Genomic DNA, 142,914 nt, shown 5'->3' with positions numbered 1-142,914 from the left:
TTGTATGAGAAAAAAAATTGTATGTGACTCATGGTAGATTCAATAACTTGTTAGTTCCCGCTTCCATTTATCTATTCATTCATTTATTTTAAAAGATTTTAATTTATTTATTTGACAGAGAGAGAGAGAGAACGAACAAGCAGGGAAGCAGCAGGCTGAGGGAGAAGCAGGATCCCAGCTGAGCAAGGAGCCCAAGAGGGACCCCATCCCACTGAATGGATCCCTTCCTATCAAGTCTCCTTAAACACCACAATATTAATAATCAGAAACAACTCAAACACTCTTGAGGTGTTGTTTTGTGTATTACATTATAATAAGCCTTGCAGTTTATTACATATATGACTAAGATGTGCCTTCAGGTAGGTTTTCAACCCATTTGGAGACAGCACATTTGCAGAATATGATAAACAAATACTTCCACAAAGACACAACATAATGCGGGGGGAAGATCCAAGAACAATGAATTTTAAGCAGTGGAATCAAGAATCAGAGTGCCAACCTCACGGAACATCAGCATTTTCCTGCAGCCATGGTACTCGGAGTTCTATTCAAATAGAGATTTGTCAAAGGTGAAGAAAAAGAAAGGGAGGAAGATGAGGTAGAGTGGGAGCAGTATAGACATCATAATCATTTGAGTAAAGCATTCTGTTAGTATCTATTGCCAACACCTTTGATTTGGTATAAGATGGTTTGTCTTAGAATAAAGGAGGGCTAAGCTGTGTATACCTAAAAACAAATTCTGTCGTGAGACTGGGATCTGGAGAATCTGGTGTGTCTACCTCTGACAGGATGTGGAACTCCTGGCAAGGCAGGTCAAGATAATAGTCGTATGCTTATCTAACCACTTATTTATTCTCTCTTCTTTCCACAATGGGTACAGTGTGACAGAGTAAAGGGAAAGAGGATAAGGGGGAACAGATAGGTCAGAAAACAGCGAAGGTGGTTAAGTAGAGACACTGACACGTACAAACCATTGGAAAACATGAGCCAACTATTTGGCTCTTCTAGAAGAAGCCATAATCACTAGCCTTACACACCCTCAAGACACAAATATAACAGATTTTTAGGAGAAGTCCAATTTTCTGATTATTGAGTCCCAAGAGAAATTCCTCCTGTGGCTGCTAGTAAAGAAAATTGAAATGTAGTCAACAACATCAGCTCTGCTCCGCTTCCTCATCCCACATCAGGAATCTTTCTGCAAGTCCAAGCTCTTCAGACTTCTAAGTCCTTGATGTCCCTCAAAGGGACTGAAAACTGCTACCAAGTGCATGTTACATACCAAAAAATTCGTTATTGAGGTAGGTATAAGTCTGTTGGGAAATAACTACAGGATATATTTTTCTTCACTTATAAACTGTTGTCAATCTAAATTAACTTACATTATAAATTTACTATATTCTATTCTATATATTATATATTTACTATATTCTATGCTATTCCTTCATAATAACAGACATAAAATGTCATACGAGGAAGCATACAAGGAGATAATGTATTTTTTTAAAGTGTATCTGTGTGCTAGGGCTGCTGTAACAAGCACCACAGACTGGGTGACTTCCCCAACAGAAATTTCATTGCCTCAGAGTTCTGGAAGATGGAAATCCAAGATCATACTCTATGATTCTACTTATATAAAATTATGAAAATTGTGAAGTGATCCAAAGCAACAGAAAGCAAATCAACAGTTGACTGGGGGCACAGGAAACAAGTTCATTAACTTGATTGTGGTGATGATTTCACAGGTGTATGCATATGTCAAACTTACCAGATTATAGGCTGTTAAATATGTGCTAGTTATTGCATTTCAATTATCTCTCAATGGATTTATTTTCAAAATGTTTGGAGAGTATATGGGAGAAGGTAGACAAACTGAACCAGATTGACAAGGATATCCCTTCTGTAGAGAGTTAAGAAGACACTGCATGGCTAACTCACATAACAGAAGGTGGCTTTGAAAAAAATCACAATGTATGTTTATTTTGCATTAGTTTCATGCATATCTTCACCACCCATATCTCTTCTTCACACCTCCTACTCTCAACCCTCTGAATGATTAAAGTGTTATTATTCAACTAAGAAAAACTAACTAAATAAAGTCTAACCAAAGCCCCAGACAATGGTAAGTGTTCAATAAATATTAGATCTTATTATTTACTGGGCATCCACTAAATACCAAACACTGTGCTTGAACCTGGTTTTACATAAAGGAATCAGCCTTGGCACGAGATCTTACAGTCTGGCAGAAGTAGAAACTCATGGAAATAAATGCAAGAAGTTTTACAGAATTTTATTGGAAACCTGCTAAGAATGCAGTGCAAAGACCAAGCAAAAGAGCTCAATTCTGCAAGAAGAAAGAAAAACATAGCGGAGAAGGTTAACTCAAGTTCAGCTTCTGAGCACAGGAACAGCTGAAGTCCCTGAAATGGGCTTTTATTCAGTCTGCACACTGCAAATAGTTCCTTTTTACCAAAGCACTTGGGTCAAAGGGATGAAATAATAGGGGCTTACCAGGGGAAGTCAAGGTTGAACTAGCTAAGGGACCAGACCACAAGGGCCTTATACACCAAGCCAAACAGTTCAAACTTTAACTTGAGCAACGGCGAGAAGCCTGGGTGGTTTGAAACAAGGGAATGATAAGTGAATCAGAAGAGTGTTTCTCAACGTGTGGCCCTGGGAGAGCACCTGTTAGAAATGCAAGATCTCTACCGCAGCCTAGACTTACTGAATCAGAACTCTGCAGCAGTCTGTTTTAACACACTCTCCAGGGGACTCTGATTGATGCTTAAGTTTTCAAGCCACTGGATTTAAGTTTGAAAGAGCACTCAGGCAATCTGGGGCAGGATGTCTGGATCAGAGGCTGCCACAATACTCCAAAAAATGTGATGGTGTGGATTCACTTATTCACTCAACAAATCATCCCTGACCATCTATTCTGTGCCACACATTATTCTAGACATTGAAGATACAGCATCAAGCAAAGAAGAGTAAACCACTTGTGACAATGAAGTGTACATTCTAGTGGAAATCAGGTCTATCATTTATATAGTTCTAGGTGCTCTCCTAAATGGTTTACATTTGTTAATTCATCCTCACAACTGCCCCATCAGATAGGTACACTTTTTGTCTTTACAGTTAAGGAAAGCAGCGTTCAGTAACTTGCACAAAGTCATATGATAACTAAGTAGTAGAAACCAGATCCAAATCCAAGGTCATGCCTTAGACGTGATGCTATACCGCTTCCAGAGCATCCGAGTGGCCATGGTGGTGAAAGATATTCATTCGAAATATATTGCTTTGGCACCTCTTGTGCACTAGGTACTATTCTACAAATTTGGTCAACAAGACCTCGGTCTTTATGGAAATGTGGAAATTATGTTCTTGCAGAAGATAATAAAATTAAGAAAGAAGCAATTTAAATAGTATAATAAGTGGTGATAAGTTCTGTGGATGGAAGAAACACTAGAACGTAGTAAGGGGTAAGATAGAGAGCCTGATGCAGAAGCCACAGCTAAGGCCTCAAGCTGGAAGCTTGGCCAGGAACAACCAGCCGATCAGTGTGGCTGGAATGGAGTGACCCAGGGCTCCAGAGCAAGGGAAGGGGAATTGTATGCAACCCTTGTAGGGTTTTGTTGGTTTTACTCTGTAAGATGAGAAGCCATTGCAAGACTGTGAGCAGAGAAATGACACAATCTGAGTTATGTTTTAAACGGATTGCACAGACTGTTGTGTTGAGAATAGACGAGGGGGTATCAAGAGACACCTGTTGCAGATTATTGCAATAACCAGCGTGGGTGGGGGAGGGGTGATAGTGGCTTGGACTCGGTGGGAACAGAAAAGCCAACAGTGATGGATAAATAGGGCAAGACAGAGTGGACTCTAGGAGCCATTTAGTTAAGGCTGGGGAGGGGACTTTGGAGAGGGCTGTTTGGGACAACTAGGTGGATGTTGAATATAGGCCGGATATACAGGTCTGGAATTCAGAGAGAGATTTGAGTTGAGGAAATAAATTTGAAAGTTATTAAGTAAATCGATAGTATTTTAAATATACAGATAAAGGTAATGATAGAGAAAAGTCATCTAAATTATGGATGTTGTTGATTGTGGGTTTACTAATTGCCAGTCACTAAACTCTAATCTGTGAATTGACCGGTTCATTTAGTTTCAACAAAATGAGAAATAGGGTGGGACAGACATGAGGGATCTACTCGCAGAAACCAAAATCTCCAACGGAATTCTGTCTGGTCCTGTAGAAGCAAATAACACATTCTGCTCGATTCCTCTGCCTAGGGGTCAGCCCCTGCAGGATGCCCATCCTGGCGTCAGCTTTCACTCTCCAAACCGCCCGTCTCCGCCCTCGCACCTGCGCGTTAGGGCCCTCTCGCAGGAGGTGGGGCGGGAGCTAGGGGCGCCACGCGTTGCTAGGGGACGCGACGGTCGCCGAGGCACAACAGTTGGCCTCTCGCTGCCCAGCCCACGGATTCCTGAGTGGAGAACACGAGCACCGCCGCGCTCTCCTGCGAGCTCCCGGGCGGGGTGCCTCGGCCTCTCCAGGTCGGCCAGCGAGGGTAACCAAGGAGAGCGGGACCCAGGGGGTGGGTGGACACGTCCCGAGGGGCCCGAACGGCCTGCCCCCTACCCTGTGCCCGCCCGGGCCCCGCCCCGGAACCCTCAGCTCCACCCCTTCTGCCCCAACCCGCCTTTGTGATTTCTGAGATTTGTCCGGCGTGCTTCTCTATTTTCTGGGTTAGCAGGGGTCTTTACCTGCTACCCCTTGACTTTCAAAATCTGATTTCCCCGTAGCTTCCAAGCCGAGGCGCACCCTTTGCGGCTTGAGGTATTCTGGGGTCTCTTCTCAAGAGTTCTGCGGACCAGTCATCTGACCCCCAGTTTTCAAAATGCTTTCTCCATCTCAGCCTTTTACCTCGATTACAGAATTGGTGATTTCTGGCAGAAGAAAGGTTTGAGGGACTGGAGAAGGCATGGATTGACTTTACGCAGCACAGATGCAGATTAGCACACCTAGACCATGGACTACAAAGGCATATTTGAGAAACCAGTTGGGTTTTTCAACTGACCCCCCCCCCCCACCACCAAGAACTTTGGGAAGGGAAGTGTGCGGACCTAAGACCTTCTAAATGAGACCTTTTCACTGTTCGGAAAACAAGCCCAGGGATGTTAACTGATCAGATCCTTTGCCATATCCTGATACATCTAGGAACAGAATAAAATAGGTAAAGAAATGGAGGGTTAGCAATACTAATTAATGCTCTTGAGGTTTTAATACAACTAAAGGCAAAAAGCACTTTTCAGAGCAAACAAGGAAATGAAAAGGACTTTTGCATAGAAAGGAGTTTGAGATAACTGGTACATCAAAGACTTTGATCTCAGATTAAAACTTTAGATTGTCAAGGGTTTGATATTGCTGAGTTTTTAAAATACCTATATAAACTTAATACTGTTTAATAAAATTAGAATTTTGCAAAACTAGAAAGTCAACCATTGCCATTTCCTGTTTCTGTAGCTACAACATAGTGTTATAGTTTTGCCACAACTCTTGGCAAAGTAAATCCACTAAATTTCAAAGTGCTGAAAGTTACTAGCGGGATTAATATTGTCACTGAATTTCCCAGAATTACTTAAATGTTTAATTGAAAAACTGTAAGTTGATATTTCCCAATTTTAGTTTCATTCTGTTTTTAATAAGTAGAAAGTAAGTAATAAGGGAGACAAAAATTTAGGGGGGGATTTGCACCACCACTATATAGTATAGTTACAGTAACCAGTAGTTAAAGTATTATGGTGAAAATGCATTTATGTTCCCTTTAGCTATTGTGGGAAAACAAAGTTTTGAAATGGCTAATATGTGTAGAGGATACATATTTCCACTGAGGAAAAAAAATGTTTTTTTTCCCCTGCAGTAGTTCAACTCTTCTGTTAGACAGCTCTTCTGTTAAAAGCAATATTTTTACTTTTTAAAAGATTTTATTTATTTGAAAGAGAGCGAGCGCATGCACGCATGTACAAGAGTGGGAGGAGCAGAGAGAAAGAGAGAGAAGCAGACACCCCCTCCCCCCAGCAGGAAGCTGGAAGCAGGACTCAATCCCAAGACCCATGAGATCATAACCTGACCCAAAGGCAGATGCTTAACCAACTGAGCCACCCAGGAACCCTTGTTGAAAGCATTTTTATATTTATAGTTTACATAAATGTTTTGCTGGAAAGTGGCAAAATGTTATCTAGATGACATTCAAGAAAATAGTTTTTGAATGAATACGAGTATATAAAAGTATTTTGTTATGTATGAAAAAGCCAAGCCTAAAGCAAAAATGGCTTGGGTAAAACAAAAAGTATGATTGTGCCACTACTTTTAGAAAGTGTGCTTTATCTATAGAAGCAATATAATACAGACACTAAATTCATATAACAAACATGACTAATTCTGAAAGTATTTTTATACAGCGAATTTGCACTTTTCCTTTCATGTTTCATAGTGTCATTTTTCTATGAAAAAAATAGGTTATATATGGTTGTATATGTTAATGGATTGTCAGGCTGTACCACACATGTCGAACTCACTGTTGGTCATACCTAGTGTTCAGCAACAAAGCAGTGAGCCTCGCATTGAAATGATTGGAAATGAAATAGAAACCAAAAGAACAGTAGAACCAACAAAACTGCTGGTTCTTTGAAACAATTAATAAGACCAATAAATCCCTGGCCAGACTTACCAAAAAGAAAAGAGAAAGGACCCAAATTAATAAAATCATAAATGAAAGAGTAGAGACCACCAACACCAAAGAAATACAAATAGTCATAAGAATATATTATGAGCAACTATACGCCAACAAATTAGGTAATCTGGAAGAAATGGGTGCATTCCTAGAGATGTATAAACTGCCAAAACTGAAACAGGAGGAAATAGAAAACCTGAAGAGACCCATAACCAACAAGGAAATTGAAGCGGTAATCAAAAATCTCCCAACAAACAAGAGTCCAGGGCTAGATGGCTTCCCAGGGGAATTGTACCAAACATTTAAAGAAGTATTAATGCCAGTTCTTCTGAAGCTGTTTCAAAAAATAGAAATATAAGGAAAATTTGCAAACTCTTTCTATAAGGCCAGCATTACCTTGATCCCAAAACCAGACAAAGGCCTCATCAAAAAGACTGATATCCCTAATGAACATGGATGCAAAAATTCTCATCAAGATACTAGCCAGTAGGGGGGCGCCTGGGTGGCTCAGTGGGTTGAGCCGCTGCCTTCGGCTCAGGTCATGATCCCAGGTCCTGGGTTCGAGCCCCACATTGGGCTTTCTGCTCAGCAGGGAGCCTGCTTCCTCCTCTCTCTCTGCCTGCCTCTCTGCCTACTTGTGATTTCTCTCTGTCAAATAAATAAATAAAAATCTTTTAAAAAAAATGAAAAACATTTAAAAAAAAAAGATACTAGCCAGTAGGATCCAACAATACATGAAAAGGATTATTCACCACAACAAAGCGGAATTTATTCCTGGGCTGCAAGGGTGGTTCAACATTTACAAACCAATGTGATACACTACATTAATAAAAGGAAAGACAAGAACCATATGATACTCTCAATAGATGCGGAAAAGGCATTTGACAAAGTACAGCATCCTTTCTTGACTAAAATTCTTCACAATATAGTGATGAATGGTATATATCCTCAATATCTTAAAAGTCATATTCGAAGACCCCACAGCAAATATCATTCTCAATGGGGAAAAACTGAGAACTTTACCCCTAAGGTCAGGAACATGACAGGGATGTCCACTCTCACCACTGTTGTTCAACATAGTACTAGAAGTCCTAGCCTCAGCAATCAGACAACAAAAAATAATAAAAAGCATCTGAATCAGCAAAGAAGAAGTCAAACTCTCACTCTTCTCAGAAGACATGATATTCTATGTGGAAAACCCGAAAGACTCCACCCCAAAATTGCTAGAACCCATACAGGAATTCAAAGTGGCAGGATATAAAATCAATGCACAGAAATCAGTTGCATTTTTATACACTAACAATGAGAGAGAAGAAAGAGAAATTTAGGTGATCCCATTTATAATTACACCAAAAACCATAAGATACCTAGGAATAAAACTAGCCAAAGAGGCAAAGGATCTGTACTCAAAAAACTATAGAATACTCATGAAAGAAATTGAGGAAGACACACAAAAATGGAAAAATATTCCATGCTCATGGATTGGAAGAACAAATATCGTTAAAATATCTATGCCACCTAGAGCAATCTGTACATTCTGCAATCCCTATCAAAATACCATCAATTTTTTTCACAGAGCTGGAACAAATAATCCAAAAAATTTTATGGAACCAGAAAAGACCCCAAATAGCAAAAGTAATGTTGAAAAGGAAACCCAAAGTTGGTGACATCACAATTCTGAATTTCAAGCTCTAGTACAAAGTTATAATAGTCAAGACAGTATGGTACTGTCACAACAACAGACACAAAGATCAATGGAACAGACTAGAGACTCCAGAAATGGACCCTCAACTCTACGGTAAACTAATCTTCGATCAAGCAGGAAAGACTATCCAATGGAAAAAAAAGACAACACTCTTCAACAAATGGTGTTGGGAAAATTGGACAGCCACATGCAGGAGAATGAAACTAGACCATTTTCTTATACCACACACAAAAATATACTCAAAGTGGATGAAAGACCTAAATGTAAGACAGGAATCCATCAAAATCCTAGAGAACACAGGTAGCAATCTCTGTAACCTTGGCCACAGCAACTTCTTGCTAGACATGTCTCCAAAGGCAAGAGAAACAAAGGCAAAAAGGAGCTATTGAGACTTAAAAGATAAAAAGCTCTTGCACAGCAAAGGACAGTCAACAAAACCAAAAGACAACTGACAGAATAGGAAAAGATATTTGCAAACATCTTTTTTAAATTAAATTTTTATTTTTTTTATTAACATATAATGTATTATTAGCCCCAGGGGTACAGGTCTGTGAATCGCCAGGTTTACACTCTTCACAGCACTTACCATAGCACACACCCTTCCCAATGTCCATAACCCCACCAACCTCTCCCTACCCCTCTCCCCCTGACCCCCTCAGTTTGTTTTGTGACATTAAGAGTGTCTTATGGTTTGTCTCCCTCCCGACCCCAACTTGTTTTATTTATTCTTTTCCTACCCCCCAAATCCCCCACGTTGCATCTCCACGTCCTCATATCAGGGAGATCATATGATCTTGACTTATTTCGCTAAGCATGATACCCTCTAGTTCCATCCACATTGTCACAAATGGCAAGATTTCATTTCTTTTGATGGCTGCATAGTATTCCATTGTGTATATATACCACAGCTTCTTTATCCATTCATCTGTTGATGGACATCTAGGTTCTTTCCATAGTTTGGCTATTGTGGACATTGCTGCTATAAACATTCGGGTGCATGTGCCCCTTCGGGTCACTATGTTTGTATCTTTAGGGTAAATACCCAGTAGTGCAATTGCTGGGTCATAAGGTAGTTCCATTTTCAACTTTTTGAGGAACCTCCATGCTGTTTTCCAGAGTGGTTGCACCAGCTTGCATTCCCACCAACAGTGTAGGAGGGTTCCCCTTTCTCCACATCCTTGCCAGCATTGTCATTTCCTGACTTGTTAATTTTAGCCATTCTGACTGGTGTGAGGTGGTATCTCATTGTGGTTTAGATCTGTATTTCCCCGAGATATTTGCAAACATCTTAACAGATAAAGGGTTAGTATCCAAAATCTATAAAGAACTTATCAAACTCAACACCCCAAAACCAAAAAATCTAGTCAAGAAATGGACAGAAAACATGAACAGACATTTGTTCAAAGGAGACATCCAAATGGCCGAAAGAACATGAAAAAATGCTCCATATCACTTGGCATCACAAATGTAGTGGTCTGAAAGGGTACCTGCACCCCAATGTTTATAGCAGCAATGTCCACAATAGCCAAACTATGGAAAGAGCCCAGATGTCCAATGATAGGTGAATGGATAAAGAAGATGTGGTATATATATAGACAATGGTATATTACTCAACCATCAAAAAATGATATCTTCCTATTTGCAATGATGTGGATGGAACTAGAGAGTAGGATGCTAAGCGAAATAAGTCAATCAGAGAAAGACAATTATATGATCTCATCATATGTGGAATTTAAGAAATAAAACAGGATCTTAGGGGAAGGGAGGGAAAAAATAAAGACAAAAACACAGAGGGAGAAAAACCATAGAGACTCTAAATCATAGGAAACAAACTGAAGGTTGCTGGAGGGGAGGGGGTTGGGGGTGATGGGGGAATTGGGTGATGGACATTAAGGAGGCCATGTAATGTAAGGAGGCCAATAATGAGCCCTGGGTGTTACATAAGACTGATGAATCACTGAACTCTACCTCTGAAACTAATAATACATTATATGTTAATTAATTGAATTTGAATTTTTTAAAAAAGAAACCAATAAATAAATAAAAATAAGAAAAAATAAAAATTTGAAAATTTGAAAAAAATGAATGGAAATGAAAGGCAAGGATTTCACTGGAATATGGCTTGCTTATTGTTTTGTCAGGTAGTCTATATTTTACATAAATTCATACAATAACAATATATTGCCTTAAAATACAACATGAGCCTAAGTCGAAATTAATAAACAAGGGTCAAAAGCTTTTAAAATGTCAAATATTAACAATACCTTAATTTTCTTTTGTCTAGTCTATATATCGATACCGATATAGATATAATTAGTATGCATGATGAAAAAATGCAAACAATATTAATGATATAACCATTTGGGTAGTTGCTACTTTCATCAGAGTGAATTGTGTAATTCAAATGACTTCATTTTAATTCATTTAAATCTGGAGCTAAGCCCAAACAACTGTGAGAATTTTGGTTTCAGGATGAGTGTGAATACCACAACCTTTAGAATGTTAAGTAAGAATGTGACGAAAGTCTACAGAAGTTAGGGGAAAGCATAGGACCAATTCCCTTATTTTTCATGGAAGAGCCGATTGGTACTTGCACATGATTGATACGTAAAATTCAAACAAATGACTCTTAGCCTCCTAACAGTCTCCACTAATCTATTTTTATTAAAATAACAGTCTCCATTAGTCTCTCTTTTTTAACTATGAGAGAAATTCTAGGTCACGTCCTTCACATTGAAGAAATATTTATCTGAAATTCAAAAATTCCATCAATTTTATGTCCATTTCCTACTTCCCCCTCATTGAATCCAGGCTGAGCTAAATTTGTTACACTTCTGAAAGCATTTATTCTAAGACTCATGTTTATAAAACTTTTAAAGTCTGCCCTAACTCATCTTATGTTTAAGATGATGATGGATACTTCTAATTGATGTGATGATTATTTTGACTTTTTTTATACTTTAATATATTTCCTGACCTTTTCAACACATACTAGCCCCCACTTATCTATGGGGGTTACAGTCCAAAACCCCCCACTGGATGCTTCAAACCACAGATAGTACCTAACTCTATATATTCTATGTTTTTTTCCTGTACATACCTGTCTATGATAAAGTTTAAATCAACAATAATAAAATAGAACAATTATGACAATATATTTTGAAGTTATGTGAATGTAGCCTGTCCAAATGTATTTTCCTATACTCACTATTTTTGTGATAATGTAAGATAAAATGCCTGTACGATGAGATCAAGTGAGGGGAATGACATAGGCATTGGGATGTAGCCTTATGCTACCACTGACCTTCTGACAATAGGTCAGAATGAGGATCACCTGCTTCCAGACTGCGGTCAAGGTAGAGAGTGTAGAGGTACTACTGTAATGAGTATTTGCATTGTAATTGAAAAAATTTTGAAAATAAGGATCCATTTAGAGGACCTACTCATGAGGTCTATATTTAATGTATTTCAGCCAATAGAAACATATTTTAATAGAAGAATGGATTGAAGGAATCATGGTGAAAATTCTGGGCACTTTATTTCAGTTAACTGATATATATTTTGGTAATAAAATGACTCTGAGAAAACAACTGCAAGACATGTCTTTGAAAAACTGACTCTAGAAGTTTGGTGAATAGATAATCATGCGTACTCCAGTGGACTATTTGAACTTCAAAAGCTATTGGTGCCTGCTTACATTGTTTTAAAATCAGTGATCTTGGGATGCCTGGGTGGCTCAGTTGGTTAAGCAGCTGCCTTCGGCTCAGGTCATGATCCCAGCGTCCTGGGATCGAGTCCCACATCGGGCTCCTTGCTCATCAGGGAGCCTGCTTCTCCCTCTGCCTCTGCCTGCCATTCTGTCTGCCTGTGCTTGCTCTCTCTCCCTCTCTCTGACAAATAAATAAATAAAATCTTTAAAAAATAAAAAATAAAAATAAAATCAGTGATCTCAGTATCATACAGTCGTACAGCTTTCATGGACTTTGTGTGCGTCCGTCTTTTCACATCGGGCTGTCACAGGAGCAGGGTCACAGTGACCTCCTGAGTAAATGGATTGCAGTGATTGGACTACCTCCAAGTAGTTAAGATATGGAACAAGGGGAAATCATTGCTTCTCAGCAAGAAGAATAAGAAGACAGTGAGAAGACTGATCTTACATTCCATTTTTAGGGAAAAAAAAAGTGGGGGATGCAGTTTTGAATATAGTCAAATGGAATGGTGGTGAGATGTTTTGATAATCTACTGAGTAGTTAAAAATAAGAATGTGACTTCAGAAATGTGTTTACTATTGCCTAGGACACCAGAAGTAGGACATTATGCTCCAAATGCAATTTTATTTGATGAAGAAATAAACAGTTCCCTATGTATCTTTCAGGGTTTATTTTGTTTCCAAAGTAGAGCATGAATCCTTCTCAATCTTGAAATTGAATGTTTACAATTTAATATACTTAATGGGATTCTCAACATTCTAGGTTTTTTTTTAAATTCCACTTGTGTTCATTTTTAAAGAGACTTTCAAAGTTGTCACTGTTATGCTATTAATTTTGTTTTAACATCTTTCAGAAATAATTGGCAATAAGATCCCTGTAGCCATGGCTAGCTCTGACGTGAAACCAAAATCAATAAGTCGTGCCAAAAAATGGTCAGAAGAGATAGAAAATCTGTACAGATTTCAGCAAGCAGGATATCGGGATGAAATTGAATATAAACAAGTGAAACAAGTTTCTATGGTAAGATGTGTCTACAAACCTGAACTCAAAATATTCAGTGAAAAGTATCAAAATCAAACAAAGAACCAGAGAATAACTAAAAGGAAGCTCTACTCCAATTCTCTCATTTTATTGATGAGGAGACTGAGGCCCAGAGGAGTGGCTTTCAGGTAAACTGGAGAGAGGTGGTCCCTCAGCATGGAAACGTTAAGAACTTTCTAACTTTTATTTAACAACCATGCTCTACCAGATAAAAGGTTGATGATCACCACAAAAGCAGAGTCTTTTTCCCTTACTCATGTAATTCTATTGCCAGATACTCAGTTTGTTGTGTACCTATTAACTTTTTCCAGTTTCTTTTTTATCCTGAATTATAAAGGGGTTAGATTTTGCTTATTATGGAGATTATAAGTGACAGAAAACTATTAAAGAGCCCCTGACTTTGGTTGTGCATTACACTCTCATGCCCAATAATGTGACTGACGTAAAATCAGATTTAAGACAACACAAAGAACCTCCTTGAAGGGGAGAGGAGTGTGTGTGTGTGTGTGTGTGTGTGTGATATAGGGAAGAACAAGCTTATTCACTGTATGACTTGGTGATTTTGAAGAGGTCTTTGCATTTCACTTCAGTATATACTAATTGGGTATAAACTGTAAGGAAGGAGAAAATTCTCCCTTGTTCTTTTGGCTGGTCTATCAATCAAATTGACCCATGACAGATTAATAGGAGAAAAAACAAATTTAATCCACTTTCATACATATGGGAGCCCCAAATATATTAGACCCAAGAAGTGACCAAAGCAGGCCATTTATATACCTTTTAGACAAAGAAATAAGAAATGTGTGAAGAGCTGACAAGACAAAGTGACTTGGGCTTGAGGACTAATTAGTGGGGAAATGAAGCAGAGTTTATTTACACAGCCCTCTTGGCTCTGAATTCTCTGTCTCTGGTGAAGGATGTCTGTCTACCTCCAGGTGCAGGGAGGGTGCCTTTCACAGCGGGGGGCGGGATTTCTTTCCTGCTTTCAGGGGTACAGAGAGGAGGGTCAGAGTCTTTATGCTCTAGTTTCTCAAGTAACTTTAACTAGAAATCATCAGTATGCGAAAGTGCCATGTTCTGGGGCAGCGTGCCCTCAGCCCTGTCACTACCATGTGCAAATTTCCATGCCAAGTGTTTAGGAGATAAAAATATGAGTACCTGACCTCAAGAAACTGACTGGGCCAGTAGGAAGAGAACCAGATTTGGAATCTCTCCAGGGTCTGAATCCTGGTTCCTCTCCCTCATTAGTCAAGCAATCCTGAACAAGGTTCTTAACTTGGCTGAGCTCAACGGTTGAATTTTAATGGCAGTGCCTGCTTTAGAAAATAGTTACAGGAATTAAATGAAATCATGTGCTTGAAGTGTCCCAACACTGTAGTGCTTAATGATTTGTTGAGTGAATGAAGGATAAGTGTTTAATGATTGATAGCTTTTATTATCTTGGAATAGAAGATTAATAATGACATGAACAGTAAAAATTTATGCAAGTCAAAATACGTGTGCCTTTTTAAATGATGCAGGAATTTAGGGAAAGACAAAATCACTTCCTCTGGGGGACAATCCTCCAAAAGGGCTTCATGCCCCCCAGAGACATTTGCAGAGGGCCTTGAAGGTAGCTGAGGATGGTAACTAAACACTTGCCTTGATTGGTATATCTTAGAGGTGGGAAGGGTTTGATTAATTTTTCCTCACGTGAAGCGTATGTCCATTTGGAACATAGGAGCTATTGAAGCTTACTGACCTCTGTGGCTGGTCTTGAGGACCAAACCACTCCACTCTGTTCTACTGAAAGGAGTGAAGCTTTCCTCCATTGAATGGGAGTCCTCAAGTGAAAAGCTAAGAAGAAAAAGTTGTAAAATACAAAGGCTATTATATAAAATGACTAAGGGTTGATGAGCATAGGAACCAATATAGCTCCTTGGAGGGTACTTCTTCACTGCATGAGATGCTTTTTAGGACCCTAGTAAATGAAAGAGAGCTTGCTCCTGGCCCCAAGAAGAAGAGAGCTATAATGGTGTCTTGAGAACATCCTCCTTTCTCTGCTGGGGGCAATGGAAGCTATGAAAGAAAAACTTGACCTAAGTGACAGGAACCATTGATTTTTTTTTTTCTTATACTGTATATATCAGAGAGCCTGCCAAGGTTTATCCAATAAGTTTCTACCTATTTTCATCAATTCTTAAATAAATGAGACAACATAAAAAATGATAATGTGCTGTTAGAAAACAAAGGCCACATATTCCTTTGTATTCATGATCTATTCCTATCCCAGTGGAAAGTTGTGATTTATGGATGGGGCATATGAGAAGTGACAAGCTGCCTGTAGAGGTGGTGGTGAAGATTTGATTATCTAGACCTTGATACCTGAGTGATCATGTTTTGACAATGATAGAGTAGATCTTACAGAATCCAGAAGAAATATACCAAACAACAAGAGAAGTGCATTGACTTGATCAAGAAAGTAGAACATGAATTTGGAGAGGAAAGGGAGAAAAATGTCTAAACTAGGTCAAGCCAAATGATAAAGTAAACAAACCAATATGACGTATGAGAAAGAATAGTGGGGAAAAGGTAAGAAAAGATAGTGATTTAGATTTATGACCTCAAATTTCTGTTAAAAATTGGATTTCAAGGGACACCTGACTGGCTCAGTTGGTGGATCATGAGACTCTTGATCTTGGGGTTGTAAGTTCCAACCCCATGGTGTGTGTAGAGATTGCTTAAAAAGTAAAATCTTTTTTTAAAAATTGGTTTTCAAGCTGAACTTGTGATATGGACTTGAGGACTGCATATGCACCTTTAGGTATCTCAAGTCTAGCTGGTTCCATTTGTCACTGCTGTGACATCAATTCTCAGCACCCAAGTGCTTTCAGAGTGGGGTCTGAGTCTAATTCCTCCTAGGACATTACTTTTAGATATTAGGAAGTAATAATGTTTGAAATAATTTGTAAATATAGGAAAATGCTTAGAGTGTTTTGAATGTTTCCTCTATCTTGGCCACTGAGTAGAAATTTAAATCTAGAAATTGGGATCTAGAAAGAAGAACCAACTTAGCTGTTTTACAGTATAAGGGTACAACTTAGGGTGTGTTTGAGGTGTGTATAACACTCTCTTGAGAGCTCAAGTATTTTTAGATTTAATTTTATGCTTTAATTTTTGGATGTGAGATATACTGTTAACTATTTGATAATAAATTATTATATAAAAATAAAACCAGCATCATAGTATTTGTATTCTGGTTTCTGATGTGCAGGTAGATCGTTGGCCAGAGACGGGATACGTGAAGAAACTCCAGAGAAGGGACAATACTTTCTATTACTACAACAAACAGAGGGAGTGTGATGACAAGGAAGTCCACAAAGTCAAAATTTATGCTTACTAGCTTTCGTTCTTCGTGTTGTCATCATCTAAGAGTTCATTGCTTCATTCTACATCATGTAAATGTCATTTTACAAAATAATTCAAAATGCAGACTTCAGTTGAATGTTTTGAAACACAAAAGCTATGAAACCTGGTATCAATCAACCTGTTCTATTCTAAAATATAATTACAGAAGCATTAAAGTTGTACCCGTCTTGGTCCTGTTCTTCTGATTATTTTAACCAAGGTAGAGTAACCATGATGCACAGTAAGAGACAACCCAATTTGAAACCATCCCAGTGGTTAGGCTAGTTGTTTACAGGTTAGTGCTCCGTACCCCTGCCCCTGCCCCCAGACTTTACAACTTTCCAAGACCACCATTTTGAACTGTTAGATCTGCCTCTTGTAGCCCTAGGGCTTTCTCTTGCCTCTTTTTCTAGAGGCTTTGCCTTTGCCTCTTGCTGAGTAGACTGGAAATGCCAAGGGCTGCCAGCCCCTAGGAGCTGTCCTCAACCAACGACTGCTGGGGAGGGGTGTTCAAAAGCCCCAGCCGCCTGGTGCCTCCGAGGATTCCATCAGAGGTGTGTGGCGCCCAGTTTCCCAGCAGGATGAAGCTTCAGTCGCCTGCAGCGGTGTCTGGCTGCATCACATAGACTACTGGCTGTCTCCCTCCCTCGCCACTCCCCCACTCCAGGCCAGGGGTTCCCTTCCTCCTGCATCAGCTCCTTGTACGTGGAGCCTTGTCCCAGGGTTGTCTTCTGGGTTTCCAATCTAGACAGTTCCTATTCCAGTGCTGCCTGGAAGCACTGCAGAAAGGGTCTGAGTGCTAATGAGCAAGGCAATAATTAACCTGTAAAACACACGACGTCCCCAAAATTCATGAGTCTTGAGTATAAATAGATGAAAAACACCCTTTCTGGCAGCATCTCTTTCTGCCCACGGGTCCTGTCCCCGTGTTTTAATAAAATCACCTTTTTGCATCAGGAAAAAAGAAAGAAAGAAAGAAAGAAAGAAAGAAAGAAAGAAAGAAAGAAAGAAAGAAAGAAAGAAAGAAAGAAAGATACCCTTTCTCCTTTAACTATGTTTTCACTAGATTTTTTTGCTCACCATTCATAAGCCTTGATCTTTAAATAGATTTTTGGATACGGGGATCACACCCATCAATTCATCTAACTTTAGCTCCCATTTTCCAGAACTGTCTGCACCGTGAAGCTACATGAGTTTTCACAAATCAATGTTGTGCTTCTTCATCATTTGTCTTTTTGAGCAAAAACATCACAGGAAGGATAAACTTCTTTTATGCCTTCTTTTATGTCTTTCCCAGCGTTGCTTGGGATCGTCTCATGGCTTTGAAACCATTCATCTGTACCTCTCTGTTCAGGCTTTTTATCATCTTTTTCCAGATTTGGCCAATCCCATAGCACTGAGCATAAGGGATCTTGTGAATCTGACAATGCTTTTTTTTTTTTTTCTTAACCTACTGTGATAGAAGACATCCCCTGACATCTGCATTGCCTCCAAATACACCCTTATCCCTGAAACCTGAGCATATGGTACCTTATACAGCAAAAGGCTGATTAAGTTAAAGATCTTGAGATGGGAAATTATCCTAGAATATCTGGGTGGGCCCAATGCAATCACTCCGGTCCTTAGAGAAGGCAACAGGCTGGTCAGAGTTAGAGAAAGAGGTGTGGCAAGGAGCAGAGGTCTGAGGGATGTAAGGAAGGAACCAAAATCCAATGAATGCAGAAAGCCTCTAGAAGCTAGAAAAAGCCAGCAAATGGCTAGAGTCTCCAGAAGAAACGCAATCTTGCCAGCACCTTGGTTTTACCAAATAAGACTTATTTCAGACTTCTGGCCTCTAAAACTATAAGAAAATAAACTGGTGTCGTTTCATACTGCTCCATTTGGGGTAATTTTTACAGCAGCCAGAGGAAACATATCCCTACACAGAATGGATGAAGGAAATACCCCCATCCACAGCTGTGGAGCCTACATGAGCTTCAATCATGATCTGCCATTTTTGACCAGGGAGCACAGAGAATGTTATGAATAATATCCAGTCCAAGGAAGTTGGCCAGGTCCTTTTTGCCTGGGACCTTCTCACAAATTAGCTCAAATGGTCTACATGCCCCTTTATCCTCCTGCAGCAAGATTCTCTTCAGATATATGGCCCTTGGGACCATCAGATGAGATTTTGGTTCCTTGAATCCATGTGACTAGTGTTTTCCCAGTTGGTCTTACAGGGAGTATAGCTAGTGCTTTCCTATTGTGCTAATCTTTCTTAGAAAATGGAAAGCCACTTTCTTGATTGCTCCCTTTATGCCAATTTTGTAAGGTACTTGTGTCTGCTTGACCACTGCAGTGCTTCTGAGTGGGGTCTCCAACCATTGCCACCTGCTTTTTCTAGACTGCCTCTTCTTCCGTGAGACTTGGCCAACAGGTCCATGATGGCAACAGCTTCCCTTTCAAGAGAACTGCCCTTCCTCTTCCTCTGTGTCATGGTCTCCTGGTTTGAGTGGACACTGCAGGACCCCTGTTGCCATGGTATCGGACACCCATAAGATTGCTCCCATGGAACTGCATATGGTGACATTTGGTCCAGAAGCTGGCAAATGTTCATGAACTATGTATTTTTTCCAGACAGTGGTTCTCTAACCTGGCTGCATTTTATAATATCACAAGATGCTTTTTAAATAATTTAAATAATTTTAAATAATACTGACGCCTGAGCCCCACCCTGTTCCAGTTAAACCATATCTCTGGGAATAGGACACAGGCATTGGTTTTTAATTTTAAAAGAGCAAAACCACAACCCCCCCCCCCCCAATGATTTTAATGTGCAAGCAAGGTCAAAAGCCATTGCCCTCAGCTCTTGCTTACTATATAATTCAGACCCCAAATCCAATCATCTCCTGACTGCCACCTTAGGGCCTGGATCCCAGACAAATATTTGTCATTGTATGCAGAGATTTTTCAGGCTTGGCTATGGAGGAACTACCCTCGCATGCGTTGCTGTGCAATGCATTTTGAGCAACATCACATCGCCCCAGTTGTGTGCCTCTAGAGCTTGTGGCTAAGGCCCTTGGAGCAGGACGCATCAGACTCTCTGGCCAATCTCTGCAAACCAAAGTGGCAAGTTCTTCTTTTAGGCAGATGACCAAAGTATGAACACATTTATTATTGGAAACCTCTACTGCTTCCAGCAATGCCTGAACTCTACCAGGGGGCGGGGTTCAAGGCTTTAAGGAACGAGTCCCCCTACCAACTTGTCTGGGAAGTTTCCTCAGGAAGCCTGTCCTGGGACAGCTTGAATGTATTATGATGTCATATGGCTCCAAGTTGTGTTTCTCCCTAGGCGGCAAAAGCAGATGTAAGTGGTCAAAAGGGATAGGACAAGGATAAGGAAGAGTGTGCAGAGAAGACCTAGCATCATGGGGCTGGGATTGAAATCCTTAGAAAGGCCTGCTTGCAAGACTGGCCCTTCTCTGGCCCCTGGGCACTTGGAGTTCCCACCACTCCTGATGAGAGGGGTTCACCGCGCCAAAACCGCTCTACAAACTAGGACAGCGCTTCTCTGTCCAGTGACCCCAGTGGATGCAGGGGCAAGAGCCTGATTTTTCTTCCCATCCCATGTCTTGCACACCAGGTAGGATGATGGACCAGAGAATGGGAAAACCTCCCCACCTCATGGTTGCCGATTAGCTCGACCCATCACGCGGTGGTTTTCACAACATGGGTCACTACCCAACAGCACCAATGGATCACAACCCTGCACATTAGAATCACCTGGAAGGTTTTAAAAATGTGGCTGCTAGGCCTTGCTCCAGACTTTCCAGCTGAGAACCCCCACAGGTGTGGTGTCAGCATCTACATTCTGCAGGGCCCGGCAGGGGCGTCGAACCAGCAGCCGTGACGTAGGATCCATTGGCCAGTGGCTCATAGGCTCAAGGTGCTGAGTCATAACCGTCATTTTTTCAAAAATTAGGTAGAAAAGAATGCACGGACTGACCGCGTTTTGATGTGAAACGTTTTTCCTGAGCTACATGTCAAATAAAAAATGTCGAAAAACCACTGCCTGAGGGCATCCAGCTGTACTCTGCTTTCATCCGGGGCCTGGAAGGAGGGTGTTGCCACCTTTTTTTTGGCCCAGATTCTCATAATCCCACCCAGGCCAATCGGAGGGAATGGTGGGGCCTCTCACCACCACCATCTCCAGAACTTTCCTTTCTTGCCCCCCTGCACCTCTCACTCTCCCTCCTTCTCACTCTGTCACCCTATTTATTTTTTGTTTACCATCTGATTTTACCCCCTGCTGGAATGCAAGTTCTACAAGAGTAAGTTTCTGTTGTGTACACTGTAGCGATCCTCGGAATGTAGAACAGGGGGGTCGGTAGGCTCCCGACAGACTTCTCTCCAGGGAGAGGGCTGACTGCTCACCCATCCTCCTCATGGCTTCACACCACACACTTCCTGTCTGGCACCCCCTGACTGCCCCATCCTCTGGTGCTGGAGGACCTGACTACGAAGCAGAAAGGGGGCTGTGACCTCTTCATGACTTGGTCCCCCCAAAACGCTCTCAGCAAGAAGAGTAGTTATGAAAAGCTTCCTGAAGTGTGTCAGACACCTTTGGTACCTCCTTCCCACAGGCCGTGGAGATCCTCCAACCCCTTTGTCACAGGGAGGAGTTTAGAGCTGAGGGAGGAAGACACTGGGTTCAGGCTGGTCATTCTCGGACCCCCCGTCCAACTAACACCAGGAAGAGAAACGTCTCCTGCACTCCCCAGATCAGGGAGTTTCTCCTGACTCCAGCTGGCATTTTTTGCTTTGAATTGTCTCCCTCTTGTCTGGGATTTGTTCTACTGGTTTGAACCCAGAATCTTCCTCTCTGCACTGATGACTTTTTTGGATTGTGTGTCTGGTTCTTTAATTCAGAGCCTCTCCGCCCACGCCTCCACCCCCGCAAAATAATGCTTCTCTAATTGTCCCAGGGCTCCATGCATTGCAGTCTGAGGCCTGAGGTTGCCCCAACCCCCAAACATTATCAGCTGCTTACATGCCTTTGGTGTGTAAGGGCTGGTGCTACTAAGAGATGGGAAATATGGGTAGACCCTTCTGGTAGCTAATTTTATGTGTCAAGTTGTCTGGCCCATGAGATGCCCAGATATTTGGTCAAACATTATTTTGAGTGTGTCCATGAGGATGGTTCAAGATATAACATTTGAAATGCTATGGTGACTGGATGTCTCAGTCAGTAGAACATGCAACTCTTTATCTTGGGGTCATGAGTTCAAGCCCCATGTTGGGCAGAGAGCTTACTTAAAATAAAAATAAATTAATAATTTTTTTTAAGTTAAAAAAAAGACCAACCCAAACATCTGAAATGGTAGATTGAGTAAAGCAGATTGCTTTCCTTAACATGGGTGGTCCTCATCCAGTCAGTTGAAGGTCTGAAAAGAACAAAGAGACACTGCCTGCCTTCTCTCTGTGAGTGAGGAGAAGTTCCTCCTGCTCAAAGGCTCAATCAGGCACATGGGGCTTTTCTTGTCTTTGAATTGGAACTACACCCCCGGCTGTCTTAGCTGTGCAGCCTACCTACTGCAGATCCTGGGACCTGTCAGCCTCTGTAAACACCTGAGCCAATTCCTTCTAGGAAATTCCTTATACCTCCTGTTGATTCTCTGCAGAATGCTGTCTAACACAGCCTTCCCACCCAGAACCCACAAGGCAGTTAAGAAGGTAACAAACTCTCAACAAAGTGAGTAACAGCCCAGCGGCCCATTATTTGATGCCAGAACATGATAGATAAAAGATGACTTCTATAGACCGGAGAAATAAGGGGAAGTAATGGGCTGAATCTTGAAAGATGCATCTGCTGAGCAGAACAGAACCTAGTCACAGGTATTGAATGGCCTGGGTCTCACTGAGTAAATCTCAAATTGGGTTGGGTGGCCCCTTGCAGGGCAGCAATGATGGCTCACTCATGTTTGTGTCCAGAGCTCAGCACAGTAAACACTCTCGTAAATGTCTGTTGAATGAATCAAGGAAAGAAGACAGTGGCAAAGCCCCCATATTGAGAAATGCCACAGATACATTTAGACTGACAAAGGACTGTGTAGGTAAGTCAAAGAGGGTACTTAGCTACAGGAAAACCTGCAGTCAGGTGGTCCAGCAGTGAGATCAGAGAAATCTCACTGACAGAGAGACAGCTTCTGGGTCACAGGCTGCTCCAGCAGGCTCTCAGCTGGGGATGGTAACAGTTGAGTAGCAGTGGATCACCACTGATTTGTACAAGAATTATTGCCTCCTTCTGTCTCCAGCCTGATTCTTCTGGAACATTTCCGCACATAGCTTTTAGATAGTGCTGGCAAGCATCTCACCCGAGCCATATGTCCATCTCCCATCCCAGAGTCTTGCACACCCACGCAGCCTCAACCCTGCCCAATGTCATTGCCGAACTCAGTGCAGAGACCATGCTCCCTTCCTTCTACGGCATCTTTCCGTGTCATGCTCGTGAGCCCTCAGGGGTACCGGCCATTGTCTGCAGTATGAAATCACCTCATCGCTTTATCAAGGGCCCCTGAACAGTCTCACAGACAAACAGAAAGGATCTTTGAACAGTCCAGAGAATCTTCTTGTAGTTTAGTCACAGAAAAGCCTCCTCATGATGACCTTATTTGCAAAGAAATAAAAAAAACAAACCTTATTTGCAAAGAAATAAAAAAAAAACAAGGCTTTTGCTTTGGGAGGAGTGGCTCCTCAGAGACTTGTTAATACATCATTTGAATGTTGCCTCAGTGTGTTTCCTCTTTCCTGTGGGGAACCTTCAGTTGAGGGTCTGAGGGTCCATTTGGATTCTACTGTCTTCCTTGTTCCCCAAGGGGTATTTCCCCAAGCCTTCCACAGTATCCATCCCTGCGGCTGCCACCCTAGGCCAGGCTGCTTCTCCTCCCTTCCAGAAGACTACAGGAATGTTCACCTTTTCCTGCCTCCCCTCCACAGCAGCCCAAGTGAGCCTTCTAAAGTGCCAAACTTGACTGACTCGCTTACAAAACTCTTCAGATGTTCCCTGTCATTCTAAAGATGACGTTTCAATGCCACCCGATGTCCTGCATGGCCCTTCATGACCTTGTCACTGTTTATTCCTTCGCCCTCTTCTCTGAGAAGCTCCAGCCTCCACACCCGACTAAGCTTTTTTCAGATTTAGCTTTTTCTCACCAACCAAGCTTTCTCCTTGGCTGCCTGCCACTTCCCCACAAACCACCCCAAAGCGTGTCCCGGCTAGCTCCCTCTCTCTCCTTGCTCTGCTCACCGTGGCCTCACTTCAGAGGAAGACTTTCCTCACTTCCTTTACTCCCTCGAATCCGGGTTAGTCGCCCTTCCCTGGCATGATCTCACAGCACTTTTATTTAGGTGCTTAGCATGTTCTGCTATAAAATCTGTTTTGCTATCATACTTGCCCACCCTCTTCCTGGGTAAGACCATGAACTCACAGAGACAAACGCCTACAGTGTCTCTCAGCATCTCTTAGCACTGTAGTTCTAGAAAGGTTGGGAGAAGAGAAGAATGAATGAATATACCATTCTACTAATGACTAACAAAATAGAAGTCTACCATTAAAACTTCCATAGAGCCCTAGGATAAAGGTAGGAATCATTTGTTATCAGAATGAACTGGGAAATACTGGATACATTTGATTTTCTTTTTCCTTTTTTCTTTTTTTTTTTCCATATGGAAATAATGCATGTTCATTAAAGAACATTTAGGAATTTACCTTGAGTAGGAAAATCAAAAGTCACCTATGGATCCAGGCTCACACACAAAATATAATTTTGCTGTATTTCTTTCTGTTGAAAGAACTATAGCTAGTACTTCAGACTCTCAAATTCTCACAGTAACCCAGTATGGTGGAGAGCTTCAGTAACTGGTTCCAGGTCACAGAGCTGGTTAAATATTAGAGCCAGGATATGGACCTAGACATCTTGACTCAAAGCCCTATCTATCCTAAACTATGGCTGCCTAAAGTCCCTGCTTTGAAAGAAAAAGCACTTTAATTATGCTCAATTTTGCTATTTTATGTCTTTCACAGAATGACTTTTAGTGGTTTACCTAAATGCCACTCACTTTAGCACATAATCTATAAAACAATGATGAAAACCGTTTACACTAATGAAAACCACGAGGGAGGCCATCTGGATACCCATTTCTGGCTACTGCGCAGTGTGCTTGAGCTACAGCCTTACTGACCTGAAGGAAGCAGGCAGTTTGCAAATGTCTCCACATGAAACTTCTTGACCAGAATACAGTAATCCATGCAAAATGAAAACCGCCCCACAGAGAATTTTGTAACTTGTTCCATGCATTAGATGTCTCACTATTGTCATTTCTGGCACAGGAAGTGATTTCTGAAGTGGTTTTCAGAAGATATGAAAGTCAACATGTTCTTAAATTCAGAGAAATGGGACCTACACTCCTCTCTCTCATGAGAAGCAGCTACCCTCCTTCGGTTACTTATCAAGCCAGGAATATACTGAGCTCATTTAGCAATTTCTCGGACTGTGGGTTTGTTTTTATTTGTCTTTTTTTCAACCAAGGAAAATACCTTTATTTTTAATAACTTCCTATTACTTTAAGATTTTTCAGAGGATCACTAAAGTAATCTAAGTAAACCACAGAAAGAAATGGGTGGCAAATGACAGTGATAGGTTTACTGGATTTTATATTCAGCAGGAACAATGGCTAGAAATCACTGGTTCTCCAATTTTGTGGTTTAGGAATTAGGATTTCTGAACATATACCATCAAGATAATGGGTGACAGAAAAGATCAAATCCTTCTATGATTTAAAATCTAGGCATCAAAGCATGACTGACCCCTTGCTTTACCATTATTAGTGTGCATATAGTAAGTAAGAGTGTCCCTCCCCCCCTGCGCACACAGTCTCTCTAAAATAAATAAATAAATCTTAAAATTAAAAAAAGAAAGAAGGAGGAAGAGGAAGAAGAGAAGCAGGGGAGGAGGAGGAAAAAGGGAGGGGGTAGACAGGAAAGGAGACAGACAGAGACACGGGTATAATGGGACTCTAGGAAAAGCTGCTGGGGACAGGAGTCTGCTCGCTGTTGAGGAAGCCCATATGGCCTCTTCCTCTTAGGTAAGCCCATCAGAGGCAGATAGACACCCTTGGTCATAAGAAGAGTATAGAACTTGTATAACCCAAGGAAGGCTGCCTCTCCCAATAATCTTTAACATGTAAATCTACCAGTAGAGAAAGAGGCAGAGACATTTCAATAGAATTCAAGGAACCTAGGAGGAAAGAGAAGGCTCCATCCTTTTTAAAGTTTAACATTATTAGACCTTCTCTGATGGGCAAGAAAGGACACCAAAAAACCTCAAAAGGAGGCCATACTGAAGTCTAATGGTAGCCAAGCAAGATGAGCCATGGCAGAGTGTGCAGGGGCAGGAAGGAGCCTGTGGCCCTGCTATCTTGGTCCTGCAGGTGTGCTCCATGAGGGAGTAATGAGTTAGCATCTTGGGATGCTATTTAGATGGTGGGCAGGGGATGCCTGGGTGGCTCAGTCAGTTAAGCGTCTGCCTTTGGCTTAAGTCATGATCTTAGGGTCCTGGGATCGAGCCTTGCACCGGGCTCCCTGCTCAGCAGTCTGTTTCTCCTTCTCCCTCTGCCCCTCCCCTGACTTGTGTCTTCACACACTCGCTCTTTCGCTCTATGACAAATAAATAAATGCTGGGCACCACTGAGGTCTTTGCTGAAATCATAGGGTGTCTTGGATTGTAGGGTCAGTTTTTTCCCAAAGTATAGCACCCAGAGTTGAAAAGCTGGGGTCATTTATTGAACTTCTAGAAGTAGGAGTCGAGTGGGAGCTAGGAAAGAATGCAGTGGGGGAGGGCCCTTCCAGGAACATGGAAAAGCAAAACAAGAAAAGGAAGCCACAGACCAGGGAGGGGATGGCCTGTTGGAGTAGTGATGGTCTAAATCCGGGGAATGGTGTGAACACCACCACCTTCTGTGTCCCAGTTCTTCTTCCTAGTCAAAAGCATCTCGTATTTTCTTTTTGCCATACTCCATGGGGACCCTAGGACAGAGTACAGAGTAGAACTGACCCCATGGTGGGGAAAGGGGAGAAAGGCACAGAGCATACCATTTTCCAACTTAGAAAGTCACAGAATCAAAGGGTATTAGAACTGAAACAGGCCTCAGAGGACCTGTGGCCCAGGAGCTCAGGAAATCCAGGCCCACAGAGGGGCGAGGTGTGCCCGAGGTTCCACTGTGGCTGAGATCCTAGACTCAGCCCAGACCACTCTTTCACACCACCACCTGCTGCAGCAAGTCCGCTGAGGAACAAGAGCAGAAGAACCTCTCAAGAGGCCTTGGGCCAGAGGCCGATAACTGTTCATTCAAGTCATGTTTCTGTCTTTATGTTTAATTATGGCTATAACTACTTCCTGTCAAATCCTCTAGAATAAGTGGCAATGGGAGCTAAGCATTAGTAGCTGTCAATGTAGCAGTTGGCGCAGGGCTGATACCTGGCCCCAACCGATACCAGATGACCTTTGAGACAAGAGCCAACCAATCTCCTCTGAGCCCCCCACAGGTCAGGGTGCGTCAGAGCAGGGCAAAGGGCAGTATGGGAAACCCTACATCCTCTCCTCCTGGACCCGGATTCTCTACATTCAGGGTGCATTCCACTTGGGTGGCCTCGTCATCATAAGCACCGTTCTCTGCTCTGTGTGTTTGGCAGCAACTTTGCCCAAGAGCAAGGCCAAGAGAAGAGCGCCGTCTTCTGCACCAGCCAGGCAATGAGCCAAGGGCCAGGAGCACGGCCAGGACAGACCAGGAGAGGCTACATCCCAGCTCTCAGGCCAGCTGCAGGCCTGTGGGGGTCATGGGTACCCTGAGTGGTGTTAGGGACATGTCAGGAGAAGGGGTATGATGGGAGGGAAGTCTCTGGGAAGATGGGAAGAGGGAGTGATGGGGTGCAGGTTCCTGGGAGCATCTGCCAGTCATCCCAGGCATCTGTAGCATGACTGCTCAACTCTCCTAAAAATTGTCAGCATCTTGATTGAGGAATAGCAGCTCTCAGAAAAGCTGTTTACAAAACCTCCTTCGAAAGGTGTGTTTGGAGATGACTTTTGAGACACCCATTCAACACCCTCCTACCACACTTACGTTTGCACCTGGTATCCAGTGAAAGGGCTTGGGGTAGCCCCCCCAGAATGTGCCACTCGGGCATGTGGCTTATTTTGAGCCAAAGGCTCTTTTGCCCTTCCCTTAACCACACAGAAAAGTCTAGACTGGGGATCTCTCCCAGAATAAGGGTGAGTATCCAAGGGAGCATTCTGTAGGGTAGAGCAGACATCTGTTCCTCTTATGGCCCTGGAAAGGGCATCCTCTTGGCTGAAGTCCAGACCCTGCCCCCTTCTCTCTCGTTCACAATGACACACACGCCTCATGTTGCCTGACTGTCTTTGGAATTCCCACGTCTGTGTGGATTCCCCATACACACACCTATTAAATTCCATTCTCTCCTGTTACTCTGTCTCATGTCAACCAGATTCTTCGCCCAGCTGGAAGGATCTTTGAGGGGACGGGAATTCGTGCTCCTGACACCAGGATGTGGGTGATTGCTGCCGCCAGGAACCCCTTCCTGTGGGCCCACATGCCTGCCGGCCGACTTTCATGGCTCCACATCCAAGTGCCCTCTGCAGCTTCTCTTTTTCTGCCTACTGTTTAATTTTTTTTTTTAAGATTTTATTTATTTATTTGTCAGAGAGCGAAAGAGCAAGCGTGCAAAGACACAAGTCAGGGGAGGGGCAGAGGGAGAGGGAGAAACAGACTGCTGAGCAGGGAGCCCGATGCAAGGCTTGATCCCAGGACCCTAAGATCATGACCTAAGCCAAAGGCAGACGCTTAACCGCCTGAGCCACCCAGGCGTCCCCTGCCCGCCATCTAAATACGAGTGATCTCGGAACTCTGTCCTATTCCACTTTCTTCTCCTCCTGAACCTGAAATCCACTGGCTCTCAGTGAGTCCATTGATAGACTTGGGGGAGGAGGTCCACGACCCCCATTAAAAGAGCATTGGGTGCCAACATGACAAACATAACAAACAGGCACGAGCATGGTTTCTGGAAAGAAGGTCCACAGTACACATCCGATTCTGGTGGAGGCTCTGGGCCCCTGCTCTGCCTCCAGCCCAGGGAAGAACACTGCTTTCTGCAAGGCCTTCTCACTCCATCCCTTGGCTTCAACCACCCAGCAACGCAGACAGCCCCCAACTTCTCCTAGACACTTTCCTGAAAGCCAGATCCCGATGGCCAAAGACCTGCTAGAAATCTCCCCTGGGAGGCCTCTCGGGTACCCCAAATGTAACGATCCAAAACTCAGCACATCACTGTTCCCCCCGACCCACTCCCCTTCTTGGGTTCTCTATTTAAGTAAAGGACACCATGGCGCACCCCACTGCCCAGACAGAAAGCTGGGAGTCCTCCTGATTCCTGCCCCCCTCCACACTCCTCAGACCCAGTATGTGGGCAGCCCGAGCCCCTTCTCTTCAGCCCCTCCTGGAATGGGGGCCTGAGAGCTCGGCTTCTAGAACTACACTGTGCCCATTGGCTCCACAACCATACGTGTCTTTCTGCCAGACATATTTAACTTCTCTGGGCCTGATTTTCTCATCTTCAAAATGCAGATAATAGCAATATTTTCCTCATTTTTGTGAATAGTGCCCACATCACGGAGAATTTGAAGCCCTGATGCATCTTAAAAGCCAGGAGCAACTCGGGGCCCTCCATCGGGGCTCTGGCTTTGCTCACGCTGTGGTGAAGCCTGCTCTCCGTGCTCCCCAAGCTCAGCCTCCTCGCTTTCTCTGCCCCGACCCCACCGCCTGGGCCTTCATTCCGGAAGGCGGTTCTGGTCAGCATCCCTCTCCACAGATTCTCGTCATTCTGAAGCTCAAGTCCCACACGCTTCCCGGGACTGACAAGTTCACTCACCTTCTGTCTCCTACTTACATCCTTGCTTTTTCCCTTGGCACCTGCTGGCCACGCTCGCCCTCCAGCCACAGGCATCCTTTTCTCTTGCTCTTTGACCTCATGCATGGCCTCTCCATGGGGTGTGGCACAGGCTGTTCTCTCTGCCTGTCCTCGGGCCACCATGGGCTCCATGACCCTCTTTGCTGTGGCCTACCTCAGCTGAGACGGGGAAGCTGAAGCAACCCTGTGCAGAAACAAAATGGTTTCTTTCTTTCTTTCTTTCTTTCTTTCTTTCTTTTCTTTTCTTTTCTTTTCTTTTCTTTTCTTTTCTTTTCTTTTCTTTCTTTCCTGCTTCTATTCTTGCTAGGACCTGTGCTCCCATCTTACTCCTGCCAGGTATATCCTCCTTGTAAGGGACAAAGAGTTAATGATCTCTGTGGAGACTTCCAGCACAACAGATAACAGTTAAAGGATGACAAGTGAGGCCATCATGGGAGAATTCCAGACCACCAGATTCCAGATGTCTTAACGACAAGACCCCTAGCTCCAGGGAGTAAGTGACTTATGAAGGACACCTGGCCCCCGTCCTTGCTCTGACCAGTTGCTGGAAGCCTGAGAGGACACGTGCACCACACCACCATGGTCAGTAAAAGCCCCAGACCAGGAGCAAAGACGAGACTCTCTCTCCTTTCCTTTCTGAGTCTCCCAGATACCCCATCTGTGTCTGCTCTCTCTGTATCTTCAGTAACCTCTGCTCTCACTTTCTCTCTGCTCATGTTTGAGCAGAAGCCAAGGACCCTCTTGGCTGTTCCTGCGGGACCCCCTCTGGGTCCTGGGACCCTGCCTGCCTGCATCAGAGCTAGTCATCTTATTTTGATGTTTCCTCCATGCCAGCCCCGGAGCCTGGCAAGTGAGTATTGTACCTGTAAAATTATTCTAAAATCACAAGAACGGAATCTTCTTAGGTGCATCTTATATACACAGCACATAGCTGGATTGTTTTTATTTTTTTGATGCAATCTATTTTTTTAACTAGAGAATTAAGTCTATTATCATATAAAATACAATCACTGATATTTGGGGTTTACACTTGCCATCTTGTGTTGTCTTTTTCAATTATTTCCCCCGTTCCATGTTTCTTTGTGAGACAGGGAAACTTGAAGGACTTCATAAAGAGCTGCTTTTGCTCCTTTTCCTGCTGCTTTCCTGTTCTTGGTAGGACCTGCATCCCCACTTCATGCACACCTGAGTACAAATAGCACCTGTGCTCCTTCGAAGGAGGAATGAATGATTCCTCTAGAATAGAGCATCTACAGAAGGACCAGGTGAGAATGACCGGACAAAGCCGTCATATGTGTATTCCACACGCTGGCGCTGGACATCTCAACCCCAAGACCCCTGACTCTAATGAGTAACACCTGGGCCCTCGTCTTTGTTCTAGCCAGTTCCTGGATGCCTGAGAGGACCCAGACACCAGACTACAACCCTCAAGAAAGACCCCAGACCCAGAACCACGACGAGACTCCCTCCTTTCCTGAGTCTCCCAGACGCTCGTCTGTACCTTCACTCTCTCTATACCTTCGGTAAATCGCTGCCTCCTGCTTGATTTCCACCCTACTCTCCTAGCAGGTCCTGCAAGACCCCTCTGGGTCCTTGGACCCCGCCTTTGTCTTTACTTTTTGCTTTGGGATTAACCAAGCATTCTTCTCTTCCAATGTGTTTGACTTAGGGTGTGCTTCTATTCTTTTAAGGACTTGCCTTACAAATTAAGCATAATTATTCAAGTCTAAATTTAATCAAACCTCTAAGATAATATAAGGACCTTCCTTTACTTGCTCCTGACGTACACGTTATTTTTCTCTGATATTTTACTTCTATACTTCAAGGCCCACCAGATAGTACAACTCCTATGCCGGGCAGGCACTGTCTGTTTACATCTGTCGACATATTTTTCATCCTTTCTTGCATCCCAAGTCTTCCATCTGGGATCACTGACTTTCTGCCCGAAGGATCTCCTTGAAGATTTCATCTAATGCATGTCTTCCTGGTGACAAACTTAGTTTTGACTTATCTGACAATATCTTCATTTTGACTTGTTTCTTAGAACCTGCCTTGAGGGGCGCCTGGCTGGCTCGGTCGGTAGAGCATGCGACTCTTGATCTTGGGGTTGTGGGTTCAAGCCCCACGCTGGACCTAGAGCTTAATTAAAAAATAAAAAATGAAAACAAACAAAAAAAATACACAAAAAGATCTGTCTTAAGATTTCTAATCTGGCTGTTTTTCTTTTGGCACTTGAAGAGATCCTTATACCTCCTAGAGCTTTCTGCAGTCTGACTGCTGTTCCCTGCAGGACGATAGTCCACCCCCACTTTCTCACCTTCCTGGCTGCTCTTAATATTAGTCCTTTGTCTTTACTGCCTTGCAATTTCATTATAATGCATCCATATGTGGATTTTTCTTTCATTTATTCTGCTTGGAATTTCCACCAGCATCATACATCAGTTCTAGAAAACTCCAACCTGTTACCTCTTGAATACTGCCTCTACCAGACTCTCTCTTTTCTCCTCTGGGACTCCAACTGGATGCTTCTAGTGGTTTTCTCTTGAGGGCAGAGTCACTGCCGTTCCAACCTGAGGATAATATTGAGAAGTGACCCAGGACCTGGATTACGGGCCCTCAGCAAATGTCTGTTGAATAAATCTGAGCATTGGATAAATGTTTAATCCTCCCACATGTCATGAGGTGTGCCAAGCCAAAGAAATGACATCAAGGAAGGGTTTTACCTACTTTCACAAGAAAGAGCCGGAGGAATTTAGCCTAATTTTATTGAAGTTTTGTAGGTTTACCCCTGACAGCAGCTTTCCCTTGCTGATTCCCATTCTTGCCTGCATTTTATATCATTGTCTCCCACACACAGTCAGTGAAATCCCAGTGAGTCGTCAGGCGGTTTCTCTGAGGGTGCTTGATGGCTCTGGACCCTTATTAGTGAGACTCAGAGACACGAATGGTGTCCCCGACCTGGGTGAACTTTCTTCCTCTGTTTAAGCAAGTCGCTCTGTCCCTCCAGCAGCAATACACTCCTGACCAGAAACAGGGTCCAGGGGGCAGGCTCAGGGCGCAGCCTACGCTCCCAGGGACGGTTCTGAGAATAACAGCCGAGTATACTTGGACCTTGACATGATTTGGGATTCAAGCTGCTCCTAGAAAACAAGGGGATAAAATCCTTTACTCTTGGGGAGTTTGAGGGAGTATTTTTTCTCTCTTTTCCGAATATTTGCAACATACTGAATTGGAATGTTGGCACCATACTGAGTCTTTCTTAGATTTCCAAACTCTTCAAGTTTTTTTTTAAGATTTTATTTATTTATTTGACAGACAGAGATCACAAGTAGGCAGAGAGGCAGGCAGAGAGAAAGGGGAAAGCAGGCTCCCTGCTGAGCAGAGAGCCCGATGCAGGGCTTGATCCCAGGACCCTGGTATCATGATCTGAGCAGAAGGCAGAGGCTTTAACCCACTGAGCCACCCAGGCACCCCTTCTTCAAGTTTTAAGAGAGCACTTTATAAATATTTAGGAAACCAAGATGTTTCTATTTTGAAAACAAATATCCGTTCTTACCCCAGTTTTCTAGTGGATAGTGAGTGTTCTCTTCTTGATTTGCCAGCAGGGTTGTTTAGGTGGTGAAGTTTAGGTATGTTGCATCTTTGTCTTTCTGGAAATTAGCTGGAGGTTTGGTTAACAGAAGGACTTAGTGGTAATCAGAGAGGAACTGAAGCAGGAACTCTTCGCTCCTGTTTTGCATCAGTTAAATTGCTTCTAATCATTTTCTTCTTCTTCTTCTTCTTCTTCTTCTTCTTCTTCTTCTTTTAAATAGGGCTTGGTGGAGTAAATATAGTTAAGAGATTTAAAAAGAAATCTGGGGGGGGCCTGGGTGGCTCAGTCGGTTGAGTGTCAGACTCTTGATTTCAGCTCAGGTCATGATCTCAGTGTTGTGAGATGGAATCCCATGACAAGCTTTGTGCTCAGCAGGGAGTCTCCTTGAGATTCTCTCTCTCTCTGCCCCCCATAAATAAATACATAAGTACATAAATAAATAAATTTATTTTAACAAGAAAAGCAGAAGTCTGGTCTCTCTTTTTGCACAAGGTTGATTGGAGGTCTTACCTACAAAGAGGTACTGAATTTGGTATTGGCCAACAGGTTGCTAGCCCAGCAATTCTGTAGCATCTCATCATAGCACAGAGAGGATAGATAAGACTGGGACGGCCAGGACCACTCCGTGTGCAACCTGGTTCTTCCTCCACCCCAGGTGCTCTAACACTCTGCCTTTGTAAAGTCACCTTGTTAGACTGAAAGGGACTTGTCATGGAAGCCCTATTTGGTAGCCATTGTCCCTAGTGCAAGGTTTTACACATGGCACTGACTTCTCACTACGTAAAAAGGTATTGACTTGGTGGTGATTTTAAAATAAAATTGTAGGGGCGCCTGGGTGGCTCAGTGGGTTAAGCCGCTGCCTTCGGCTCAGGTCATGATCTCAGGGTCCTGGGATCGAGCCCCGCGTCGGGCTCTCTGCTCAGCAGGGAGCCTGCTTCCTCCTCTCTCTCTGCCTGCCTCTCTGCCTGCTTATGATCTCTGTCTGTCAAATAAATAAATAAATAAAAATCTTTAAAAAAAATAAAAAAAATAAAAAAAATAAAATAAAATTGTAAATCCATGACTTGGCTCAAGTACTCTTGTGGATTAGGAGAGGTGAAAGTAAGGTTCAAGTTACCCACCCAAGTGGAGAAGAGGTTCTGTCCCCAGGTCTCTGACCCAAAGCTTCCCAGATGTGTTTTCCCCTTCTTGCCAATTCATGGTCTATGGTTGTTGATGCTGAGAATATGGGCAAAGGAATAAATGGAGAAGTAGATTTTAGCATTAATAGAATTTGTGTTTTAATTCCTGATTTGTCACTAACTGCTGGGTGGCCTTGGGCAAGTGACAATGTCTGTGAGTCTTAATTTTTTCAGTGGTCAAATAAAAGTAACATTCATTTTATTTAGTGTGTGCCTAAAACCATCTTCAACATGTTTGATACATTTCATCCAAATATAAGGAAGACATTTTTATTATCCCCATTTTACAGATGAAGACATGGAGACTTTAAGCATTCATTTGTGTGATGTCACATCGACAGGGTTGTAGCCAGAAGTTGAACCCCGGTCTCTTTGTTACCTCAGCCTTAGTCACTAAGTTGTTAGAGTGGATTTAATGATTTCCCCGATCAATCTCAACTCTAAAGATTTAGAATTCTATTATTTAAACCAAAAATGAGGAGGGAGGACCTAAGCAGAAGAAAAGTTCAGGTAGAAATGTTCTACCTGGAGGATTCATTGCCCTAGGCAAGGTCAGTTTTTACTGGTCTTTGATTCTGTCTCTAGTTGGAGAGAAGAGGTTGGATGGATGAGTAGGCAGTCAAGAATCCATGAGTGAGAGCAGTTCTACTAACCACCCAGACTCAGCGGCAGTGGGCATCACCTTCCCAGTTTCAACCTTTTATCAGATCTTGGTCATGAGTTTGCTGTGCGTTGTAGGTATCCCATCAGCATGCGTTCTGAGGACCCACTAAGACTGACATCACTCTATATACATGCAAGGCATCTTCCATCCCCATCCCCAGCTCAAGGGAAGATGGTTTTTACCTTGAAACTAATTATCAAAAGTTCTGCACCTAATTCTATACTCATGAATTTGTTTTCTTTTTCTTAAAGAACTCCCCAACACCAGCAAATTACATAGGTTTTAGGCACTGCAAAGCCTATACCCACTCTTGTCCTAACACATTACTGTTAGTTAGAATGTAGATAATTTAAATGGACTGAAGTAGGGCTTCTTGACTTTAAAAATATGGAATTGCCTTAAAGAAATGTTGAATTCAAGTAATTTTTCTAACTCTTCAAAGGCCAAAAAATGTTCAGAAAAGTCACTCATTTGCTGTGTAGTTTATACCAAACTGGGGTTTACTCTACTAATTTTCCTGCTCACCTTAAAAGATGACAGTAGTATTTTTCTACCAAGAAAATGGTAGATCCTCATGAAACTCTCATGTAAGGCTGATACACTGTCAATGAATGGGGGTCCTTAGTGGGAACCTTCCTTCAGTACAAATATTTTTCAAAAGACAAATTAACAGTGGTCCTTTTGTCTTTAATTTTTAAATGAGCAATTATTAACATAATTTCCCAAATATAAGGCAAGGAGCTTTTCTTCAAAAATGTTCTTTCCCCAAAAAAGATTTTAACTTGGGCTTACATCTGTATGAAGTCTCACATATTATGAGTGTCCTCTCAATAATGTATATGAAAAATAAAGTCCTCTTTAGAGAATAATGTTACCTTAAAAGGCTCTCAATCAGTTATAGTTTGGTTGTTTATAGAGATCTGTTGACAAAACTAATACTGAAAAAAAAGCATCAAATAATCATTACTCTAGGGGTGATGACCTCACATTGACAAAGACTATATATTTTTGTAAACAACTTCATGGTCAATTTGAAAACCTCATAGGAAGGGTTTAGATTGTGGAGAATATGAATCCAAACATATAGGTTGAATTTTTTAAAAAGAAATGATCCTCAGACTCAGTGGATGGATATTTAAAGTAGAGAAGGGACCAGAAAATAAGTTCCAAACTGAGACGGCACTTTGAGACCAAAAACCAAAAGAGCCCCCATCATACAGTTTATACAGAACTGTATTCAGGGCATCGGGTGGGCAACAATCCATGGCAGTCACACAAGTATTCTTTGCAAAACCTAGACCTTAGTCCAGAGATTTTTATAGAATGAGGAGACGTGCAGATCATGAGATCAAAGTGTTCACATGCACCTCCAAGGGCTTGCATGCCCCTAATTGACAGCTAACCTTTAATTAGATCTTGGTCATCACCTGTGCATCAAGGAGGAGATGAGACTATGTTACCTCTAACAAATTCATGGCCAAAAGAAGCCTCCCCTAATCCTAGCCTTAGTGGGCATTTCTAAGGTCTGTAACAATCTCCAAGGGGCCTGGAAGACAGTCCTAAGAGCAAACATGAACATGTTGGAGGGCCAAAGATGGAGTCAGGTTTGTCTGCAATTGTACAACAGATGCTTGGATGTTGGGGGAACTTTTCAAGGACAACATTATATGCAAATTAAAAGCTGTATTTAACACTCAGAAGGAGTGGAAACAGTGTGCTCTAAAAAACTTGCAGATGACGTGAATACTGGCTCTAGTAATCATGAAGACTCTGAGATAGAAGCTGCCCATAAATGATTTTTTCAAGATTTTATTTATTTGAGAGAGAGAGAGATAATGATGCATGAGTTGGGGGGAGGAGCAGGAAGGGACGGATAAGCAGACTCTGCACTGAGCACAGAGTGCAACATAGGGCTCAATCCCAGGACCCTGAGGTCAAGACCCGAAATGAAATCAAGAGTTGGGCACTCAACTAACGGAGCCACCTGTTAACTGTTAAGATAAAAATATTCCCTGAATTGTGAAAAAGGGGATTTCTAAATCAACACCGATATCACTTTACATGTGCCTATGAACTATACTTACTAAATGTTACAGATTATTTCATCTACATCCCTAAGATTTTTTTATATTCAAATTGTCAAAATCAAGCCCATGAAAACATTATTTGGCCTTTCTTTTTGGAAAAATTGCCATTCACTTTATGCTTTAACATTGTAAAAGGCAGAGAATGCTCCAACACAGGGATAAATGGAGACCTTTAAGTAAGCTAAACACTCAAAAAGAACTACTTGAAATTATTATCTATGCAAATTTCACTGAAATGAAATATGAAACTATCAAAAGAACCTATGATATCACCCATACTATCAGAATAAAGGCCTGGGTTTTTGGGTGTCAGCCTTCTTCTCAGGTCATGATCCCAGAGTTCAGGGATCCAGCCCCGCGTCTGGCTTCCTGCTCACGAGGAATCCGCTTCTCCCTCTGCCCCCCACTCCACCCTCATTCTCTCTCTCAAGTAAATAAATAAAATCTTAAAAAAAATAAAGGTCATACATGACAAGCCCAGACCCAACATTGTATATAACAGTGAAAAGTTGAAAGCTTTTACTCTAAGGTCAGGAACAAGACAAGAATGCCCACTCTTGCTACTCCATTCAGCGTAGTTCTAGAGTCTAGCCAGAGCTGCTAGGTAGAGAAGAGATAAAAAAGACATGGAAATTGGAGAGGGGGAAGTGAAAGTGTCTGTGTTTTCAGGTGATGTGGTCTTATATACTTTCTTTGGGGATCCTTTCCTTCTTTCTTTGTTTTCCTTTTCTTAGGTCTTGTGCAAATTTCTGTCCTTTCTCTCCATCTAAATACTTTGTATTTATTATCTCAGAGACAACTTTCTTTTAGTTGTTTTTGAAATAACTTTTGCCTTTTGATTCCATTTCTTTCCAGTATTCTGCCAGCTCTTTTTGCAACTGTCCATTCCTATCCAGAATTTTACATTTGTGAGGTAAGGTGTTCTTACTTTTCCGTAACTTGTTGGATTAAATTTAACTCACGTTGGACTGTTATATTAAGTCATTTTCTGCTTTGTGAGTTTAAATACCATTTTAATTAGCTGAAAAGTTTGATTTATACTTTCTGGATTCTGTTTGTTAGGATTATTCCTGTTGGCTTCTTGCTGACCAGCAGTAACAGATTGTCCTATTGGGTCCAACTTGCTTACTCTGTTTCTTGGTTCAAGAGTGCCCTCTTCTGGGCAGTTAAATGGCAGCTTGTTTGAAGAGTGAAGGATTCTGTATTCTGCTGCTTTGCTGTTACCATGTTGTGTATCTTCAGGCCCTTCCTTCTTTATTTTTGCCAACAGACTTCCAAGAGATAAATTCCCCTTTCCAAGATGCCTTTCCCTCCCCGGGAAATGCGGACTTCCCAACGCTACACCTCTCTGTTCCCTCACATGTTCCAACACCATTTCTTTCTACTCACCAGCCATGAGTCTGATACCAAAACAGCAAAGTCCATTTATTGGAAGAAAGCCCTCTTATTAATGTATATTTTTTAATTATTGAAAGTTCTTTCAACAGCTGATGGTTCAGTATAGACAATTAAAAGCTGCTCCTTTAAACACATTTTAAATAGGTAATATATACAAATGAATAAAGAATAATACCACAAACTTAACCATGCCCACTGCTCCCCTCAAAGAGTAAGACACTCTAAGTGCGGTCTCCAGGTCCTCCCCCTCCAATTGCATCTACTCTCTCCCTGCTTTTGGCCTCCTCTAATACTGACCTAAACACGATGCAGTATCGTTTCCCATATTTCTAACTTTATATATGTGTATCATACTGTAAACATTTCTCTAAAACTGGTTTTTCTCAATTTACTTTCTTGAGATTCATCATGTAGATATCTTTATATCTACCGCATTGATTTTTTTAAAGATTTTACTTATTTATTTGACAGACAGGGATCGCAAGTAGGCAGAGAGGCAGGCAGAGAGAGGGGAAGCAGGTCCCCTGCTGAGCAGAGAGCCTGATGTGGGACTCGATCCCAGGACACTGGGATCATGACCTGAGCAGAAGGCAGAGGCTTTAACCCACTGAGCCACCCAGGCACCCCTACTTCATTGATTTTTAACTACTATATAGTATTCCATTGTGTGACTGTAATACAATTTATATGTCCATTCTTTTTATAGGCATTAAGGCCATTTTCATTGTTTTGCTTTTATTAATAATGCTTCTATGAGCAGTCTTATATATGTCTTCTTACACAGGTATGTAAGAAAGTCTACATCTAGGAGTGGAATTTCTGGATGGTAGGGTATGCATGTGTTCAACAATATAAAATATTGCCAAATTGTTCTCCAAAGGAATTGTAGGGATTTATACTGCCAAGCAGTATATGAAAATTCTTAGTGGTCTATATCCTTGACAATATTATCAAATTTTTATGGTTTTTTTTTTGCCAATCTGTGTATTAAATTATTCTGATTTTATTTTTTTCTAGTTTTACTGAGATGTAATTGACATGTAACATTGTGTGAGTTTAAGGTGAACAAAATAATGGTTAATGTATGTGTGCAAAATGATTACACATTTAGTCAACATCCATCACTATATTGGCTATAATTTTTTCTGCGACAATTTTTATTATCTACTCTCTTAGCAACTGTCAAATATACATAAAATATTCTTACCTATAGTCACCGTGCTTTACCTTACATCCCTAGAAATTATTTATAGTAATCAAAACAGTATGGTATTGACATAAAAACAGATACATAGGGACACCTGGGTGACTCGGTCAGTTGTTAAGCATCTGCCTTCAGCTTAGGTCACGATCCCAGGACCCTGAGATCGAGCCCCATGTCGGGCTCCCTGCTCAGTGGGAAAGCCTGATTCTTCCTCTCCCTCTGCCTGCTGCTCCCCCTGCTTATGCTCTCTGTCTGTCAAGTAAATAAATAAAATCTTAAAAAAATAAAAACAAACAAATATAAAACCAGATGGGTCATTTCCTTGTGGATTTTGGAGCCTCTCCCAAGGATTTTGCCAACAACAACTTTTGTAAAAATATATTCCCAAACTGATGGCAGATATACCCACTGTTAGTAATTACATGTGAGACAGTGGGTTTCTTTAATATATAATTATCTATAGAAAACTGTGGATTGGCAGTTCCCAAGGCTGTTGATCCAGGAAGATGACATTCTAAGAGTTCAATCTCATCTCCTTTGAGGCCACCTGCGATATTTTCATTGGTTTGCAATGGAGCCTGAGCACAGATATTTATATCTATAAAATATTTTTTTAAATAAAAATATTTTCTATTCAAGCTTTTACAGGTACAATTTCTGTGCCCAGGAGTCATTGGAAGCCAGTGAAATATACAAATGGTTCAACATACATGTTTCCGCACTTAACAAACATTTGTTGAATAAATTAATGCTGGAGCATTCTCATGTCCCTTAGAGGGGTCAGCAGGACCAGGTCCCTACTCATGAAGCGTGGGGGTGAACCAGGGGACAGAAGTGGTTTGCCTTCTGGTGAATTTTGTTCCAGAGCTCATTTAGTTCCAATGCCCGTGTTCAGGCCTTTGTCTCGGAAGATGTGTATACTACGGACGCCTGATCCTTCGAAAAGGACAGAGTCCAAACATCCTGCAAAGCCTTCCCCAATAATCCAAACCTATAAATGGCTCCCCTGTCCTAACTTCCCCCCGGGGCAGTGACTGAGGGGTGAGCATATGGCCCATTGTCACCATTGTATACTGCCATGATTTTCTCCTCTCTTGCCTGGCTTTCGTTCTTTCCGTGAAGTTTCTAGAAGGCAGATGCTTGACAGAAGTTCCGTGAAGTTTCTAGAAGGCAGATGATTGACATTTTCTCTACAAAGCTTGGAACTGGGTGTAGGGTCACCATGACCAGTGCTGGGGACTAGAAATTTAAGCAAGTAGCTACGAGAAGTGGCCCAGACTTGCTGCATCTTGAGAATAGAGACAAACCCACCCATCCTCACATCCATCCATTCACTGCCCACCTCCCATGGGCCAAAAAGACCACTACCCGCCTCTGGGGGCTCCCTGGGTGGACCCATCTCTCTGCATTCCTGCCCACTGCCTCCTCCCAAGTGTGATCCCCATGGGGACAAGGGGTATGTGTGGGGGTCACCTAGCACAGAGTCAGAATCAAAGAAACCCCAGTCTGAAACCATCCCCTAAAAATGGAAAAATAATCCAAATCGCTGTGCACATTCAAAGCAATATTGGGCTTTGATACTTAAGCCTTGCCCAAATATTGATCCTCCACTCAGCAGGATGGAAACCCTCTGCCTAGGGCCTTCGGAGCTGTGAGACTCAGAGCTCGGTCTAACCTGTCAAGGAAGGTTGCTGAGGAACCCCAAGTGTTGTGGGGAGGATTAAAATAGGCCACGTTTAGTTGACAGTTTGGCACAAAACCACAAGCAAGTTTTTAAAACCAAACACAGGGGCGCCTGGGTGGCTCAGTGGGTTAAGCCTCTTCCTTTGGCTCAGGTCATGATCTCAGGGTCCTGGGATCCAACACCGCATCGGGCTCTCTGCTCTGCAGGGAGCCCGCTTCCCTCTCTCTCTCTGCCTGCCTCTCTGCCTACTTGTGATCTCGCTGTGCCAAATAAATAAAATCTGTAAAACACACACACACACTTCACTACCAAAGGCTCTTGGGAGTTTTGTTAAATTAACATTTTTCAAGTAGAGTCCCTGCTGGTGAGACAGGGTTCAACAACAGACCACCAGAGAAACTGAAGCAGAGTTTACTGCTTGAGGGTCCTGGAGGAGGTCCACAGCACGCCTGGGGGTGCCACGCAGGGGGTCAAGGCCAGGTGCAGGCCCAGGGGCAGGACCTACAGCACAGGCCTCTGTTAGAGCGAGTGGGGGCGGGTACACGTTGGCAGTCCCAGGCTAAGGCATGACTGCTCCATTCAAACAGCGAAAAAGTGGGTTTGGGTAAGGTTCACGGGGGTCTCTTCTAAGGGGACACAAAGGGAAGCCTCTATCTGGGAGGCAGGAGAGACACGAGGATGGTGGCGGAGTGGTACGGAACTTACCTCACCTGTGACGTTCAGGGCACGCGCTCACGCTTGCGCTTGCGGGGAGGCCTGTTCAAGGGTCGCAGGCTGCTGACCCCACAGTGTGGGCGCCGAGGCACTATTACAGAGGGGCTTACTCACTTCTCCACAGCTCGCAAAAAGAAACCTCCCCAAAGCCAAAAACAGAAGATAACTCACTCTCTGGGATATTTTACCCCCAGAGTACAAACAACCTTCCTAAGCATTCTCACCCTCCAGTGACTCAAATCACAATAGCTGTGCGCACTGTCCGCTCCCTCTCCGCAAATCACTAACACCCTCCAGACCCCGCTCCGGGACTCCGCTCCTCCCTCACTCCCTCTCCAAGTGCATACAATGGGGCTGATAAAGCCCCTCCTCACCACCGACCAGCAAGGCCTGAGCCTGGTGGCCAAGTGGAAATCCGTCACAGCTGGAAAGACCATGGATCATCCGCCCCTACCCCTCACTCAAGCTGCCCTGGCGCTGTTCCCACCTCTTCTGGGGCCCTCATTACATACATCAGGCCACGTGACAGTGTCCCCTGGCTCTTGGGTGTTCTGTCCTTTTTTTTTTTTTTTTTAATTCCTTTTTTTTCCTTTGTGTTTCAGTTTGGTTCATTTCTATTGAGCACCTCCAGGTTCGAGGAACATGCCCACAGCTGTTTCCCCTGATGTTAAGGGGTTTCCTCATTGTTAGTGCTGCTTAGGTCTAGAAGTTCCATCTGACCCTTTGGCTCTCATCGGAGTCTGATGCTGTTTATTGCTTTGCTCTCAACCATGGAGTTATTTCCTGCTTTCCTGTGGGTTTGATAATTTTTTCATTTGAAAGCTGGGTATCGTGCATAAAACAGAGATGGAAATAAATAGTTTTATGCCTGGGTTTGTGCTCATCCCTTCTGCTGGGCCCTATGGGGAGCTGAGCCCATCTAGAGTGGACAGGCCGGTCACCCAGGGCACTGCAGGGCAACACAGCCAACAGGTCCTGGTGTTACTGTGCGCCCAGCATGGAGTCCAGGCTGCTAAAGTGTTTTCTCAATTTTCTGGTCTTTCTAGTGCTTCATGGAACAACCCCACTGGCAGGCAGCTGTTGCTTGTCACTGATGGCCCTGTTAGCCCCCCGGGTAATGTGCGGAGTTCTTGGATGTCCCGGAGGGATGTGAGCTTTGATCTTAAGCAGGCCCTTTGTGTGTGTGGGGGTGCCTTTCTCAGCATACCTGCCCCTTCTCGTATCTGTGGTTGGTCTTGGAGGGAAGTTCGCTGTGCCTTCCCAGAGGTAGTTGTGGTATCCAAGTGGATCCAAGCCCTCTCTCTGCTCCTTCCTCAAGGGCAGAAGTTTAATGCTTCAACCCTCTGCAGCCGTGTGTCTCTGCCTGTGATCAGGGAGAAAGGGTTGGGTGTCTTTCCTCCAGTAAGTTGAGGCTTTTGCCTGTGGGAGGGAAGGGCCTGGGCAGTGGGGTCAGCACCCATCTCAAGGTCACAGCCAATTTCCCGCTACCAGCCTGCTCCACAGACCAGACGGGGCTGCTTCTGGCCCCCTAGCTTGCTCCCAGTCTTTCTTGTGAACTACTGGAGGTTGCAAGTTGATGTGCACCCCACCTGACACACTGGCCCTCACTGGATCTCCAGCATTTTGTTAACATTTTAGCTGATTTCTTCTGGAATGTACAGTACATACCCCTGCTTCCTTTCCTCTGCCTACATGAGCCGGGGTACATGTCCCACCTCTCCCTTTAGGGGCCTGCCCCTCCTGAGTATTTGGTTTCTAGTTTGCCTCGCAAAGTCAGCTAAGTTCAAGGAAAGTTAGGATTTTGAAGTTTGTCGGGCTTTTTTTCCCCCTCATTGGTGGGGATGGAGCAGAGTTCCTCCTTCCCAGGCAGAAGCAGCAACTCCCTCTTGGACACTCTGTCCTCCTCCAATCCATTCCCTACACTACCCAGAGGAATAAGTCGAGTCTGGTAATACACATCTCACCTTCAATCCTTTTGGTGGCTTCCTGCCCCTCTTAGGATGGCCAAAATCCCTTAGGAGGCCTAGATGTGGCCCCTGCCTATCTCCTCCACTTGAATTTGTCCCAATTCCTTCTTTGCTCTCAGAACGGCAGCCGTGCCTGTGTTCATTCTATCCCCTCTTCCCGTTGCCTCTCTCCCTTTGCCAACCTTGTCCCTATTCATTTGGATCTCAGAGCCCACTCCATTTCCCCAGGGAGACCTTGTTTGGTGTTCCTCCCCTTGTCATGCTCCCGGATCACCCTGACTCTGGCCACACTTGGTGCCTCTCTCTAGTCGCATCCCAGCCAGTGCCTAAGCTGCAGAAAAGACTGTTTATCTGCATGTCCCCAGTGGTGAACCCAACAGCCAGCACCCAGCTCGGGACATGCGAACTGCTGTTGTTGTGACCACTAGGAACAGGTGGAACCAACTCAGGGCCCTGCTTTCGTGAGCCTGCTTTTGTTCTGCACCTGACAACCGTCTGCTAACCATGGAGAGTTGGGAAATAGATCGACATTTCTGGGGAACAACAGCTCAAGGTACTGGCTGATACTGGCCTCACCCTGAGTGGAACTGGGTGCCCAGGCACCATTGTGCTGCCTCCCTGCATTGTTCTAGAAGTCAGATGACATTGGTACTGACAGGTGCAGGTATCACTGGTAAAAAAAAAAAAAAAAAAGAAAGAAAGGAAGGAAGGAAGGAAGGAAAAGAAAAAGAAGTAGAAGTCTGTATTGCTGGAAATAGCAAAAGGGGAGGACGCACCACATTTCATTTCAGTGAACGTATCCTGGAGAGGCTCCAAGGTGCTGCATATGGAAAGTTATTCACCGGCTCTATTCGATTTACTGTTTTGATACCCCATGTGAGGCTGTTCCTTCTTGCTATTCAACATGTTTTGTTGGATCTAAACATGTAGCAGAGGTGAAATTGTTTTGATGGTTTGGGGTATTTTGAGAAATTTGTTTGATGATTTCCAGCTAATATCGACTAGGCATTACTGCAACAAGTAGAAATTTGGCCCAGGTTTTACTTAGCCTAAGCGCAGAGAGGTCAGTCATGTGGGAAGTGAGAGACTGCAGCTAATATCACTGTGTCCTGATGGGTCTTAGAGAAATGAAAAATACAGAACACACGGAACATGAGACCTCTGCAGTAACTCTACCCCTGGGTGTCAGCTTTAGAGAAACAGTATCTGGAAATATATCTCTTGGTGGTGGTGGTAAGCATCATTTGTTGTTAAATGTAATTTCATTTTTAGCCTGGAAAGAGGTAACTTGTGGAAGTTTTGATGTTCACACACTCCCAGGAAATCACTTTTATCTTATGGAAACTTCTGATGAGATATTCATCAAGACCTACGTAACCAAGGGTCTAGAACTACTGACCCTTGTCTATTTTTAGAGATTTTTTTCCTTTTAGTTTGAAGAGAGTCCAAAGTGTTTATATGATACTCTTCTTAATTTTTCAGTAGTTCACTGGTTTTTTTCAGAGGTTGGGAAATTACACATTCTCTACTACCAGGCTGATGGGTGACACATAAATGTATTTCTTCACAGAGAGCTTATGGATCCGGAGACAGTAGACAAAGGGGTAAAGAATACTTCTGGCAGGGTCCTTTATTTTCCTATCAGAATCTCATTTGAGTCTTATCTGTAGGAGGTAAATTATCCACTTTCCCCCTTCAATTATTTCAACAGTGAAATGAGAGGGAAAATGCTAGAAAACAAATTGTTCCATCAGCACACGATGGTAAAATCTTGGTCCAATCTTGTGAAATGTAGGGATATCCATTTTGGTGGGGGACACATCCCATTTAATGAGAAAATGTAACCTACTGCTTTATTAAAATAAGATAGTCCTGAGTAATCACTGATGCCTGAGTAGGCAAGTCCTCAGAATGCTCGTAAACCTGGGCCCCCTCCTTAAGGGCTCCTCCTGCTCTGAGTGCCTGCTAGCTCTGTGGACGCAGCTGCTGCCCCAGCAGTGACTGACTAGGGCCACTGGGAGTCCTGCCGAGGACAACCAGTCTGGTGTCTGGTCCCTGGCATAAGGAAGGCCAAGCACAAAGGCCATGCCCGACAGGATGTCTCAGTCTTGCTCTGTGACAGTTTGGGGCTGACATAAGGAGAAAGCAGAACAGCTGGGAAAAACAGGAGCTCAAAGGGAAAAAAGCAGAAATTGGGAAAATTCGCTGAGTCCATATAAGGCAAAACATATTTGCCATATAAGGTGAAACACTACAAATGGGATTCACAGTCACTAGTCGATAGGAATGAAGGGGCACTGCCCCCTTGGAGCTGCCTGGCTCCTGCAGTCTCTGGTGAGTTCCAAACTCATCCTGGCTGTTCAATCAGATACGTGGATTTCCTATGTCTCGTGGATCTTCACAGTAAATTCCACTACTTGCTATCACTGATGTCTCTTCCTCAAGGCTTAAAGTTCTTAACACAGCAATATATATTGTTAAATTTTAAAACATCCATTTGTTTATGGTCACATAATACGGATTCATGTTTGTGTTAAGATTTTAAAATCATATTCATAGAATCTTAATAAATAAGATTGAGCAAAATGCGTAAGGGACATGTTTTGCAGAATTTATCATTCCTTTCTAACAAAGGGCAAGTCATATGAAGAATTCATTGTGGAAGGGGTTAGGATTCATGCAATCGACTTGGGCTATAAATAGGCTGAAGTAAATTATGATATATGTTTAGTACCTGCTGTGGCTTACCCTTTGGTGTGACACCATTTCCAGCACTCCCTTATGGAAGGATTGGCACAAAAATAATTTGATTTTGATTATTCAATTGAAAAGTTTTTAGTTAATATGGTCCACCATGGGAATCACATGATGTAGCCAATGCCAGGCTTTTGGCCTGGGCCTTCTCACCTGCCTCTCCACCTGTGGTGGAGGTGAGGTCCATGTGGGAAGAGTTCTGAGAGTTTCCAAGCCCTCCATTGGAAGGAGCAGCCCTGTCATTGCTGATGTCTCCCTTTTCTTGCATTTGGATGTTGACTTCATCATGGCAGACTCCGGATAATCTTCAGGTAAGACTTAGTAGAGATGAGACATCTTTACTTTCTAAAATTTTCCAGAATAGGAATCAAGCTAGATTTGTTTTTCATGAAACTTTTTATTTGGAGATAACTGTAGATTCACATTTTGTTGTGAGAAATAATATAGAACTACCCAGTTTCCCCAATGGTAATTTGTGCAAAACCCCATTGTAATGTTACAGCCAGATGTTCCCAGTGACACAGTCAAGCGACAGAACATCCCATCCACACAGGATCCCTCCTGCTGCGCTTTCAAGTCACTCCTACCTCCCTATTCTGTCCTCTGTGGTAATCACTATTCTGTTCTCTATGTCTGTAACTTTGCCATTTCAAGAAAAGTTATATAAATTACCCTGCGCAACGTTTTGGGACTGGATTTTTTCACACAGAATAATTCCCTGGAAATTCATCTAGTCAATCTAGATATTTTTTTTAAGTCATTGAAATCAATCTATCCCTCATTGGTCATAGCATACCAAACCCAAACCCTTATCCAGGGAATAGAAGTACACAGTTTTTTAGGATATTTACCCTATGCGATCTCAAACAGATTTTAGACGTGCTAAAACAAGACTATGTTCTTTCAGGGAACCTGTGTGCAGTTAGAAAGACTGAGGACTAGGCCACTATGATATTCCAGACTCTGCATTTTCACTCTGATAAGACTGAATGTAAGAGGCACAGTAGTTGAACCTTTTATTGTCACTAGATACTACATTTGATTTTTCTGTCTTTTTTTTTTTTTTAAAGATTTTATTTATTTATTTGACAGAGAGAGATCACAAGTAGGCAGAGAGGCAGGCAGAGAGGCAGTCAGAGAGAGAGGCAGAGAGAGAGGAGGAAGCAGGCTCCCCGCTGAGTAGAGAGCCCGATGCGGGGCTCGATCCCAGAACCCTGAGACCACAACCTGAGCCAAATGCAGAGGCTTAACCCACTGAGCCACCCAGGCGCCCCTGACTTTTCTGTCTTAAATGTAAAAATTTAAAGAAAAATAATGGGTGGATGGCTTTTTTCTTTCTTTGAATAGTCATGGACTCATAAGTTTATTTTTTAAAAATTTTAGTTTATTTGTTGTTAGGTTTTATATAATGTATGCTTTAAATTGAAGGTAGGATCATTAGAGTTACCTCAATTATCAATTCTCAGTTACCTCAAGAATCATTCAATTCTTACAACCCTGTGAGACTGATTTTTCCCTCTACTCTATAGATGAGGTTTAGCAAGCTGAAGTAATTTGTTTCTGGTCACCTAGTAAAGAATTACAGAGTATGGAATGAAACCAGGTATGTTTATGATTTCCAAGTCCCCAAGTCAGTGAGAATCCCAGAGCTACACGTACAACAAAGGAAGAACCTTGTTATTGGTTCTTAGTAAACTGTTTTGATCACATACCAATAATAATAACTCAGTGTAGGAAAACAAATAAGCCAAAAAATATTGTTAATGTTTTTGTGACATACAACCAGAGCAATACTTTTCTTTTAAAATAACTTTTAAAATCATCTGCTTTTAGCAAGTAAAACTTCACTAAATAGTTTCAGCATACCTCTAATTAAGGATTACAATTCATGTTAAGAGCAAACATATTCGTGACATGTAGAGTTAACAGTGCATTTCTTCCCTAGATATAGGACATGATAGCATCATGAAGACCTCAAAAGAAAAACCTTCTCACAGCTGAATTTTAAATTCCATATTTTTCTATCAGCTCTTTCGCTTTAGATATATAGGCACTCATGGCATCTTCCTTTGATTGCCCTAGAAAGACACAAAACAGATTATCTCACGGGCTGAAGTACTGGGAAATTAAGAAAGTTTACTTCACTTATTTAAGAATTAACAACCTTTTTGGAGGTTCCACGCTTCCCATTTAGCCTTGCCTTTTAAATCTAACATTCCTGGACACTCTGCCGAAAGAAGAATAGATATATTTTCAAGTTTACTTTTTACTCGCTGCTTCTATAAACATTGCTCAAATGAAATGTATTATTTTTTAAAATATGATTTTAAAAATATTGCTAACATATATACACAACATACACACACACACACACACAATACCAATATTAATGTCTCCAACTATAGATTGTTTGTAGAGCCCATAGAGTTCTTTCAGTTCTTCATCATCTGGTCTTGTTTTCAGTTTCCTCACATCTTTTGTGATCCTATCAAAATCAGCCTAGAACACAAAGGAAGAAAAGGCCAACGGTGCCTTTACTAACTTTCAGCAGGCTTATCTATTTTGTGGGTATTTTACCACCAGACAGTAGGAACTTAAAAAGAAAGAGGAAGGTTTCAAACAGAGCTATTATTGGTCTAGTTCTTCCAGAATTATCCTAATTTAATGTATGGATACCTCTCCTGGTACTTACCTGATATTCAGACAAGATATGGAGAACCACATAAAACCGTTACTAGTGAAAATTCCTTTTTTTTTTTTTTTTTTAAAGTAGGCTCCATGCCCAGCATGGAGCCCAGTGCAGGGCTTGAGCCCACAACCCTGAGATCAAGACCTGGGCTGAGATCAAGAGCTGGATGCTTAACTGACTGAGCCACCCAGGTGCCCTAATACTGAAAATTCTTAATTAAAAAAAAAAAATTTAAATTTTTAAAATTTAAAAATTTTAAATTTTATTTAATAATTTTAATTAAATTAAATTTTAATAAATTTAAATTTTTTAAATTTTTCAGAAAATTTTAAAAACTAAAGAAGACACAAATAAATGAAAAATACTCTATGCTCATGGACTGGAAGAAATATTATTGTTTAAATGTCAATACTATCAAAAGCAATATACAGATTCATGGCAATCAATCCGTATCAACATTCCAATGGCATATTTTACAGAAGTCAAGAAAACAACCTAAAAGTTCATACAGAACCACAAAAGACCCTGAACAAACAAAACAATCTTTTTTTAAAAAATATTTTATTTTATTTATTTATTTGACAGAGAGAGAGAGATCACAAATATGCAGAGGAAGGCAGAGAGAGAAGGGGAAGCAGGCTCCCCACTGAGCAGAGAGCCCAATGCGGGACTTGATCCCAGGACCCTAAGATCACGACCTGAGCAGAAGGCAGAAGCTTAACCCACTGAGCCACCCAGGCACCCCCAAACAAAACAATCTTGAGAAAAGATAACAAAGCTGGAGTCATGATGTGTCCTGATTTCCAGCTATATTACAGAGCTATAGTAATCAAAAGGGTATGGTATTGGCCTAAAAACAAATGGATCAATGAAACAGAATAGAGAGCCCAGAAATAAAAGCATGCATATATGGTCCATTAATTTACGACAAAGGAGCCAAGAACATAGAATGTGGAAAGGTGAGTCTCTTCAACAAATGGTGTGTGACCTGACAGTCACATACAAAAGACTGAAACTGGACCACTGTCTGACACTGTGCACAAAAACCAACTCAAATGATTTAATGTCAGGTCAAGTAAGACCTTTTGTTTAGATCTTACTTGAATGTAAGACCTAAGTCCACAGGGGTGCCTGGGTGGCTCAGTGGGTTAAAGCCTCTGCCTTCGGCTCAGGTCATGATCCCAGGGTCCTGGGATCGAGCCCCGCATCGGGCTCTCTGCTCAGCAGGGAGCCTGCTTCCTCCTCTCTCTCTGCCTGCCTCTCTGCCTCCTTGTGATTTCTGTCTGTCAAATAAATAAATAAATCTTAAAAAAAAAAAAAAGACCTAAGTCCACAAAACTCTTCAATAGAAAACAGAGGGGGTTAAAAAAAAAAAAAAGAAAGAAAGAAAACAGAGGGAGTAAACTCCTGGACACTGGTCTGAGCAACGATTGTTTGGATCTGACACCAAGAGCAAAGGCAACAAAACAAAAACAAAAAATAAAGACGTGAGATTCCATTAAACTAGAAAGCTTCTGTACAGTAAAGAAAATCATCAACAAAATGAAAAGGCAACCTTTTGGAATGGGAGAAAATATTTGCAAATCATTTATCTTTAAAAAGAAGTGTTAATATCCTAAATATATAAAGAGCTTACACCACTCAATAGCAAAAAGAAAAATTCAATTAAAAATGGGCAAAGGAACGAAATAGACATTTTTCCAAAGACATACAAATGGAGGTGGTCTGATGCTACATGGGTCATGGTGCAGCTCCAGCCTTGTACCTCCCACACCCCTGCATCAGTGATGGTGGAGGAGGGCCAGCATGCCTGGGGGGGGGGGGTGCAGGGGAGGAAGGCAGAGAACCACAGGGAGGGGAGGGAGGAGGTAGGGGGAGGAGGCAAGGGGAACACCACCTGGGGGAGGGGAAGGGGGCACAGTGCCACCTGTGGGGAGGAGAAGGAGGAAAACTTGCCTGGGTGGGCCTTGCCTGGGCAGGGTTGGGGGGGTACAGGGAGGAGAAGGCGGAGCACCACCTGTTGGTCCAGCAGCCTAGTAAAGCCTGTTGGGGAGGAGCTGACTGATCAGCACCCAGGAAGAAGCACAAAGGGGAGGAACAGGTTGGAGATAAAGCACTCCTGAAGAAGATGAGCTGTTCATCCAACAAAAATCTTCCAGATTAGACTCTTGAGACGTTAACTACAGCTGGACAGACTAACATAAGGACATCATCAGAAAAGTTGAAAGAAATTCATTTGCAGAAGAAAAACGAAGGATGTGAAAAAGGAAGTGATTCCAAAAAAGCTGAAAAAAGTACAAAAAGTACAGTCTATGGGCCAGATTAAAAGCCACTTACTTGGCTCTAAGGCTAGAAGATCAAGATCTGAGAGATTCAAGGCACTAAGCAGCAAAAGGCTTTAGAGAGAATTTTTTACATGGTCCCAGAACCAACAAAACTACTATAAATAAGGTCCTGTGCCTTGAAAATAAGAGGTTACCAGGGAAAAGGGCTGCCACCCAGTTTTTGAGTAATCCGTGGGGAGCCCAGAAAAAAACAAAACGCCAAGAGGTTTAAAGACAGTGGCTGGTCAGAAACATGAAAACTTCTAAGAAGTAAATACAAGTTAAATGAAAAATGAAAACTTGTATGTATAGAGCTTATTCAGTATAAAGAATTAGTTTTTCTGAAAAAAAAATCCAATAAATTATTTATAAATTAAAATAAATAAATAAAGACATACAAATGCCATGTGATTCAGCAATCCCACCTCTGGGTATATACCCAAAAAAAGCAAAATCCCTATGTCACAGTGATGCTGCCCCCCCCCAACCCCGTGTTCACTGCATCATTGTTTACAACAGTTAAGGAATGGACATTACAACCTAAGTGCCTGATGATGGATGGATGGACACACACACACACACACACACACAATGGAATATTGTTCAGTTGTAAAAATGAAGGAGATCCTGCCATTTGCAGCAACATGGATGGACGCTGGGAGCATTACGTGAGATGCGTGAGTCACAGAGACAAATACTGTAGGACCTCACTTACATGTGGAATCTTAAATAACTAAACTTATAAAAACATAGGACAGATTGGCAGTTGCAAGGGGGAGGTGAAGGGTGAGGGAAGTGGGTGAATATGGTCAAAAGGTAGAGAAAACAAATCTATCAAGAGAAATTTCATTACATGTTTCTTTTTATTTTTTTTTTTAAGATTTATTGATTTATTTGGGGGGGAGCAGAGAGGGAGAGAATACCAAGCAGACAGCCTGTGGAGCGTGGAGCCCAACGAGGGGCTGGATCCCACAACCTGGAGATCCTAAAACTGGAGCAGAAACCAAGAGTCAGATGCTCAACTGACTGAGCCACCCAGGTAACCACATCACAGTCTAAGAAGGGGAAGGTTTGGATTTGAACCTGGCGGACTCTGGAGTATGTGCCTTTAGTCACCATAAAATACTTCTTGAAGAATCCTTAAAGGTGGAGGGGGGGGTTGTCCCTGGGTGACTGAGTGGGTAAAGACTCCAACTTCTGATTTTGGCTCAGGTAGTGATCTCAGGGTCCTGGAACCCAGCCCCATCTGGGGCTCCATGCTGGGTGTAGAGCCTACTTGAGGATTCTCTCTCTCTGTCCCTCCCCCTTCACCCTCTAAAATAAACTTAAATCTTAAAAAAAAAAAAAAAAAAGGAATCCTTATTCCGTGAAATTGTATCCAGATATTTTTTTCAAATTTTATTTTAGAAGATTATTTAATGATGAAAAATGTTCCTAATATAGTCACAGGTACAGGAATAAAACTATATACTTGAGTATAATTGAATCAGTGTGTGTGTATATATACACACATATACACATGTGTGTACATACACATGCACGTGCAAGTACATACAAGCACACACACACACACACACACACACACACATTTTTCACAGTTCAAGAAAGTAATCCCCCATGCTAGCAGTGGTTATCACCTGCGTGAAGGAATTCCTAATAGTTTTCACTTATCTTATATTTGCTCTTTCCCCAAATTTCCCACCCTGAACATGTATTTTTTTCGTATATTGGCAAAACTACTATTTTGTAGTTTTACAGATCTCTGCTGTTCAGAAAAACACTTGTCTCACCAAGGAGCGAGGGGGCGCGGGTGGGGCCCCAGCCGCCCTCTCCTCCCTTTCGCAGACAGAAGGAGCAGGCGGAGCAGGGCCGCCTTGTCCTCCGGGAACAAGCCGGCCTCCGCCCTCCCGGGGGCAGCTCTTCGCGAGTAACGGATCCCCGGGGTTCACAAGTGTTGCCATGGGGAGCCCCAGGTCGCCGTCAACAGATGGCACAGGTGTGGTCCCCACTGCAATGAGCGGGCGCTCGCGATGGGGGTGGGAGTGTCCCCGGGGTCACTCCGTACAACTCCCGGCGGTGGTGGTGGGGGGGAGGAACTTGGGGCGCGAGGACTGCGGGCGACAGCTGTCCCAAGCTCCAGTTCTGACTCGCCCGCCACCCATGGGCATCACGCCTGCCCCAGGCCCACTCGAGCTCTTCCCTCTGAGGACGAAGCCCGCTCGTGGGGCTTCCGCACCCTTCGACTCACCTGCAAAGACATGGTGACACCTACTCAGCTACTGCCGCACTCCTGAGACGCCGGTCCCGCGTGCCCGTGCGGCGGGCGTCCTTAAATGGAAGCGCGCCTCCGCCCGCCGTCTCCCACTGGCTGCGCTGTTGGCCCGGACAGCTCCCATTGGCCACCAGTACTGGGGGGCGGGGATAAGCGGTGAGTGGCACCTGCCCTGACCCCAGCGCCCGCCCGCGCGTCCCAAGCCGCGCAGAGGGTTGTCTGCAGCCAGCGCCGCTCCAACTGGAAAAGCGAGGAGCAGGGAATTTTTTTTTTTTTTTTTTTTTTTTGACAGATTGATCACAAGTAGGCAGAGAGGCAGGCAGAGAGAGACAGGAGGAGGCAGGCTCCCCGCGGAGAAGAGAGCCCCATGCGGGACTCGATCCTAAGACCCAGAGACCATGACCCGAGCCGAAGGCAGAGGCCCCAACCACTGAGCCACCCAGGCGCCCCAGGAGCAGGGAATTTAAATGAGTTCCTCTCCGCTCTTGGCTCGTTCCCCAGTTCTTTCTCAAGAGGTCGTTTGCAAGAAATTCACAGAAATCTCCCTAGGGCACGGATCTCAGTGGGGATTCCTTTTTGTATTTATATCCCTCTGCCCTCTCCTTAATTCCTAGAAACGTGGATGGCAGGTTTTTGAGACCTCTCAAGTCTCCTCTCATACTTCTAGGTACACTTCATCAGGAGTGAAAAAGGCATCTTCTCTTTAAAAAGCAAAAACACACCCTGAACACGCGCTGCAACCACCCTGACTGGTTCTCGGTTATTGTAAAGACACAGAAGTGCGCACTATTCAGTCTGACCCCATTCTCCCGGGCAACAAATCCAGTGTCCCTGCAAGTCTGCTGAAACACGGAAGGGGGTTGTGGTGCACACTTGATTAAGTTCTCAAAGAACTGGAACAGCATTTTCTAATCAAAGGAGTTCATTTCCGACTCTTAAAAGAAAAAAATCTTCTTGGAGCGAAATGACTGGAAGACCTGACAAATTCAGGGTTTAGAGAGTTACTGATCGGAAACGTCTAACATATAACAACGCAAGTGGTGGAGAAGAAAGGCTCCCAAACATTTTAGCTTGTTTTTGCATAGAACTACATTTTAAAAATATTTGCTTGGGGCGCCTGTGTGGCTCAGTTGGCTAAGTATCTGCCTTCAGTTCAGGTCATGATCCCAGAGTCCTGGGATGGAGTCCCACGTACAGGGTCCCTGCTCAGTGGGGAGTCTGCTTCTCCCGGTCCCCCCTGCTTGTGTTCTCTCTCTCTTTCTCTCAGATAAATAAACAAAATCTTTAAAAAAATATATTTGCTTTACCTTTTCATGTAAATCCTTTGGTTTTTAAATTTTCTCCTCCAAAATACTTTCATGGTGTAATCAATGAATTTCCAAGTAAAAGACAGAAAGCGAATGTTAGCAAAACGTACTGGCCAGGATTTTTTGGTTTTTCATCTTTAAACTTGCAGGTGATGGGACAGACACTGTGGGGGTACAAAGGCAAATGGCAACTTCAGAACAGCGAGTGCTTTCTCTGCTGAGGAAGCCCTAGCAGTGTTTCAGTAGGGAAATACTGGGGGTGAACTCCAGTATCCGTGTGTGTCTAGAGCTGAGACATCTGGGCCTTGTAGTCATTATAAGAAATCAGGAAAAGGGAAAAGGGAAGTCACACTGTGCTCTGTTTTATTTTCTAAGTCTAGAATGTTCTTCTCAGAACTCTTTCAAAGCATGTTCTTCTCTTGAGATGCCCTCCTCTGAACAGAAGCTAGAGCCATGATGTCTTGTTCCGCAGAACAAAAAGGAAGAAAAGACAATGGAAATATCGATGTCTTCTGCCCAGTGATAATATACTAGGTACAGTAAAAACTCAGCTTTCCTTAGGGAGTGAGTCAATTTGGACAATCAAGTTCCTTTTTTTTTCCTTTTTACTATTTATTTAATATTGATTATAATCCAATATACATACATCCATATATATATGTAAAATTCTAACAATAAAGGGCATGTTTATGAACCTACCACCAGTTTAAGACATAGAACATTACCTTTACCTTTGTAACTCTCCTGATTTCATCCCATCCTATCGTCCTTATTCATTCTTTCATTCACTGAAATAGTTATTGAGTGCCTAATATGAGCAAGGCACTGCTCATTCTTGAAAAACATTAGGGAACAGAACAAACAAGATCCTTCTCCTCGCATTACATTCTGGTTGGGGATTACAGACAATAACACATATAATAAGCAAATTATATTGTCTATTAAAAGATACGCTGTAATAAGTGCTATTTGAAAAAGGGCAGAGCGGGCGCCTGGGTGGCTCAGTGGGTTAAGCCGCTGCCTTCGGCTCAGGTCATGATCTCAGGGTCCTGGGATCGAGTTCCGCCTCGGGCTCTCTGCTCAGCGGGGAGCCTGCTTCCCTTCCTCTCTCTCTGCCTGCCTGTCTGCCTACTTGTGATCTCTGTCTGTCAAATAAATAAATAAAATCTTAAAAAAAAAAAAAGAAAAAGGGCAGAGCAAAAGAGACAGGATGTCTTGGATCTGTGGGATGGAAGAGGTGACATGCAATGGTAAATAGGGTAGCCAGACAGGTGTCTTTGAGAAGATGACATTTGATTAAAAGCTTGAAGGAGGGTAAAAGAGCTGACCCTAAGAACTTCCCTTTCAAAGGCAGCCTCCTCTACAAAGGCCCTAAGAATGAGCTTCCACAACAGATGTGAGGAACAGTAAGGGGCCAGAGTGGCCAGAGCAGAATAGAAGAGGTCAGAGAACAGAAGATGGAGACCAGATTGTATATGGCCTCACACAAAGGCATTTGGTGTTAAGTGGGAGTGAAACAGAACCGTTGAAGAGTTTTGAGTAAGATCTGACATGATATGACTTAGTTTTTAAAAGGATCATTCTGGGGAATGCCTGGGTGGCACAGTGGGTTAAGTGACCAACTCTTGGTTTCAGCTCAGGTCGTGATCTCCAGCGGTGGGACTGAGCCCCACATCAGGCTCAGTGCCAACCCTGCTTGAGACTCTCTGCCCCTCTCCCTCTGCCCTCCACCCCTCACCGCACTCTCTCTCTCTCTCAAATAAGTAAATAAATAAATCTTTTTAAAAAATCACTCTTGGGGCGCCTGGGTGGCTCAGTGGGTTAAAGCCTCTGCCTTCAGCTCAGGTCATGATCCCAGGGTCCTGGGATTGATCCCCACATCGGGCTCTCTGCTCAGCAGGGAGCCTGCTTCCTCCTCTCTCTGACTGTCTCTCTGCCTGCTTGTAATCTCTGTCTGTCAAATAAATAAATAAAATCTTTTAAAAAAATCACTCTTGTTGCTGTGTTGAAAATAGACTATAGGGGAACAAGGCTGGCAGCAAAATCCTTACTATGTTAGAATCCAGAGAACTTATGGGTGTCTCACACTCAGGTGGTAGTGGGGGAGGGTAGCTAGTGAGAAGTATTTCAGATCCTGGATATATTTTGAAGTTAGAGTCAACAATAGTCCCCAGTAGATTCTACATGGGTGTGAGGGAAAGAGACAAGTCAGAATAATTCCAAGATTGTGGGCCTGAGTAACTGGAAGGCCCACTGGTGGAGGAGGTTTGGTGAGGAGCAAAGATCAGAAGTTTTGTTTTGGACATGTTACTGTTGAGACATCAGACATCTAAGTGCAGATGTCAAATAGGCAGATGGATATCAAGTCTAATCTGGGCTGGGCATCTAGAGGTGGGACTCATGAACACAGAGATAATATTTAGATCCTTCAGACTGGATGACCCTAGAAACTGAATGGATAAAGAGGGAGAAAGAGAAGAGGACTGAAGACTGAGCCATGGGAGTTTGCAACATTGCAACACTTCAAAGAGCTTGGAAAGAAGAGGAAGAATGAGCGTATGAGACAGAGAAGTGGTCTTTGGGCGGGAGAAAAACCAAAAGAATATAGTATGCAGAAGTATATCAAATGAGAAAGCATGACAGGTTAGACGTGGACTGAGAATTATTGATTGGATTTTCGTCTTTGTCAAGATCATGGATGACACTGACAGAAGTTTCAGTACAATGGTGGGGGGTGAAGGCTGATTAGAGTGGGTTTCAGAAAACATGAGGGGCAATTTTTGTTTGTTTAAGATTTTATTTATTTATTTGTCAGAGAGAGGGACAGAGAGAGAGAGAGCACAAGCAGGGGGAGCAGCAGAGGGAGAGAGAGAAGCCGACTCCCCGCTGAGCAGGGAGCCCAATTCGGGGTTCCATCCCAGGACCCTGGATCATGACCTGAGCCTAAGGCAGATACATAACAACTGAGCCATCCAGGTGTCCCCACGAGCGGCAATTAATAATCATTTTGGGGGGACTCTCCCTTTGTTTACCCCTCCACCTATGTCAAACTGTCTTAATCATTAAATCCTATCTATTTTGTTCATCTTCATGAAGGGTTGTTTTGGCACTTTGCTCTTCCCTATGAATTTTAACATTCATGAGTCAAGTTCCACAAAAGAGAATTCTTGAATTTTTCTTGGCATTGCGTTGCAAAGCTATATCGGTTGTGTGTGGGTGGAGAGGCTGATATCTTTGTGACACAGAGATTCACTATTCATGATTCATGTATCTTTTTCAATCAATTTCCTTATTTAATGTTTTCAGATAGTTTTCTAATTTTCTCCATTGAAGATCTTGTACCTCTTATGTGGACTAATTTTTTTCATTTTTTTAAAGACTTACTTATTTAGTTTAGAGAGGGGGGAAGGGCAGAGGGAGAGAATCTTGAGCAGACTCCCCGTTGAGCATAGAGCCCAATGTGGGGCTTGATCTCATGACCCTGAGATCACAACCTGAGCCAAAATCAAGAGTTGGACACTTAACCGACTGAGCCACCCAGGCGCTCCATGTGAATTTCTTTTTAAATAACTTTATAATTTTTTATTATGTTAGATGGAGCGTTTTTAAAAATTTCATTGTTTGTCCTTTTGTAACTAGTACAGAGAAAGGGAATTCATTCCAGCAACCTTGATAAATCTTTGAAGTTTTAATGATTTTTCAGCAAATTATTTTAGGCTTCCTATTTAGCAAACAATAGTCTATGAATAATGACAGCTTCATTTTGTTCTTTCCAACCCTCAGATCTTTCTTTTCCTTGCCTTTTTGTACTATCCAGGACCTACGTATAATAGAGTAGAGTAGTAGTATATGGTTCCTTAAAGGTAATGCTTTCGGAGTTTCACCATCAAATGTGATATGTTCACTACCGCTGGCTTATTTCAGTGGATATATATATTTTAGTATGTTAAGGAGATTTCTTCCTATTCGTAGTTTGGCAAAATTTGTTTCCGTGAATGGATGTAGAATTTCGTCAAAAGCTTTTTTTAGCCTCTATTGGGATGATCATATTGTTTCTCCTTTAATCTTTTTTATTTTTTAGATTTTGTTTATTTGAGAGAGGGAGCAACTCAGGCTCTATCCCAGGACATTAGGATCATGATGTGAGCCAAAGGCAGACAACCAACTGAGCCACCCAGGCACCCTTCTCCTTTGATCTTTTAAAGAAAGGGCTTACATTAATTCATTTTTCAATTGCTAAACCAACCTTGCATTCCTTATTAATCTCAACCTGACCTTGACGAAATGTTTCTCTCTTTTTAAATGCATTATTGGATTGTGGGCTATATTTTGAGAGTGTTTTTCATCCATGTTTACTTTGTAACTTCCCTTCCTTAGACTTTTATATATTTCTCTGTATCAGCATGATGCCAGTGCAGAAAACAAGTCGGTAGAGCATCCTCCCCTGACTGTATTCTGGAATTGATTGTGTTGAATGGAGAGGATCACAAACGACAGAAGGTCACACCAGGGCCAGTGACACTTCAGCTGATTTTCCTCTTGCTGCCTCCTCCACTTCCAACCCCTGCGGTTAAGGCCACAGCCAAGCACAGGCGAAGCCCAACTACTTTATCGCACCCACTCTCCACTTGGAGTCAGTGTCATAGCGTTGAGCGTGCGTGCACATGTCGGTAACACCCCGCTTTCTTACCATAAACTCCGAACTGTTTTTGGCACTAGATGTAGCTCCAGTGAAGCTCTCAGTGAAAGTCACCCAGGAGATTTTTCCCGGAATTACCTGTTCAGGGCTCCCCTACCTTGCCAAGCTTGGTAAACCAAGCTTCTGGAAACACCAACTCCCCTCCCCCACAAGCGCCGCAGAACCTTGCGCCCCCCCCCCCCCCCCCCCCCCCCCCCCCGCGCAAACGCAAACAAGGCGGTGGGGCTTCTGCAGCCTTGCCTGGGGAGGGGGCGCGGTGGCCTCTTCTCCTTTTGTCTCCCGGGAGTCTCCCGGCAGCCAAGTCGTGGTTAAGGGGCCGTGGGGAGGCAGTGGTTTTGAAGGCCGCAGGGGTGCAGCTGGCTCTCCACTTAAATGGAACTCCGTTGAGAGTTTGGACCCCCTCTGTGCACTGCGCAAAACCCCCTTGGCCGGCAGGCCCCGCACACCCAGCAGCAGCACAAATTTCTTGCTCAGCCCAAACGGGCTACGGTTTGCTGGCAGCACAGGGCGGGGCTCCTGTACCTTCTAACAGGGCTCCATGAAGTTCATGCTTTTAATCCTCCCTATCAAGTGTAAAGAGCACCACTTGGCCTCCCCACATGTTTCCTTTATCACAGTTTCTGCTCACATTCTGGGAGGTTTGAGTGTCTCCTGTCAGTGTCTGCTCTCAGGTTCCTCTGGCAAACCTGAAACACAGATGTCTCAGTACAAACTTGAACCTGAACTGGCTGAAGAAGTTCCCAGGGGCTCCCTGCAGGCCGGGAGTTGGCTGTTGTCAGAAGAAGTAGGGGGTGGCTCACCTGTGGGAAGTTGCCCGATGGACGGAGGTTTCCTTTGGACACATCGTGCGGGGGGGGGGGGGGGGACCTGGTTCCTTCTGTGCCATGGCTTCTGATGTGTGGGTGGAAAAAGGGGCCAGAGGGATGTAAGTCCATGGGAGTCTGTGCTGGGCTGGGGCCCCTCACAGGTCCCCTCTGGGGGCACAGCCCTGAGGCCTAGTTGGGCTATGGCACGTGAATCCCTGGTGCAGATGGAGTCTTGTTGGGAGACTGGGGTGCAGTGGTGGGGTGTGGAGAAGAGGAAAGACCGTGGAGGCCCTGGGCTCGGGCAGGGTTAGGCCCTCCAGCTTGGCTCTCTTGTGACTTGGGAGCAAATAGGTGGCCATCACTTTGTTGCCCTTACGGCCCATCGGTGAGTCTTGGATCTCTCCCCTGTGTGACACATGGACACCATCAACCCAGCCCGGCTTCCCTGTAGTCAAGGAGTGGCTCCACATAAGGCTTTAGTCCCTCCCCATGACCCGTATTCACCAATGGATCCTGAGCTCCAAAGTGCTTTCTTGCTGGGACTGAGAAAGAGAAACTCCTTGAGCAGTTTTTCGCCTTCCCTGGAATGTAAAGAGGGATACGGTGTATTCCATGAAGGGGTACGTGTCTACACCATGGCCCTCAGATTCCACACCTCCATGCAGGTCCATCTTATTTGGCCCTGGGAGAGTTCCAGGGCAGCATAAGGGGGCTGGGGGCGGTGCTGCCAAAGGAAGTATCCAGTTGTTCCCAAAGGTGAACTCTTACCGGAGCCAAAGTCTTCAAACTTCATTATCACGTCAGCATCCAAGAGCAGGTGTTCTGTCTTTAACTCTATGAACAACACACTTTTAGGGACTGTACCCACAGACATATCTGACAGAATTTGCCTGTGGCCTTTCTGACAGACCTCCACGAGCCACTAGGAACTCAAGCACCTCTCTTTCACTGGAGTACTCCACGACAAGGCAGAGGGCTTACTCAGTCCGGATCACTTTAAAATGATTGTTTTGGGATGGTTCAAGGCCTTCTTCATTCTTATTTCACAGGACAGTCTGTAGTTTGGAGGAGTTCTACTAAACCTTGTCACTGATCTTTTTTTTTTTTTTAAGATTTTATTTATTTGACACAGAGAGAGAGATCACAAATAGACAGAGAGGCAGGCAGAGAGAGGGAGGGAAGCAGGCTCCCTGCTGAGCAGAGAGCCCGATGCGGGGCTCAATCCCAGGACCCTAAGATCATGACCCGAGCCAAAGGCAGAGACTTAACTCCCTGAGCCACCCAGGTGCCCCACCTTGTCACTGATCTTAACGACTACTTCTTTCCTAAGGCAGGATGTGCCAAGCTAACTTCAGCTTGGTCAGGTTACCCTTGGTGATGACCTTGAGGGCCAGTGGCTGCCCACACAGGTCTCCTCCTCAGCAGAGATGGCTGAGAGGCCCAGCAGCATGGTGGACTTTACTAATGACCTCGGAGTCGAGGCATCCCAAGGTCAACTTAAAATTGGGAGAAGCTGGTGAGAAGCTTGGCCTACATCACCTCAAGAGAAAATAAATTCGAGTCCACCTGATGAACTGATCTTTATAACGGAATCAAAACACAATGCCAGACAAGCATACAAATAAACAAAACCAAATACTAACACACTAAATAAAAAGGGTGAAAATTTTTCAAAAGGAAAATGAGGAAAAACCGTAAAGAAGAAAAAAAGGAATTAAAGGAAAAATTGAGTGGCATTAAGTACATTTGTAATGCTGTGTAGCCATCACCACTATTTCCAAAATTTTTTCATCCTCCTAAATGGAAAGTCTGTACTCATTAAAGAATTTCTCATTCCTTTCTCTCCTCAGCCTTAGTAACCTCTATTCTACCTACTAGCTCTATGAATTTGTGTAGTCTAGGTATTTGTGTAATTGCACAATATCTGTCCTTTTGCAACTGGCTTATTTCACTTAGCATAATGTTTTTCAAGTTTATCCATGTTGTAGCAGATGTCGGTACTGAGTCACACTGGCACTCCTGCTGTTTTATTTCTTTTAAAGATTTTTAAAATTTGTTTAGAGAAAGAGAACACGTGCATGTGCGTGCATGAGTGTGGGGGAAGGGCAGAGAGAGAGGAGGAGGGAGAGAAGCAGACTCCCCACTGAGCACAGAGCCTGACATGGGGTTATCACCACCCAAGCCAAAATCAAGAGTGCTCAACGGAGCAAACCATCTGTTGTTTTAATAACAGCCATCCTCATGGATGTGAAGTAGTATCTCTTCATGGTTTTGATTTGCATTTCCATAATGATTAAGGATGTTGAGAATCTTTTCATGTGCTTATTGGACATTTGCATCTCTTCTTTGGAGAAATGTATTTTCAAGTCCTTTGCCCATTTTTAAATTTTTTTAAAAGAGATTTTATTTATTTGAGAGAGAGAGTGAGTGAGAGAGAGTGAGCATGAGGGGTTGGAGGGTTGTGAAGAGGGAGAAGCAGAGCAGGGAGCTTGACACGGGCTCTATCCCAGGACCCTGGGACGACAACCTGAGCTGAAGGCAGACGCCCAACTGATGAGCCACCCAGGCACCCCTGAACCAGTTTTTTCAGGGGGCTCAAACTCACAACCCCAAGATCAAGAGTTGCATGCTCTACAGACTGATCCAGCCAGGTGCCCCATGGGGGTTTTTGTTTGTTTTGCTTTTTCTTGTTGAGTTGTAGTTTTTATATATTATTTATATATATATATTTATATATATATATATTTATATATTATTTATATATATAATTATATATATAATATAATATAATAATATTTATATATTATTTATATTATTTATATATTCTGAATATTAATCCCTTATCAGATGTGATTTGCAAATATCTTCTCCTATTCTGTGGGTTTTCTTTTCACTCTCTTGATAGTGTCCTTTGATGCACACAAAATTTTATAATTTTTTTAAAATTCAGCTCCAAGCCCAGCATGGAGCCCAGCATGGGGCTTGAACTGACCACTGTGAGATCAAGACCTAAGTTGAGATCAAGAGCCGGGCACTCAACCAACTGAACTATCCAGGCACCCCAAAAAGTTTTAATTTTGATGAGGATCTAATTTATCTATTTTTTCTTTTGCTACCTGTGCTTTTATGATCATATCCAAGATATCATTACCAGGTGAAATGTCATGAAGATTTTCCCCTATGTTTTAAGAGTTTCATAGTTTTAGTCCTTAAGTTTAGATCTTTGATCCACTTTGAGTTAATTTTTTAAAGATTTATTCATTTATTTTGGAGAGAGAGAGAGAGAGAGAGAGTAAGCAAACAAGTGGGAAGGGCAGAGGGAGAGAATCTTAAGATTCCATGCTGAGCGCAGAGCCCGAGGCAGGGCTTGATCTCACAACCCTGAGATCATGACCCTGAGATAACAACTTGAGCAGAAACAGAGTTGGACACTTCACTGACTGCCACTCAGGTGCCCCACTGTGATTTAATCTTTGTATGGGATATAATTAAGGGTCCAACTTCATTCATATGCATGTGGATATCCAGTTCTCCCAACACCATTTGTTGAAAAAAATTTCTTTTCCCATTAAATTGTCTCGGCCTCCTTGTCAAGAATTAATTGACCTATGTGAGAGTTTATTTCTGGGCTCCCTATTCCACTGTTGGTCTTTATGCCAATACCACACTGTTTTGATTACTGTAGATTTGTATTAAGTGTTTAACATCAGAAAGTGTGAGTCCTCCAATGTTGTTCTACATTTCCAAGATTGTTTTGGCTATTCAGGGGTTCCTTGAGATCCAGTATGAATTTTAGGATGGGTTTTTCTAATTTAACAAAAATAGGATAGGAATTGCTTTGAATCTTTTCTTCCCACAGTGCTTTTCATCACCTATATACTATATATTTTACTTTCTCTGTTCTATTGTCTGTCTTCTGCATTAGAATTTCGGTTCACTGCTTTATCCCCAACACTTAGAATTCAATAAATCCTGTTATCTGTCAAAAAAAGGAAGGAAGGAAACATTCTTATGTATGTAGAACCTGGCCCATTGCTTGACATATAAAAGATACTCAGTTAAAACCAGTGAATAAAGTAAAATGCTATTTATATTTTTCACCTAATACATGCTTACAGACATATGTACATTTCTACATTAAAAGTGCTTCTCGGGGCGCCTGGGTGGCTCAGTGGGTTAAGCCTCTGCCTTCAGCTCAGGTCATGATCTCAGGGTCCTGGGATCGAGCCCCACATCGGGCTCTCTGCTCGGCAGGGAGCCTGCTTCCTCCTCTCTCTCTGCCTGCCTCTCTGCCTGCTTGTGATCTCTCTCTGTCAACTAAATAAATAAAACCTTTAAAAAAAAAAAAGTGCTTCTCAACCGCTTGTTCTCATATTGCTTTAGAAAGAATTCTGAGATAATTTAATTCATATAAATTTTTATACTTTAAATAATTCTAAAATTATGTTTATGTACATGTATGGCATATTTTGAAGTTACCTGCAGCTGATTTTATATCATATAGACACTTTATTTCCAAAAGTACTGTTGCTGGCTCCTTGGAACCTATGTAAAATCTAAAGCCTAGCATCATATCACATTAGATTTTTTTTTTAAGATTTTATTTATTTATTTGACAGAAAGAGTAAGAGAGAGCACACAAGTAGAGGGAGCAGCAGGCAGAGGGAGAGGAAGAAGTAGGCTCCCCACTGATCAGGGAGCCCAATGAGGGACTCAGTCCCAGGACTTTGGAATCATGCCTGAGCTGAAGGCAGCCACTTAACCAATGAAGCCACCCAGGTGCTCATCACATTGGGCTTTTGCCTGTAAAAATAAAATAAAACTCTAATAAATAGTCTACTTAAAAAAAAAAAAAAAAAGAAAAAGAACATCCCAGACAACTTTGTGACCATTTGATGTAAGGTCTTTTAAATCCCTCCTTTTTAAAAGAACAACAGCTCTCTGCCAAGGCCCCTGACCACCTTGCATGTCTCTACCTAGACATGCCATGTAGGAAAGGCTTGACTGCAGACTGAGTCATGGCAGAATGCCTGGGATTCTTCCTGGAGCAAGCTCACAATCTTTTTTTGTTGGTTTGAGGTGGGGGAGGGGGCAGGTTAGGGAGAGAGAATCTTTTTTTTTTTTTTAGAAATTAATTCTTAGAAAATTTTTTTGATTTTTATTTTTTATAAACATATATTTTTATCCCCAGGGGTACAGGTCTGTGAATCGCCAGGTTTACACACTTCACAGCACTCACCCCAGCACATACCCTCCCCAATGTCCATAACCCCACCCCCCTCTCCCAACATCCCTCCCCCCAGCAACCCTCAGTTTCTTTTGTGAGACTAGAGTCACTTATGGTTTGTCTCCCTCCCAATCCCATCTTGTTTCATTTATTCTTCAGGGAGAGAGAATCTTAAGAGCAGGGCTCAGTCTCACTACCCTGAATCATGACCTGAACCAAAATCAAGAGTTGGATGCTTAAGTGACTGAGCCACCCAAGTGCTCCTAGGTCCTTATCTCTTGGGAAACTTCCACAAAACTGTTTCTCTTCCATTTCTCTAGTTTTGGTGGAGACTAATAATGCTTTTCATGTTGCCCTCCCCTTTCCCTGCATCCCCTCACCATCTTAGGGTATAGCTGTGGGCTTCTTCTTTTTTTTTTTTTTTTAATTTGACAGAGAGAGAGAGACATAGAGAGAGGGAACACAAGCAGGGGAAGTGGAAGAGGGAGAAGCAAGCTTCCCGCTGAGTTGAAGCGTAAAGTTGATTTGTTAATGCAGAGTCACATATCACTCAGGACATCCGTGGTTAATTGATCTCTGGGACTAGGGTTGTTGTCCCATGGGCGTAAGATCCTGCTGATCTTGCTTTTGCTGTCTTCTAAGTAAAATAAATGGTCTAAATCCAAATAGATGCTTTTTCTCCTTACTGACCTTATCTACAGACACGTGGCACTGCCACCAGCTGTGACTTAGCTGCTTGAAACACTTCACATTTACACATTTACATAGTCTCTCATGACATGATTTATCACCAGGTCCCTTAAGCCACTCTTACATCATGACAAGCATATAAATCTAACAACAGCCCAATTCTAGAGTTAATATAAAAAAGAACATTTTAGGGGCACCTGGGTGGCTCGGTGGGTTGGGCCTCTGCCTTTGGCTCAGGTCGTGGTCTCAGGGTCCTGGGATCGAGCCCCACATCGGGCTCTCTGCACAGCGGGGAGCCTGCTTCCCCCCGCCTCTGCCTGGCTCTCTGCCTACCTGTGATCTCTCTCTTTTTCTGTTGAGTAAAAAAATAAAAATCTAAAAAAAAAAAAGAACATTTTATTATTCAAAAACCAAATTGAGGTTTCACAGGGTAAAATAATTGTAGCAGCTGTCATTAGATATTTTATATATATAGGTATATATATGTGTGTGTGTATATGTGTATATAGGTATATACACATACACACATGAGTTAAAGTGATACCTTGAAGACGATATGAGAGACATTCAAAAGTGTTACATGGGAAGAAAATCACAATATTTAATCTGTGTTATTATTTTGCAATTTGAATGCATGTATAAATGTGAAACAAATTACAAGGGAACACAGAAAGGAAATATGTTTTGAGGTAATAGGGTCATGGGATGATTGCTTACTTTTTTCTTGTAAAGTTTGTGCGATCCAAATGAGAGAAATTACCTTTGAAACACCATCATTTTTTTTTAAAGATTTTATTTATTTATTTGACAGAGAGAAATCACAAGTAAGCAGAGAGGCAGGCAGAGAGAGAGGAGGAAGCAGGCTCCCTGCTGAGCAGAAAGCCCGATGCGGGGATAGAACCCAGGACCTGGGATCATGACCTGAGCCGAAGGCAGCGGCTTAACCCACTGAGCCACCCAGGCGCCCCTCATTTTTTTTTTAAGATTTTATTTATTTATTTGACAGAGAGAGATCACAGTAGACAGAGGCAAGCAGAGAGAGAGAGAGAGAGGGAAGTAGGCTCCCTGCTGAGCAGAGAGCCCGACGCGGGACTCGATCCCAGGATCCTGAGATCATGACCTGAGCCGAAGGCAGCGGCTTAACCCACTGAGCCACCCAGGCGTCCCTGAAACACCATCATTTTAGCAAAGTTCTTGTGGAGATCACACTGGTAGTCCCAAAATAAGACAAGCACGAAAGTCATAGAGGCTACTATTAATTTTTATTATCTCCTCACTCAGGTTGTCACTATTCATCACAGAATTATCAAGCACTTTCTGCAGGCCAGGGACCATGCTAAGCATCTTACACAGATTATCTCTCCAATAAGCACAACGGGCACTATTTTTATCACTTCATGGAGAGGGTTCAATAGCTTGCTTTAGGGGTCACATGACTAGCCTGAGATGAAGCTAGGATTTCAAGCAGGCAAACTGGCTCCAGAGCTGTGGGATGTAATGGGAGGTAATCTTCATAGAGCGAATGTGAACTGAAACGATGTTGTAAATCTCACTCTACACTCTGGAACTTTAGGAGGACAAAAACTTGTGCACAATTCTTTCTCATGACTTGAGCATTTCAATTAGATATGTGTGTCCACATTTCTCTTACAGCTTGAAAGCTAGATCTAAGACTGGATGTCTGCAGTTTATCATGAGCCAATACATTTTACAAAACAAAAGTCCATTGCTACATTCAAACTCGCTGTAACTTCATTCTACTTAATTTTTTAATTGTAATTTTTTTTTAAAAATCACATTTTACTTTAACTCTGTGTAACCTGCAGAAATCTTTGACCAAAAGGAACACTTTTTGGTGTTGTTTGTTTGTTTCCTTTTCTTTATGGTCAGTTAGGTACCATGTAGGTGATAAAAACTGAAAATGGAGAAAATAGATTTTAAAATGGAAAACCAAATGAGCAGTGAAGAGATTGAGAAGGGGAAAGTTCTGAGACAAATGGAGTAAGGGGGACTAAGTTAGGCTGGAAAAGAGAAAGGACTGGGATGGCGAGGGAGGAGGCTCTTTAGGTCAGAAGCAACCTACTTTCTTCTAAGTTCTCACCACGGGTAAATCAACAGATTCAGATGCCTGACCTTGCAAATGTCCTTCAGCTGTTTACAGTTGTCCATGATTCCCCAGCGACTCCATTCGTACCTTTAGTTTCCACTGGTCCAAGGAGCTAGGGCAGACGTTTTAAGTTTTCAGAGCTGCTGTCGCAGAACACAAAGAAGCCTTCACTCTCCTCTTTCAGGGGGCTCAAGATTGCCTACACTGTTGCCTGTAGGCACATTTTTTTTTTTTTAAGATTTTTACTTATTCATTTGACAGACAGAGATCACAAGTAGGCAGAGAGGCAGGCAGAGAGACAGGAAGGGAAGCAGGCTCCCTGCTGAGCAGAGAGCCCGATGCGGGACTCGATCCCAGGACCCTGAGATCATGACCTGAGCCGAAGGCAGCGGCTTAACCCACTGAGCCACCCAGGCGCCCCTGTAGGCACATTTTTTTTATCTCAAACCACCCCTCATCCCCCAGTCTATCTTGATTTTCTGGTGCCGGAGAGTCGACGGAGATGGGTACACTGGACAGGGACTAGGATTTCGCGTCCCCTTAGGCAAGCCAAATACAGAAAAGCGAGGAGAGAGAGCTAAGACTGCCAGGCGCTGAAAGGCAGAAATTGGATTAGAATGGAATGGGCAACATATGAGAGAACCAGTCTTCCGGCGACTACCGGCGGTAGAACATCCTCCCAAACTAGTAGTGCAGCCTGTGAACCGCGCGTTACCAAGGCAACCGTGAGGTCTCGCGAGACCGACGGTGCGCCTGCGCACTGCCGCTGTAGGGCTGGGTCCTGAGCCTCCTTACCGCATTCCCAAACGCGGGGCTTCTGTAGTTGGGGCCTCGCGGCTCAGTGGGCTGACTCTCTCCATTGTGAGTGACAAGGTGAGATGATGAGATGCGAAGCTCTCAGAGCATTTGGAAGGCGGGGCCAGGGAGGGCAAGGGCTCTGCGCACGCGCGTCGCACGTGGAGGTGGTGCGGTTGCCTTCGTGAGTGGGAGCGGGCTGCGGAGGACGCAGGGGGACCGGAGGGGCGCCCCCGGGTGGGATCCGGCCTGGGAGGCGGCGGAGGGCTGCAGGCATGCGAGGTCCCGAGGTCTTCCCCGAGACCCCTCTCGGGCCGAGCCACCCCCGCGGGAACGGGCGTACTTTCCTGCCTCCGGGCCTTGGTTTACTCTCCTGTCTGGAGTTGAGCATCTGTAGGGTACGGGAGATAGTAAGAGAAAGCCCACCCTGGTCCTTCAGTGCCCCACAGCCTAGAACCGGGGACGGATCACAAAATGTTGGTGAATCTGAGTAGTAGAGAATGAGGGCTCTAGATACGGGCGGTAAACACGGGGACTCTGGGACAGGAATGCAACCAAGGGGAGCTGGGACTGTCCTCCCCTTCGCTACCAGATCTGGAGACCGGAGTCCTTTCTTGTTTTACTCCGGTTGATAGCACCAACCCTGGTCGATTCTACCTCTTAAGTATTTCAGCCCCATCCCCTCTGCGGCGACTCTAGTGCAGGCCACCATCATGCCTACTCTGGGAACCTCTTTGCTCCTTCCACTCTTGGCAAAGGACGCTTCCAGGCGGGGAATCCGCAGAGACCTTGTTGCAATGCCTTTGAAATCACGGCGCGGCACTCTTCTGTTTTAAACGTTACAGTTGCTTCCCATTATAAGCTTTGCAAGGACCTTCACCTCTCGTCCTTGCTTCCTTTCCCTAATATCTCAACATCTCTGCCCCAGCGACATTGAACTTAACTTCATTTCGTTAATGTTGTTCCCTGGGATACTCTTTCTACTTCATACTCCCTTTGGCAGGCACTCTTCAGATGTAGGTTAAAAGATCACTTTCTCCAGGACCTCTTTTCTGATCCCTTAAGTTAGGCTTCTGCTATTTCCTTAGTATTCTGTAGTTCCTGGACTCGACTGTGCACATCCTGTTATTACCTCGTGATAAGTCTTTTTCATGGATTCTAAGCACCTTGAGGCGTAGTTAGCTGTTTTTACTTTAATACTGTATGGCTTGGTGTGTTGTGGATAATCCAGAAATACTTGCTGAGGAAAAGTGGTTGTGGGGCTGAAGGTGGAAGGGAATAATGTGGATGTGGAGGTTAGAGACTGGTGGCCTTGTTCAACAACAGTAAGGGGTTCAGTAGTGGGATGTAATTATGCATGGTGGGAGAGGCCAGTGGAAGGCCAGAGTGTGGAGGGCCTTGTAAGTCACCTTAAAGGGTTTGCCCTTGATCCTGTAGGTAGTGAATGCCTCCAACACCTAGCTCAAAAGTCACCTCAGCAAAGCCTTCCTGTTTTTCTCCTCCAAAACCGTTACCTTCTCATCAATCAGTACTATTTTTGGATTATAGGGTGTTAAGATTCTGCTTCTCCAAACTACTTGGCTCGAAATCCCTCCCCTCCCGATTCTGAAGACAGGAGTTCATGCCTAGCTTGCTCACCTTCTGGGACCCACAACATACTTAAAGGATTTCTGTGCTGTTTGAATTTTGAGGCCCATAAGCTGACTTGCAGTTTGGCAAGAGCTCTATTAGATCGTATTTGTCTTGCTCATTTTCCTGACCACCTTCAACCTGATACCAGCCTTTACCAATCCCAACCGGATTTGGCTGAGCTACTTCCTGACTCCCTGAGCTGAAGGGGAACATGGAGAAAATGGGGGATGAGGAGGGCTGTGCAGAGGGGCTGGGATGGAGGAAGCAGCTTGTACAGCAGGTAGAGAGGCCCCAGCAGCACTGGCATGAAGGAGGTCTGATCCTGCCCCCAGGAGCTGAGTTTTGGATTTCTGTTAGAAGGTGACTTAGGAGGTGCAGTGGAGACCAGTGGAGGTTAGGAGGCCATTTCTCACGGCTGTCCAGGGTCAAGAGGCATCCTGTCCTACCCCAGCTGTTGTAACCCTGTTCTGGATCAGACTCACCTGGACAGTTCTTTTGTTTTTGTGTTTTGTTTTGTTTTAAACAAATACAGGTGTCCTGGTCCTATTCTCAGGGATTCTAGTTCAGTACATCCGGGATAAGGACCAACCATCCGGATGTTTTAAAAGGTAGCAGGTTATTTTTGATGTACAGCCAGGATTGAGAAAGCATAAACTTTGGGTTTGGAAAACCGGTTGTGACTTTTAACCTCTTTCTTCACCCACACATTGGGCAATTCTATAGGAATTTTTTGAGAAGCAAGTAATACATGGAGAAATAGAATCAAGTAATATGTGGAGAAAATGCCTTCTAAATTCTGACACACTCTGTGAAGACACCTGCTCTTTACCATCAGTAGCCAGCCTGGTGAGTGGAAGTTTAATTGGAGAGGATGTAATTATTAACTGTGTAACGGGGCATTTGGGGGAAGGCAGGCCTCAGTGGGATAAATGACCACTTGGAATGAGGGACTGTCTGGAGGGAGAAAGTCTGATCATCTGAAAATAGGGACAGTTCCAGATGCCAGACTTCTCAGGGGGCTGGCTCATTTAACTTCCTTCAGTTTTGCCATGCAGGTCACTGTAGTTCTTAGCTGAGCAACAGGATTTAGTGAGGAATAAAACTGAGGGAAGAGAAACACGCTTGGTCTGGGAAGCAGAGCCAGGATATGTTCCCTATGTCAGTTGTTTGTAACATTTTCCCAAAAAGGATCCTTACTTTTCTTTAACGGATTAGTGTTTGTAAGTTTCATTGCAAAATTTCCCTAGTTTTCATCAAGTTGCCAGCTACAGAAGCTGTGAGCTTCTGTTAAGAAGGGGGAATATATACCTGTGTACATAGGAGATGTTTAAGGAGGGACATATAAGAAGCTTAGAGTCCAGGGAGGGAGGGAGACTTCTAAAAGGGCATAGAATGAAAGTATCATTGGAATTTCTGATCGGGTGCATAGATTACTATTCTGGTTCTTGAACACCCACACCTGGCTGCTGATGAAGAGCAGAGGCTCCCGGGCCCACACAGCTTGGGAGCTCCATGCAGGTGGACTTGTTCAGTGCTGAACCCTGTAGCCAGAATGCTGCCTGCACACGGGAGGCGCTCAAGGGGTCTTTGTGGGATGGAGGCCCAAATGGAGAGCAGCTCAGAAAATGGTAATGGGGGCACCTGGGTGGCTCAGTGGGTTAAAACCTCTGCCTTCGGCTCGGGTCATGACCAGGGTCCTGGGATCAAGCTCCACATTGGGCTCTCTGCTCAGCGGGGAGCCTGCTTCCCCCCCCCCACCTCTCTGTCTGCCTACTTGTGATCTCTATCTGTCAAATAAATAAAATAAAAATCCTTAAAAAAAATGGTAACAGATTTGTAAGATTAATACCGCACAGTCATTAAAAAAGATAATCATGGACAGATAGAAACACGGAACATTTTTAATAAAGGAAATCAGTAGAATTCCACTGCGATTGCAGTAATGCAAAATACTTATATATTACCAGTATATGAATAGACAAAGTCATGAAAAAATGGGGAGAATAAATTCCTTATTCTTAAAAGAGGTTTTTAGCGTATGGTCATGTCATTGGTTCTATAACGTCAGGCTTGCTATAGCCTATCAGGAATCAGAGTACAAATAGGATATTCTTCGACATGCATTGCTAGTGACACGAATTTACTTTGTCCTCTGCTTCTTTAGGAGGGATTTTCAGAATGGCTGCAGCTCCTCAAGCTCCGGGAAGGGGCTCTGTTCGGAAGACAAGACCTTTAACAGTAAAGACATCATTGAACAACCCATACACTGTCTGCTGGAGTGCGCTAGACAGAGAAGACATGCACTTCATACTACAGACCCTTGAAGACAGATTTAAATCTCTTGGGCTTCAGAAGATGGAAGATAAGAAGAAAAAGAAAAAGCAGTTTTTAAAAAAACAAAGCTCAGACAAATGTAGCACAGAGGTTGGTATGAGTGAGGATCTGAAGGAGAAACACCCAGAAGATAATGAGCAAGGGTCAGGCTGGACTCCTGTCTGTGTCAGGAAGCAGCTGGCCATTGGCGTTAATGAAGTTACCAGAGCTCTGGAAAGGAATGGGCTGCTGCTGGTACTCGTGTGTAAGTCAGCCAAGCCTGCGCTCATCACCTCACACCTGATTCAGTTAAGTCTGAGCAGATCTGTTCCTGCTTGTCAGGTTCCCCGTCTCAGTGAGACACTCGCACCTGTCATTGGCTTAAAATGTATCCTGGCCCTGGGGTTCAGAAAGGACACCACTGCCTTTATTGATGAAGTCAAAGCCATAATTCCCCGAGTACCCAGTCTACACGTACCATGGCTCCAGGGCAGACTGGAAGAGTCCATGGAAAATTTAGACACTGAATCTTTGGAAAGCCAAGAAAAAGAAATTTTGGAGACTTCCTTTGAAGACCTCTCTAAACATAAAAGGAAGCCTGTTGAAGGTCAGCAGGCTGTAGTGTTACAACCCCTTAAAATAAAGAAAGTGATTCCAAACCCCAATAAGATAAGGAAACCACCCAAAGGTAAAAAAACAACTTCAAAGTAATTTTATCTAAACTTGTCATATCACAGAGCTGTAAAATGACGCTTTGTAAAGTAGCCTTGAAACTAATAAAATGTGTTATTTTTACATATATTCTTGGGATACTTTTAGTAACATTTCTTTCATATGTGTAAGACTATAAATAGGCTGATGCTTAAAAACAAGTGCAGACAATTTTCAAAAGCATGAATATCAAAACAAAAATTTATTGAAACTAATGTCCATGCTTGTATAAGTTCACTTTTTAAAAGGCTGGTACAATGCCTGTAAGCAAGAAATTCTGTATCCTACACCACTTGACATCTTTCTATCAGACTTGGAAAATGAGCCACAGTAAACAGGTTCTAGTTAGTAGTGCAGATGAAACTGGACTGGAGATCGATCAGTTTTAAAAGAAAGATACTAAACACCAAGCAATACACTGTCTTCAGAAACATCAGAAAAAAAAAATTTTTTTTTTTTACTTCCTGTTGACTTTGTAGGTAGGCATATGCATGAGCTTAATGTTTATAGGAAAAAGCCAGATATGGTATTCTGAATGGTTGAAATTCATCCCTCTACATGGTTAACTTATTTCCTTGGAAATTTAACATGGGTAAAAAAAGTATGCTGGTAATTAGGTCAAATGTAGAATTAAAAAATAAAATGAGGAGCTTGAGGTCTCAGAGATGGGTTTGTGCAATGACTGGGGTTCTTCATGTTAGGAAATGGAGTGTAATCAATCTTCTATGTCTGGGTTAAAGTGTCTGCTATTTGCAGTATGTGTTTGGAAAAGGTCCTTTTGTTATTTAGGAAGGTACTGGACTGCTAAAGTCTACTTTCAGCCTAAATTCTGGCTGACTCTTGCATTATGCCACCTCTGTTCATTTAAATTTTACTAAATGCCATCCTGGATGAAAAAGGGGGGAGGGGAAGGAAAGATACCTCATGGAATAGAGCATTTCCATTGTTGACAAAGATGTAGGACAATGCTTTTTTCAATCTATAAGACACTGTATATTGCAGTGAAATTTAATCCTAATAACTATAAACACAAGCAGTTTTATCATTTTTCAATTTTGAAATGTTCACTGGTAATCTCTAAATTATGACGAGGGCTTATAAAAAGGAAAATATGCTATTAATTGCTATACTTAAAAATGAGTAAAAGCATCTGAATTCTATAAACAAATAAAAGTGCCACAGTTTTATCACAAGGCGAGCTTGTGATAAACTGACTGGCAGTTCTTCAATCATCTGAAAACCTACATCATCATTAGGATTGTGCCTTAAAAATGAGTGGAACACAATTCCCCACTAGAGCCTTGACTCCAGATTAAAATCCCATTTACTTAATTCTTGGTGTTTTGGTGGATTGGTTCAGTTTTGCTTCCGAAGCTACCCTCCTCTGTTAAGAAAGAATGGTAATGCAGTGGAGTCCGAATCGTCGTATAGGAGAAGTCTTCTCTGGGTCTTCAGAGAGGTAAACACAGCTGTCTGAATTACGTGCTACTGTGCGGTCCCCGAATGCCCCCTAGTGGTAGTCGCAGCTGTGGGTTGTCTTTAGGATGATGGTAGGAAGGTGTAGAGAGTGGCTTTCAGCTCTAGTGTAAATCAGGGTCAACAAATCTCCCCCACCCCCGTAAAGGGCCAGACGGTAAATGTTTCAGGCCTTGTGAACCATACAGTTCTGTCAGAATGACTCAACTCTGCCTTCGTAGCATGCAGCAGCCATAGGAGATGGAAGCAAGTGAGTGTGGCTGTGTTCCAATAAAATGTTATGGATGCTGAAATTTGAATGTCCTAGTTGTCACATGTCACAAAATGTTATTCCTTTGATTCTCCCCTCCCTGTACCGCCCCCCCAAAACAACCATTCAAAAATGTAAAACCATTCTTAGCTCATGGGCCATAGTTTGCTAGCTCCTACCTGATGCGAGATATGACCGGTTTCATTTGACCACTTAGAACATAAAGGAAAGGCCGTCATGTTGTCTAAATTAAAATTTTCTGGACTGAAGAGCCTAGGCACTGGTACAGTAAAGGCAGGAAGAAGTATCTATTCTGTGTAATAGGAGTCAAGGCCGGTTCTCCGTGGCCTCATTTGGCATATTCCTCCCCCTTGGACTACGGGCAATATATACATATATATGTACACCGCGAAAACCGGGTTTCCAAATTCTAGGTAAAAACACCATCAGTAACAAAATTATGAATACTTATTTACATATAAGACATTTTCCATTAGCATGACAGCTTTCATGATAAATTAAAGTCCGCATAAAGGAATATGTGCAATTCTGCATAAGTAATAAAAACATTCAAACTCTCTATGTCCTGATAGCACTAATAAATTCCACTGAGCATTTCTTTTGACATTAGAGCTTTTATTTTCTTTGCCTGACATTGCTTGCTGCCGCTGAGAAGACATGAGTTTATGTGGTGGCGGCGAAGTCTAGGCAGTCACGGGTGTAGACTCTCAACAGTGTTTGCACAAAACTCTGCTTCTGATTTGCTTTTGAACCAATCAACTGACCTGCTGAAGATCAAAGTACACATGTGTGTGTTTGTTTATTTGGCAACTCTGCTTCTGAAGAAATAAATGTACCTCCTAGTCCCCGGTACATTTTTATCTCCCTCTATACGTCAACATGCACCCACTCGTCACTGAGTTACGGAAGTGCTCATTCCCTAAACGCTCCCCGTGATTCCGTCTAAGGGGACGGAGGCTCATGTTTTCCACATGGGTCCTTCATTCTCTTATACGGACAAACAAACCAACACTTAATAAACAGAAATGCTGCAGTTTATCTCCACACAATAGCAAAGATTTTCTTACACAATTCTGTGACTTCTCTTCAGTTCATAGAAAAACAGTCCCTTTTCTACAGAGTGGAAAAATACCTTCTCTTCATCAAAGAGACAGCCCAAAGTCTGAAAATTAGAGGAATGTGCTCTCTGTGCCCTTTCGTCCCTCCTACAAATGGGTAAACAGTGAGAAAAAAGAATGTTAACATTCTAGCTAGAAATATGTACTATTGGTCACATATGGTTTTTTTTTTCATCTTTTCTGATTGTTACCGACTACATCGATTTCATTTAAGTTGTGCTTTTATTCTTCTTTGGAATGGCAGTTCCAGGAATCATTAAATAGAATATTAACAAATGATGATGTCAGAGTTCTAGAAATAGAAATATCCATCTATTGTAATACTAGTCCAACCTAAAGGGAGGGAAGAAACAGAATAGTAAGAACAGGTAAGCGAGAAAAAATGAACTATAGTACAATAGCTCTGTATTTTTTAAACGCTACTAAAAAACACCTTAACAGTCCTAAGGGCAGCAAGTATGGGATTTTCTAAGTACATTTATTAAGTTTATAGAGGGTGTAGCCCCTGCACTTACCTTTTCAGACTCTGTTCCTGGACATCTCCAGTTGTACAGGTAATACTGCAAATTGCCATCTCCTATGCCAAATTTGAGTTTTTCCAAGAAGGTCTTATTTTCCATCAAATCTAGTGCATTGAATACATCAAATCCTTTCTGCCAATGTAAAAAGGATTTCAAATTTTACATATCAAAGGACTAGAGTGTTTTCTATATTATGTACGTCAGTGTAACATTTTATTTCTCCACTAGCAGCTCGAATATACATTTATTTTTTTTTTAAGATATTTATTTATTTGACAGAGAGAAAGAGAGAGCAGAGGGAGAGGGGGAAGCAGACTCCCTGCTGAGCAAAGAGCCTGACATGGGGCAGACCCCAGGCCCCCTGAGACTGTGATCTGAGCCGAAGGCAGAGGCTTAAGCCACTGAGCCTCCAGGGGCCCTTCGAATATACATTTAAAACAAGGTATAATATCTACACTCTATGTGTAGGTTAAGAACTCAGTTCAAACCTGTCTGAGGATATTTTTAGAAGGAACATTTGCCCAGATGGCTTCATCTCCAGAGCTGTTAGGGGCCTTTCAAAGTTCTGACTGAGTCTTTAAAGACTTTAAATGTGTCCTTGTCTGGGGCTGATGCTGGGAAATAAATGTAGTAAAATTTTAGTAGTAAAAATTGTATTTCCTGAAAACGTTAAGTAAAAATACTATCCAAATTTGGTAGAGATTTCTATTTCTCAGGGGTTTTACCTTAAATAATTTATTACTGGCCATTTTTGTGGGGAAGTAGTTGAAAAAGAGCAATAGGATCAAAGAATCATAGGATAATGTTGATTTAGAGATGCAAGAGTACTATGTTAGAAAAATATTTTCAGTTTATCAAAGATGACACTTTTGACGTGTTATTCCCAATTTCTCATAAATAGTATTTTCTCATGTCCAGTAATTACACTGAAATAACTGTTAGCTAATTTCAACTTCTTTTTGGGAAAAAAAATGTTTATTTGTAGCAAGAATTTTTAAATTACCCTAACTACCACACTAAAGAAATAGAAAAATATTGCAAATGTAGTACAGCACATTTTGAATTTAATTCCTTTCATTTCAAAAGCCTTTCTTTTTAATACTAAACTCCTTAATTTTAAAAATAAAATTCCTTTAATTTTAAAATTCAGAGACTATTTAGTTGAATTCAAAAAAGGTTCCTGCTGCTGATTATGCACCACAACACTAACATGTATGTCCCTTCTATCAAGGAACCATGTATTTTCCCTATATTCCTTGTATTACGGGGTTTTATGCATTCTTCCATAAGGGTTACGAGTTTCTAATTTGCACAAAATATCTTTTTGGCTAAGCTGCAACAGAACCAATGATGCAAACAGCCTCTGAAGTTTTAAAAGAAACTCTTATCAAAACTCTTCCTTTGCCAGATGGTCAACAGTAACAAATATCTCAAATGAATTGTACCGGTGCAAAAGGAACTCTAGTAAGAGGTTTTATTATTATTTTTTTAAGTTTATTTGAGAGAGAGAGAGAGAGAGAGAACACAAGGGGGGGAGCAGAGGGGGAAGGAGAAGCAGACTTCCCACTGCACAGGGAGCCCAATGCAGGGCTCAATCCCAAGATCTTGAGATCACGACCTGAAGACAGATGCCCAACGAACAGAGCCATCCAGGCACCCCTCTTGTAAGAGGTTTTATATACTCTGAGACACATATTTGGAGAAACACACAAGACACAAAGAGAGGGAGCCGCTTACCAATTTGGCTATAATGAGTGCGTCGCTCATGAGGTCCAGCAGGGGCGTCTCCGTGTGAATGTTGTAGAAGGAGTAGGCGGCCTTGAGGCTCTTGTGCGCAGGGTGGTGTGTGACTGTGGAGGGGAGTGTGTAGAAGCTCAGGAAGTCAGTTAGTTTACCACTGGAGTTCTGAAGGACAAAGGTGACGTCAGGTAAATACCTCCCCGAACACAATGCATCCACGCATTTAAGCTCACTTGCTGATTTTTGACACGTACCTTAACTTTGTTAGAACAAAAAGCAAAAACTCCCACTACGTCTCTCTCAGCAATTATGTTTGGGGGCCCTGAGGGTGGGCCAGGTAGAGCCTGAGAAGAGCAGGGAGTTGTACCTTTCTCAGCCCAGTGCTAGCTGGCTGTTTGCAGAACGTTCCTAAAAGCACAATGGTCTGAAAGGAAAGTTTCCCCAAGCTTGACTCGTGAGTCTCCCTAGACCTAGGGAAGAGGGATGAAAGTGCATTCATTGTTTTTGCAGAAATAAAAGCTCCAGGGATCAGAAGGCTGCCTTTGCCAACTCAAAGATACTGTATTATACTAACATCTTCTTGGCACAAAGCAAGAATTGTGTCAGCATAAAGTGAAGTTGGATAGTCTGGAAGCTGTTTGGGGAAACTTGTGAAAGGCATCAGTACCACAGCCAAACACGCACCTGTGAATCTGAAGCTACCAAAAATCAAAAGGGACGCAAATGATGGTCTTGGTTTCATCATCACTGGGATACTTTTCAATACAAGAAATGAGCCAGCACTGTTGGCGCCGCTTTAATGAGCTGCAGTGGCCTAGGCGGTTGGCACACAGCTCGAACTATGCCTGAGTTACATAGCTGGAAAGCCTACACCACATGTATGGTCTTGCTGGTATTTCAGCAAGAAAGAAAATGCCATATGGGTGCATTATCTGGTTTTTGAATGCTTCTGATTTACGAAGCCCTTTTGCAAACACTAACCAATTAAAGACATTTTGCTGAAGTGATTCTCTATGGCTCTATATTAGCAGCTCAGTATTTGTGATGAATTACAGACCTAAACTTTCAGCTTCAGTAAGGATTTTCAACTCAAAAAATCGAAACTGAAAAACAAAACTCACTGGATGGGCTCAGAGGTGGAGTAGAGACGACAGAGGACAGAAATCATTGCCTTTGGAAGAATTCAGTAGAATTTACCCAGTCTGAACAAAAGAGAGAAAATAGACTGAAAAAAAAAAAAGAAAAAAAGAATTAAGTCTCAGGGACCTGTGGGACAGCTAACAAAAGATGGGGCATTTCTATCACTGTTGTCCCAGAAGAGAAAGAGAAACGTGGGACAGCAGACGAAATAATGGGTGAAAGCTTCCCAGATTTGGCAAAACACACACAACAGAATCAAGAAGCTGAGTGAACCTTGACCGGAAAAACCCAAAGAAATCCACTCCAGGATGCATCCTAATTAAATTTCTGAGAACTACAGACAAAAGCCTTAAAAGTAGTCACAGAGAAAAGGCATTACCTACAGGAGAATACCAATTCAAATGACAGCGGATTTCTCATCTGAAACCACAGAGGCCAGAAGGCAGTGGAACACTTTTTTTTTTTTAATTAGGCTGCATGCCCAGTGTGGAGCCCAGTGTGGGGCTTGAACTCAGGATCCAAACCCCAGGTGAGATCAAGAGCCAGACACTTAAACTGACTGAGGCACCCAGGCGACCCAGTGGCACATTTAAAAAAAACACGAGTGCACAGGAGTCAGGGGAGGAACAGAGGAGGAGGGAGAGAATCTCAAGCACACTGAGTATGGAGCCCCACGGGGGGGCTCAATCTCACAACTCTGAGATCATGACCTGAATGGAACCTTAACCAACTGTGCCCCCCAGGCACCCCTCATGGGCACAACATTTTGAAGGGCTGAAAGAAAAGAACATGAATTCTGCATCTGGTGAAATTATCCTTCAGGAATGAAGGAGAAATAAGGACACTCTCAGACAAATGAAAACTAAAAAACTTTGTTGCTAGCAGACATGCCTTTAAGACTGGCCAAAGGACATTCTCCAAACAGAAATGCAGTAGTAACAGAAGGAATCTCAGAGCATCAGGAGAAAGAACAACAGAGCAGAAATCTTGGTACGGGCTGTAAACTATGCTTCTCCTCATGAGTTTTCTAAATCTACTTGGTGATTGAAACACAAGTTGTAACACCATCTGATACTCAAGATAGTATTTAAAAAGTCAAGAAGAGAAAGGGATCTGATGGAAGTAGATCACTTGACGTGGTAAAATGTTGATACCAGTCGACTGTGGTAAGTTACACATTCCTATATGTAGGAATACTCAGAGCAACCATCATACAAACTACACAAACGCATTCAAAGGCACCATAACTGCATAAATATTCAAGTAACCTCCAGGAAGGCAAGGAGAGAGGAGCAAGAGGAATAAAAACCAGAGAAAACAAATAAGAAACAGGTAACAAGATGGCAGACTTAAGCTCTAGCCTATCAGTAAAGATCAAATATCAATGGCCTAAATACACCAATCAAAGGAAAGACTGGAAGAGTGGATAAAGAAACACAGTTCAACTACATGCTGTTTATAAGAAACTTTCAGTTCAACGACGTAGATAAGTTAAAGTAAAACGGCTGTAAGAGACATACCATGCACTACTTTCATCTTAAAGTAGCAGGAATGACCAAGTGCCTGCTGGTTAAGCAACTCCAACTCTTGGTTTTGGCTCAGGTTGTGATCTCTGGGTTGTGAGAACAAGCCCTGTGTTTGGCCCTGCACTCAGGGCTGAGTCTGCTTAAGTTTCTCTCTCCCTCTCCCCACTGTGCATGTTCTCTCTTTCTCTCAAAAAAAATAAATCTTTAAAACAGCAGGAGTGACTATATTTGTATCCAATAAAGTAGAGTCCATGGCAAAGAAAATTATTAGAGACAAAGAGGGGTATTACATGCTGGTAAGGTGGATCCCCTGAGAAGACATAAGGGTCCTAAATGTATTAAGTACCAAACAGCACCCTCAAAATACAACAAAAAAACCTGATAGAGGTTGAAGGAGAAACAGGTAATAGTTGGGACTTTCACACCCTCTCATCAACTGACAGAGCTGCTAGAAAGAAAATCACCAAGGAGGTAGAAAATCTGAATAACAAAATAGGATCCAAATGACATACATGGAACACTCCACCTAAAAAGAGCATAATATACATTGCACACACATTCACCATTTGTGCCTAAAATAACCCTCAACACCTTAAAAGAGCTGAAATCATAGGGAGTGTCTTCTCCAATCATAATGGAATGAAACTAGAAATCAATAGGAAATCTCTGAGAAGTCAAAGTTGAACAACAGAATTCTAAATAATCCAAGGCTCAAAGAGGAAGTTTCAAAAGAAATTTTAAAAAATACAGGGGCAGCTGGGTGGCTTAGTCAGGTAAGCATCTGCCTTCAGCTCAGGTCATGATCTCGGGGTCCTGGGATCGAGCCTCACATCTGTCTCCCTGCTCAGCAGGGAGTCTGCTTCTCCCTCTTCCTCTGCCTATCCCCCCTGCCCGTGTGCACTCTCTCTCTCTCAAATAAAATCTTTAAAAATACATACATACATAGAACCAAATGAAAATGAAAATATGACATACCAAAACATGTAGGATGAAGCCAGAGCAGTACTGGGAGGAACATTTAGAGAACTACATGCTTAAACTATAACAGGGAAGGGTCTCAATAATCTAAATCCTTCCCTCAAGGGACAAGAAAACGAAGATCAAAAGAAGCCCAAAGCAAGCAGAAGGAAGGAAATAATAAACCTAAGATCAGAAATCAGTAACACTGAAAAGATAGAAAATCAATAAAACAAAAGCTTTGTTCTTTGGGGGGAAAATTCAATTAAAATTGATTTGATACAATACTAGCAAGACCAATAAACATAAAAAGAGAAAAGATACAAATTGTCAATGTCAGGAATGAAATAAGCATTATGACTATACATCCTTTGGCCAGTAAAAGGACAAGAGAATAATTAAGCAACTTTACTCTTATAAATTTGACAATCTAGAAGAAATGGAGCAATTCCTCAAAAACCACAGCCTATTAAAATGTAATCAAGATAAAACAGATCATTTGAACAGTCCTGTACCATTAAAGAACTGGAACTTTAACAAAAAAGAATTCTCTAAGGTCAGATGGTGTCAAGTGGAGAATTCTAGCAAACATTTAAGAAGTATTATCACCAATTCTATAGAATCTCTTCTAGAAAAAAGGGGAGGGAACATTTCCCAATTCACTTTTTTTTTTTTAAAGATTTTATTTATTTATTTGTCAGAGAGAGAGAGGGAGAGAGAGCAAGCACAGGCAGACAGAATGGCAGGCAGAGGCAGAGGGAGAAGCAGGCTCCCTGATGACCAAGGAGCCCGATGTGGGACTCGATCCCAGGACGCTGGGATCATGACCTGAGCTGAAGGCAGCTGCTTAACCAACTGAGCCACCCAGGCGTCCCTCCAATTCACTTTTGAGGCTGGTATTATTTTGATACCAAAACCAGACAAAAGCAGTATTAAAAAAGAAGAAGAAACTGCAGACTAGTATCTCTGATGAACTCAACCAACACTCAACAGAATATCAGCAATCCAAATCCAACAATTTATATACAAAAAATTATACACCACAACCAAGTGGGTTTTTTCTAGGAATGCCAAGAGTAGTCAAACATTTGAAAATCAACCAATGTAATATACCGTATCAACAGACCAAAGAAGAAAAATCACATGATCGTTATCAACTGAAGCAGAAAAAGCAATGAACAAATCCAACACCCATTCATGTTAAGAACTCACCAAGTTAGGAATAGGGGAAATTGGGGCGCCTGGGTGGCTCAGTGGGTTGAGCTTCTGCCTTCAGCTCAGGTCATGATCTCATGATCTCAGGGTCCTGGAATCGAGCCCCGCACTGGGCTCTCTGCTCAGTGGGGAGCCTGTTTCCCTGCCTCTCTCTCTCTGCCTACTTGTGATCTCTCTGTCAAATAAATAAATAAAAATCTTAAAAAAAAAAAAAAAAGGAATAAGGGAAATTATGTCAAATTGGTAAGAAGCATCTACAAAAATCTTCCAGCTAATATCATACCTCATGGTAGAAGACTGAATGCTTTTCCACTAATATCAATTAACAAGGCTGTCGACCTTTACCACTCTTATTCAACGAAGTATGGGAAGATCTAGCTCCTGCAATAAGGCAAGAAGAAGAAATAAAAGGCATGCTGATGGGAAGGAAAGAAATAAAACTGTTGCTATTTGCAGATGACATGACTGCCTATGTAGAAATCCCAAGAAATCTACACTTAAACTCCTGGACCTAACGAGTGATTTCAGCAAGGATGCAGGATACAAGATCTACACAGAAAAAGCAACTGCACTTCTATCCACTGACAGTTAATGTGCAGAAACTAAAATTAAAGACATAATACTATTTATAATTCCTCTAATGAAAATCAAGTATGTAAGGTATACACTTAAGAAAACATCTGTAAGATCTGGATGCTGAAAGTTATTAAATGCTGATAAAATTCAAAAGATCTAAATAGAGACATATCGTGTTCATGGACTGGAAAACTCGTGAATTCTCCCCAAATTAAGCTATAGATTTAATGTCATTCTTATCAGAATCCCAGCAAGGTACTTCGTAGACAAAAACAAGCTTATTCTAAAATTTATATGGAAAGGTGAAAGAAAGAGATTAAAATAATCTTGACAAAAACAATGAAGGGGGAGGAATCACTCTACCTATCAAGACTTATATAGAACTGTAGTAATAAAGACAGTGTGGTGTTGGTGGGGGACACCAGAGATCAATGGAACAGAAGAGAGAACCCAGAAGTAGAGCCCAATACAAATATTAATATTCCACTAATGGAATTCCACATATTTCCACTAATACGGAAAAACCTTTAGAAACCAAGATTACACTTAAAAAGAAAAAGAGGCAAAGAATATGACCAGCATGCAAATGGCTAACAGATTTATGAGATGTTCAAATTCACTAGTTATAAGAACAGATGACTGAAGAACAAGATATCAGTTGATACCCATTAGACTGGCCTACATTTAAAGTCTGGTAATAACCAAATATGAGTGAGGATCTGTGGAAACGGGACCTCTCCTATGCTACTAAGAGATACGTGGGTGAGCTGTAGGACCATGGAGCTAGACCTCTGAGTATGTACCTGAGGGCAGCAGTTCTCAAAACTCGGGGTGGCTCAGTGGGTTAAAGCCTCTGCCTTCAGCTCAGGTCATGATGCCAGGGTTCTGGGATCGAGCCCCGCATTGGGCTCTCTGCTCAGCAGGGAGCTTGCTTCCTCCTCTCTCTGCTTGCCTCTCTGCCTACTTGTGATTTCTGTCTGTCAAATAAATACATAAAACCTTTAAAAAAACAAAACAAAAATGTGGTCTGTGAACCCCAGGAGGGTATCCAAGACCCTTCCAGGAGTCTGAGGAATCAAAATGATTTTCCTAACAGCGCCACGAAATCATCTGCCTTGCTCACTGTGTGGACATGGGCACCAAGAAGGCAGGAGTGATGGCGACACCGCCATCCAGGCCTCAGCACGGAACATGGAGCAGCACCAAACCATGCTAGGGGGCTTGTTACTCATCACCACCACACCCTCAAGTTACAAGAAAAAGAAAAGTTTTCACTTAAGCTTGTCCTTGAGTAAGAACTATTAACTGTATTAACTGTCCACCCTTAACAACTCCTTCTTTTCCCAGCCTGGGTGGTGGCCCAGGAGGGAGCACACACAAAGCACTTCTGTGGCCAACTAAAAGGGCAGTGCTTTTATTTGTCTAGGAAAAGCTCTCATTTTCCAGGAGTTTATTGTCTCAAAGAGAAGCCCAGAGGCCACAGAGCTGTGAGCTGAATTACCACTTTTTTCATGGAACACCACTTTAAAGGAGGACTAGCAAATTATGGTCATTGCGAACTTGGGGATTTGGCCCATCTTCAAAAATCAATGATGCGATCCTGTCATGTCAAGGAGAATATTGGTGGGATTTGTTGCCAATGATAAAATCTGGGCATTCAGGGTGCAACTTTAAGTCTGGAAAAACCTATATCCTCTAACGTAAATTATATGCTTTTCTGGTGACAATGGTGGGGATATCAATGAATGAGACTTGATATTATATAACAAACTGTTAAAATTTGGAACATCTTTTTAACTCAGTGAACTCGTATTTTCCAAATGATCAGTATATGATGTTACAAATTCATACACTGGTAAAGGAATGATCAAAGGAGAAGACAGACCAAAGGATTTTAATCAGAGTATGGAAAGTTCATTAATATGCTTTCAGGTAGAGAATTTTCAAAACGATCTGAATAGGCTACTAAAATATTCATTCTTTTCCGTATCTTCAATACTTCATGTGAAGGATTTTTTTTCCCCACATACCTCAGCCAAAATAATTTATAACAATAGATAGAATGCAGAAGTAGATACGTGAGCCCAGCTGTCTTCTAGTAAATCAGACATTAACAAGATTTGCAAAAATATAAAACATACCACTCTTAATTCCATTGCTTTGGAAAACAGTTATTCTTCATAAAAAATATGTTATTTAGGTAACATGTTTCTTATTGTTATTAAATAATATATATATTTTCAACTATTTATTCCTTTTTAAAACTAAGATATAACTGACATATAACATTGTATTACTTTCAACTGTACAAGATAATGATTCAATATTTGTATATATCACAAAATGATGACCACAGTAAGTTTAGTTAAAATCCATTTAGTTAAAATCACCACATGTAGTTAACAATTTATTTTCTCGTGATAAGAACTTTTAAGGTCTGCTCTTTCAGCAACTTTCAAATATGCGACACAGTCTTAACTGTAGTCACCATGCTATACATTACACGCCCATGACTTACTTATTTTATAACTGGAAACTTGTACCTTTTGACCCTTTTCAACCATTTCACCCACTCCTCACCTCTGGCAACCACCAATCTGTTTTCTGCATCTCTGAGTTTTGGGTTTATTTGGATTGTACATACACGTGAGATCATATAGTAACTGGCTTTCTCTATCTGATTTATAAAATAATAATATTAAAAATTTTTTGTTTCGGTTTCAATGTAGTAAGTATCTGTAAATATAATCCACAAAAATAAAAGCTCTTTGGGGTTCTCAATATTCTTCAGAGAATGAAAGAGTCCTGAAATCAAAAACTCTGAGAACTGCTGTCCTGGAGAAACTAACCACAGGGGCATAAAGATTCATGCCTAAACTTTTGCACGACAAAGGAAGCAGTCGACAAATCTCCTGACAGAATGGGAGAGGATATGGGTAAATGTCTTATCAGATAAAGGGCCAGTATCCAAATTCTATAAAGAACTTCTCAAACTCAACACCCAAAGAACAAATAATCCAGTCAGGAAATAGGCAGAAGACACGAACAGCCATTTCTCTAAAGACATACAAATGGCCAACAGACACAGGAAAGTGCTCCACATCACTCGGTACCAGGAAATACAAATCAGAACTATAATGAGATAGCACCTCCCACCAGTCAGAATCCCTAAAATTAATAGGTCAGGAAATGACAGTTGTTGGTGAGGATGCAGAGAAAGGGAAACCCTCTTACACTCTTGGTGGGAATGTAAGATGGTGCAGCCACTCTGGAAAAAGTATGGAGGTTCCTCAAAAAGTTGAAAATAGAGCTACATTATGACCCAGGAATTGCACTACTGGGTATTCACCCCAAAGATACAGATGTAGTGATCCAAAGAGGCATGTGCACCTCAGTGTTTATAGCAGCAATGTCCATAATAGCCAAACTATGGTAAGAGCCCAGATGTCTATCAGTAGATGAATGGATAAAAAAAGATGTGACACATACACACACAATGGAATATTATATAGCCATCAAGAAAACACAAAATCTTGCCATTTGCAACAACATGGATAGAACTAGAGGGTATTATGCTAAGCGAAATAAGTCAATCAGAAAAAGACAATTATCATATGATCTTACTCATATGTGGAATTTAAGAAACAAAACAGGACCGCAGTGGGGAGAGAGGAAAAAACGAAATGGGACGAAACCAGAGAGGGAGACAAACCATAAGAGACTCTTAATCACAGGAAACAAACTGAGGGTTGCTAGGAGGGAGTGGGGTGGGGCGATGGGGTAACTAACTGGGTGATGGGCATTAAGGAGGCCACGTGATGTAATCAGCACTGGGTATTATATGCAACTGATGAATCAATGACTTCTATCTCTGAAACTAGTAATACACTATACGTTAATTAACTGAATTTAAATTAAAAAAAAAAAAAGATTGTGCTTAAAGGTGTGCACGCTAGCATTGTTCTAGAAATAAGAGCTTAAAAACAAAGACTGCTCAGCTGTTCTCCAGAAACGCCTTTTGAATTCACTCTGTTTCTACCATTTCTGCCCTATCTTGGCTGCCATCCTACATCTGGGCCAATGCCCGACAGTGTTGAAAAGACACTTCTGGTCAGTGCTCACACCTGAATGGTAAATGGACTGCTGTCAGGACCTCTACATGGACTCCACACTCTTTCTCTCCTCCAGGTACATACCAGCTTAAATCTCAACTTCTGAACCCAATCCCACTTCAACTGAAAGAGCCTCCACGCGAAACATCATTTGAACAACAAAGTTCAAGCTTTTTTTTTTTTTTTTTTCCTTCTGGGAAAAGGGTTAAAAAGCACTAGGTTAAATTCATCCAATCAAGAATCAGAAAATCTAGACTATTACTTTTCCTTCCTTCCCTTGAATAATGGTTAAGTGGCTGAGTTATGCCATCTCAACCGAAAACAGTTCAGTTCAAACCAGTTTTGCAAAACCCAAGGGTATTAAACTTTGGAAAGTATCTACCTCAGAAAAGGCCATTCAAATCGACTTTTTCAAACTGAATAAAGCAATTACTCAAACAGGTACCAAGAGAAACATATCCTGATTTCCCATTAATCACTAGCAAAAATGTGCTCTTATCCAGGAACGGAAACTGTAAGAAGAAATTCTGGTTCTATCAGGAGGAACAGAAATCTGGTTTGGAAGCAGTGTGTCATGGAGAAAGAGGAGAGAGGGGGGCACTCTTTGGTCCTTCCAGAAAACAGACTCAGCTATGTGGTGTTTGCACACTTGTCTGTATTGTCTTATCACCTTATGTTTACCTCCACTACAAACGTGTCAATAATGTGCTCCTGCGGGAGGAACCAGTGAGCCACTTCCTCTTCATCCATCACCGGGGCGAGATGAAACTGCTTCAGGTAAGTGTTGGTCAAGTCTCGCACGGCCCGGATATCTCTGGGTTCCATCGGTCTCAGGCCTGAAGTCTTGGTAGCCTTGTTGCAGTGAAAACAAAACAAAGCCGGCAGCTGAACTATAAGGAGAACGAAGGCCACGTGCATCAGCACCACCTGGGAGCTTGTCAGAACTGCACAATCCTGGCTCCCCCTCAGACCTGCCAAGTCCGAATCTGCAGTTTGGCCAGATTCCCTGGTGATCTGTCTACACATGGAAGCACCGAGTCAGGAGACGCATTAGACAACATGTTGTACCTTCTATCCGTGGGCCGGGTCTGGGGTTAGTGCTGCCCCATCAAAGCCAGGGGGACCCCAATCCAAGGGCCAAAGCCTAGCATGTTAACAACCAACCCATGGGTGCATGTGTTCTGGAAGGATGTGTCTTAAAACTGTCCTGTCTGACAGGCAGAGAATGCAGGTGAAGACAGCTCAGAAACTTATTTTAATCAATGGACTGTAAAGAGGCTGTAAGCTATTTTGTTCTTGTGAGTAAAAATGAAATAAAAGTAAATCATACTGGTCAGAAGGGGAAGGGCAACCATTTTAACAGCCAAGCGGCCAAGTACCCGCCCTGACTTGCCAGGTTATCTTTTGATTAAAAAAGGTGATTAGAACAGGCATTCGAATTCATCATTCTGGAGCATCACGATTTCTATAGTGTTCTACTAGGAACAGAATTAACCTCATGGTTAGGCCAGGTCCCCATTTGGATTTGTTCCACTGTGTCTTCAGAAGCTCCAGACATCACTTAGCTCCCTAGGAACTGCCCAGACACCAGGACACTTGAGCTGAGAAGTGAGAAAACCCACCACAAGTGCTTGTTTGTACAAAATACTAAAACCTCAGGGCGCCTGGGCAGCTCAGTCCGTGAAGCGTCTGCTTTCGGCTCAGGTCATGATCCCTGAGTCCTGGGATTGAGCCCCACATCAGGCTGGCTCAGCAAGGATTGATCTCTCTCTCTCAGAGAAATAAATAAAATCTTTTAAAAAAATACTAAGAACTCAGCAATCCCATTTCATCTTTCCAGTTAGCTTGTTTTTTTTCCTAGAAACAGTGGATGCATTTTAAGTGGTAAGCAACCTGTATATAAATACTTCTACTCTACCTTTTCTAAGTTATTTTTAAATACTTTAAAATTAAATGCAGCCTTTAAAAATAGATCATGACAGCTTCCGCACATCCCCAGACACATTAGCATAGCAGAAGCCCAAGGTGGTATACAGGTTTCATCCTGTGTGCTGGCTCTGATCCACCTTAGTGGCTGTGCTGAGGTCTCTTGGGGTCCGTGACAAGGAATGCTGACCGGATCACTGACCGGGGGACTGGGAGGGGTGCTGAGAGGTCTGTTCTTTGTATTTACAGACCCAAATGTCCTTACAATGCGCCATTCTGTTATGGCTCATGTAATCTCTAAAGATGTAATAATGCAGCCAAAATATCGTTTACTAAGTCCACATCGAGAGAAGGTAAGCCCTTAACATTTAATAGAGAACTTGTACTTTTAGCCTTTCTGTGGATCACAAGGCCAAAGCAAGAGGAATCTCCATGCCCTGGCTTCCATACAAGCCCTAACAAGCAAGAATGGTAATAATAGCCAAATGAATGAATGAATGAATGAATGAATGAGTTCCTATGTTTCGAACCACATTTACACAGTAAGGTACGGCGAAGACTGCATGCATGGAAAAAAGTCACTGTCAGCTCCGCAAAGATGACAAATCATGGGTCTGGCACTTACATGTGAGCCAGGCAAAAATTCTTTTTTTTCGTTTCCCCGGGCCAATTTTAGTGTTTGTTAGCACTTCTATACTGGAGATTCATGGCAAGATGGAACCTATGTGATTTCCAAATACTGGAAAATGTAATAAACATACATTTCTAAAAACTACATATACAGAAATGATGTATTTAAAAAGTCATTTACAAAGATGATTTTCTGCTACAAGGATGACCTCAGTAAAGTCTTAAGTAGCCCTGTTCAATAGTAAACTGCTTTTTCTTCTGTTACTGGTTCAGGAACAATGATATCAAGCAATTAGAGTCTTTAGTGAAAGCAACAGGACAGCGCATCTGTGAGGCGGACATTCAGGAAGGAAGAACAAGCTCGCTGACGTCTTTCTAGACCAAAACACACCTCTTCAGCAATATTCTCCTGAGTATTTATTCCGCAAAATCACTAAAATCAACATCTTTTGCCCAGCAGACACCCTTAAATATTTTTGTCTGAGACCCCTTTACTTTTTTAAGATTTTATTTATTTATTTGAGAGAGACAGAGAGCATGAGAAGGGGTAGGGTCAGAGGGAGAAGCAGAGGGAGAAGGGGTAGGGTCAGAGGGAGAAGCAGCTCCCTGCCAAGCAGGGAGCCTGAGGCGGGACTCATCCTGGGACTCCTGGATCATGACCTGAGCCAAAGGCAGTCGCTTAATCAACTGAGCCGCCCAGGCAGCCCCCCACCCGCCCCTTTACCCTCTTCAACACGGAGTAGACCCAGCGAGTTCTGCGTGTGTGGGTTATATCCACCTGCACCTATCATGCTAGAAATTAAAACCGAGAAAACTTTAAATAAAAAAAACGCACAAGCACACATTCCGTAATACCTCGGGTAGATGCCACAGTACATTTGTAGGGTAATTAAGTGAAAAATGCATTTTCTGTCTCACTGTTATTATAAAAATAGTGTTGATGTTACAGATCCCCACCCCCTGGATTGGGCTAAACTCGTGGACGGCTCAGGGGTCCCAGGACCGACTCTGAGAACTGCTGTGTCAGGTCTCCAAAGGTCAGAATGACGGGTAGTTGGAAGTGGGAGACGGAAAACTCCATGAAACATTATGTTTGGGCGAACAGGGAGAGAGAAAGTATATGCATTGGACAATTTATAAGCCCTTGAAGTGCTTTTTTACAGAAGCTTTTTTTTTTTTTTTAAAGGAGAACATCAGACTGTATCAGCTACAGGGAAAAAAAAAAAAAAGCCAAAATCCCAGAAAACAGGAGAAGAATATTTACTTTTGCCAACTCACAATGGCCATGTCTCTCAGGGCCTAAATGTGCTTCTTTTTAATATCGTGAAGTCACACACTCTCCAAAAAAAAATCTACAGAAGCATGAAATACATTTGAAAATATAAAATAAACCCTTTATTTACAGCTGTGGTCTTCAGAAAGAGGTGGGGAGAATGTTAAGCCTAAATTTAAAAAAAAAAAATGTTGGGGTGCCTGGGTGGCTCAGTGGGTTAAGCCTCTGCCTTTGGCTCAGGTCATTGTCTCAGGGGTCCTGGGATCGAGCCCCTCATTGGGCTCTCTGCTCAGCAGGGAGCCTGTTTCCTCCTCTCTCTGCCTGCCTCTCTGCCTACTTGTGATCTCTGTTAAATAAATAAATAAAATCTTTAAAAAAAAAATGCTAAGTTTTGGCATAACCCAAAAAAGAAAGGTGGTTTCCAGAGAATTCCAAAAAAACAAAAAGATATTTCAGGTGATTGGGAAAGCCTCATATTTCACACGCAAACTCTATTATCTCAGGCAGACTCACTTTCCCAGGGTCCAACTAGCAGGCGTGACTTGTTGGGACTCTCTGTACATTGAAATATGTGTTAAATCTGCTTATCGGTGCATACGGGAAAAAAGGCTCAGAGGTCTATTAAAAAACAGAAGCCGCGTTGTTCTCTGTCAAACTATGTGGTGTAAATTGTCTCAGAGCCAAGATTCCAGAGCAGAGATGTAAGCAGTGATTATGGGGATTTGATTTAAAAAGCAGCAGCAGGATGCTAATCACTAAAAAAAAGCATCTACTGCAACTCACTGTAGGAAGAACTCCATGTGTCTTAGCATGTCTTTACTAGCACGTCCTTCTTGCCACACCACGGAAGGACACCAGGCAATTAATGTGACTCTGGCTGTTTGCCTGCTTTAAATTCCTTCAACTTTAAGACCACTGACAAAAAAAAAAAAAAAAATTCCAACTTTGTTTGAAAATGCTCAGAAGTGGGGCGCCTGGGTGGCTCAGTCGGTTAAGGATCTGCTTTCGGCTCAGGTCATGATTCCAGGGTTCTGGGATCGAGTCCCATATCAGGCTCCCTGCTCAGTGGGAGAGTGGGAACATGCTTTTCCCTCTGCCTCTCTCTCTCTGTGTCTCTCATAAATAAATAAATAAATAAATAAAATCTTTGGAAGGAAGGAAATGCTCAGAAGTGGGGCACCTGGGGGGCTCACTCAGTTAAGTGTCTACCTTCAGCTCTGGTCATGATCCCAGGGTCCTAGGATAGAGCCCCATGTAGGGCTCTCTGCTCAGCCTGGAGTCTGCTTCTCCATCTGCCTTTGCCCTCCCCTCCCTGTTCATACTCTCTCTCTGTCAAATAAATAAATAAAATCTCAAAAAAAAAAAAAAAAAAAGAAAAGAAAAAAAGAAAATGCTCAACAGCAAACGAAAAACAAACCGATGCTCACAAGGTAAGGAAAGGCATTACTCTTGGGAAGATCTTAGCATTGCAGATAGCAGAGGCTGGGGGCGTGGGCGCTGGGTGGTTCTCTCCTAACTAGAAGATGACTTGATTCTGTGCAGACCAATTTCACAGGTCTCTTCCGTGAAATGGGGAGAATGCCTTGCCCTCCTAGGACTGTCCTGAATAATAGCTGAGACTACGGATGTCCACTGTCTAGCACAACGGTGGCCATAATGATGTTAACTCTTTATATTCCAAAGTCCACAAACAAGACCTAAAGCAGGCACTAGTGGAAAGCAGAAAGAGTAACCGTGGATCAGAAGATGAGACTGATCCAGAGAGCAAAAGCTGTATGCAAGAAGGCTCTTCTTCCTTACTCTGAAGGATACAAAAATATTCTTAAATCACACAACTGGGCCCCTGTGTGGGGAAGCTGTTCTCCAGTTTTGTTTTGTTTTTCTTTTAACGATTTTATTTTTAAGTAATCTCTACACCCATCACGGGGCTTGGACTCACAGCCCTGAGATCAAGAGTTTCAAGCTCTACTGATTGAGCCGGCCAGGGGCCCCTGCACTGTCCAGCTTCTAACTCAAAGGGCACACTCCCAGGTGGCTCAGTGGGAGCCTTCCGATTTCCTAATATCTGTACTCTTAACTCTTCTACCCTCTCTTCTGCATTATTTCACTCTTCATTTTTCTCTCCTTCCCCAGGACTTAAATGCAGGGAAGGAGACTGAAACATGCCAACGAGCACTATTTTGGACCCTGACAATCATGCTTTCTCGTGTTCACCTCCGCATGGCGAGACACCTGGTGGGACCAGGCCACGCTGCCCCCGGAGGTGTGCGAGAGGTGATGGCAGGAGCAAAGGGATCTAACAGGTGAAACCTGATGTCTGGGGCATGCATCCCAAGTCCCCCACTTATTAGTGACAGGCCTGTGCCTAAGTGTGAAACTGCATAAGCCCCAATCTCTTCATCTGCAAAATGCAGACAGGACACTCCAGCTTCGAAAGGCTGTTGTAGTAAGAATAACGTGAATACATACACACACGTGAGAGTACTTTGTAAACTTCACTTTACTGGGTCGGGGCTGGGGGTGTGGGGGGTGGCGGGGGGACTCCCAATGCCGGATCCGTGATTTATTACCAACTTGTTAATGCTGTTACCTGGTTGATTGATTTTTGTGTAAAAACATAAAGGATGAGGAACAAAAGTCAAGAAAACTCTCAGCAGCTCAAAGTCTGATCACCCCGAATAAACCAATGACAAGTATTAAAACTCCTCCTTCATTCATTTTAGGCAGCCTACATGGAAGTGGGAGCTTTCCTTACACACAAGCTGGACGGCTTCAGGCTCAAGAAAATGAACCGGGGAGACCACAGGAGAACAGTGTTAGCCCCTAGTGAAAAAAGTCGGCACACCTGAAGTTTTTAATTTCCACTCCTGGATGGCAAAGTCTTTATAACTGCTGGCAAGGAGGCTGCTGAGAACAGAAAGGCCTGCAGGGGGCGTGTTTCACTCTAGCTGTGTCCGTGCCTCTATATGACTCTCTCCCCCTTGGGTCACTCTGGTCAGAATAATCCTGACCAGTCAGTATGCAATGTCACGTTGCTAGTGTGACTGTTCTGAATGTCTTCTATGCCCACATCTCCACACGCCTACCTTCCCTTCTGTCACTCCAGCATGAGGGGCTGGCTCCCCCTCCCCAGGTCCTGTGGACCTGCCTCTGTCATGTTGCCTGGATTTTTTATTTTCCTTTCTTCTGGTCTAGGTTTCCCCTCCCTCCTTGGCCTCAGAGGGAGTGGGTTCATTAGTCTGAGCCCCACCGTCGGCCAGGACAGTAAGACTGAAGGGAAGAAGAGGCCTTCTGCCAGGTTACAAAGCTCCAGAATGATGGTCCTGATATCTCCCACATCTGGCTTCCTCACCTCCCCTTTTCTCCTCATGAAATTCTGCCTAAGGTCAGAATCAGTTGTTTCCTGTCCGTCGTTAGAAAAAAAATACATCAGTTCACGTAGCTATTCACATGAACTCGGTAAACACACTACTGGCCAAAAGACAAAAAGAAGAGGAGTCCACCACACGGAGAAAGGCCACTGCAGGGAAGGCATCCCCGTGTTCGAGATGAACATGGCGACATTCCACGGGAATCCCTCAAATCAAGTTAAAGTAGTCACAAAACTACCTTCTAACCAGCCCAAGAGAAGAACAGTTCTGGCAAAATCAAAACTTCGAATGGAAGATCCCATCTGTGGCAGACAAATTCTAAGATGGCCCCCCAGTGATGCCCCCTCCTGGTGCTTATACCCTTGTACTCCTCCTGAGTGTGGGTGGAAGCCAGGACTTGCTTCTAACCAGTGACATATAGAGCAACAGTGACTGGATGTCACTTGCAAGCACTGATTACGTGAGGTTCTAACTTCTACCTTGCTAGCTGACTATCTCTGTAGATTCACTTCCTCACTGGGTCTGATGAAGCAAGCCGCCATGTTGTCACAGCTGCTACCCTATGGGGACTCTGATTTGGCGAAGAACTGACGGAGGCCTCAGGCCAACAGCCAGCAAGGAATTAAAGCTCTCAGTCCAAATGCCAGAAAAAATTCAGGCCTGCTAACACCCCTGTGAGTTGGAGGTGAACCCACCCCCAGTCAACTGTTCAGATGAGACCCAGCCCCAGGGGATACCTTGATGGCAACTTCATGAGAGACCCTGGGGCAGAGGCCCCAGGAAAGCTGGGCTTTGATTCCTGACCCACAGAACCTAGGAGATAATAAATGTGTGTTTTAAACTGCTAAATTTGTGGTAATCTATCACAACAGTGACAGATAACTAACACACCATCCAAGCCTTAAATAAAGGCAACACTGGTAAGCACATATAAATTTTCCTCTATTAAGAGATAACTTAGCATGTCGGGAACTCGATAGCTTAAGAAGATTTTTTTTTTTTTTTGAGGGGGCACCTGGGTGGCTCATTTGGTTAAGCATTTACCTTTGACTTCGGTCACAATGCCAAGGGCCTGGGATGGAGTCCCAGGTCAGGCTCCCTGCTCAGCGGGGAGTCTGCTTTGCACTCTCTCTGCTCTCCCCTCCACTCATGCTTTCTCTCCCAATCTCTCTAATAAATAAATAAAAACTTAAAAAATATATATGTATATATATTTTATATATATAGTATGGTTATTTATAAAACATTTTTATTATATGTATTTTATTTTATTTATTTTTAACATTTTATTTACTTTATTATTTTATTTATATTTATAGAATTTCATTTTTTATTTATATTTTATTTATATTATTTATTTATTGTTTTATTTTATATTATTTTATTTATATTATTTATAGAATATATATTTTATATATGTGTGTATATTTTAAATTTTTATTTATTTATTCAAGAGAGGGTGTGGTGGGGGACAGAGGGAGAATCTTTCAAGCAGACTTCCCAGTGAGCACAGAGCAAACTCAGGGCTTGATTCCACCACCCTGAGATCACAACCTGAGCCGAAACCAAGAGTCAGACGCTTAACTGAGCCATCCCAGGTGCCTCTAAAAAGACGATAATTTAGTGAGACATTATTTCCTTTCCTTGGTCTCTCCACTAAACCTTATTCCTTAGTTCCTTTTTGGTAAAACAGCATCAGAAGCCTCAAGTTTTCTTACTTCTTATGTAATAAATGTTATATACTTGAAATTTCAAAACTTACATGTCTTGAGTTCAATCCCATCCAACCATAAACTGAAGACTTAAAAAGCCTTAAAAAAAAAAAAAAAAAGACAAAACAAAAAACTGGTGTTTTCAGCACGCCTCTTTTTCCTAGCCCAGAGTTCCAAAAAGCTACACATTCACATTCTCAAACACATGAGCTAGTTTTTTAAGACTTGCAAATAACTCTTTTTACAATAAAAGCTTCAGTTAAGGTCACAGCTTCCAAAAACTGCAGAACATTCTTACTTACATCTGGAAGTCTGTAGAGCTTCATTGTTCTCTGTAAAGTCATATTTCTACTCAAGTGAGAAAACTTCACTTCTACCAATTTTCTGGGGTTTAGCGATCGATGCCAGTATCTGGAATACAATAAGGGTTTCAAAATCTGATTGGTTTCTAACCCTACCAGTTGCTTACTCTTTGTCTCAGCTCAGCTGTTGCAAAAGCATTTAACAAACACTCAAACACTCATGATGTCCCCAGCACAGCGCTGGATGCCGGCCCTCCTCTTGTATAATTATTTTATCAGCTGTTTTTTTAAATCTAAAATACGTCCCTGCTTTCCTAGTTATGTTCCTTTGTAGTCTGTGACCTTTCATCTCTTTCAGTAAAGAGCAATCAGCAATCATAAAATTGCAAAATAAAGTTTAAAAAAAATGCCCAGTCTGCAAGTATTTAATGACCAGTGCTGATTCTACAGAAAGCAGACCAAAAAGTTTAAAAACATGAAAACATCCTCCCTAAATTAGAAGCTGTCACTTTTATATAATCCACACCAAGGCAAACAACTTTTTAAGAAACGACCTTGAATTTCTTTAGTGATTCCAGTTTAGGTACTAGATGATTTGTATTAAAACACACCTGCGAGAAGTCTTATATGTTCAGGTTATTTATGAATAATTTAATGGGAGATAGTCGTTACAGTTTTACCTTTTGTACTATGTTTAGCAAAAGTTTCATCTTATCTGAGTCAAAAATAGTCGAGAGATAAAGCCTCAAGGCTTTACGGACAGGTTAGTCCAGAGACTAATCTGATAAAATATTTTCTCCCTGGATTAACCTTTGAAAGTTTGATAAGAACAGATGAAGTCATAAAAACAGAGTTTAAGCCTTTTCTTATTCTCAGCAAACAAGTTTGTTTGGGCTTCTCAGCTGGTGTTTATCAAGCATTCACAACAGTTCCCTGACACATCCAGGGCACAGCTTGGTATAAACCTGAGTGCTTGGAAGGAAAGAAAATGCTAGCAGGCTGGATGTTTCAAGATCACAATGCCCCGGGTTTCCCCAAGGGAGAGGCAGCGCTGGTCTTTCCAACGGAAGGTACAAGGAAATACAGGACCAGCATGATTAGCCAGAAAATGTTAAAAAGTAGAGATCCTCCCGCCCTTTTATAATCACGAAGTTATATGGCAAACTGGAAAGAACACTGGTCATAGTGTTTCTTGGGTCTGGTTTCCCCTGTGCTACCCAACCAGCTACATAATACTAGGTAAGCCCCAATCCACAAATTACACGTGAGAATAAAAACTGGTAGCAACACAGCAGGGGAGCAAGGCTTGAGTTGCTGTTTACCTGCAGGTGGCCACCGGCTTAGGAAGAACCACTCCAGCTGTATAGACGGCCTGAAAAATCCCTTCCAGGTTCACTCTTCTGGTTATTTCTCGAATTAACACTGGGGCTACCCGTTTTGATCTCAATTTCTTATGAACACAAAGAAAGTTGATTTCTACCATCTTCTTCACACTAAGAAAGAGAAAGATGTCAAAAACTTGAGGGGATGTACGACAAAAACATTTTTAAAAAAATAAGGCAACACCATGACATTTAAAATAAGAAACTGAAAGATCCCCCCTCAACACAATATTTAAGAAAAATAGCCCATCATTTAGGCAATTCACAAGTTCAGATAAATACACTAGTCCCCAGATCCCTTGCTGAAATGATTATAACTCTAGGCCATGGAGACCCAAACCCCCTTGTTCTCAATAAATTTAAGACTTTTTGTTTTTAAGTTTTCACTTTGGAAAATAGGTAAGATGTGCCTCAAAGTTTCTACATCTGTTTTTTGTTTTTTGTTTTCTGTAATGTACGCAATTAGGACATTAACTGGGTCACCCAGCTGCACAATCTGGTAAGATGTTGTTTTGGAGGATAACGCAATTCCTAGGATCCAGAGAGGTGCCCTGATCAGAAGAGAGCTGGTGTTTTTCTGAGCTCCAGTAAACCTTGCAGAGTTCAAAGCCCATTCCCTGCTCTGGTTCTAGATATGCAGGCATTCCATGCGGCACAGAGACTCCTTGACATCAAATGCTTTTTAGCAGCAAAGAAACTAACCCCATACATACACTGAAAGGTAAACAGCCCTACTATGCATTAAATCTCTGACTTTCTGGGCCAGAGACCCAGAGCAAAAATGCTACATTAGTTATCCTATGGATAAAAAGATTTCTTATAAAATCTCTCTCCTGGGGCGCGTGGGTGGCTCAGTGGGTTTAGCCTCTCTGCCTTTGGCTCAGGTCATGATCTCAGGGTCCTGGAATGGAGCCCTACATCGGGCTCTCTGCTCAGCAGGGAGCCTGCTTCCCCCCCCCCCCTACCTACTTGGGATCTCTCTCTCTCTCTGTCAAATAAATAAATAAAATCTTTAAAAAAAAAAAAAAGCCTATTGTAACGGCAATTCGTGGAAAAGAAACCGACACGGACAAGCTTTAATAGGTACCTGTCATAAATCCGAATGTTTGCTGGAATGGCACTTATGAACCCTACTAGTTTTTTGTTCGAAGACACTCGGACCCCACAGTGCCACTGCAGAAGCCAGCCCGGGGGACGCAGGGCCCTGAAGTCAAAGCAGACGAGGAAAACTGGCGCCGGTTAGTGTCCAGGAAACCAGGGAGAGACCGAGGCACGCCGCCCCGACTGCCCGCGCCCGGGGCGCCCCCTGGCGCCGGCCTGACTCACCACAGCAGGAACTCGGGCGAGTAGTCAAACCGGAACACGCTCTCCTCATCTTCCACGTAATTCTCATTTAACAGTGTGTACAGCTCCTTGAGCTACAAGAGCAAGCGAGTGACCTGTCTATGGTGCTCGCAACCCCCTCCCCCGAAGCAATGTGTGCGAGGGCAGCTGCTGCGCTCAAGAGCGTCACTCACCACGTCGGCGTTACCCAAGTCCAGCGTGTCCCACATAAAACCCTGCGGCAGGGAGTAGGGCTCCTGACGCACGTTGTCTTTGTCTGCTTCAATCGCCCCGTGAGAGGTTATGACTTCATCTGGGGAGGCGCAGAGGAGAAAAGAGACAGACAAAAAGAGAATATTCAATGACGAAGTATTCTGATGGTCCACATGGTCTGTCCCAGAAAACGAAATCATTTCTAGGGGACTTGGGTTTCATTTCATCAACGAAAATATGCTATTATTTCAGCTACTTCCTGAGTGAGACAGGGTAGCTAGGTAGTGGGGAAGGCTATCTCACCAATTAAACAAAAGGAGCAATCGTTTCTCATGCAATGACAAGGTGTGTATTATGACAGGACTATGACTTCTCAGCCTCAACCCCCAGATGACAGATCTGCCACAGTGGACAGCTTAGGTCCAATGACAGCCTGGAAACGCTCTCTTCCTACTCTGCATTTCAAAACCCTGGGGTGGGTTGGGGGCGGGGAGGGCTACAGTGACCTCTGACCCTTCCCAGCAACACCTACAACTAATTTTGGGACTGCTGACAGTGCAGCTGAAGTCATCCACATCTCCAGTGACCTCCACAAAGGTGCCCTTTTCCTCCCCCACAGCTTCCCACTGTGACTGGCATAGAACCCAGGCCCTTGTCTGTGGCTGATCCCACCTGGCCGCCCACCTGGCCTTGCTCTCCAGCTTCATCCATGCTGATCCCCCCACAGCCAGCTCCAGCTTGTGGCGTCTGGGGTTTCCCTCGGCTCTCACAGCCCTTCCCCTGCTCTCCGTGCTTGAGTGTTTGCAGATATAAGCTTACACATCACTTTCACACAGCATCTTTCTCTGATTAAACCTTTTCCCTACCTGGAGGCTGCCCTGCCCTCCCTCCATCCCCACCTGGCCGCCATTTTTATCCTACTTTCCCATCACGGTTTCCCCGGCATGTTCCCCAGTGCCTGGCACTGAACAACAGACACTCAACACTGATCTGCTATTACTCAGCCATAAAAATGAAGGCGATCTTGCCAATGTTGACCCTGAAGACATTATGTGAAGTGAATTAGGTCAGAGAGAGAAAGACAAATACTGTATGATTTCACTTATACATAGAATCTAAAAAAACCCCCAAAATTCTGAATTCCTAGACACAGAGAACAGTCTAGTGGTTGGCAAAGGTGGGGGTGGGGGAGGGTGTGAAATGGGTGAAGGGGCTCAAAGGACACAAACTTCTAGTTATAAAGCAAGTAAGTCCTGAGGACCTAATACAAGCATGGCGGTCACATTTAATAATACCATACTGCATATCTGAAAAGTTGCTAAGACAGTAGATCTTAAAAGTCCTTATTACAAGAAACAGATTCTGTAAGTCGGTGTGGTGAGGGATGGTAACTAGACCTGCGTGGAGGGGTCATCTCACAATGTCTATAAACATGTTTGACACCTAAAACTAATGAAGTGCTCTATGTCACTGATACCTCAAAGAAGAAATACATAAACAACCAGGAAAAAAAAAAAAAAAAGAAACAGTTATCTGCTAAATAAATGACCCTCAGGTACAGGTTTTGGCCTCACCTTTTTACAGGTGGAAGCCACAGGGGCTCTACCAGCTCCAAGGGTCTTGCTTCTCATTCTTTCTAGCCCCTGACTTTGTCGGTCACTACTGCTGCACCAGCTCACCCCCGTATAATACCTTAGGCTTCGTCAAGTCAGCCAGAGTGGCCAGATTCTCAGCTGCTCCCAGAGTCCCTTCAGGATGTCTGCCTAGAGCTTGACTCCCCACCAGACACTGGGGACAACCTCAGGCCGTCTTGCCCCCCCCACCCCTCCCCCGCTAACCTTGCTGGTGCCTTAACTCAGGTGCAAATGGGCATCCAAGGAAGTGGGGGGAAACCTGCAGGGATTTAGGGGACAGGCCAAAATGTGGTGTACCCCGGCTATCTTCCCAAAGATGTATTCTGATGTTAGGAGGCAGCCTGCCTGTCCCCGGGGCCAGGAACTGAAAGCCAGCAGCAGCTTGCCAAGGAGCATTCGGCTAAACCCAATATATCCAGATCAATAGACCCATATCCCTTTCGCTAATGGTCACTCAATTCAATGGCATTTAAAATCCTATAAATTCTTTCTAGAGAGCCTTCCTCCAGGACCAAACACATGTATTTCTAGAGCCTGAAGGAAAAGACAAGGGAGGAGAATCGCTCTCCCCGATCTTTCACACTCCCGAGCCCGTGCTTTTTCCAGATGAGTGGAGCAGACATGGCTGGGAGAAGAGCGGGAACTTCAGAAAGGTTGAAAATCAGTATTTGAGGGCACAGACAAGGATTGTCCCTGGATTTTTATGCGATAAAACAGATTATTTGTACATAACTGGACTATTAAGAGATCTGGATGACAATCATTTCTCTCTCACGGATTCTGGAACCTGAATACTCAAGAAAGAAGAACAGAGAAATAATTATAATCTATTTTCAAAGGAGGACAATAGAAAACAGCAGGTTTAGCTTCTAATGCCATCATAAACATTTTTAGTGCATTTATATCGCCTTTTCTATTGTGAAAAGGGGAAAAGCTAAATGATGTTTATAGAAACTTAGGAGGCACAAGTCTGAGTAGAACATGAGGGCCTAGGCTCCGTGCTGAGGCGAGAGGCCAGCTGCCAAGAACCCCCACGTGCCTGCGGTGCCCCCAGAGTGCCCACGATGGCCCCGTAGCCCTTACTGCACTGTAGTGGTCTTGCCTGCTAGGATTTCACACCGGCGCTCAGGGAGCAGGATCTTAGCGTCAAACAGCACGAAATTTTCCATTTCCATTTCTGTGTGTCTAGGAATTCAGAATTTTTTTTCTTTTCTTTTTTTTTTTTAGATTCTACATATAAGTGCAATCATACAGTATTTGTCTTTCTCTCTCTGACCTAATTCACTTCACATAATGCCTTCAGGGTCACCAATGAGTGGCAAGATCTCCTTCTTTTTTATGGCTGAGTAATAGTTAGCAGATCAGTGTTGAGTGTCTGTTGTTCAGTGCCAGGCACTGGGGAACATGCCGGGGAAACCGTGATGGGAAAGTAGGATAAAAATGGCGGCCAGGTGGGGATGGAGGGAGGGCAGGGCAGCCTCCAGGTAGGGAAAAGGTTTAATCAGGGAAAGATGCTGTATGAAAGTGATGTGTAAGCTTGTATTTGCAAACACTCAAGCATATTTTCCATCTCAAGGCCAATATCCTATGTCTTTTAGAATAAGTGAGATGTGAGACTGCTAAAAATTTATGTATAGGAAAAACAATTCCATGAAGCTCAGGACCAAAAAAGGTACTGAGACTCTGTCTTTTATGTGTATTTTTAATAGACTAAGGTTTCAAGTGGGAGAAGCTGATTTTTTTTACAGAAAGAGGAATTAGACTCTAAAACTGTGTCTACTGAAAGCCAGTGTCACTACCCAATATTTCTATTTTAAGAAGAAAAACAGGACTTTTGTGTATATTGCTAATCTGTGGTAAAACACAAATTATGGAAGTCAATGTGGAAGTCAAGTTTCTTTTGTGGGTTTTTTGTTTGCTTGTTTGTTGTTAATCCAGCTGTTTTGGGGGGTGGGGGGAGAAGAAAGGCGGAAAAGCTTACTTAGTTTGGGTACCGGCTGTGTGTCCCAAAACTGGTATCTGTGTTTGGCAGCTTCATCGATGCTCCTGGCAGGGCCTTGGCATGCAGACAACAGCTCCATGGCTCTCTGGATATCCTGCAACTTCTGCATCGGGATGGTGGGATTCTAGAACAGCAAAGACACACAGACACAAAAATGAGGAAGCCGCCACCCGCTCCCAAACCTGGGCCAAACACACGTGCCATCTGCCCTGGAGACCACAACACCAAAAACCAACCCCCTTCCTCTAAGTCTGGTTGGGGACCCGGCTCAAGGAGGCTAACGTATTAAAATAGAAGCAAACACATTACGTTAAGGGTAACAATAACACAGGAGTTTTCACGGGGCTTTGGTAGTTTTGGGAAATCTGAAGTAAAGCCAACCACCCACCCCGGTTCAGGGTCCCCCCCATCTGCAGAGGGTCCTCACTCGCACTCATCTGGGTGGAGGAGCAGAAAGGAGGGACATGCACACAAGCCTTATGACCGACCACAGCAGCCTGTCAGGCACACCCTCCGGTTCACAGCTAGGGTTGAGGCCCTCAGCAGCAATGTGGGGCCAAAGGAAATCACTGCTAGAATGGAAACGAGGCAGGCAAGGGAAATTTTAGTTCATTAAAAAAAAAAAAAACAAGAGGAAGGAAGGAAGGAAAAGAAAGAAATGAAAAGGGAAGGGAGGAGGGAGGGTAGGGTAGGGAGAAGGGAAGGGATAGTAAGATTAGGAAATGGAAGGGAAGGGAATAGAGAGGAAGAAGGAAGGGAAGGAAAGAGGGAAGGGAAGGGAAGAGGAAAGGAAAGGTGGAAGGGAAGGGAAAACGAAATGGAAGGGAAGAGAGAAAGGAAGAAAGGTAAACTGAGTGCTGAGCTGTGAAGAAGTTAATCAAGAATGGAAATCTCTAAGTGTGCCTTGCACCAGGACCACACCCTGCCTTCTCGCAGCTCCCATGCTCCTCCAGAGACAAACCTCCCGACGAGAACAGTTTCTTCTGTGAGTTTAGATCTTTGGCAACCGCAGCCTCTTTTCCCCACGCCAAGTGTTGGAAACTAACCTTTTTTCAGGAAAACATATTCTCAGTCTGGAAAACTGACAATACCTTTCAAATCTCAAGTTCCTTCCTCGAAGCCAATATTTCTCTTATCTCTGAAGATTCCCCAGCTCTTTTTTTGGAAAGTCCCTAAGATAATGTAATCCCACATGGAAAGTGAGCCTACACTTTCCACTTAGGGCTGAACGGGAAAATCAACTTTTTTCAGTGTATCAAATTATTAGTTTTAGAATTTGGATGTCACACAAAGAATGCCCTTCACTGTCATTCAGAGGTGGTTAACAAGAATTTCAGAGCCCTTTGCTATTCCTGTGTGCCAACACACCTGGGGCACCAAAGAAAGCTACCACGGATCCTTGCTGGTTTATTAATAGTAGCTCTGGACTTCTGGTCAACCTCAAATCTGCCATCTGTGGTCTGGAGCCAATCCTCTAACTTGAGAAGCTTTACCTATACCACACACTACAAATCAGGGTTTACTTAATATACACCTCCCTGTGTTTGCTTTATCATTGGGTTTGCTTGGGATTCTTGCTTGGGTCTCTTCTGAACCTCCAACATACAGTAACCGATTTCCAGCAAAATGAAATTTACATCCATCTGAACCCCTAACGAGGCAATCTATTAGAAGACCTACAGCTTAAACAGGAACTCTGAGCACAGCACATTTCAACTAAGAATGCTTGAGCATGTACCCATTTATCTTTAAAAAGGCAAATTTGAACCCACAAAACCTACACTAAATTTGTCATGGGGATTTTTCTTTCCTAATTCTGGAGTTAAATTCTTGATCACAAATATAACAAACTCTAGCTAGTTTGCAGCAAACATGAATCAGCATCTTTGTTCCAAAGGAGCCAATAATATCCCAACTCTGTGAAGACAGACCTCAGAGTGGTTTCAACCCTAATTAGCCTCGTCGGGCTGACTAGCAGTCTTTCCATAAAACGACCATTCATGACATATTTATATCTGAATGCTCACTATTTTAAGTGCTTTCTTAAAGTGGATACAAGTAAGCACAATTTTCAAATCCATGGTGACAAAGTAGCCAAGAAAATTCGGCTACGATACATTCTTAACCCTATCCGCTCACTTCCCACCACCTTAGCTTCCCACTACCATCTCTAAGTCAGGCGCATCTCTTTTCCTCCACGGAATATTATACTCCAACTGTACTCTGTACCCTTTCCTTTCTAAAATGTAATATCTTGGAAAAATGTCCAAGTCCTCCACCGCTAAGGAGCGTATCATCTTATTCTGGTTCTTGGGTGCAGACTGGAATATTTTCTACACACAATCCAAAGTACTTGATAGTGTTATTTAGAGCTAGCATTTTGTGTAAGGGAAAGAAACTCCAGTTTCAAAAAATGCAATGGAGAAGGGCCCACATTAACACAATCCTGATTTATTCTCAATCGTACAAGAAAACAACGTCTCCACCAGACAATGCTAGCCGCTCCTCCTGCCTTGGCTAGCTCTAGCTTCTTACAAGCGACCAGAAGTAAGGGAAGGGCTCAAAGTGGCTGGGGGTACAGCGAGGGGTGCAAGCTGATGGTGATGGTAGAAGCAATACGGAAGGTCAGAACCGCATATATGCAACACCGCATTTATCCAAGGAAGCGACATCGAGAAATGGGAAAAATGTCTTGCGAGTTGATGGCATACCTTATATGAGTGACCTTGGGGAGGAGGGCCAGTGGATAAGAGTATTTATTACCTGAGAGACGAGCTGAAAAGCGAGGGGACAACACCCCATTTTCTTCTCACCCGACAAGGCAGTCAGGGAAAACTGGGCAAAGTAAGTATCCTCTCAGTGACTCCTGGTCCTTACGTGTGAAACAATTAACAACAAAAACTGCCTGCAAGACCCACTTGGCACGAGACAGTGTCAACTGTGTGCAAGAAAGAAAGAATTCCAAACCTGCACAAGTTGCAGAACATTAGGTAACAGCTGCCATATCGACAATGCTTTAAGGTCACTTAAACAGAAAGGCCCTAACTGTAACCTCCTCACAGCCCCGTGAGCTGGGGCCAGAAGGCATGACTCCCACCCGGCAGCGGCGGAAACTGGCTCATGGAGGGTGGCACCCACACAGCTCGTGAGCTACAGGGCCGGGACCGAGACCATGTTTCCCAGTGCGCCCCCGAGCCCCTCGGCCACACCACGACCCCCAGGACGATGGACGTGACGCTGCAAACATCAGGATCATCCGTGTGCTTCACCACACTTCTAACACCACCCCCGTGCCCTGTGAGCTTCCAGCACGGAGAGGGCCCTGTGCACCCACAAGGCCTGTATTCCCAGCCAGGGTGACCAGGGTCGGCCCCAAGGTGGGGGCAGCTGCCATCCGCTCCACCAGAGCCTCGCAAGACCGGCCGGCCGCCCGCCCTGCCCGTTGGGTCTCGGGTGGGTGTTTCTCCGGCGGGAACTGTCAGGAGCTCCGCCCCACCCTCAGCAGCGCGATGTAAGCATGGCCGCTGGAGCCTGCTGGTCGGATTCAAGGTCGTAAGACTTACCTGTGGCTGCTCCCGTGGGAATCTGCTGCCAGATCGTGGGGTGCTATTCAGGTAATTAGACAGATACCCAGAAAAATTAAAATGTGAATATCTTCTGAACTGAAAGTAATGAAATATTAAGCTTAACTTCAAAACAACAACACACACCTAAGCAGCTCACGCTGACACTGACTTCTAAAACTATAGTCTATGTTCTAATTTGCTCTGAGAAAAAGGAAAAATGCAGGTTGTATCCCCATACACACAAAAACACAGTCTTGTACCTCTTATTTAGGTACCAACATCAGCAGCAGGAAGGCTGTAAAGCCCTCCGGGGACGAGTGCCACCCAGCACAAGGTCACGGCAAAACCCCAGGTACGCCTCCGGCTTGCACATGCAGGAGGAACCACAGAGGCTAAAATAAAACTGGGGTCTCACTTTGGAAGGCTGCTGGATTTTAATCTCCTGGGAATCAGAGGCCGAGTCTGACTTGGTGCCTCCGGAGTTCGGTTTCTCCTTCTTTCTCTTCTGTTTCTTCTTTTTCTTTTTGGCACCCAAATCTCCTCCAGGACTTCTGTTAGGAAAATCACAGAGGATAAAACAAGAACAAAAAAATCATTATAGAAAATTAATCATTGAGAAGAACACAAATTATACCCGGGAGGGAGAAAAAAGAAAACTAGGTTAGGAAGCCTCACATTGTGATTTATAAGGAACATATGTATCTGATCATTCAGGCAACCTAATACATATTTGTACATATTTCCTAAGTGAAAAGAGCTTAAAAATGTCTGTCATGTTAATAAGGTGACTTGTGGAAAGTGCCTAAGGGTGGGGGTTGGTGGCCAGTGGTGCCAGCCCTGTGATCAGAGGGTTGGAACTTCCATTCCCAGCCCCTAACTGCCAGGGAGAAAAGGACGGCAACAGGATGGCCGGTGATTTAATCAGTCGTGCCTGTGCAATGAAGTCTCTACAAAAACCCTGGAAAACAGCGTTTCCCTTGTACAAACTCAGGGAAAGTGGGGCATGGAAGCTCGGTGCCCTTCTCCCACACCTGGCCCTATGCATCTCTTCCACTTGGCCATTCCCTAGTCCTATCCTTTTATGATAAACCAGTCATCTAGTAAAGAAAATGTTCCCATTACTTCCGTGAGCTGTTCCAGCAAATCAATCAAATCTGAGCAAGGGACCGTGGGACCCTCTGATATAAAGCTGGTGGGTCACGAGGACAGGGGATAGCTTGGGTTTGCTTGCGACTGGCCTCTGAAGTGGGGGGTGGTATGTAACGGGAGCAGTCCTGTGGGACCGAGCCTTTGCCCCGGGCAGACCAAATCAGAACGTATCAGAACAGTGTTGAATGAAAATTCTGCCAGTGTCTTGTGAGAAGCCTGCCATCTACACACACATGATGGGGTTAGATCCAGAAACTCAAGATGGGATGTAAAGTGGAAAATGAAATTTAGACAGATGAGAAGTTAACAGGACAAAGAACTCAGAAGAATTATTAGTCTACATGCAGTCACACTGCAGGTTCTCAGATAGCATTCGAGTAGGAAAACTATAGCTAGAATCCGTATTTTATGATGAAAGTCAAGCAGCTTTCCAGCTGAACCACGGCTCTGCTAACCAACTTTTTAGGTAGCCTTTTAAGGGAGAGATACGTGTTGTAAAAAAAATTCCATTACAAACTTCTCTTGGGCACAACAAATCACAAGCTCAACACAACAGAACCGAGGAAACAGCTTCTTTGCAGAAGGGGAAATTTTTCCTTGGTAAATCATTTAACAAGAAGAATTGACAATTAAAAAACCCTATGTGGAAAAAAATGTTCACTGGTAAAACATTTGTCTGAAATTCTTTTGTCATCTTCTGGCTGTCACCCCCTGAGAGAACGGAAGAGACCCCAGGAGATGTGCAATTTCCAGTTACTTGGGTCTACGCTACCACAGTATTCCCAGAAGGGAAGTTGAAATTCAGAGACTGTTACTGCATTATTGCCTGGATGTAAGGAAAAGTGATGGAAACAAACCATTCCACTCTACTGCCCTCAATAAACTGTATCTGCTGTTGGCTACTTTCACTCTTGCCTAATTATCAAATATCTATGCATCACGCAAGACACAAATGTCACCGATATCTATGTATTAACAGCCCTGTAACACTGTCCCCCAGAGGCAACCCATGGTTTTTCTCGTACATATTCTTCCAAATTTCTCCTTCTTCTCTAAGCGCCCCTTCATTTTCACTGTGAATAAGTTTTAAATAAAAATTGAATTTTTTTTAAAGATTTTATTTATTTGAGAGAGAGACAGTGAGAGAGAGCATCATAGAGAGAAGAAGACTCCCCATGGAGCTGGGAGCCCGATGCGGACTCGATCCCGGGACTCCAGGATAATGACCTGAGCCGAAGGCAGTCGGACGTCCAACCAACTGAGCCACCCAGGCGTCCTTAAAAATTGAATCTTAAACATACCATTTGCCAACTCGCTTTTTACCTCCTTCCACTTAACAATGTGTCTTAGATTCCTTCCCATGTCAGGATATAGTGAGCGACTTCATTTCTTTTTAGCAGCTAGACAGCATTCCGTTGTGTAAACACATCATATTTAACCATCCCTACATTAAAAAATGCTGCTGTAGGGGCGCCTGGGTGGCTCCGCCCATTAAGCGTCTGCCTTTGGCTTACGTGACCATCTGGGGTCCTGGGATCAAGCCCCAGGGCAGCTCCCTGCTCAGCATGGAGTCTGTTTCTCTCACCCACCCCACCCCCTGCTTGTACTCTTTCTCTCAAATAAATAAATAAAATCTTTTTTTTTTTAATGCTGTAAAAAAAAAAAAAAATTCTGGCATTTACATCTTTATGCATTCGTGCCAGTAATGTCCAAAGGTGGAAATACTAGGTCATGCACGTTTTTACTTTCAGTAGATAATTAAGATTGCTTTACTAAATACTGTACCAATACCCAGTCCACCAACCTGGTTCCACACATACGGAGCTTAGAAATCACCACTCCATCTTAACAGACTGAAAACCCAACAACTCCTCTTGGATTCATGGGAAAGGCAAGGACACAGGACTAAGACTGGCCCCAAGACGAGCCAGACACTTACGAACACAGGTCATTGCAGCTTCCTCCAGCAAAGCCTCAGGAATGCAAACTACCACAGCAGCTGTACTCAGGTAAGAAAACAGGAGGTGTGACTGCCCAGTGCTGGGGCCTGTGTGTGAACCAGGGGGACCCAGTCCCAGGGGTCTCCCAGACTTTTGTAAGTTTTCCCAGAACAAACAGCAGACAAAAGTCCCCTTGTGCTTCCGGCAGTGGGAGGGGAAGAGGGACCCTTCTGAAATGAGCCAGAGCACTCTGTTCTCAACAAGGCCTGCCCCTAGAAGAAAATGGTCGACCAGAGCCTAACTGACATGGGGAAATACCCAAACCCAGTCCACACAAGAGGGGAGGAGGAAACAGAGGAAACATGAGCAGGTTCAGAGCCCAGAGGCCCAGGCTCAGTAATGGCTGGGAGGGGCCGCAGTGCAGGACCGCAGAACCCCCACGCCCTCACCTCTCATCACCACACCACTGAAGCACCAGCAGCAGCTCCTCTTACCCGGTACCTCATGTCTGGTTATCTGGAAAAAATTATAAGGCGTACTGAGAGGCCAAAAACAAAGCTGGAAAAAAGACCAAGCACCAGAATCAGACAGGGCAGGGATGCTACAACTGTCAGAACAGGAATTCAAAACCGACAGATTAATATCCCAAGGTTTCAAAGGAACAAAACAGATAGCATGAAAGGGCAGACAATGTTAACAGAGAGATAGAAAATCTAAGAGCGAGCCAGAAAGAAATGAAAGAAATAAAAGACACTTTAAGAGAAATGCAAAGGTCCTTTGATGGGCTTATTAGCCGACTGGACACAGCTGAGAAAAGAATCTCTGAGCTTGAAGATACAGCAACGGAAACCACCAAAAGTGGGACACTTAGATGGCTCAGTCAGTTATGCGTCTGTCTCTTGATTTCTGGTTCAGGTCATGATCTCAGCATCGTGGGATCAAACCCCACACGGGGCTCCCCCCACCCCACCCCTTGCACGCAAGCACACATTCTCTCAAAAATGAACAAAAACAAAACGCAACAACAACAAAAGAAATCTCCAAAAGTGAAAAGCTAAGAGAACAGTGATGAAACAGAACAGACTATCCAAAGGCCATGGGACAACTACGCAAGGTATAGCACATGCGTGATGGGAATACCAGAAGGCATAGGAGGAACATAAAAAATATCTGAAATCACGACTGAGAATTTCCCCCAGTGAATGTCAGACACCACACCACAGATCCAGGAAGCTCAGAGAACACCAAGCAGGATGCACGCCAAGAAACACTATGCCTCAGCACAGGCATATCCTTTTCAAACTACAGAGTATCAAAGATTAAAAAAAAAAAAAAAAAATCCTGAAAGAAGCCAGAGGCAAAATATGCTTTTCCTATAAAGGAACAAAGAACAGTAAGTCAATGGGAATGTCAATTCCCCAACTTCTCTGCCAATACTGAAATATCAACATTTTTTTCATCTTGGACAGTCTTTTTCTATTTTTTTTCTTTTTTTTTTTTTTTAAGATTTTATCTACTTGAGAGAGAGAACACGCACACAAGCAGGGAGAAGGGGCAGAAGCAAACTCCCTGCTAAGCAGGGAGCCCGATGATGCAGGCTTGACCCCAGCACCCTGAGATCATGACCTGAGATGAAGGCAGACGCTTAACCACTGAGCCACCCAACTGCCCCTCCATCTCTGACAGACTTATTGGTAGAAAACCCTTACTGCAGATTTAATTTTTCTTTATTTAATCAGGAGCAAGGCTATACATATCTTTCCATATGTTCAATGACCATTTATAATTTTTCCATGAATTGCTCATTCATATCCTTTTTCTGTTACCCATCTCTTAAAAAAATTGACCTGTCGGTGGCCTTTATAAAAGCATGGATAGAACCTACCAGTTGTTAAGTATTTTTACTTTGGCTATTTTCATTTCATTTAATCCTTGCAACGGCTCTGTGAGATACTACTTTATGTCAGTAGTACATTGCCTAGGCTGTTGTCTGTTACTCAAATTGCAAATACTTTATCTGGTTTATTTTTTATGGTATCTTTTCCTACACAGCCATTTACAATTTTGGTGGAGTCTACCATTTAAGAAATTTTCCCTTGTGGCTTTTGGGCTTTTAAATCTTGCTTAGAAAGACCTTCCCTATTGCAAAACCACATCAACATCTTTTTATGTTTTTCCTCTACTAACTTTGTGACTTTTGGAGAATAATATTTAGCTTTCTGACTCCTTCGGAATGAAAGGTATACAGTGTGAAGTGCCCATGCCTCTACTTTTCAGAAACACAGTAAATAGAAGCAGTACCATCACTTGTTAATACCGGGGTCACACTGCAGCACCCAAAGACTGATAAGCAAATTTTGTAAGAGAGGCAGATCTGCCTGATTACTGGACACAATCACATAATGAGGTTCTCTTGTTGCCAGACACTGTTCCAGGCGCAAGCAGTATCAAAACACATCTGAAAATTCTTGGATACTTCTCTCAACAAGAGGTGAGGTCCATTCCCCTCCGCATGAATCTGGGCTGGCTTGTCCCCTGCTCTTTGTGCAGCAGAACTGACCCCATGGGATTCTGGAGGCTTGGTCACAAAAGGCCATGCCTTTTCCACCTGGCTCCCTCAGGATGCTCATTCTGGGGGCAGCCAGGAGCCACGGAAGAGGCCCGAGGGCCTAGAGACTGCCGGGCCAGCACCTAACATCCCCAGCAGGACCAGCTAGGGCCGAGGGAGGGAGCTCGGCTAGACCACCAGCCCCGTGGAGCCTGCACCTACCCAAGAGGCCTGAAGGGAGAACCTGCCTTTCCAACTTCTTACCCACAAAATCTGCAAGTGTAACAAAGTGGCCGCTCTTTTATTTAGGTCACCAGCTCTGGCATGACCTATTACAGAGCAACAGACGGCGGATCAGAAATTGGGGGCCTGATAATGGAGGGCCACTCTAAGAAAACCCGAAAACACAAGGCAACTGCTCCAAGGCCAGGTGACAAGGCCAGGAGGAGACTCAAACAGACAGAGTTTCATGGAATGATTATTTCAGTGAGTGCGTTTATAAAGCTGTTGCCAGCAATAATGTGGAAACCAGAAAATGTACCTAATGAGCTGATGATGATCTAACTGAAAAGATCGCTGGGGAGAGGGCTGAAGCTGCTGGCTTCATCTATAATGAGACAAGAGAGAGATCAACTCCAGAATAAGCTAGTTTCTGAGTAGAAATAAGAGAACAGATACACTCAGCCAGTAATTTGCAGGTTAAAAAATAAGTATTTCTCATCCCAGAGTCTCCAGAAGGCAAAGATTTGCCTATGAAGAAATGGCTTCAGGTGGTGATCTCATGGGCGATGGGACTGAGCCTGCCTCGGGGTTCTAGCTCAGGGGGCATCTGCTTGAGATTCTCTCTCCCTCTCCCCCTGTCCCCCCCCACTCCCTTTCTCTCAAATAGTGAATAAATAAATCTTAAAAAGAAAAAAGAAATGGCCTAAGAACAGAAAGTCACAGCAAGGGTGGAGCGGTAAGCCCTTTGTTAGGATGTTAGGAAGATGGAAGGTGGGGCCTCTGGACCCTTCCAAACAGACAAAGGCCTCAGGTTCTGAAGGATGGGCCTCATCTATCCTCTGGAAACAGCAGAGCTTCTAAGAACCTTTGTCCCACAGCACCTTCACCAGGAGCCTGACAGAAAAGATTATCTGACAGAAGAGAGTTCAGGGTAACTTTTGTCGAACAGAGTGGATTATAAATGGACACGGAGGAAAGCCTGTGACATTTCTAAAAGCATCACACCAGCTTGAAAGGCAGCAGAACAAAGTGAACAGAGGCCTTTGGAACTGCAGCCTTTTATAGGGAGGAAACAGACAAAAAAGGTTACTCACTAGGGCACAAAGTTTTCTTTTGGAAGGATGACTGGAACACCAGAACCAAGAGCCCCAAGGACAGAGTCCAGAGCCACAGATGATAGCTCCCAAGAAGAAGGACTGAGCACGAATCCAGGAGCTGACAACACGTTCCTGGTTGGATTTCAGAACTGCTATGGACCACTGACTGTGTTTTGCGCTCTACTTCCTCCCTCTAGGGCTCTCCTACATCTGTCCACCATTCCACAAGGGTGTGTGGAAAGCAGACAAGGTACATTCTCGGTTCATGGTGTTCAGCAGACCCCAAGAGCCCTCAGCCAGACCTTGACTTTATTTACATGAGATCCCAGACTTCAAGCCTGAACCTAATATCTAAGCCAAAACACAACAAGCCAGGGACTGAGTGAACTGAGGAAGATGATTATAGTTTTTGTGACTCTTGCTTGAAACATTGCTGGTTCTCCAGTGTTTGCTCTTCCAGATTTAAGGAATCAGTTTCTCCTAGGATATCTATGACTTACATAAACATGGTAAAATATTCCTTTGTGAACAAACTGAAGCATTTATTTTTTTCTTCCTTCCCAAACCCTCTAGAATTCAGAAACTCTCAGTGAGTTTTCTTTCTTTGGTGGCAATTATAATTACTTGCATAAGTTCAATAACAATGTGGTCTTAACAGGACACCACTGGAAACACAAGTTATGTTACCAAGGTTTTGACTGGCATGTCATTACTAGAGAGACACACATGGACTCAGATGAGACCAGAGAGTTTTAAGAACTATTAAAGTTGATTCCATGGTGCCAATAGAGCCCCTTGGAAATGCTGGCCTGATACTTAGCTTATAGTTATAGCTTATAGTTTCCATCAACCTTACGAGAGTGAGTAAAGACTATCACTTCCTGGCAGGTGCAGGAAACTTGAGGATATTCTGGGGACCTGAAGAGGAATTCACCCAAATCTACAGGCACTGCAGGCAAATCTGACAGCAAGTGTTTGGCTTGGTTTCTGGCCTTAAGAGGCTATTAAGTTCAATCTGAAATACCTCATAAAAAGTTCCAGCAAAGCAGATTTATAAGAACTTAAAATGTCAATCAGTATTCTTGCTGTGCTTATGCAAAGAATCAGGCCAAGTCTGTTAAAACCAGACTTATTTTATAAACAAATTAGTCTCTGTTTGGCTACTTCTGATGGAAATGAAGATGATTTTATTTTATTTTAAAGATTTTACTTATTTATTTGACAGAAACACAGCGAGAGAGGGAACACAAGCAGGGGGAGTGGGAGAGGGAGAAGCAGGCTCCCCGCTGAGCAGGGAGTCTGATGTGGGGCTTGATCCCAGGACCTTGGGATCATGACCTGAGCCAAAGGCAGAGGCTTAACGACTGAGCCATCCAGGTGCCCCAAGGGTGATTTTAGAGAGAAAAATTATATTTCAATAACACACCTTTGGAGAGGTTAAAGTCTACCTCTGATTGTCTTTAAATGTTTGTTTGCCTAAGCTAGACAACTTGAGGTAAACTTCAGAGAAATTGCCACAAGAGCTCGTGTATAGACATTCTTCTTACCTATTTCTCTGTGGGGATAACAGGACTCCATGCGCATGTGATTATTTTAATAGCTGGACAACAGGATGGACTCCCCAGCTGTGTAACTCAACTATCACCTTGACTGATTCTATGTGGGGGATGGCAAAACCGTTCCTCAAAAGCTGGAGCAGACCCTTGGGGCGCCTGGGTGGCTCAGTGGGTTAAAGCCTCTGCCTTTGGCTTGGGTCATGATCCCAGGGCCCTGGGATTGAGCCCTGCATCGGGCTCTCTGCTCAGCAGGGAGCCTGCTTCCCCCTCTCTCTCTGCCTGCCTCTCTGCCTACTTGTGATCTCTGTCTGTCAAATGACTAAATAAAATCTTAAAAAAACAAAAACAAAAAAAAAGCCAGAGCAGACCCTACTCTATGGGTTAGCTATAGACTTGTGGAGAGAGGGACAGCCCAACGTTCCTCATGACTAAAATCGATGATGCAGTTGGGGATGCCCATATCTCCCAAGAGGAACGCCTCCCACCTGCCGGTGATTCCTTGTAAGTAGGACATTGTTAAAGCCAGATATCAGGCAAGGTGGTTTCCTGATAGTTTTATCCCTTAATCATATTTGTCCCAGGAGCTGCCTCTATCAATGTAGAATTACAAGAAGAGGCTTTTACCTAAGCATACAGCGGCCATCTTTAATTAAACCTGGAACCCACTCACCCTCCTAAATGACGAAACCACATAAATTTGAGAAATAGTCCTTCAAAACTGGATGGCCCTTGATATTTTGAGAGCAACCCAAAGATGAACCTATGCTTTCATTAAAACAGAATGCTGTGTCTGTATTTCAAATTACTCAAAAAATGTAACTGAAGCCACAGAAGATTTAAACAAACACATCACTGCAATAAATGCTCTAGCTCTAGATGCTTTTAGCAGGATCTAAATTTGAGTCCTTCCAAATAGAAATATGCCCTGCTAAGCATTGCTATTACTTCTTGTTCTTTTAAGTTGCTGTTTGACTTTCTGTATTCGTCAAATGGGAGCCTGTGTTATTCACACATGTCTGCAGATGCCTTTGCTGTCTATTTCAGGAGGAACTAGAGAAATGAAGTTCTCCTACCCTGTCAAAGTCTTCCATTCCAAAAACCCTCCATCATCCCTGGTCAGCAGGAAGTAGCTACATAAGAAATGGCTGCAGGGGCACCCGGGTGGCTCAGTGGGTTAAAGCCTCTGCCTTCAGCTCAGGTCATGATCCCAGGGTCCTGGGATCGAGCCCCGCATCGGGCTCTCTGCTCAGCGGGGAGCCTGCTTCCTCCTCTCTCTCTGCCTACTTGTGATCTCTGTCAAATACATAAATAAAATCTTTAAAAAAAAAATGGCTGCGGTCCCTTCTCCTTCCACAGAAATGGAATGGTGTTTTGACAGTGGGGATTTGTAAGCGGACTCCAATTACCTTCCTTTTTACCTCAGTCTTTACTTTCTAACTAATTAAGTTCTTCTTTCCAACTTACCTCTTTTTTTTTTTTTTTAAGATTTTATTTATCTATTTGACAGAGAGAAATCACAAGTAGGCAGAGAGGCAGGCAGAGAGAGAGGAGGAAGCAGGCTCCCTGCCGAGCAGAAAGCCCGATGCGGGGCTCGAACCCAGGACCTGGGATCATGACCTGAGCCAAAGGCAGCGGCTCAACCCACTGAGCCACCCAGGCGCCCCACCAACCTACCTCTTAACCCAGGCAAAAGACCTTCCACACAAAGCATCCCATGACAGGACCCAAAACTACTTCCTCAAGCAATAGGGAACCCCCAGACACCAGCAAGACCCGCAAGGCAATGATCAACCGGACCTTTACTGCCCCTCTCCTGTACCCACCAACCTCTGTCCACATTTTGCTTATATAAACCTGGGAGTATTTTCAGAACTTTGGAAACAGTCTTTTGAGACACTAGTCTGCTGACTTTCTGGTGCTGGCCTCACAGAAATAATTTCTCTTCCTGCTTCACCACCATTCATCTCTCTATCTTTGGATGTTGTCAGCGATGAGCGCCTGACCCTGGTCTGGTTGAGACCCCCGAAACCTGGTGCTTTTGCACCCCTGTGCCCTGGTTACAGCTCCCTTCCCCTGGATGTATGCACTTACAGTTTTGTGACTCACTTACAACCAATCATTCACAACAAGTGTGTCAGCATGTGACTTCCATGTCTAGTGAGGAAAGCAAGCAGCTCCCACGCACTACTTGTGAAACGTTTTCTCCAGACGACCTTGAGACCTGCCCTGCTGGTGAGGCCGCAGGTAGGCGCACTGAGTGAGAAGCTGAGCTGCCACTAATGGCCAACCACCTGAGTGAGCCACCTGGGGGGCTGGGTCTAGTAGAGCCCCGGCTGAGATCTGCAAGCGACCACCTGAGAGACCCCCAGTGAGAAGCTCCTCCAACTGGGCCGTTCCCAAATTCCTAATCCACAGGATCTGTGAGCCTAATAAAACAGATGCTGTTTTTTTACAGAGCAAGTTACTGGAACATAAAGATTTAACAACAAACAAAGCAAAGTCTTGTTTTATGACGCATATTTTTTTAATGAAATAGACAATACACAGATGGCAGGCCCATTTGTGGGTCTTAGAGACAGGGTCTCTAAGCGTGTAGCCTAGTGGCTTGCACAAAGAAAGCCAGTCAATAAGTAGTAGGTACTATTATTATATAGTGAAGCATGTTGTTTCCCCTGCCAGGACACCCTTCCCTCCTTCACTGCCTGGCAAACTGCTTGTCACTCAAGAGTCAGGCCAAGAATCACTTTCTTGGAGAAAGCTTCTGGTTCCTTCCCGAATCTGAATCAGGGGCCGCTAAATCAAAGACTGCCCGGCCATCTGAGGTTCGTTCTCTTCAGCACACTCTAACCTGGTGTTCTTACCTGCTTTTCCCACTACAGTGTATGCCCCTTAGGAACAGAATGACTCCCATTTCTCTGTAAAATGTACAAAATAGTAGAAAAATATGTATCAGTCTCTGATCATCAGGAAGACCAAGCCATGATTAGAAGTTTGGAATTTTCGAAAGAGGGGAGAGGGGCTGGAAATGGAGTCAATGATGGCTCATGCCTACTCATGAAGGCTTCACTAAAATCCCAAATGTCCAGGGTTCAGAGAGCTTCCAGGTTGATGAGTATGTGGGGGTGCTGGGAGGGTGGCGCACGGAGTGGGGGGACAAGGAAGCTCTGTGCCTCCTCCCACATCCCTTGCTCTATGCATCTCTTCCATCTGAATGTGTATCTGTATCCTTTATCCCATTTTTTTTTTTAGATTTTATTTATTTATTTGACAGACGGAGATCACAGAGAAGCAGGCAGAGTGAGAGGAGGAAGCAGGCTCCCTGCTGAGCAGAGAGCCCGATGCGGGGCTCCATCCCAGGACCCTGGGATCATGACCTGAGCTGAAGGCAGAGGCTTTAACCCACTGAGCCACCCAGGCGCCCCCCCTTTATCCCATTTTTAAATAATAAACTGGTAAACACCTATTTTCCTGAGTTTGGGAATTCAAATTAATCAAAGCCGAGGAGGCAGTCATGGTAACCTCCCAATATACAGGCACCCGGGTAGAAGCAGGGGTGATGACGGGTGCTCAGGACTGGCATTTGCAACAGGGGCAGGGCAGTCACGTGGGACTACCCCAGGAAGGCAGTCTGGGAAGTGAGTTATTGCGTAGGGCACCCAGCTGGTGTGGCAGAACTGCCTGGTATGGAAGCCCCCAGTCCCGGAATCCAAGTGCTGTGACAGGGCAGCAGCATGAAGGTGAAGGAGAAACACAGTGGGAAAGCTTGATTTTTCCTACTCAAATGCGTAGTAAACATTATTCATGCTCACTAGTATTTCGGAATCTCCTCTCCTGTGGGTGCTGGAAAATATGAGGCATAAACATCCCCCGCCCCCTTGGAAGTGAGGCGTGGGCAGGCAGTTTGCTTAGCCAGTGGGAGATGAGGACACGTAACAGGTGTCGCTCCCAGGTGGAAACTTGAGAGCCATTACACCTTCCTCTTTGCTGACTATCCTCCCAGCCAACCCCTGCAGCCCTGAGGCAAGATGATGACCATCAGGAGAGGATGGAGCCTCCCACCTAGCTGGGGCCCCACATACCTCGAAGGAGTGGAGGCCCTTGTCTGCACCCACACAGTGTGTGTGGGTGACAGATCCTTGGTGACTTACACAACAGAACTGAGAGGCTTTTTGTGTTAAGCTCAGGATTACTTAAAGTCTACTACCTGATACAAAGCATTAGCCTCTCACCCAACCCCAAGGTCATAAAGGGACTCCTCTTTCTGTCGGTTAGTATGTACTAAAATCAGAAACTTCTCTCAATTTTAAAATGGACAAATCATTCCTCTGTAAAGTCAAAATATGTAAGGTAACTTCCATAGTGAGAAAAACTGCCGAAGAACAGTCCTTCAGACAGAGACTCATAGTTCCCTAGTCCTGGTCCTAAAACAGAAAGTAGTGTACATTTTTGGAGACACATGAAGACCCTGCCAAATGGTACCCCAGTGGTCTAAAAACAGTATGTGTTCCCACCCCAAAATGAGTGGTTTATTTTCATCAGATTGAGCAGAATCAAATTGGACTATTGTGATATTTACATTTAAAATCGTCTGTGGCTAAAGACAACCATAAATATGCAACTAGCAACTGGGCTTAAACAAACACGAGAGCCACACAGCAGAGCTGGAAATACGCCGTGGGCAAGTATGGTTTCGTGAATTCTCTGATTTGGGAGGGCAAGTGTTTCAGGCTTTCCTCCCTCAACACTCCCATGGCTGGCACATTGTGAAACAGTGAGCTTGCTGAACTGTGGTGGCATGATTTATGCCTGTGTGGTGTCAGTGTTGGGGGGGGTGGACAGACAAAAGCTATTCACATTTGCACCCCCAAGGTCTGTAGTGCTTTAATGCCTGACACTAGCAAATTTTTATTTCAAATGGTTGTTGAATGAATGAGTGAATAATTCTCTTGAGATCTCTGGCTCTTGAGATGACTCCAGTCACCTATTGCCAGGTGGCAGAACACTTCTGAAAGCTACAATTCTCCCTATGTGCAGGGTAAACTTACTATGGCCTAGCATCACGTTTTTACTGTGCATCTACTATGTGCTCAATAGTGTGCTGGGAGCAGGGGTGAGTTGGGAAGGGGAGTGGTGGTAACTAAAGTCATCAGGGACATGCCCTAGGCTTCATAACCCAGGAAAATACCCCTGTCCTGCCTCATTCTTTTACTGCCGCTGGTTATGGCTTTCCTAGAAAACACTTCGAGCCCAGGACCTTATAGCTCTTCCATCCAATACACCTAGTTTAAAATATCTCCAGGGGCACCTGGGTGGCTCAATGGGTTAAAGCCTCCACCTTCGGCTCAGGTCATGATCCCAGGGTCCTGGGATCGAGCCCCACATCGGACTCTCTGCTCAGCAGGGAGCCTGCTTCCCCCTCTCTCTCTGCCTGCCTCTCTGCCTACTTGTGATCTCTGTCTGTCAAATAAATAAATGAAATCTTTACAAAAAATAAATAAATAAATAAATAAATAAAATATCTCCAAATTTCCAAGAAGCTTTCATCCAGAGGGATATAAACTGGTAATTTATGACTGGCATGGATGCCTACCCAAATGGATAGAAAGGAAGAATCAGGACCAACAAATAATCCAGATATTTTGGCTCTGTGTCTATCAATCATTTTTTTTCTAAAAAAGATAAACAAACTCATGGAAACTGAAGTTGATACAGAGACAAAAAGTAAATAAAAACACTAGATTATTTCACCAAAATTTCCTTAAATATGCCTACATCACGGATTCCATAACTTCTCAGACACTTATACGATGAAGTTTTCTGTTAATTTGTATCTTGGGGTCTGGTATTACACACCACAACTTCCTCCACTTCCCAATACCATCTTGTTAAAATTATATTATCTTTATTTTGTTATGATGGAGAAACTGGAATCATTTTTGTTAACTCTAGTGCTCAAGGGTTTTTTTTTTGTTGTTTTTCCCCCTTTGCTCTCATGGGCACTAAATTAGCCATCCCCTCCTCCAAACTCCCAGACATACCTGAGAGTATTTTCACATTGAAAAGAAGCAGAAATCCCCCACCCCTAAATGAGGATGAACTACATTTCCATCTCCCAGAAGCCTCCAGCGTACCACTTGGTACATGAGATAATGGTAAATGAGAACACATGGTAAATGAGAACTGACAGGCGGACTTCACACTTGTGGGGATAAGAGTTATCACAAAAGGTAATAAAAGTGTTGGCAAGCATGTAGAGAAATCAGACCCCTCGTACACTGCCAGCAGAAACGCAAAATAGTGTAGGTGCTTTGGAAAACAGTTGGGCAGCTCCTCAAAATGCTAACCATTAAAGCTACCATGCCACTCAGCAATTCCACTCCGAGGTATATACCCAGGAGAAGCAAATACATAGATCCTATCTAGAAGCCTGCACACAGAGGTTCCCAGACGCATCATTTTATAACAGCCAAAAAAGCAGAAACCACCCAAATGCCCACCAACAGATATTCAAATAAAGAAGATGTGTCATATCCGTACCATGGTGTAGGACTCAGCAACAAAAGATGGAGTCCTGACCCACGCTACAACATGGATGAACCCTGAAACCATCAGGCGAAATAAAAGAACCCAATCACTAAAGACCATATACTATAGGATTCCCTTTACACAAAATGTCCAGAGCAGGGAAATCTACAGAGACAGAAAATAGACTAGTGTTTGTCAGGTGCTGGGAGAATGAAGAGTACCGGGGGATGACAGCTAAGGGACCCAGGGTTTCCTTTGGGGATGATGAAATGTCCTAAAATTGATTGTGGGGATGTTCGTACAACTCTGTGAAAATACTACATGCCACAGAATCACACACGTTAAATGGGTGAATTGTAGGGTGTGTGAACTATAGGTCAAAAAAGCTGTTAAAACACTGGCAAGTCCAACTCCTGTCCCTGGAGGTGGTAGGATGATGTCAAGGCCTTTGCAGACCAAGAGCTGGTGATGGTGGCCTGCCTCCTGCAGATCAGGAGGAGTGTATGACACACAGAGATGTCACAGCCCCCGGGTAGTACAGTTGCTGCTGGGCCTCAGGATAATAAAGAAAAATCCCTACTCTTGAAGACTCTTCTTGAAAATCCAATGAAGAATAACTGATTCAGACCCTTAGGACTCAAAAGTAAATCCTGAACCACAGGTTAGCCACGGAACTCACGCAGCCCTCTTATAAAGATCTCTTGGTTCTTTAAGAACAGAAGTTGCACTTCCTACTTCCCCCCAGAATTCATACGAAAGATTCACAGCAGAAAGCCACTCAGTTTTCCTACCCCAGAAAGGACAGGTAATTCTGTCTGTGCCCACCTAGAATCTCTGGCGTATTCAAACCCCATTTATCTTAGAAGGTTAACCAATAAACTCCTTCTCAGTCATGGAAATGGCAAATATTTAATACATACATCCAGCAACTCTGTTCAAAGACATATTTCAAGATTCTATAGACAGGACTATAGCCAAGCAAACATTCTGCAGATGCTCCAGGATAAACAAGTGGGGTAGAGATTGCTAGCTGACTACAAAATCCATCTTCCCTTTCTTTCTGGGCTCACAACCAGACTATGTTTTCCAATTTACTCACCATCAACTATGGCCATGTGACTAAGGTTTAGCCAGTGGATGGGAGTGGGAGTGAGGTCTGCCACTTCCTGCCAGCCCACAGACTCTCTTGGGTGTTCTCCCCACTCCTTCCCACGTGCTGACAGGATGCAGACGTAGGATGAGACAACAGAGAATGGGAGAGCCACATGATGGGAGAAGACTAGGCTCTGATAGAATGAAGGAAAAGTCTTCTTGCCACCCATCTGAACACCTTCACGTGGCTGTTTATGTGACATAAGAAGGAAATTTTCATTCCATTGAGCAAACTGCACATTAGAGCCTACCTGATATAGCAGTTTACCCTATCATAACTAATACATTAATATTAAGGACATCAAAATAATTCAATTTAGGGTATGTGAATCCCCCAAAAAACAATTTTAGATTTCACAGGATTTCACCAGAGATTACTTAGTTCCTCCCAACAAAAACTCTTAATGGTTTGATGTTTTAATTATTTTATAAATTTTTCCCCTTGATTTACTATTTCTGCATAGAAAATGATGGGATTATAGATAAGCTTTGCTATATTTTCACGCATTTTCTAAAGTGTCTATAATAATTACAATGCCTAAAATGGTTAAGAACAAAGACTCCAGGGGCGCCTGGGTGGCTCAGTGGGTTAAGCCTCTGCCTTCCGCCCGAGTCAAGATCTCAGGGTCCTGGGATCGAGCCCCACATCGGGCTCTTTGCTCAGCGGGGAGCCTACTGTCCCCCACCCTCTCTGCCTGCCTCTCTGCCTACTTGTGATCTCGGTCAAATAAATAAATAAAATCTTAAAAAAAAAAAAAAAGAACAGAGATTCCAGAAGAAGGTTCAAGACAGCGGCATAAAAAGATACTGAGCTCACCTCCTCCCACAGACACAACACATCTACATCTATATACAGAAAGGGACCTAGAAACTGGATGAACAGAGCACCACAACAGGAATGCCACCAGGGTAGATAGAAGAGGTAGAGATATGGTCTCACTGAGGGAAAAAACCCCACCATACCCCAGCCATGGAATTCCAATCAGGAAGGGCCCTAGCTATAAGAAAATTTTCCCTAAGGAGCGAGAGATTTGAGCTCCAAACCAGGCAAGGCAACACTTAGATTCTGCGTAGAAGAGATGTGCCCCTAAAATACCTGGCTTTGAAAACCAATGGGGAGTACATTCAAGAAAACTACAGAGTTGTAGGGAAAGGAAAGTCCCTCCTAAAGGGCTTGCACACAGACTCCCTAGACCTGGAAATGAGTGCAAAGCTTCAGATAGAAAAGTACATAGATTATAGGTAAAGGAGACCCATTTATTAATCTGGAGTGCCTCCCAGATAGGCAGGAGGCAGCTGGGCCTCTCTCCAAGGACTGAGACACTGGTGTCAGCAATTTCTGCACTTATTTGGCCGTGCTGATCCTGGCACTAGCAGGTGCCATTTTGGAATTGTTCCTCTAGACTGCTAAAGCCAGGAGGCATGTTCTGCTAAGAGTCCGGCACAGCCCTGTTCCTCCTTGAACCCCACAGCAGACAGGCTGATGACCAGCCTTGCCCAGCAGCAAGCTCCTACCAGTGGAATCCCAGCCACAATATAGGGGTGATGCCCAGTGGACTTGAGAGAACACTGGGTGAACACAGTGAGAACTTCAGCAAAGAGACATAAAACAAAATAAAAAAAAAAAAAAAAAAACAGAGCAGAAGACTACAGTTAACTGAAATGAAAAATACACTAGAGGGAATCAATAGCAGGTGAGAGGTTGCAGAACAGATCTGCAAACTGGAAGACAAGGTAGTGGAAATCACCCAAACTGAAAAGCAAGAAGAAAAAAGAATTTTGAAAAAGGAAGATAGTTTAAGGGACCTCTAGGACAACATCAGGCATACTAACATTTATATTACAGAGGTCCCAGAAGCGGGCGGAGGAAAGCGACAAAATACTTATATGAAAAATAACAGCTGAAAACTTCCCTAACCTGCAAACGGAAACAGACATTGAGGTCCAGGAAGCACAGAGTGTTCCAAAAAAAGATAACCCCAAGGAGATCCACAATAAGACACATTATATTTAACATGTCAAAAATTAAAAAGAGAATCTTAAAAGCAACAGACACAAATCGACTAGTCATATGGAGTCCCATAAGACTGTTAACTCATTTTTTGACAAGCTTTGCAGGCCAGAGGGAGTGGCACAATATATTCAAAGTGCTGAAAGGAAAAAACTTAACAACCAAGAATACTCTACTCAGCAAGATTATCATTCAGAATTAAAGTGAAGATAAAGGGTTTCGCAGAGAAGGAAAAGCTAAAGGGGTTCATCACTGCAGCTTTGTAAGAAATATTAAAGGGGGGCACCTGGGTGGCTCAGTGGGTTAAAGCCTCTGCCTTCAGCTCAGGTCATGATCTCAGGGTCCTGGGATCGAGCACTGTGTCGGGCTCTCTGCTCAGCAGGGAGCCTGCTTCCCTTCCTCTCTCTCTGCCTGCCTCTCTGCCTACTTGTGATCTCTGTCCATCAAATGAATAAATAAAATCTTTAAAAAAAAAAATTAAAGGGACTTCTTAAAGGAAAAAAGAAAAAGCCAAAACTAGAAATAGAAAAATATATGAAAGAAAAAAAATCTCACTGGTAAAGACATGCATATAGTGGTATACAGAACCCGGAAGGTAGTGGATCAATCACTTAAAAGGCTAGTCTGAAGATTAAAAGACAAAAGCAGTAAAATTAATTATATCTACAATGATTAGTTAAGAAATTCACAAAATTAAGAGATGCAAAATATGTTATCAAAAAGATAAAATAAGGGAGTTAAAATGTAGAATGCATCTAAACTTAAACACCAACTTAAAATAGACTGCTATACACATAGTTTGTTATATATGAACCTCACAGTAACCACAAACCAAAACCTATCTAATAAAAATGCGAAAAATAAAGAAAGGAATCCAACCACAAAAGAAAGATCACAAAGAAGAGAGCAAGAAAAGAAACAAACAAGAACTACAAAAACAACCAGGAAACAGTAAACAGAACAGCAATAGATACATACCTATTGATAATTACTTGAGATGTAAATGGACTAAATGCTACAGGAAAAAAGACACAGGGTGACAGAAGAGGTTAAAAAAAAAAAAAAAAATAGGCCCATCTGCATGCTCCCTACAAGAGACTCACTTACAGACTGAAAGTGAAGGGATGGGAAAAGATAGTCCATGCAAACAAAAATGAAAATAAAGCTGGACTAGCAACACTGATATCAGACAAAATATACTTTAAATCAAAGTCTGCCACACAAGACAAAGAAGGCCATTACATAACGATAAAAGGATCAATCCAACAAAAAGATGTAACACTTGTAAATATCTATGCACCCAATATTGGAACACCTAAATACACAAAGCAAGTATTAACAGGCATAAAGGGAGAAACTGTCAGTAATACAATAATAGTAGGGAACTTTAACACTCCACTAAAATCACCCAGACAGAAAACTAAAAAGGACAGTGGCCTTAAACCACATGTTAGACCAGATGGACTTAATGGATATATACAGAACATTCCATCCAAAAACAGAATACACATTCTTCCAGGGGTGTAAAACCTCCAGCTTTGTTTTTGCTCAAGACTGCTTTGACTATCTGAGGTCTTTTGTGGTTCATACAAATTTTAGGACTATTTCTTCTAGTTCTGTGAAAAATACCACTGGAGGGTAAAAATGCCATTGGTATTTTGATAGGGATTGTGTTGAATCTGTAGATTGGGCAATATGGACATTTTAACAATATTAATTCTTCCAATCCATGAGCATGGTATATCTTTTTATTTATTTGTGTCCTCTTCCATCTTCTTCATTAATGTCTTACAGTTTTCAGAGTATAGATCTTTCACCTTCTTGGCTAAACTTACTCCTAGGTATCTTATTCTTTCTCTGTGGAATATTACTCAGACATAAAAAAGAATGAAATTCGTGCCATTTGTGACAACATAGATAGACCTGGAGGGTATATGTTAAGTGAAATTAGTCAGACAAAGACAAGTACTGTATGCTTTATACGTGGAGCCTAAAAAACAAAACAAATGGGGCGCCTGGATGGCTCAGTGGGTTAAAGCCTTTGGCTCAGGTCATGATCCTGGGGTCCTGGGATTGAGCCCCGCGTCGGGCTCTCTGCTCAGCGGGGAGACTGCTTCTTCCTCTATCTGCCTGCCTCTCTGCCTACTTGTCATCTCTGTCAAATAAATTAATAAAATCTTTAAACAACAACAACAACAAAAACCAAACAAACAAAATACAGAGAATAAGCTCATGGTTACAGGGTGGGGGGATGGACAATCTTCCAGTTATAAATAAGGCACAAGGATATAATGTACAGCACAGAGAACACAGCCAATTATATCATAACAACTTTGTATGGTAACAAATGGCAACTAGATTTATTGTGGTGACCATTTTTTGTTGTTGTTTTTTTTTTTAAGATGTTTTATTTATTTATTTGTGAGAGACTAAGCAAGAGAGCATGAGCAAAAGCAGGGGCAATGGCAGAGAGAGGGAGAAGCAGCCACCCTCCTGAACAAGAAGCCCAATACAAGACTCAATCCCCGGACCCTGGGATCAAGACCTGAGAAGGCGGCAGATGCTAAACTGACTGAGTTACCCAGGCGTCCCACAGTGACCATTTTGTAATATATTTAAATACTGAATCATTATGTTGTATGTGAACTAATCTTCAATTTTAAAAAAAGGAATAAACAGGGGCAACCTCAAAAGTACAACTACAAATAAAAAGCAGTAACTTGACTACATCAAAGTTAAATATTTTGTGGGAAACTAATTATAAATATTTTAAACTACAGAATGAGGCAAGATATTCATAAAACACATGATAAAATACTATTAATAGTCAGAATACACAAAAAACTCTTTCCTCTTTTGCACTGTACTTCCAATACAGGATAGGGAGATAACATTACACCCTGGCCAGGAATGCAGGCCTTAGCCAGGGTCTGGTTTTGACTTCTGGCTCCACTACTTCCTAGCTGTGGGACTTGGAATGTATTATTTTAACCTGTCTGTGCTTCAGTTTCCACAGCTGTAATAGGATAGAGTTTTCAGTAGAAACTATTAGAAAAATTGCAAGGACAAAACCAGTTACTACATGTAAGAACTTAGTACAGTAGCTGGCACATAGAAATCACTCAATCCATGTTAGCTATTAATGTGATTGCCCTGCCTCGCCTTTTCTCTTAACCTACTGGTAGCTAAAATTGTGTTATGTATTTATTTCTCTTCCTCTAGTCAGTGCCTCAGGTCCATAAAACAGCATTTCCCTTTGTATTCTTAGCATTTAAAACAGTGTCTGCTATACCAAAGGTCCTCAATAAATATCTGCTGGGTGAATGTGAAATCAATGAAACAAATCAATACGAAAAAGACAAAAGACTGACAGAAGAATGGGTGGTGAGTGAGTGCCGCTCAAAAGCGTAATTTCTAACAGCTAAGAGAGTCTTAACAAGATGCTCTACCTCATGGCTGTACAGGATCTGAAAAGAAAACCACCTCGGATTTTACTCTTTATCGGCTGATTTGTCGAACATCTGTAAGTCTGATGAAATCAGAAGAGTGGGAGGGAAAGAAACTCCCATACGCCTGACCGGGCCGCTCGGGAGAACAATCTGGAAGGAGCCACCATCACCGCCCGCGTGGCAGCAAGGTGGCGCCCTGAACGCACTAGGTGCTGTGCCAACCAAGCACTTCACACAGGTCAGCCCTGGAAGGCAGGTGCTATAGGGACTGTTGTTCTCATTTTATCGAAGAGAAAACGGAAATACAGAGCGGGTCTGGCCCTGGCTGGGAGCTACCGGGTAAGGAGTGGCCGAGCCACGACTCGGCCATGGCTACACAAGATGGCCTCTTGTCAGCGCCTCTCCACAGACCAGACGTCTTTTGAGATATATGTTGGCAATATCTGGCTCCTCTTGGGTCATCTGCCTATTCATGATCTCCGGACATGTTTCATCAGCCTAATTGTTTTTGAACGAGTGTGTTATGGTGGGGATGCCACATCCCTTTACTAGATGGAACGGCACTACAAGGGACAAACTCTGTGCCGAGGTTTTGATACAGTTTATGAACAATAGGAAAGGGGATGCAAAGATGCTTCACAGTGTCCTGCGGACAGGAGACCATTCACACTGGCAGCTACGGGAAGTCGGCCATGGCAGAGGCAGGTGCTCCGGGGGCGTGGGCCGCAGGCATCTCTCCTCGTGGGGGATCTGGGCACCCAGCGCTCATAAGGTGATCACGTGGCCACCCAGTTCAATCACGGATTTGACCTACACTTCAGGTTCGCGAGGCAGTCTATTGTCAGTAGCTCAGTCAGTGCAATTCCAGCAATGACTTCTTCACCCGTTTTCTCCCCAAGTGGAACCTACAGTCCAGAGCGGGAATCCACCCTTCCAGATGTCATCATCTAGCTCTGTGATGGCGCAACCTAAAGTAAAATTTCAGCCACCTCACCAGTTGGGTGGCTTCATCCCTTTCCCAGCACATTCCTCACCTTAGGGGGTTAACGCAGGAAATCCAAGTCAGGGGTTCTCCAGATGATCTCTGACCAAGCATAAGTCATGGACAAGCCTTTGAAAAGCTCAGAGTTCAAAGATGCTCCCAAGTTTATGACCAGTGAAGGTCAGAGATCATTATAAAGGTCAGCCAAGGAGGCTGGCAGCTGCAGCGACTGAGATCATAATGCTAGGCGGAGGTCATGGTGGGACCAGCCAACAATTTCTGTATTTACACCGGTGTTAGCAGCAGAGGGTGGCTAGCTCTGGGCAGTAGCTTCTGCAAGCCCTAGATTCAACCCAGGCCTAGCTGGTCTAGAAGAACCTGGATGACTCCCTTTGCTAGGTTCTGATCAACCAATCCCCCTTTTTAAGATACTTGGTTGCTTGCAAGTTCTCAGTAGTTTCAACTCTTACTATAAAGTCAATGTGGGAAACTGTGTCCTACCTCTTCAGCCTTCTCTTTCCACAATCATTTCAGTATTATCAAACAATTTCAGAGTCTACTTCCCATTAAACCCAATTCTGATAGGAGTTAATGTTAATTACAATAAAACTTTATCAATATGCTTTGGCTAGAAACTAGCTTAGCATGAATTACAGTTTGTGAAATTAAGACTTGTCTTTGCAGATAGTCCACGATCAGAATAAAGGAGGAAATATTTAAAATGTAAATGAAAATTTTAAATGCATCTTTAAGTTCATTATATATAATTAAAAGACAAAGTACAAGTTGTTCAGATATTCAATGAACAAGTTTCTTAAAGGCTTACTTCTTTGCCTGGTAGGCAAAACTGTTTCTGAAGATGAAATGATGAATACAACAAGTAGAAAAAAAAATTTTTTAAAGGCTTGAGGGAGTTGGCAGAGTATACCCTTCAAGAGAGTCCAAATTAGAGAAAAATCGCCTATTTCCTATAGTTTTCTCTCACCCATGCCCACAATGTTTTTCTGACTGAAATACACTAGCTCCTACTTACACAACTTTTCTCATTTCTGGGCATTTGAGAGGCAAATAGTAGTTAACAAGTCAAAAATAAATCTTTTGTCTGGCTGAGATCCACTTCAATAATGGATTCTTATTGTTAGCGTCCACAAAGAATCAACATGCTTTTCAAATGATATTCCTATTTCTAAATTTCCTTACATAATCAAAGTTTCGTTCTCTACTTCCCCTTTTCTATATCCCAATGCTGATCATGCACCAAGTCAAATCTCCCATTACAGGAACATTCCATAAGTACATGAAATCCTTTTGGTTACAGAGTGTGGCAAATTATTATGTTCTTCTCTTCATAAAAATCCCATGAAGAAGTGAGGGGCAACATCTGTATGGTGTGGGGGAAACACCACCATTATAGAAGTGATGAGGCTGCCACAGCAAAAGGTCATCAGTCATTACCTGGAATACCAAAAGTGAACTTGGGAGTTCTCAAACATAGAAGGATATGACCTCAAACACAGAAGGATAGAGGGTAGCTAAACAGTCCACTTTGGGATGGTAGAGGAAAGAAATAAGGAAATTTTAAAAAAACACAGAGACACCCCAGAGCTCAGAGAAATTAAACTGAGGGTGAGTGATGGAAGTTTCTTGATCCCTGGTTTAATACTAATTTCAATACACTGCACAGCCTCCCTAAAACTTACTAGCATAAAAAGATTCTAAAATATTTGTTATGAAATATTTTAGAGAAGTGATATACATGCAAGGATATTAATTTCAGCACTGTTTACTAGCACAGAATAGGGGACAGGTTATTAAAGAAAAAATGGTACAGCCAGTCAATGAAATAACATACAGTTTTTTTAAAAAATGAGGTTGGTCTGGGGGCATCTGGGTGCCTCAGTCACTTAAGCATCCGCCTTTGGCTCAGGTCATGATCCCAGGGCCCTAGGAAGGAGCACCGCATCGGGCTCCCAGCTCAGCAGGGAGTCTGCCTCCCCTCTGCCTGCCTCTGGTGCTCTTTCACTTTCTCTCTCAAATAAATAAATAAATAAAATATTTAAAAAAAAAAAAGAGTTTGGTCTACGTGGCCTGATATACATACTGATTTCAATACCAGCACAAGCACACACAAGCGTGGCACTCATACGTGTGCACACCATATCCTTCACTGCTGGAAGGACAGGCCACCACCTACCAACAGAGGCTGCTCCTAAAGAGGGGTACTCCATGCCGGGAGAGTAAGTGTCACCTCTCACTGGATACCCCTTTGTGCCTTCTGAATTTTGTAACTGTATGCTCATTCTACCGACTCAAAATATTTTTTAATCTAAAAAACTAAGGTGGAGGGGCACCTGGGTGGCTCAGTCGTAAAGCGTCTGCCTTCGGCTAAGAAATGATCCCGGGGTTCTGGGATCGGGCTCCCGGCTTGGTGGGAAGCCTGCTTTTCCCTCTCTCACTCCCCCTGCTTGTGTTCCCTCTCTCGCTGTGTCTCTCTGTCAAATAAATAAATATTAAAAAAAAAAAAACACAAAAAAACTAAGGTGGATACAGAGCCAAAGCTAAGATACAGAGGTTCTATTAGTTAGCATACAGGTCAGGCTGCCCCGGGGGTGGGGGTGTTAAGTCCCAAATAACAGAGCATCCGACATAGAAGCTCACTTTGCTCTCCTGAATCTCTGCTTGCCCCAAAGGTAAGTTCTAGAAGACGGGCCAGGCTCTCTACTTTGTTCACTGCCATCCCCAGGATGTCTGCTGGGTTCAGCCAGTCCAAGGCAATTTTTGTATCACATGCATATCCTGGCCAATGGAAGGGGGGAGGGAAACACAAGGTGGCAGGAAAGGATGGCGTTGCTCTGGATGATGGGGCCCACCGGCAGCCCCGGCACGAGAGCCCAACAGCAGACGGCATAGATGATGAGTCTCCACAGAGCCTTGGGATGGTCTCAGGGAGGGCTAGGATATTCATGGCACATCAAATGACAGGAATTTCCAGGACAACGGAAAGAGTATATTTGCTTTTTGTAAATACATATGAATAGGAAAATGTATATATGTACACATGAATTATATATACGAAATACATGTATATATGAATACACCAAGGCATTGCTTGATGATACATTCTGACATTCTACATTAAAAATGATGTGCTGGGGCACCTGGGTGGCTCAGTTGTTAAGCGTCTGCCTTCGGCTCAGGTCATGATCCCAGGGTCCTGGGATCAAGCCCCACATTGGGCTCCCTGCTCGGCAGGAAGCTGGCTTCTCCCTGGGCCACTCTCCTTGCTTGTGTTCCCTCTCCCACTCTATCTCTCTCTGTCAAATAAGTAAATAAAATCTTTAAAAAAATAAATTAAAAAAAATAATGTGCTTTTGCAAAAAAATTTTTAAAAAAACTTCATTTGGAAAAACAAAAAAGAACTCTACTTTCATTGGTTCTTTCTTCAGTTTCTATAAAATGTTAATAAACACCCAAAGAATAGTAATGAACAAGTATCCCTACATTCCCCCCCCCCCAAAAAAAAACCCAAATGAAGAGACTATGGAAAATTATCATATTAACGGAATCACCATCTTTCTCAGGAACATACTACATGAACTTGAACACTGAATGAACTCAGCCGTGGGAAGAAAGGAGCCCATATTTCCCTGGTGTGTGCGTGTGTGTGTTGAAGCCAGTAACAGAAAGGCAATGTGCTAACAAAAGAGAAACTGTAAAGTTCAAATCCCAACTTGGTTTGGGACCTCCCCCAGCCAGGTGATCTCTGCAGTGGATTTTCTCCTGCCTCTTGGGGAGCTTGATGGGCCCTGACTTAGAGGAATTCAAAACACCCACAAAAGCACAACCCACTCCAGCGCCAGGGGCTGGGCTGTGGAGCTGAGGAACCAGAAGGCTCACGTGGATTCTCCTCCAGCAGCGCTATCCTCCTGAAATGCTCAACACTGGATTCCTGAGCCCATTTTGCTTCCAAATGGCCAAAAGGCCATGAAGACTTGACTGACCTCAGTCCTGGGATGTGGAGGGCACCAGGGGAAGGAGGCCGCACTGGGGCCGCTGTAGAACTTGGTCTAGATCGGGGACTAGACTGCCAATAAATAGGCATGGAAGAAAAAAGATTTCACTGCAAAATAGTGATGCTATCATTAAAATTAGTCCTTGAACAGACCTGAAGGGAAATTCAAGAGTTCTCTCTGTAATCAAGTTGCAGTATTTTTTTAAACAAGGAAATGTATTCATTTCTTTTTAAATCCACTGACATTTCCTGCACTCATTACACTGGTGAATTCTGACTCTAGAGGTACTCAAGTTGGTCATCTCTGACTTAAAAGGAGAGGAGCTTGAAACACTATCAGACAAATCACTTTTCCCTGATTCATGGTTCCTGCAGTTTAGTGCAGGGCTGAGTGTTTACAGTCAGGTGGCAAGAGGCCCACGACCTTAAGTAAGTGTGAATCTGAGATGAGGCCTGGACAAGTTTGTAAAGCTTGGAAAAGCACGCATCTCCTCATCTGTGGTTGCAAAGGTTCAACAAGAAAACATACTAAGTAGGAAGAGCCTACCAAAAGTTCAGAAAATTAGCAATTACTTTATCACGCTGGGGTCTATACAGCATAGAAACGAAGTGCGAATCTATAGTCCAAGTCCTTTCAGTTAGAATTAGGGGGAAAAAAACATCCTTCACATAGCCCTCCTGAACATGGGGGTAAATTTTTTAAATCAGAAATTATGTCAGTGGAGATTCAGAGCCACTGGGACCACTGAACAAATCTTTGTTAAGCCACCACCATGTCCCATGCACCAGATATGGCAAAGACAGAGCCCGTGAGCACGGTCTCCGCGCTCAGTCTGCCTGGAAGCAGACAGGGAGACACATGTCCGTGTCCTGCAGATGTGTTTTGAGGTGCCGGCCTTGTCTACTAGCTCCTTCCCTGAAGAAGACCACAGCTCTCCCTGTGGCAATGAGGGTGATAGGGCCTTTCACAGGGCTCATCACCTTGGATGGAAGCCTTTCTGAAAAAAATGACACTGGAGCCTCTCACCTTGAACTTGGAGGAGGGGTGGAGATGGGAAGATGCAGAGAACACCCTGGGAGAGAGAAAAAACTCCCAAGTAAATGTGGGAAGCTGTGGCCTATGGAGGGGCACGGACACTAACTAAATCCCTTTGCTGAGCAGTGATGTCTGACGTTGACTTGGAAGTTGTCTTCTGCCCTTACGCGATAATCCAGCCTCTCCCCTCATTATTCACAAAACCCTCAGTTGGTGGTGTGCACAGCAGCCTGATATTAGTGGCTTTTGGGGGGCAGGGGATAACAAACAAACAGATCCAGTGTCAAAGGTCTGAAGAGAAAGAGTTAAGGAGTCAAAAGCCCAAAGCATTCAGAGCTGGTGACGGGGAAGCTGGAGGTAACAGAGGCAGCGGGGGACCGTGAAAGCCGGAAGCCTCAGTCCCCAAGAAATCTCCATCCCTCTGTCTCAGCTTGAGTACTCTGGTTAGGTATTAAAGAAAAGTCTGATTGTAGAATGTAAAAGGATATGGAAACCCTCAGGCTATAGGAAGACCGGGAGAAAGTCCTAGAAACTTCTAGACTAAAAAGTCAAAACAAAAAAAGACTGAGGTTTCCTATATAACAAAGAGAAGCAGATTGGCAGAGAGACAGCATCTGTGCCACTAAATGCTAGATGATAACAAAGCATTTGTGAAGTTTGGAGAAAAATGATTATTATAGAATTACCCACATGCCCAGACTATGGTTTATGCACAAGGACAAAAGAAAGGCATCTTCTGATACACAAGAATTCAGAAAACATATCATCTGCATATGGTAATTTAAAATATTATGTGAGAAAGTCCCCAAAAAAGAAGGTATGGTTTACAAGGAATAGTGATAAGCAACAAAAACAGGGGAGTCTAATTAGTTTTCAACAATATGGTTATGAATATAATGTAACAGTTAAGAAGAAAGTATTAATGGGATACAAGGGCAAAAATAAAAGAAGCCACATGGAATTAAAATTTCAGACTATTCCAACAAAACCCAGGCCACGTAAAGGAAGAAGTTAAAAGATCCTACACGTTTTGTTTTGTTCAATGGTAGAATATTTTGAATAATGGTTAATTTTTAACATTGACAGAAATACAGATTAAAAACATGCTTGCTCAAAATTTAAAGATCATTCCCGGAGGGGAGGGTGTAAAACTTCTAAACCGCTAGAGGGAAGAAATGAAAAATATTCCAGAAAGACAAGAGAACAATAAAGAAGTATTTTGAGAACCACAAAAGCTTCTAAAAGTCAAAAGCAGGATATGATCTGAGCTGTCCAATCTGATACACACTAACCAGAAAGCACTGGTTACATTTAAATTAATTATAATTAAATGAAATTTAAAATTCAGTTCCTTAGTGACCCTAACCACCTTTCATGTAGCTAGTGACCTCTGTCTACTGCAGAAAGTTCTAGCACAACACTAATAGTGAAAAATACAGGATAACAAATGAGTCCATGTGAAGTTTGATCTTATTAACGCTAAATATGCACTTTTTTATATATATTAAAATGTTAGTTGATTAAACTGTCAGTAGTGGTTTCTCTAGCAAATAACATGACCAAGGGCCTTCCACTGCTTACACAGTTTATTGTCTGAATTTTTAATAAATTATATTTAACTCTTAAAACGAGTAAAAGTCAGAAATAGATCTTCAAATATGGTAACAAAAAAACTAATCAGCTAACCTTTTTCTTGAACTTGGTACAGAATTTGGTTCCGATCCCTGAGTTAACTGAGCAACTGACTCTGACTCATACATATTTACTGTGGACACTTGTGTTAATAAACAATTTCAACACAACAAAGAGTGTGTCCTATACCTAGAAATTTTCCAGAGTTTAGCTACATCTCTGGAAAAAAGTCTGTCTGCGGCCCAAGGGTAGTATCACATTTCATATGCAAGTCTGAGCAGACATTTGATGATTTCAAACTGTATTTCTTGAACTGAGGGGGTTCCTTGGCCATAAGCTGTTAACATACCTTTCCATTTTGATTTACAGAGTTGATAACAGATCAAATTTCAGAAAGTACAGCTCTGAATAATCCTCGGGAAAACTTCCCACCGCCAGTCTCAACGATACATAGAAAAAGTCAGAAAGAACAATACGCTACATGGAGAATACCTTCAATTTTCCCCCCGTACTGGGTGGGAGAGAAGAGAGATGTTCTTTGTTGTAGGAATTCCAAAATTTTAATCCTTACCAAATACCAGATCTTTAATTTTTCTAAGGAAAGAAATGCTTAAAAATGTCTCAGAATAACCCTCAAATACTAAAACTATTTCATATCTACCCCAGGGAATAATTTGGTCATTTATCTGCCAACAACAGCATATTCATACATGCTTATTTTACTCCCTAAGTAAATATTCTTGGTAGCTGCCTCCTATTCCATCACAGTGAATATTGAGGAAAAAGCTCTTAGTGGGAAGGAGATGAAAAACATCAATCTGTCTAGGAATTTTTTTTTTTTTTTTGGTAAAGCCAGAAAAGAGATGATTTGGTTTTGTGCCAACCTGAACACTAATTTTATTTGGAGCCAATCGTGTGACCCTGCTTCTAACACTGGACAGTAAGTATGCTCCATGTGGGGTGGTCGGCTGAATTCGAGGTAATTACCACTACCCACTGTTATTAAAACAGGGGCTAGAATGAGAAGATAGTGAGCTGCGAAGATCCTTCAACAACATGCCCCATTCTCAATGGTTACCCAAATCCCTTCCTAAGAAAGAAACAGAAGCCACCCATGTATCAAACTGAGATAAGTATTAAAGATCCTTGAGTATTTATCTAACCTTGAACCCACCTGGGAAAGCTCCAGGGGAAGACACCCTATAGGTAACCACAGCCACCCCCACCAGAACAGAAATCTTCAGCAATCTGGACTATTTCAAATAATTCACACAGAAAGTTGGATTGAAGTTCATTTTTATCTATGTAGAAAGTCTTGCTAAAAATAATAGTTGAAAAGTGATTACCTTAGAACTCTGAATTTGCTTAAAAGTTTTCAAGTTCCCTCTAAGCCCTCTACAAGGACCTGGTTACTTCCCCTAATTGTAAGTCACGCGTTAAAGGGAGTTATTTAAACAATCCTTCTAGGTAATGGTCTATTACTCTTCTCATTAAGCATAAAACACATGTCATTCACGGACTTGAAGCATTATCCACAAAAATGAATTAGTCCATAAGAAAAATTCTACGAAAATGAAAAAAAAAGCATATTATGTAATAATGTTTACATTTTGGTGCAAAATAATCTAATTTGGCATCTTCCTTTTATCTGAGGTTTTAGTTGCAACTTAGTACGTCTAAAATGAGTAGTAAATACGTGACAGTTGACCCTTGAACAGGTGTTAGGGATTCTGACAGAACAGGGAATCCGAAATCTTTGTGTAACTTTTGACTTCCCCAAAGCTTAACTACTAACAGCATAGTGTTGACCAGAAGCCTTACCAATAACATAAACAGTTGATTAACACATACTGTGTATGTTACACATATTATATACTGTATTCTTATAATAAAGTAAGCTAGAGAAAGGAAAATGTTATTAAGAAAATCATAAGGAAAACACATTTATAGAACTGTGCTGCATTATCTGTGGAGAAAATAATCGCATATAATTGGACCCATGCAGTTAAAGCCAGTGTTGTTCAAGGGTCATCTGCATACTCAATTGTAGGGGTAAATTAATTCCTTCAGGCCACAAGGGTACTATTTGGTAAATTACGGCTTTGTGCCCTTACCTATACCAAGTGGCCTCAAAGCGGTAATTCATCATTAAAAGGTAAAGTGTTTACCTATGCATTCCTCCAAAGGCTCTTTATTCATCACTTAATTTAAACCAGTTAGAGAATGAAAAGGCCGAGGTCAGAAAAAAGGAGACTTTCAAATTTTAACATCTACAAGCTGGAGACACGCGAGAAAAAAATCCGGGTTTCTACTGAGCCACATCATCATCAGTACAGAAGCCAAAATAGAACACAATTATCCACAAACTTGGCACATACCATCTAAATTCAAATCCAAAAAAGCAGTCCAACAAGTGCAGCAACTCGAATTTTTACTGATCTCCTCCTATCTAACACACTACAAAGAAATCCATTCTAGTACTCTCTCCCCACTAGAAGTTTTTATATTATTTGCTCTTGGTTAAAACCCTCAGTCTAACGGTCATCTCTAAATGGTGAGTAACCATGCTAACATACAATATGTGAATGTGTAACACTGAAAACCTCTGTGGAAGACAAGAGATGCCTCTCGGTCTTCTGGAACTTCAAGCAGCCTATGCATGCCAAGGCTTCCTGGGCCAGCCCCAGATCAATGGAAACACGGGTAAGTATTTCTCTGTAACATGAATATTCTGGATTGTGTAAGCAAGGAGGTACAAACCCAGCCTACAAAAGAATGAATAATAAACATAAATTACAGTGGAGAAGACAGAAGTCCAGAGTCTGCCAGAAAGATAATGGGCAGTTATTTGGAAAGTTATTTGAGTTATCCATCACATTTCACCTGGGCCCATTCTAGCACTAATGCGACTGTCTCGAAAGCATATTTATATGTAGCTAGCTATCGCGGGCAAATTTCTCTCCCTGCATAGACAGAATTCAGGCTTAGATTTCTGTCGAATTTCGTTTCCTCTTTAAAAAAAAAAAAAATCTAGACTTGAATTGTAACATTCGGTACTTACAGCTGCCACTGAAGTATTATTCACTGCAAAAATATAAAAAGCAACTTGCCAATGGGAGAAACATTTAGTCAGCTTTTCCTTTTCTTGATCTCTTTTAATATTTTATAACACATGAAAGCTCAGTAAAAGTTCCTTTCTTAAATCTTCAAGCAGACGTTAAATAGAATGCAAATGCTTTACACTTTAAATCATCAATCATTTAAAGAATCCTCTCCATGAACTGAATAAATAAGCCATCTGTGACTAAGGGCTCCCTATCATGTTTTCAAGCTGACCCACTTCTTCACCAGTCACCATGGTTTGCAAAAATCTCACATCTAAGGGGCAGCAATAAGTGCTCCGTGCCAGCGCATAGTTTGAATCCAACCGGGTAAAAGGGTAATGCAAACACCACCTTTAAGGACACCAGTCTTATTTAAAATGACCACCCCCCCACCCCACTCTAAAAACAGAACTTCAATACCCTTAACCGGAAGCAATCTTTTCTCCAAAGGGAAAGCAAATCGAGTCTGCCCGGGGAGAAAAGGGAGCCAGTGAAAAGGGGTAAGAAGAAACCTGATCAGGTGCTAAAACGCTTGGTGCATCTGGCTTTGGAGATCAAACACCCGCTTTGCAAGCAAGATCTGTTCAGATCCCCTAAGCCTGAGCCCAAATCAGCGGACCCGTCCTGCTTCAGAGAGCTCTGCAGGCACGCGGGGCAGTGACAAATCCGCGCGTCCCCAGGAGCGGCGGGCCCCGGGACCCCCGGCGACCCCAGCCCGGATCCGCGCGGGGCGGGCGGGGGGCCGCGGCGGGCAAGCACAACTTTCCGCAGTTCCCCGCCAACAGCGCGCAAAAGACCCCGCGCCAATCTAAAACCACTCCCCCCATCAGCTCCTCTTTTTTCTGGAGGTGGTGGCGGCTGGGGGAGGGGTGGGAAGGTCTGGAAGGACTTAAGGAGAGGATGACAAGGAGCGGAGGAGGACGACTTCCCATAAACGGGGCCGCCACAAAGGGACAGGGACCGCGCCTCCCCATCGGTCCCTCCGAGTCGAAAGCCGGCCAGGACGGCGCGTCGCACCCGCGGGCCGAGGCGGAGGCGGGGACGAGCAGGGGCCGGCCGGCTGTGCGGCAGGTGACATCGGCGTCGCCGGTACCCCCACCGGGGCCCCGCGCCCCGCCGCCCACCCGGGGCCTCGCCTCCGCCGCGCCGCGCGGGAGCCGCGGGAGCCAGACCTCAGCAGGTCTGGGGGCCGCCCGCCCCTTCAGAGCTGCCCCGGCCCCGCCCGCGCCCCCGGACCTGGCGTCCGAGCGCAACCCGAGCGGCGCGCTGTCCCCGCGCCCCGAGCCTCCCGCGCCCCGCGCGCCTACCCTTTGGCGTGCTCCGTCTCCTCCTCATTGTCCCCGTCTATCCCGCACGTGTCCTGGTCGTCCAGCTCCAGGCTCTGCTGGCTGGCCGCAGACTCGCTGTCCTCCGCCATCGCGGCGGCGCGGGCTGGGGAGGCGGCGCTCGGGACCGCGGGCGTGGGGGACCCGAGCGGCGGCGGCGCGAGCAGCTCCCCCTAGTGCCGCCCGCCGTCTCCTCGGAGCCAGCAGCCCGGGCGCCGCGCCCGCCCGCCCCGCCCGGCCTGGGCCCGCCCACCGCGGCTGGGGCGGGGGCGGGGGCGGGGAGGGATGGGCGCGACTCGCGGCGCCTGAGGGTGGGGGGAAGGGAAGGGAGGGCGAGGGGCGGTGCGGGGTGGTCGCGAGTCGAGGGGCGGGCGCTGGCGCGGAGCCCTGCCACCCGAGCCTGCACCGTGCGTCAGCCCGGTGTTGGTCTCTGAATGAGGCCACAGACAATCTCCAAACCTTGGAGTCTTCATTTTGAAACACAGGGCCGGCGATTTTTACACCTCTACAGGTTAGGAAGCACTTTTAACCATTGCAGGGGTCTTTTACTCGAGTAGGCGTGCCAAGGCCCATGATTTCTTAGAAGTCTCCCACACATACACATACTCTCTAAAAATTCCATTGCTTGTGTTTATCTTTCCAACGCACTGTAAAACCAAAGTCAAAGTCAAAACAGAGTGCTTCCCACCTCCCCACCTCCCCATTCCAACCAGACTGGCACCCGAAAACTCTTAAACAGAGAAAAAATCTGAGCTGTCCTGTTTCCCGTGGACACA

General features: G+C 43.2%; 4 protein-coding genes and 1 pseudogene across 12 annotated transcripts; 3 read left to right on the top strand and 2 right to left on the bottom strand.

Annotated features, from left to right (window-relative positions):
* Positions 1-4,398: 4,398 nt before the first annotated feature.
* MEIG1 (meiosis/spermiogenesis associated 1) lies at positions 4,399-16,760 on the top strand. Of its 3 annotated transcripts, XM_047742501.1 has the most exons (4): positions 4,399-4,565; positions 5,127-5,231; positions 13,000-13,166; positions 16,441-16,760. In XM_047742501.1, exons 3-4 carry the CDS (start codon positions 13,029-13,031, stop codon positions 16,567-16,569), a joined length of 267 nt encoding a protein of 88 aa, XP_047598457.1. In that variant the 5' UTR covers positions 4,399-4,565; positions 5,127-5,231; positions 13,000-13,028; the 3' UTR covers positions 16,570-16,760. The 3 variants fall into 3 exon arrangements, with proteins under 3 accessions (XP_047598457.1, XP_047598455.1, XP_047598456.1); XM_047742499.1 differs by lacking the exon at positions 5,127-5,231 and having other exon boundaries at positions 4,399-4,551; XM_047742500.1 differs by lacking the exon at positions 5,127-5,231.
* Positions 16,761-48,120: 31,360 nt separating this feature from the next.
* ACBD7 (acyl-CoA binding domain containing 7) lies at positions 48,121-54,223 on the bottom strand. The gene is made up of 4 exons (XM_047743343.1): positions 54,102-54,223; positions 49,222-49,339; positions 49,005-49,067; positions 48,121-48,918 (listed from the first exon to the last, which is right to left on the bottom strand). Exons 1-4 carry the CDS (start codon positions 54,111-54,113, stop codon positions 48,845-48,847), a joined length of 267 nt encoding a protein of 88 aa, XP_047599299.1. The 5' UTR covers positions 54,114-54,223; the 3' UTR covers positions 48,121-48,844.
* Positions 51,658-52,253, top strand: LOC125106265 (nucleolar protein 7-like; annotated as a pseudogene).
* Positions 54,224-69,698: 15,475 nt separating the features above from the next.
* On the top strand, positions 69,699-76,181 carry RPP38 (ribonuclease P/MRP subunit p38). 4 transcript variants are annotated; one of them, XM_047741138.1, is made up of 3 exons: positions 69,699-69,834; positions 72,112-72,234; positions 73,553-76,181. In XM_047741138.1, exon 3 carries the CDS (start codon positions 73,567-73,569, stop codon positions 74,410-74,412), a length of 846 nt encoding a protein of 281 aa, XP_047597094.1. In that variant the 5' UTR covers positions 69,699-69,834; positions 72,112-72,234; positions 73,553-73,566; the 3' UTR covers positions 74,413-76,181. The 4 variants fall into 4 exon arrangements, with proteins under 4 accessions (XP_047597094.1, XP_047597097.1, XP_047597096.1 ...); XM_047741140.1 differs by lacking the exon at positions 69,699-69,834 and adding an exon at positions 69,922-69,940; XM_047741139.1 differs by lacking the exon at positions 69,699-69,834 and adding an exon at positions 69,958-70,232.
* Positions 76,182-77,175: 994 nt separating this feature from the next.
* Positions 77,176-142,320, bottom strand: NMT2 (N-myristoyltransferase 2). Of its 4 annotated transcripts, XM_047741135.1 has the most exons (13): positions 142,121-142,286; positions 108,814-108,949; positions 108,396-108,438; positions 104,812-104,956; positions 101,178-101,296; positions 100,987-101,078; positions 100,748-100,864; positions 99,601-99,771; positions 98,279-98,387; positions 89,746-89,916; positions 79,536-79,703; positions 77,793-77,930; positions 77,176-77,610 (listed from the first exon to the last, which is right to left on the bottom strand). In XM_047741135.1, exons 1-13 carry the CDS (start codon positions 142,146-142,148, stop codon positions 77,590-77,592), a joined length of 1,458 nt encoding a protein of 485 aa, XP_047597091.1. In that variant the 5' UTR covers positions 142,149-142,286; the 3' UTR covers positions 77,176-77,589. The 4 variants fall into 4 exon arrangements, with proteins under 4 accessions (XP_047597091.1, XP_047597090.1, XP_047597092.1 ...); XM_047741134.1 differs by lacking the exon at positions 108,396-108,438 and having other exon boundaries at positions 142,121-142,318; XM_047741136.1 differs by lacking the exons at positions 89,746-89,916; positions 108,396-108,438 and having other exon boundaries at positions 142,121-142,320.
* Between the last annotated feature and the right edge of the window lie 594 nt (positions 142,321-142,914).

This window comes from Lutra lutra, chromosome 8, assembly GCF_902655055.1.
Source record: "Lutra lutra chromosome 8, mLutLut1.2, whole genome shotgun sequence".
Taxonomy (NCBI): Eukaryota; Metazoa; Chordata; class Mammalia; order Carnivora; family Mustelidae; genus Lutra; species Lutra lutra.
Note: the sequence above shows the minus strand (reverse complement) of the source record. Positions and strands in the feature narration are given on the sequence as shown.

Excerpts from the sequence above, each read along its gene's own strand:
- MEIG1 (XM_047742499.1), top strand. The coding sequence starts at position 13,029 with ATGGCTAGCTCTGACGTGAAACCAAAATCAATAAGTCGTGCCAAAAAA. Across the intron at positions 13,167-16,440 it reads AAGTGAAACAAGTTTCTATG|GTAGATCGTTGGCCAGAGAC; the intron begins GTAAGATGTGTC and ends TCTGATGTGCAG.
- ACBD7 (XM_047743343.1), bottom strand. Across the intron at positions 49,068-49,221 it reads AGTTGGAGACATTAATATTG|AGTGTCCAGGAATGTTAGAT; the intron begins GTATTGTGTGTG and ends TTCTTTCGGCAG. Across the intron at positions 48,919-49,004 it reads AGCGTGGAACCTCCAAAAAG|GGCAATCAAAGGAAGATGCC; the intron begins GTTGTTAATTCT and ends GTGTCTTTCTAG.
- RPP38 (XM_047741138.1), top strand. The coding sequence starts at position 73,567 with ATGGCTGCAGCTCCTCAAGCTCCGGGAAGGGGCTCTGTTCGGAAGACA.
- NMT2 (XM_047741134.1), bottom strand. The coding sequence starts at position 142,230 with ATGGCGGAGGACAGCGAGTCTGCGGCCAGCCAGCAGAGCCTGGAGCTG. Across the intron at positions 98,388-99,600 it reads AAGCCGGTGGCCACCTGCAG|ATACTGGCATCGATCGCTAA; the intron begins GTAAACAGCAAC and ends ATTGTATTCCAG. Across the intron at positions 77,611-77,792 it reads CAGGAACAGAGTCTGAAAAG|GTTGGACTAGTATTACAATA; the intron begins GTAAGTGCAGGG and ends CCCTCCCTTTAG.